Here is a 144,179-nt window from a genome sequence, read left to right on the forward strand (position 1 = left end):
GGAAACTTCTTCCAAGGATCTGCCAACATGAGACTTGTGATGCAGAACACAGAGAGTCTGCCGGGCAGGAAGTCTGACATGGAGCTGCTGTGTTTCACTGCCGCTTCCTCTCCTGCCGGGGAGCATGATGATAAGAACATCAGTGTAAACTGAATGTGAACCCTCTGAGAGTAGATCACATGTAGATCTACAAGTTCGCAGACAGCACTGAGTTTTCTATCAACAAGGACGGGACAGGGAGTAAAAGAATTGCAGGATGAAATATAAAAACGTGCAACATACTGTGTTTTGTGACTGTGTATGTTTTACAAAATAGATATAAGATAAAATAAAACTTTAAAGGTCCCATATTTTACACTTTTACAGTGTTTTATTTGAAGTGTTGATCCATAAGAAGATATATTTGTGGTTTTAAGAACCAAAAACAATTTCAGTGTAGTTTCACATCTCCTCTCTCAGGCTCCTCTCTGGAGCTCTAGTAACAACAGGTCGGTGAGCCAATCAGAAGAGAGGAGGCTCTGACTGCTTTGTTGTGACATCACAAAGTTACAGAAGTCGTGACAGCTTGTTTTAAGGCTCAGTTTCTGAATACAGGCTGTGTGCATTTCTCTGTGACTGAGCGCTTTGATACTTTCACAGTATTAATATAGAACCTAGACCTGCTTTATAATCAAACAACACATGGACAGAGACCTTTATACAATATGGGACATGTAATCACCTATGAGGATAATGGGATTTAGCAAAAAAAGGAAACAGTAAAGGTTCATGATGCAAGAAAACAAAGTATGACTAAAAGCAACAGAAACTACTGAGTCACCTAAGTAAATGAATAAAAAGATGTATGAAAAAGGACTTAAAAAATGAAAGATGTGCGGCCTGACATGATTGTAAACTTGTCAAAACAGCTCGACATGAGTGATGCAGATCACAGAGCTTTACTGTAAGTCGGTGCAAGGACAGGCATTTAACACAAAGCTGCGAGCACAAGTGTTCTGTAATCATTTCCCAAAGTTAAATACAGCCTTTCTTCATGAGTGTGTGGCTGGTGGAAGCCAAACGTGGGCCCGGCCCACCACCGGCCCCAGGGCGGCTCCGCTGTGGCTATCACAGTGGCAAAGGCCGGACAGTTGAGGCGGTTGCCAAGAAGCCGTTGCCTTTTCTTTTGAGGGCAACACTTCAGATGGGTGCAGCCGTAAAGCAGGGAGAGGGAAAAAAAAAAAAAAAAAAGGACAAAAATATCCAGAAAGTTGGGTCTATAATTGGCTGCGCCTCTCAGCCTTTTTTTATGTGCGAGCACAGCCCAGTAGAAGCCACCTCGTCCCCCAGTGAAATCCAACACTTTCCCCCCTCGTAGTTCCCTCCTACTCTGTCCACCCATCCACAAGGTTGCCTGGGAGCTCACCTCACCTCACTTTTTAACAAACACCGTACACTGGATTGTCACCCTGGATTATATAATAATCTCATCGTGATTGCTGGCGCCTGTGGGGGGGAGGTATTTTGGATTATTATCACCTGATAATGATGCTGCCCCGGTGCTGATTCAGGGTGTGAGTGCTGGAGGCAGAGAGAGACTGACGCCTCCACTAACGCTGACTGAGTGACAGGACAGGTAAGACAAAAAAATTAGCTTCATATAAATCACCCATCCGTCTCTACTCTCTTTTAAAAACTGACTCTAAGATAATTTTTTCATTCTTTAGCAGGTTTGAATTGTTGTTGTTTTGTTTTTTTGTATCCACATGTTCAGATGCTCTATCAGAGAATAAACCTTTTCTTTTTTCTTCTTGGGTTGCGCATGGGAGAAAAAAAAAAGAAAAAAAGAAGCTCTTTCTGTTTTTTACATTGTGGAAATGATAAACGTGGTGCTTCTGTTATAGACATCTACGTTGCAGTCCCAGGTCTGCCATTGAGAGAGGAAGTGGAAACAGGCCTGATGATACAGACCCACACATTGTAAGGAATCTGACTTCAGGTTCAGATGTTGACGGAGGCAAAACAGCTTGTTTTCAGCTTTACCTTGGATACTGTATCTGCTTGTAAAACTGCGGATTAATTCAACACAGCACTGGGGAAACCCATACAATGTATTTAAATGTAATCAGAGATGAAAGGGAGACAAATTACGGTTATGTTAGACTTATACAAAGTTGGGTAAAGAGGATTAGGAGCATGAATACAAATCTTATTCAGCTGCTTTCATAGAGAAGCAGAATTTCTTCCTTTTTTTTTTTTTCACTGAAGTCTTGCTGGGCTGAATTTCTCTGATTTTAAATGCTACACTAATGGAGGTAATTAGAGCGATTCAGCTAGCGTGCTTATTCTGCTCATTAATGGCAGCAGTGAAACCAAGTAGGCTAGCAGAAATAGCCCAATGGAGAATCAGATAAGGAAACTGGTATCTGGAGGCCAGAGCACTTTGCTTCACCCACAGTAAATAATGCACTCTCTATTTCACATGCTGTAGAAGCCAAGCCACCGTCAACGGGCTGCTGTTCTTAGACTTGTCTCCCTCCACAACATTTCCTGAAATTACTTTCCATTTAAATCACTTTCTGTTTCTTTTAATACTCTTTCATTTTGCGTTTTTTTTTTTTCACTTTTTAGGCCCAAATTTCCTCCGTTTGTTGTCATAACAAGTCTGAAATATGCTTTAAAGATGGCAAAATATTTCGCTTTAAAACAGGAGAAATACTGCAAGTGTCAATGGAACAGCAATCATTACAGTGTGATACATTAATACAGTACATAACTCCAATTCATTTCATATGATATAAGCTAAAAAGATCGGTGCCACTCTCATATCTGTGCATTAAATATCAGCAGTGCGAAGAAAGTAAAGTGTATTAAACAATCCTGATAGTTAGCTACTGCTACTCGGGACAAGAGCCACTAATGTGAGTGAGGCAAGTGTCACAGACAAGGTTAAGAAATGGTACGGTCCACTTTAGGGGTGACTGAAATTGTGTCACAAGATATTATACGCAATATTTTGTAATATTTACAATTACAGGTAAGAAGCACATATAAATGTTTCAACCTGCCCCTGCTGGTCAGACCAGCCCTCAATATCAGGCTATAGTCTGGAAACAGGAAGAAACTGTCAGTGTGGTTCTGTCCGAGTGCAAAAAATAAAATCTGCCTACCAGCACTTACTTATTTCACACAACCGATGTGTAAAAGCGAAAATTTGCAGCTTTACTTGCCGCTGAGTCGTTTATGGATGTGGAAAAAAAGCTTCCTCACACTTAAGCATTTTTTGGAGCCGTAGGGCAAATGCACTGGAGCCCTCCTCCAGCTGAACCAATCGAGAACATGCTCGTCTGAGTCTGATTTCCTGTTGATACAAATGGGACAAGATAATCAAATTCTGCAAATTCTGATGACTCATCTCAGCTGCTGTGTGTGTGTGTGTGTGTGTGTGTGTGTGTGTGTGTGTGTGTGTGTGTGTGTGTGTGTGTCAAGTCATGAACCGTGAAGTTGCAACACCCGGTGTCAGCACAACACTAAAATCACCTTAAAATCCAGCTCCATTCCTGAAAGCCTGGAGTCACCGCTCCGGGCTGAGAAATAATCTGGCAAATAACTTCCCGTAAAAACATAATTTGCCATTTCTCCACCTCTTCACTTTGTACATATCAAGTAAACAAGGTAAAACGTGTTAATAGTTCGCTTTAGATAGACAGAGCCAGAGCAACTATTCACCCACGTTTCCAGTCTTTATGCTAAGCTAACCTAACTGTGATCTTGGTCTGGGTGATACTTCATGCTCAGATATGAGAGTTTTCATCTAACTTTCTGCAAAAGAAGGGAATACATTTCTCAACTATTTATACTCAAGTAAAGTACCCCTCTAAATATTTCATTAGGAGCAGATGCTGTTCACCTCTGGGATACAAATACATTAGCAACATAATGCAGTGGAAATATCAGATTGCACAGGAAGGTGGTCAAGGATGGTAAAAAACTTTTCAGGGCATTTTTATTGCTTTACAAGTTGTGCGTAAGTCAGACTTTCCTTAACCTCCCCCTGATGACTCCCCCCCCCCCACAGTGAGACGCTCATCCAGTCAGTAAGAGCCCGTGTTATGGCTACGGTCAGTCACACATCAGCCCTAATGTCAGGCATCACAACCGCTGGTCTACAGTACACGCGAGAATAGTTTTGTGTTTATACAACAGGTTTCTGACAGCGCCACCCAGGCAAAACTGCCTCATAAATGAATCCAACAGAGAGGGGCTGATACGCCCTGTGAAACACACTGGTGGATCGGCTCAGCGTCTCCAAAGGACAACTATATCTGGTGCAACATCAGCGAACTGTGCTCTCCTGACGTTCTTTAACCGTCTTGTGGGTGGAAATGGTTGAAAAAAATAAAAAAAAGTTTGGCAGCAGGTTCCAGCAATCTTTGTTGAGTCCGGTTTTCTCTGGATGAAATATTCACTTGATGCTGTTGAGAGATGACAGCTGTATTTCAGACTTTAAATTATCATGTCCTGACAGTGGAGAACATTTCCTGCCAGCTTCCATACCAGAAATTAAAACAGGAGACAATAGAAAATACTGGGAAATGAAGGGGAGGTGAGATAGAGAATTTCTTCTTCTCTGGATCCCAGGGTTTTCTTTTCTTTCACATATATAAAGCGTGTAATGCAATTTTAAATCAGCTTTCTACTAGTGCCTTCTCACTGTAAAGATGTGGCAGCAGCCATTGTAGAAAGCCTCCTTTTTTTTATAGCTATCCCCTGCACCACAGGAAAGGCTTCATCCACTTTGGTTTCTCGGTTGGAGAGAAATTATCACAAATTGTGTTCATTTGTGGTTCAGTGATGAAAAGGTGCAAGGGACAGTTTTGGCAAGACAGGATTTAGATTCTGAAATGTTTCCTAATTCAGCGGTGCATTTATAAAACTGGCTGCAGTGTCTGCTAGAGTTCATGTGACAGTGAGTTGTTGATGTTTCCACTGACCTTTCCACAGACTGAACAGCTTGATGGTGGTAATAAGCTAAACAAAACAGACCCATATTGAGGCCGAGATGGAATTACGAGTGGGATTTAGGATCACCCTGGTCTTGGTCATCCTGGCCTTGACTCTTTCTGGTGAGAGAGTGGAAGCACAGAGGGCAGGTAAGACCATTAAGACTGAAAACTCTAGACTCCATATTGACTGCATGTGAGAAGTGATTAAATGCTCCTGTATCTGCTTTCTCCAGGGTGTAAAAGTGTCCACTATGACTTGGCGTTTATCCTGGATACCTCATCCAGTGTTGGAAAAGAGAACTTCGAGAAGATCAGACAATGGGTGGCCAACCTGGTGGAGTCTTTCGATGTGGCCGCAGAGAAGACGAGAGTAGCTGTGGTTCGCTACAGTGACAGACCCACCACTGAATTCAACCTGGGGAAACACAGGACCCTGGAAGATGTGAAGCGAGCTGCCCGTAACATACGCTACCTGGGGGGAAATACAATGACCGGGGACGCCATCAGCTACACCACCAACAACATCTTCACCGAGCAGAACGGAGCAAGGCCCGTCGCCAAAGGCATCCAGAGGGTGGCCATCCTCCTCACAGATGGCCGAAGCCAGGATTATGTTCTGGAGCCCTCTAAGGCAGCTGCCAAAGCCGGCATCAGGATGTTCGCCGTGGGCATCGGGGAGGCGCTGAAGGAGGAGCTGGAGGAAATCGCCGCCGAGCCAAAGAATGCCCACGTCTTCCATGTGACGGACTTTAATGCCATTGACAAGATCAGGGGCCGGCTGAGGAGGAGGCTGTGCGAGAGTAAGTCAGCCATCAGGCTCGGTGCCAACACATCAGTCACACTGAATGCCACATGGCCTCTTTTTTTTGAAGCCTCTCTTTTGAAGTCTGCCTGCCTCACCCTGAACGTGCACTTAATCAAATTAGACTCTTATTTTAACCTTTAACCACCGTACGGAGGAAAAGGCCCAAACCACAAAACCCCACCCTAACCACAGAGAGCTGCTGCACATGTACACAGTGCTGTCACGGCCTCTATTCGCCTGAATATGAAGAGTGTGAGGGGGATGATTCAAAAGCTGGCTTGTAAATGACAGTTTTCTAACCAAGACATTTCTGTGGTTCAGCTGTCTTTTTCACTGCAGAGGTGTTTAGCACTGGAAAGCCTGTCTAACCCAAATAGTTTTTCCACCCGTGCACTGAGAAAGTCCTTCACACACACACACAGGCACACAGGCGTAGCAAGTAGTTTACACAGCCAGACGAATTAGCAAAAATAGGCTCAAAAAGTAAAGTAACAGCCTTATGTTGTCCAGTAGCTGTGTGAAGAAGTATCTGCGTGCGAGTGTTTGCATGGAGAAGATGGATGCTTTGCACTCCAGCGCTTGAAATTCCTGCCTAAAATTAGCCAGACAGGAAAGAAAAGGATGCCATAAGTCTTAGCCGCAGCAAATACAAAAACGGAAATGACATGATTACACGGTTTTAGTGCAGAGATGAGCATTGACAAACTCTCACTTTAATTTTGCTCTGAATTGTCAGGATATGGCAAAAGTAGAGATTCCACTGGAGAGAGACTCTAAAACACCTTCATTCTTTTTTAAGACCGTATCATCTTGCAGAGTGATGCTGGTGCAAGGGCAGACTGGAGATTCATTTTATAGCCTCTGACCTTTGACCTTGCTCTTTGACTTCCAAACTGCCAACCAGTAATGTAGGTTATAAATTGCGAAACATTGTAGAACCAACCAAAGGCTAAATTTACACTGAAAGAGCGTTCCACTATTTTCTTTCTGTAATCTCTAAAATCACCACGAGTGAGTCTCTAAGTATGTCAGTGGTCAGCACAACTGGGCTCCCTGAGCAATGCGAGTTATTTTCACCCCGAAAATTATAGATCTAATGTTTCAAGTGGGTCCAGTGCAGCCGCTCCAGTGTCCATGTTGAATGTTTTCACCTTTTAATCCATAGGTTTAAAAAAAGAGCACTGTTTATTCTGCACTGCAAGGATTCCTTAACGCGCGTGTGGCCTTGCTTAAGAATACCAGCACACACTTGACCTTACATAACCCCAGTGACACAGGACTCTAACATCAAAGCCCTTGTCTAACACCTAGAGTGTGTTTAAAGGTCCTTTATTTTGCACTTTTCCAGTGTTTTATTTGAAGTTTTGATCCATTAGAAGATATATTTGTGGTTTTAACAATCAAAAAACATCTGAATGAAGTTTTACATCTCCTCTCTCAGGCTTCTCTCTGGAGCTCTAGTAACAACAGGTCAGTGAACCAGTGAGTCAGTTTCTGAATACAGGCTGTGTGTATTTCCCTGTGGACTAACAATAAATTATATAAATAAATTAAAAATATATCAATCTCTGGTGACAAAAAAAAAGTATGGTTGAAGTTAGATCTGTCATGGTGAAACTTCTGCTGATGAATATGAACCTGTTTGAGACATTCATTTCCAAATACAGGTTTTACATTGCTTCCATTTTAACTCACAGCCGGATGCCTAAATTATAGTTTTAGGCCCACAAGTGCAGGGAGTTGCTCGGCTATCTAGCATGCTAAGTCTCAGAGCTGTGCAACAACACTGTCTTTAAAAAAAAGAGTGACGCACTTCCATTCATTCACAGAATCGTAATTTTTGGTGGACGTGCTGGTTTTATAAACAATATAAACCAAGTATCCCTTCTGAGATCTTTCCGTATCACTTAAAAAAGACTTTTAAGACAGTGGGAAAAAAGACTCCCTGAATTTCACTGCTAAACAAACACAAGTCAGACACAAACAAGGACAAAGTGTTTACAGCTGAAATAAAAAATAAACCATGTGAAACTGAGATAAGACCACTTGCAGAATTACTGAAAAGAATGCATACGCTGACAGTTAAATTACCTGCTTGGATTTTCCCATTAGGCATGCTCTGGGCTATGCATGAAACAGAAAAACAAGACATGTCAACGGAGCTGTCCTCATAATGAATGCGGCAAAGGTTAAAAGCCTCTCTGACGTGATGATTTTTATAGCTGTGATTTAAAGAAAATTGCAGGGTTTAATAGTAGATGTTTGGCAGATACTTGATCTATTAAGGAAGCTGGAGTGTCTCACTGTGATATCGTGGGCTACAGATAATATTTAGGATTGACAGTGAGGACACAGACACATTGTCGGGCTAATAATAGGTTTAATGAGAAGTTCCTCTTCACAGATTGATTACAAACTGATGACGGGATCCTGATTGGCTGTCATTGCCCGCTACATGATAGAAAAATTAATCTTGCCATGTAAAATAGGTGAGATGGTTTTATTCATTTTCATCCTGTCAATTGTAAGGTGAAGCAGATAATACTGATATTCACTGATGAGTCCACATGCAGTCATTTCAACATATACAACAGTCTACATCATTAGTTGGGACATTATTTTTTGTTGCAGCCCTGCTATTTAATGCAGGTTGATAAGTGGAGTTTATATATATCTGTCTTTATCTTGTCATTCAGATAGTTTTGGGTTTATTTCCTAGATTTTTAGGTACTTGCCTCTGATATTTCATGCATTCGGCATTATGTGCATAGGGCTTAAAACAAATTAAGTCTACCGCTACGCAAGCAGCTCTGTGAGACCATATGTGCACTGGGCACAGCAGTAGTTTCAGCTAAATGCTAATGCTATTGTCAGCAATGTCATCAGTGCTTGAAGTGGGCCTGGATTACCGCACAGGTACACAGTACCGGCATTTCTTTCTGTTACTGCTTAGCGTACAGTTACTTTTTTGCGCACTTCTCACTAGCTGCTCTTAATTCAAATTCTGGCCGATTTGTATTAACCCCAGTGTTTGTTTTTGTAAAAAACGGGCCAGGAGATCTGACAGTAAACTCAACAAACGTGTGTCACAGTGTCCCGCCCACAGCTCCATCTGATTGGTATACGTCACGAGTAATAGCCTATCACGCTGAAGGCTGCTGAGTAATACTCCGGTTAATGAGCGGAGGTTTGTTTCAAAGGGAAGACAGCAGACATCATGAAGTTGTAAGTCGGAGGTAAGACAGCAGACATCATGAAGTAAGAAGTAAGAAGAAGAAGTAATAAACATCACAATCCTTTACACTGAAGTTACAACAACGCCAAACTCTGATGAACAAATTCATCTGTTGATCCAAGACACGCCGAGCAAGAGAGAGAGAAGCTAGCGCTAACTGCTAAGCTAAAGTAACTAGCGGATCTGAACAGCAGGTAAACAACTGCTGAATTTGGGAAAATCGCTACAGGGAGCAGAGGGCTCTGGGTGCCGGAGGAGAACTGGTGTAAGTTGAAATGTACATCAGGTAGTTAGTCAGATGAAGAAAACAGACACATTAACTGCGTTTAGACACAACAGCAATAAACTACCAGTAACAGAAACTCCAGAGCCTGGAGATGAGCCACTACACTGACGTCAGCACGTCAGAACGTCAACGGTCACTAGCTACTGTTACTGAAAAGACATTTTACTACAGTAGAAGTAAAACCACTGTGTAAAAATGTGCTCATTTAAAAGCACAATGTAAGTTGGTTAAACTCTCTGAGTAAACCTGTTCCATTTCGAATGGGAGGGGTAAAACATGTTATATAGGGATAATAATAACATATGGTAAAACTATTAAATTAAAGAGCATCTTTAGGCTGCCAGGTGTTTCAGTTCAGCGCTGAAATCAACCACTAAATTCCAGTCAGGCACTTTGAAGGATGTACATACAACTCATAATTACTAATATATACTCAGTTGACATTTATTAGGAACTTGTAGCTAAACTGATGCAGTCCAAATACAACAGTCCTGTAGTAAAACCTGCTGCATGAAGGTTATGATCAGTTTTTGTTAAAATCGTTTTAGACAGTTGTTGATTCAACTGTTTGGAGCTGTATTGTATTATACAGAGAGGTGTGAGAGAGAGAGAAGCAACGGCTAAAGTAAGCAGCAAATCTGAATGGCATGTAAACAACTGCTGAATTAGTGAAAGTAGCTAAAAGGAGCAGAGGGCTCTGAGTGCTTAAGCTGAACTAGTGTAAGTTTAAATGTATGGCAGGTCACTGTGTGAGCAACTCTGTGAGGATGTACTTGGGCGCACTTCTGCTTTGAGCTAAATGTGAGCATGCTAACATGCTCACAGTGACCATGTTAGCATGCTGATATTTGCTGGTAAGCACTAAACATAAAGTACATCTGAAGTACAAATTAAAAATCTGATGTCACAATGGCTAGACTAGATGAATAGTTATGGGATCATGAAAGTTATTATAATTCCTCCTGTCATGACCTGGATGTCTCTGCTCCAAATTACATGGCAAGTCACCCAATGGTTGTTGAGATATTTCAGTCTGGACCAAATTAGTGGATTCACTGACTGACCAACATTGCCAGCCCTAGACCCACACCAGGAGCCAGTCTAAAAATTCAACAGAACTTAGTCTTTCCAGAAACAGCATCTCTGTTACTCCAGAAAAATCCACAGACCCACCATGAACAGTTTCCATAGAAAGTCCTGTATATCACTGCTGGAGGACATTCATGTACGTTTTCAGTGCTGTGAGAGCCATAAACAAAATTCACCACCTCCAAGGTTGAATGGATGTCAATCACATCTCTAAGCCAATGTTTACACATATTAAACAGAGCAGGATACATATCTGCATTCTGCACTAGTGAAGCTGGCATCTTGACGCAAATAGAAAACACCCCTCCTGCCAATAAAAAACTCAACCTGATGGTGTTGCCTTTCTCACTGTCATCGCCATCACTGAAATATGCGTGAGTGGAAATATAAAACTTACTGCTCTTGGGCCTGTGGATGTGCCCCCTGCACTAGCACAGCCGCCCAACCTCTCACCCACACACTTCACTCCACAGACGTCAGACAGGAGCGATGGAGGGCAGTCTGTCTGGGCTGGTGCTCTTCAGATCACATATCAGTCCCGAGACTGTTTCAATGAGATCACCACATCCTGAAACAATCTAACACTTCACACCTTAATGTCTGACCCCTCATAAAGTTTCAGAATGACTGCTTTTATAAATGAAACAACAAACCGGTCAGATTTCCAGCAGGAATACAGAAGGTTACCAGTAGAGGTGTTTGAACAGTTCTCTAACTTTTGTTCCTATCAGAGGATCATATTTTGACTTAAAATGTGCCAAACTGAACTACTGTCCTTTCTCCTCAGATGTCCTGTGTCCAAACATGAAGGTTCAACCTGATCGCTTTAAGCCCAGCAGCACCAGTTATGGTCTTGAAGAGGTTCCAGGTATGTGCAAAACTGCTGCTTTCCTAACAGCAACATGCAGCGCTGGCTACACTTGACAACCACAAAGTCAACTCTTTATTTTGCAAAGCATTTCCTACAGTCCCACATTTAGCCTTTTCACATGAAGAGAAAAAAAAGGTTTTTTTTTTCTTGTTTATATACAGAGATTTAGACAGTTTTCACCTACAATTTTCCTCCATTTCCATCCGATTGGAAACTGAATTGGTTTTATTCATGACTTGGGAAAGTGCTGTTTTCTGGCACATTTATTTTCTGTCTTGTTTTATGCTGCCAGCATAAAAAAACTCGATATAGTTGCAAAAACAAAACGCTGTCAAATTTGAATTTACCAATTTTACCCACTTGACATGACAGCAAAACATTTTGGAGACCAAGTTGCTGTGCTTTAGAAATGTAGATGTGTTTTGCCTACAGTTCAAGGCCAGCCATTGACTTTCATCCTTTTCCATTTGATATGAAAAACAAACTTGCTTCAGTCATGTAATCCATCTCACTGAATATCAAGTTACTTTCATCGTTGTTGCAGCAACATGCATTCAAACATGTTTAGCAAAATATAAAGTTTGCATTTATTTGAGATTATTGACACGACTCTAACGTTTATAAAGTATTATGAAGTTACTGCTACTTAGCTTAGCATAAAGGCTGCTAACCTCTTTCAAAGGATCTCTCCAAAGGAAACTAAATCCTCCATACAGCACAAATATACCCTTGACAAAAATGAATGTGAAACAACAAGTTGTGGCTCCACAAGCTTTTTTTTACCTTTACCTTGAAAGCTAGCTGTTTTATCTCTGTGTTTATGCTACATTAAACTAACTGGCTGCTGGTGAGAGCTTCATATTGACTCTTCTACTGTAACTCTCAGCAAGAAAGCAAATAACTGTATTTCTCAAAATGTCAAACTCAAAATGCAGCTGTGATTTTCAAGCTCGAGAATTAAACTAGTCTTTTACCATGTCAAGCGAATCAGTAGCCCTCCATCGTTTCATGCTTTTATTTCATACATTCCAAGCTGCTGCGTTTAAAGTTTTCTCAGAAGTCTTGAGTAGCGTTTATCCAGAAAGGTCGGATGTTGTTACAAGAGTGTCTTTTGGGGGATGTGAGTTCCTGTCTGTGTCTCCCACCCACATCCATCACACTAAGAGAAAAAACAGATGCACAGACGTGACTGTTTGGACTCCTGATACGTCGAACTTCATGGAGAGAGAGATGTCAGAGTGGTGGAAGTCGTGTTTTTGAAATGTCGACTCTTCACACATTTGGCTGGCACAGTTGACGTCTGACAATGTTTGAACAAGGGGTCAGTGGATGAGGCTTTTTTTCAGGGCAAATTTTGCCATGAAGATGCTGAGAGACTATTTTGTACAGTGTGTATTTTTTAATATATATATATATATATATACACACACACACACTATTCATCACAATTTTGTGTAAAAGGAAAAATCCAAGCTGCTGGCATTTGTGGGCTTGAAGTGCACCACAACATACAGTACATTGGCCACACGGCAGGATGTATCCTGGACAGGTTGTCAGTCTATGACATAGCTAACATGTGGACAAACAAACACACTCCTATGGTTCATTTAGAGTTTCCCCTTCATCTAACCTGCCTGTCTTCGGACTGTGGGAGGAAACCAGAGAAGCTGGAGGAAACCCATGCAGACATAACATGTAAACTCCCCCCCACCCCACAGTCCAAAGACATGTAGCTTAGGTTAATGGGCGAGTTTAAATTGCCCATAGATGTAAAGCTTGAATAGTTGCTTGTCAATATATGTCAGCCCTGTGATAGACTGGCAACCCATCCAGGGTGTACCACGCCTCTCGCCCAATGTCAACAACCCTTAAAGGATAAGTGGTATAGCTATTGGATGGATGGATGTTCCTTCAAGTTAGAGTGACTTTCTGTCAAAGTGAAAAGAAAAAACAGCCAATCAGCAGTGATTTGGCAGCAGAGAGTAGAGGAGTGTCTGCTTCTGATTAGAGACGACAGCATCACTTCCCTCTGTCCAGACACATTAGCGCATCACTGCCACTGGGCTAACGCTAAATACGCTTCTCTTCTAAACCACGTAGGAATTAGAAGAAACCTCAGATAAATCACTGAATCTCGCTGATGTTTTCTTAAGCAGATGTACCACTTTGTCAGATGCTGTAAGCACTCTAACTGGAATAAACTCTTTGGGTTGTGCTTTGTTTGTCTTTCTGAGTTAGAGCCTCCTATCCAGGTCTTGTTCTGCTGGAAAATTATATGAGAATTTTATTTTTCTTCTAGCCAGTAGCTAGGTTATTGTGGAATACACCATAAATATACTGTGGACTACACTGATTTATATTTCTTTTACATTTGGCCACCGGCACCACAAATGAAATGGTGTTCCCTGAGAGCTGCTGGTCACTATAATCATTTTAAATCTTTAGTTACTGTCGTGATGTAAGGTTACCAATTTAGAAATGGATTTCTATATCGTAATGGTTCCCACAGTGCGGTCCAAGGAGCACCAGAGCCCATAAGGAGAATTTAGTTTTCTTTTTGGATGTTGGCACAGCGAGAGAAAGTGTAAGGATGAATATTGATTTTTCTCAACCTATAGCACAGATGGTTGTGTCATACATGTGATCTACTGTGAGAGCCCAAACCTCCATTGGGCAAAATGTTATCAAACAGCGGTCTGAGGTCTGAAGCTCCCTGACATGACAAGGATGTTCGGGGTTTTCCAGACTGCACTAAGTCTATAACTGTGACCGAGCTTCAAGACGCACATTGTCAAAGTTGCGGCTGAGCACATAAAGATTTTCTCTACATGCAGCGATGCTCTAGATAAACAGTACTTATCGTCACGACAACAGCAGCTCCTGTAGGCTCCCGCTTATAATTACACTACAAACGTGTCTCTGCGCCGATGCAGAGAGAGTGTAATTCTCCGTGAGAAATGTCAGGACTATTTGCTGCTGATTATGATTTGACAGCCGAGAGACCTGTGGTTTGAGTCAGACTTGTATTTATCATGGGTTGTGTAGTCTGACCCCTCAGGCTAGTGAGCACACACAGGAGGCTGCGGCGTGTCTTTGTGGCTCTGCGCTCGCTATCTACCGCACGGATGTTGCCATCTGCTCTCTGATTAAAAGAATGCTGTGTGTGTACGTGTTTGCCTTTTCCCCCAGTCACTGAACTCATCTGGCTTTTCCCGCAGATCACCCCATTGGTCGTTTTTGGCTGTCCAAAATAACTTTTTTTTTCGGTTGATTATACACTATCCGCTGCCAGTCCAAATTACAGCTCTGTGCTCAGATGGTCCTCGTGCAGCCACAGAAACGGCGCGGTGAGCAAATGTGCACAATACAAGCATGGTGACAGAGAGGACCGAGGCCGGCGAAAAACTCACAGCTGCAGGGCTTCCTCGAGCAACCCAACCCATTAGCCAGACTGACAACCAGCGAAACATGACTTTTGTACAGCGTCACCAGTGCTCAAAAGATAGGGCGGAAGCATTAGATAACCTTGACCTTTTCACTTGCTAAATTGTTATCACTGTTAATTGGAGAATTTCTAAACCAAATATTTTTCAGATTTCTATCAAGAACCTTTTTTTTCAATAAGCTTTAGATGCTGTGTTTTTGAAAGTGTGAGTCCTTTGGGTTTAAACATGCAAAAACTATCATTAGAGAATAGTGCTGTAGAGCTTTAATGGGCCACTTTCAGATAAGCAAGTTATCCTGATTGAGACTATAGTCTTTAATGTCTTGGCACAAAGTAAGCACGTGGCAATGTTAAAAAAAAAACATGTTGTTAACATATGAAATAACATGAAAAAAAAGGTGCAGGCCACAAAAATTAACAGGCAAAGTTCAGCATTAATCTCTAATTCTCTGTCCTAGTAAATCTAAATTTGCTTCATCCAAAGTCAGTTTGTGTGTGAAGCTTAAAGTATCAAGATCAAACATATAAATTGATTGCAGCATCACACAAACAACAAAAAATTGAGACCCAAAGACAAAGTGATCTTTCTGTGTATAAGTCACAGAAGAGACAGCACCATCTACTGATCAGTGGAGGTAACTGTCAGTAAATGGCATCCAAAATGAATGAAAGTCTATGAGACTGAAGAGGTCTTCCTCGTGAGTTTAAATAGTCTCCTCTGCACACAGTAATCTGCAATCCCTCAGTGCATCTGAGACACTTGGTGGCCTTTACTGACAGATGAAAATTTCTGATCCCCTCAGTTATTCAGTCTGTTATGACTGCGCTTGTTTTTAATGTTATTTTTTACTCTGTTGCTCAAGGGCAGCCTGTGTGTCTTACCACCTGTTTCCTGGCTATTTCTAATGACATCCACTAAGCTTCTACCAGACTCTCATGTTACCACCTTAATGTTCTGGTTTCCTCTTTTAAAGATTAGTGCGGCGGTGTTAATGTTCCCACCGGAAACCCTACATTACATAGATTTTGCTGCATTACTGAGGCCTTTGCAGGAATATGTCGAGGCGGTGCTCATCGTGTTGACTCACTAATGGCACAGTCGGCTTTGAGAAGAGCTCAATCCACACAACATAACCACTAGCTTTCAGTGAGATCTGCTGGACAAACTGGCAGCATCAGTGCTGCACGAGCTCTCATCCTGCTGGCATTGCCATAGCTACAGCACATGTTTGTTGTACAAGGGAGTGTCCTTTCTGAACCACCTAAATATGGTCTGTGGTCACACCACTTCAAATCACACACTGCAGGGTAATGTACACACACGTGCACACACCCTCAGACTCACACGAGGACCTTACGAGCAATGGCAACTAGTTTTTTTTCCTCTGGCTGAAAATCTAACAGATGCTGAATAGCCGTCAAATGGCTCTATTTTCCAGTTATTCAGTAATAGTAATTGTGACTTGAATCGCTCTCCAAAAAGCCACAAACGCAGTGGCTGCAGGGTGTGGCGGGACTGACCTAATTAAACCTCGGTATACCCCGAGCAATCTGACAAAACCATAAGTCAGCCTCACGACTCAAGAGCCTGGTGTGCTTATTTATGTGTGTGTGATACTGTCTTGAGTCCAACTAGGCTATTTTACTGTGCCGCTGCAGGGTTCGACCTGATGGACTACTTCAATGTGAGAGATATTCTGGGAACCAAAGTTGATGAGGGCCAGAGTTCTTATGTTCGCCTTGGCACCATGCCCATTGTACAGCAAACAGAGTAAGTGACCATCCGGGTATACTGCAAACAATACACTACACATTTGCTTCTAAATACCTGTAAGTATGTGACATGTGGCATGGTTGAGGTAATCTGTAAATATTTGCTGACCCCACCACCTAATATGTGTTTACACCCTGTCGCACGCAAATTCCCATCAAGTTCATTTTACAAATAACTAACTGAACCAGTGATTTCTGTGTGGCAATTAACTTGATTTAACTTGACTCTGATTTGATACAAAACAGCTTTTTTTTTTAGGAATATGTATGAAAAAAGCAAAATATATTGCTAAAGATTATAATGGAAATAAATTTAGATTGTGACTCAGGGCCCCCTTTAAAATACAAGAAGTACAATTGGCAATAATGCTGGTGCCAACTTAGTTGCGATTGTACTTCAATGGTGCAAATTCCTTAACAAATTTCTAATCTATTAAAATTACCAAAAGTTTATTGACATGCTGGGAAATGTAATTGTACATTTAAAAAAAACAACTAGCACCGGATATTCTGAAGTGTATGTCATGTTTTATCGAGATGATAAATTGAATTAAATTCACCCACAATTTACAAAATGTCAAACAGATTTATTATTACCTCCTCTTGAGTCTTAAATACAATATTCAAAACTTTGTTTCAATCAGAATAGTGCAGTGTTTCTCTGCTAAGGAGAGCAGGAACTGCAGCTATAAACAAAGTGGTAGTTAAGTGAAACATAGACATTGTGTTTGATTTTGGGGTTTGTACATTAATATTTAAACTGTTACAGGGTGAGTGCAACGGTGTTTATCAGACATTGCATGCAGAGTAAAATAAACCGCAGTTTATTCTAGCAATAACGCTGTGCTTTCATTTCACAGAGACGTATTTCCTCAAGGGCTGCCGGATGAATACGCCTTTGTGACGACATTCAAATTCAGGAAAACCTCAAGGCGTGAAGATTGGTACCTCTGGCAGGTTTTTGACAAATATGGAATCCCACAGGTGGGTGAGACAAATGTAAATAGTAATAAATGTGACGAGTTATGTGTCTGGATTTGACCAATTACAAGATCAACAAATAGGGCCCAGCACACGGACTATTCAGATTCTCTTTAAATTGTTGGGTTTTAAACATGGAAATAGTGTATTTATGCCTGTCAAACCAGATCAATTTAAATCCAGACTCCTCATAATAATTTCCTAACTGAAACTCATATTTTAATACTGTAAGTAATTCTTTAACTTAAAGCAGGACTAACTTTTTTTCTACAACTGTTATATGTCCCCCAAATGTTAAATTAACAAACACAGATTTGAATAATCTACCTCCAAAGAAAACCATGTTTAAATTCTGCTTTTTCTGTGTCTGGGCTTGAACTTCGCTGCATGTGTTGTTCAGCTCCTATCGTTAACATTACCCTGCCTCTGATTTGTTAGGTGTCCATCCGTCTGGACGGTGAGAACAAGGCGGTGGAATACAACGCTGTCGGGCTGACAAAGGACGCTGTCAGAGCTGTGTTCAAGAACGCCGAGGTTGACAACCTGTTTGACCGCAACTGGCACAAGATTGCCCTCAGCGTGGAGGCCAAGGCTGTGTCTCTGTACCTGGACTGCAAACACATCCAGACTCTTCCCATTGAAGACAGGGAGGACATTGATATCCAAGGGAAGACAGTGATTGGGAAGAGGCTGTATGACAGTGTGCCAATTGATGTGAGTCTTCACCTGCATGTGTTGTAGTTTCCCCTATACAGCCCACTCTGGAGATACTGTATTGTGCTGTTCTCTTGCTGTTGACCTGTTCATCATTTGTCCGTGTCCGTGCAGTTCGACCTCCAAAGGATGATGATTTACTGCGATTCCAAGCATGCAGAGCTGGAAACCTGCTGTGATCTACCCAATGGACCTGTGAGTATTATCAGCCATAGACCTACTGTTTGTACCCTTGTCAAACCATGGATTTTTAGAAGTTTTAAAGCATTAAAGATTAGGATGTCTACAAATATAGAAATGTATTGTAATTATGTAGATTACAAAAGAGAGATGTAAGAAAAAAAACTGGATCCCTTTCAAGTAAAAGTCATAGTCACATGAGTAGATTTATTGCTAATTGCAGGTTACTGTCACTCAGTAAACTGTCTTCTCCTTATCCTTTAAGCTAGTCTCTCATTTAAAACACTAATTCTTAGTTTAAAAACACAAAGATAGGTTATAATGAACAGTTTTGGGCTTTCTTACCTACTGTAGCTAACATGCCAGCAAACTAATTTTGTAAAACAACAGAATGCTACTACAGGCTACTTTAACGTGACCCGATTTCTGAAATAAAAACCTGGGACATTTCTACTTCAGCCACTGTGTGTGACTGAAAGGCATGTATAGTGTTTAATGGACATCAGATCCTCCTGCCGCCTCACACACTGTCGTTCATTTTTTGGTTTGATGATCACTGTTGGCTGAAATATCATCTTTTCAGTGCCCTAAGAAAGTGGTGACGGAGGCTCCCCCAGAAGAGATCCCCACTCCGACACCTACTGTTGTGGAGCAAAAAAGAGGCCCTGAAGTCAACTGTTCTTGTGCTGCAGGAGAGAAGGTACAGCTACCTGATTTCTCCAGACTTTACCCCTGTGTATTACTTCCACAGATGAGTGGGAATCCTTTCTTTAATGGCTTTCGACAGACGTCTGTGTCTCTATTTCTCACAGGGAGACATCGGTGCACCTGGTGTTGCAGGTTCCAAGGGTGAAAAGGTCATCTACCACTGCCTTTAAGCACTTGCGTGTGACAAAAGATTGCAGTTTCATAATGTTGTTTGTTCTACTATTTGATTGTGTGAACATGCCTACGTTTTCAGGGTGACACTGGCCCTATGGGTGCCATCGGACCGCCTGGAATCAAAGGAGCAAAAGGAGAAACTGTATGAAAACTGTGGACATTTACATGTGTGGTTTTCTGTTCATTCAGAGAAAATATTTAATAAGCTAATAACTGATTGATTGAGTTTCAATCATGTTTAGTGCTGTGATCATTGGTAGATATCTTATCAGAGACACTCCAGTAATTTCAGATTGCATGCCTCTCAGCTATTCTGCTTTTCTTCCTGCCTCGATAATAATTAATCCTTATTGATTAATTATTTGCAGGGCAGAGTTCTCTCTGTCAGAGGTGACAGAGGTGAGAAGGTAAGTCAAGCGGTGCATGCTGACGCTGCATGAGCATCATTAGCTTGAATACATGTTTGTCTCTGTGCATATTTTATATGCATGTATGCATGTACCTTGGACAGAACACAGTAATGTTCATCACTCATCAGTATATGTATTTATGTACTGTATACATACCTGTACATATACATGTTGTGGAACTGCTATAAACAACTTCTTTCAGTGGAAAATAAAGCCTGCATGACAAGTCACTACTTTACATAATATGCAAATTTGCATATTCATCACATCATCTCGTTATATTTTCATTCCGACTAGTGTCAGCTGGTTTCAGCCATTTACTCTCTAAGCTGTTCTTAGTTACATGTTTTTCTGTTTCTGTTGTCAGACAACGGAACAAGTATGAAATTGTCACTGAAAGTGGCCCATTAAGACTACACGTCAACCAGCAGTGACTTCCAAGCCATTCACAGGGCAACACTGGCCACTCTCTCCTATGGAAAGTAGCAAAAGCTTTTCCATGAATTTGCTGGATTTGTCGCGAGGTGCTTTTTGGAAAGGTGCTAAGTTGGCAACACTGTCTGTAAACGCCCACTGGTGACGTAATAGAAACTGTTTGGAACAAATCATTTTGAAAGAGCAACGGCCAATCGGGGAAACTCAAACTAGTTGGTCAACCAGTGGTCTAACTTAATCACTCAGTCAGTCAGTGTCGGACATTTGTGTTTATAGGGCTAATATAAACGTATATATTCTTCTTATGTTACTATACTTTTTACATCTTTTCTGTCAGGGAGTGGCAAGGAAAATGCCACAACTGTTATTGTCAGAATTACAGGACAGATTACCACAGAGGATGTGTAGATGTATAGAGGGCAGGCCTACGCAGACGCCCACCCAGTCTGCTCAAATCACAGTGTCTCTGCTGCCTGGCAGTGCCAGCTGGGAGTCTCAGAGTATAATTTATTCCTTGAGACAAAATCCTCAGCATGCATCATTCAAGCTGTCCTGAGAGGGACACTTAAAAATGGTCGCAAGAGGTCTGGAAGACCGGATAAGCCTTCTCACTTATGTTGTACTTTGGTTGTCATAGTTTGGAGAATGCACCTGTAAATTATTTGGAATCATAAAGGTGTGCATCTATAACCAATTTCTCACTCTAAAAACAGTAAAACTTATTTTAAGTAATGCAGTCAGACAGACAGCAGAACTCATTTCATGATACATTTATTTTCATTTTGTAGTTATTGCTTCTTGAAACCTGGCTGGTTTGATAAAACTGCATTAAAAGCAAACGTTAATGCAGAGCATCCCTGTTGCTTTTTCGTTTCTTACTTTCTGCATGAGCCTCTGCCTTCTCTTTCTCCGAGAGAAGGCTGCAATTTGTTGTAAACTTTTCTAAACCTGATGCCAACACATGATGTAAGCCCACTTTCAGGCTGTGGTTAAAAATGGCTATGTCGGTCATCGAGTTGCATGGGGTGAAAGTGAATTCATCCTGCTTTGATTGCTTCTAATTGCATCTTTAACGGACTAGAAAAGGCAATTCTCCGTGTAGCAGTGTTGTTATAGATGATGTCTTTTTCGTTATAGGGCGCAGCAGAGCGGGGGCCTTTCTCCTAATCTCTGCGATGAAAGAAATGACGTGCGTTAAAATGATATAAGCTCCTAAAATAATTAAAGGGCAACCTTCTGTGACTTGTAAAGTGGTTTATGAAGCAGAGGGAAGTCTTGCGGTGGGCACGACCTCGTGGTACTGTGTAATTTAACAGCCATTACTTTTCACTCAGTCCAGCGTTTGAATTCCAAGGGATTCCTTGGCACAGAACATGACATCAGTGTACAAACCAGAAGAAGTGCAAAACTGCGAAGACAATCGAAAGCCATTGTTCCTTGAGTCTTTGGTTGTGTGACCAGACCATAGTGGGTCTTGGCAGAGCTTTTGACCTTTGTTAGCATATTCTGGCTGCGACGCCAGTATGTATGAGTTTGTTTGTGTGCTACTTTAACTTAACTCTTTCTGTTTTGTGTGAATTTTTATCTTCTGTCTTTTGTCTCAATACATGTATTAATTCATCTCTAACATTTGTACTTTGTTTCCACATTAATCCCCCAACCACCATGTACTAAACCGTGTCCTGTGATGCTACCAGGTTTATTATCTGACCGCACGTCATTGTCACCTGTGTGACCGGCCGTCATGCATGTGTGTCTACTGCGGAACAGTCAAAGTTAATACTTGCCTTTTGTTTACAGGGTGATAGTGGCAGCATAGGGTTGACAGGTGCTCCTGGACAAAAAGGAGAGAAGGTGTGACACTCGTTACCCTGGACATGTGGAGGATTTGTTTTCTTATATTACGGATCTTAAAAGTTCACATATAGGTATTAATTATGCGTTTCCAATCATTTGACAGGGTCACGGCGGTATACCAGGTATTGATGGCTTACCTGGAGACAAAGGAGAGCAAGTAAGAAATATACTTTTTTTTTGGTATTACAGTCTGAAGCATGTGGACTGTCCAGATGGGTATGTTTTGATCTGTATGTTTTTTTTGTAAATAGGGTCAAGCAGGACTGGCTGGTGATCAAGGGCTGCCGGGTCCAGCTGGACCAAAGGTGCGTGAATGTGGCCCTCCAATTTTTTAACCAGTGCACATGCATTTGGCTAATTTTAAAGCCTTTAAAAATAATTTTGATGTGAGGAAAAAAAGAAAAAAAAATAGAATATCTTTAGTCATTCTGGTTTTGGCTCTGATCTCAGAGATGCACTTGTTCTGTTAAGTGGGCATACATAAGTTTTTCTGGGCAATTACCCCTCTGCCTGTTATTGATTTCCTGTGAGAAGAAGGGAGGGGGAGGGGGAGGGGGGCAGTTTGGTTGACTTTCCCTTGGATCAAGCAGCAGCTGGTGAAAGAGCAAGGAGAGGGGAGGAGGGAGAAATGCTGGCTGGCTGGGGTTTGGCCAATGGACTGTGACAGGCTGCTCGACCCAGGACTGGAGGGAATGATCGCCCACTTTTGATGCAACACAGGGAACACTAAATCAGGGAAATGCCCTGTGAAAAACTTTAGAGAAACTATAAGAAAATAGAGCCCATCTTCTAATTTTGATGTGGCATATAGTGTTGATGTGGAATTAACATAACACAAAATGATAAAGGGAGAGAAACACGCAAATAGCAGCCTTTTACATAATGCTGATAGGTACTTGACCGTTATTTGGCAGCTGTGCAACTACAGAAGCTAATCTTCAGTACTGTAGGTTCAATTCACAGTGAGTCCATTTAAAGTAACAAAATGGCAGCAATAAAATCTCCGATAAACCCACTATATGCTAACTACCTAGCACAAGCAGCAGACAGACAAAGTTAGCAACTAATGTTAGCCTTTTTGACAGATTGACAGTCAGCTGTTTAGTTAGCAGCTAAAGAGAAAAGATACTTTTCTCACAGGTTGGTTGAGACAAACCAGATCATATATAGGTGATGTGAAAGTAATATAACACACACTGGATAAAGTAACTGATATATAAGCTTGTACTCGTCGTTCGTCACTGCCTTCATAGTTTTTAAGTCTGAAATGCAGCCTGCGTCTGTAACGTGTTTGTCTCTCACGTGCAGGGAGGTGTAGCGCTGTTTGTTTACGTACCGGGGCGCACCTATGATGCGCGCGCCGGCTTGTTGTTGCGGCTCGTTTCCAAATGTTATGTAACCACAGGTACCTACGGTGGCAAGTTTACATTCATTAACTTACTTGTGTCGAGCAAAAGGAAGCCGCATAGGAAACATCCATCCAGAGGAGAAGCTGCAGTGCAGGCAGAGGTCAGGTGACGCTAACAGGCTAGGCTATGAAAACGTAGATAAGCTAGCTTTCATTTCCAGCAGCACAAGCTGTCCAAGTCTAAAATCGATCTCGGGTTTTATGAATCGATATCGGATTATTCAAATGAAGATCAATTTTAATTGGAGAATCGATTTTTTTTTCAACCCATCTCAACCTGAAACATGACTCCAAATCAATGCTAATGCTTCTCCAAGTCGGCGGAATGAGTAATGTTAAGTTCTTGCTAGCTCGTTAGCCATAACAGCTTTTTAAGGCTTGTTGTGGAGTTTTTCTGCTACCAAATAGTAAAGAAAATCTTATTTTGCAGCTTTTCAGGATGGTAATCTTACTCTAAAAGACAGCTGACCTAATTAATGTTGTATTAGTGGCCCAGGAAAAGCACAGGTGCTACCAATTAAATTAACAAGGGCTGTGCTCTTAGTAAGCCATGCCAGTGTGACAAAGAGCCAAATTAAATTCAGTTATCCTTAATTTTATTATTTACACCTGTGCTTTTCGTGTTGGGATAAGTCAAAATGTGTTTTATGGAAAAGGCCAATTGAAACAATTATTCTTTACAATACATAAGTGAATAATCATGGTTAACCCATCAGTAGCAGTTGTTGCACACCACAGTTAAAAGTGGCATTTAACTGTGGAGCTCTCACAAAAGTCTAAATTACACAGTAATAAAAAAAAAAAAAAATTCTCCTTAAACCATAAATCAAGCTCATAATACTGGGGTAAATATTCTACATGTTAAAGCTTCATTTACCTCTGTATATATTGTGATCAACCTGAGTAAGAGCAAAAAGGGAATCCAACTTTTTTCAAGAAATATTGACTTTACAGTGCCCACTGCGATTTGAAAGTTGCTACTTTAAATCAGACCAAAAGTTATTCTCAGGCAGAACTGCAGTAAGGGAGAACAAAGAACGCTGGGGTGTATTTAGATGGGAAGACTTCCTAGAAGAAAACCAAGAAAAAAAAAAAAAGAACAGTGATAAAAGAAATGAAAAATACTTTGGAAAATGAGCATCAGAAGACACATTTCTTTCTTTGCAAGAAAAAAGAATGAAAGTGAGGTAGGAGGTCATAGTCCAGGGTTCTCCCATGAGGGGGGTCTTGTCACAAACAGCTGTGGTTTCTTTTTTGGGGTTTCAGGATTCTTAGTTGGTCAGTTAAATGTCTTACATTGATTCAGCTCTGACTCAGCAGTCTCCATTTGGCCTAGAGTGTATTGCTGAGTCAGCAACAGTTAGACTTTTGGGGGTCAATAACTTCCACTGATATAATGGTCTTCAATTTATATTACACAGGGAATTCAAGGGGATGCAGGAATTCCTGGCGGACCCGGACCAAAAGGTGTCATTGTGAGTATAATCTGAGTGCACTTCACCAAATGCAAAATGATAATATTATTTTTGAAATTATATTATCTTTCTGTGTTTTGTTGTAGGGTGATTCAGGTATAAAAGGTGAAAAAGGAACTCCAGGAGCCAGGGTAAGTAATACTTTAATAGTAATTTTTTTTTTTTAAACAGTTGAATGTAAACAGATTTCCATGCTTCATATTCACACAACATACTGTATTCCTACTCGGGAACTGCCTGGTACAACGGTTAGGGTGTTGGCCACACAGCTCTGCTGCAACGCATACAGCATCTTGTTCAAGAGTGCTTGATCACAAGTGTAGTTGCTGAGGGACAAGAGAGACTTACTTTCCCTGTCCATGTTTTCCCACCATGTCTTGGGATTTGAAGAGTAATGTAAGGTCGAACCTGTACAGAGTAGAGTCGACAGGGTTAATTTCTGACAGAGAGAGAGACCAGTCTTCTCAGAGGAGCTGAGAAGTGAGGGGCGTAATTGTACAAACAGATGTGGCTTCCTTGATTCACTCTCCACACTTCCTGTCCGACTCTGTGGGGGCGTTTGGCTATAATGCACCTCATTCAGCCCTATAGTGAATTGTTGATGTCTGAAGTTTCCTCTGAGCTGCTAAGACCTTCCTCCTTTTGCCATCACACTGTTAATATGGTGTTCAGACTGCGAATAAACCAGTGAAAGGTTATCCTACGGCTTCAGCAATGGCTTCCTGCTGAAGTCAGCATGTTTTTGTGATCACGATTTCATTGATACTACAAATAACAGATCAAATAATCACAGCAGGGAGTTGTTAGAAACAGTTGTAAAAATTACTTATGTATCATACTGAGACGTCAACTTGAATTTAAATTTAAATCGCATTAACAAGCAGTTTGTATGAAGCAGTCAACATGGAATCAGGACACTGATTGCTTTGCCATATGGCATAAAGATGTGCAGCGGGCTCGAGGTACACTATAGCTCCATTCAAACATGCTGATGCCAGGTTTGGAGCTGTCTGTCAGCCAGCCAGTCAGTCAGTAAGCAATTTCCTGTAGGTGAAAACTGGAAAAGTATTTCCCTCAGTGAAGTGATAAAGGGAATAGGCTTGGTGGTTTCGAGGAGGCATCTGGGGTTCAAGTCAGGGCAGTGTTTGCTGCAGGGATGTTTTTTGGGTTACACTTAAATAAATCTTAAATATCTTTATTAGCCATGCTGGCATACTGGATGGTACTGTTAGTCAGTGAGTCCACTGCTTCCAGGCTGAATGAATGGATTGGCATTCCCAGATGACAAATTGTAATTACTGTGATCCCCCTGATTTTTCATCTAGCGCCAACATCTTGGTACTTTGGTTTATGACCAAATCCCTGCAAAACTAATGACGTGCCCAGCATTGTGCCAATGTTAGCATGCTAACACGCTAAACGTGGATAGATAACATGGTTAACATTACACCTGCTAAACATCAGTGTGTTAATATTGCCATTGTGAGCATGTTAGCATTGTAATGGTAGATTTTAGCTCATAACAGGTGGAAACTCACAGAGCTGCAAGTGTGACTGGAGACTTCTAGTCTTGTCATTTTTTTTATAAATGTTTTAATTTGTCTCAACTTTTTCCCAGCAGACACAGAAAAAAGACAGATCTCACTACTAAGAGTTCTTCTTCTTTGGATTTTCTGTTGATGACATTTGTGTTCCCTTGTAGCCGTGATAGCTATTGCAGCGCATGCTAACTACCCACTACTGAGAGGTCTTTTTCTTTGGATTTTTGGTTGAAGTTTTTTGGGGTTTTTTTGCCTTTATCTGTGCCGCCATGCTAGCTATACAAAAACTTTATTTGTTCCAGACACAGTGGAAATGTGCATAATTTTTCTGGGAGCAGACTGTTTCATTCACGAACAAGACTAACCAGGAATTGGGCATTTAGAAAAAAAAAAAAAAGTTTTTATACTTGCCTGAGGTGATGTATTGATAAAAACAAAATGCAGCAAACTGCAGTGGGAAATTCAAATAAAATCTGCTCTACATTCGGATGGAAAATCGCCTAATGTCTTCTACAGTTAGAAATACTTTACACATGTTTTCTTGTCCACTTGTTTCCATTTCAGGGCGAAGCAGGTTTGGACGGATTACCAGGAAAACCTGGAGTTCCTGGGAAAGATGTAAGTTGTGAATCTCTGTTAAACTGCTGCAGTCACTAACACACCTCAGATAATAACAGTCTGTGGCAGATTTGAGTCACCTTTGTACTAATGAAGCTTTTGTCTAAAATTGATTAGGGTTTCAGAGGACTGGTTGGTGCACCCGGTCCCAGCGGATTTAAAGGCGACAAGGTATGTCCCTCCTCCTGTGCTGTATGCAAAACACCCTGCTCCCTTGATTAGAAACAATTCAAAGAGGATATTGCCTTAAGCATAATGTTATTAAGCTGCGCTGATATAAATCATTTTAAAGAGGTATCATCAGTTTCCCAGGCTACTGTCTGCACTCTCCAGACATTCCTCACTGTCCTCTGTGCACCATCAAAGTCAGCCCACTCATTTGTCTGAGAAAATAAAATGCAGAGTTCATTTGTCTGTCTGTAATTACTGACTTTGATGATTCTTCCAGTCGTGCACACATGCTTACACCACACCCATATGCATGCACAAGGATCCACGCATACGCACATACGCACAAAGAATTGCCGTGGTACTTTACCCACAAGTTTCACTTTCCTTTGGGCCTGCAATTAAGTATGCATTTTAACACGCGTAGTCTCATAAATTATGGTCGTTGCCGTATCATTACCATATTGCCTGAGGGACTTTACTCTGAAAGTCTCTTGATTCTAATGACAGGGTTTTTCATCCTTGTTGTGTGAACTGTGTCACAGGGGGAGAGAGGCCTTCCTGGATTACCTGGGGATGTGGTGAGTATCAAAAACAGAGCAAAGGGATATAAGAATAACAGGCTTGTTTAATGCTGAATGATGAACACTGTTGCGTGAAGGAGTTAGAAAACAAACAGTATTTTTAAAACGCAAACAAAAAAGACTCATCCAATTAAAGGTCATATTGTGCATTTTAACTACAATCAATTACACATTTTTATGATTATCACTATTAAAAAACCAGGTAATCATAAGCAAGATTTACCTACTGTCCTTACTGAGCTGATCTTCCTAAATGGAAGCACAAAACAAGAGCAAGCTGGAGTGTGTGAAGGAAGGAAAGGACTAAAGTTGTATGAATAAGTTGGTTGTTTGATTAGGTGATTGACAGAAAGTTTATCGCCAACTATTTTCATAATCAATCATTTTTGAGTAGTTTTTTCAAGCAAAAATGACAAAAATTCAAAGTGTTGATGCTTTTCTTTGTCACAAATCATAGTAAAGTGAAGTTCTTTGGAGTTTGGATGTTTGGACTCATCAAAAGAAATAATATCAATATATCTCTGAGAAATCAGAGTGGCCTTTTTCATTTTACAATTTTCTGATGGGAAATTTGTAATGAATGTAATCATTACTGTTACAGCTCTATGAAGAAGAGAGGAACACGTTTTCCCAATATGTTTTTTTTTATTTTCATTAAGAAAGAAAAGTAAAGATGGAATAATTTGACGGAAGAAAGAACAACAACATCTTATCTGTATGAAAGGTTTTCTGATGACACGTGCTAGAAAACACTAAAAATACCATTTATGTGAGTGGGAGATAAGAGCTACCCATTGCCTCTGGCCTTATTTCATCGCAGTAATTAGACCAGGTTAGCACAGTGAATTTGACAATGATATACTAATATGAAAATCATTAGTCTTACTTAATGTAATTAGTTACTCATTGTGTTAATTTCAGGTTCAGAAAGAAGGCTTACGGGGTGAAAAGGTGAGTAATTGTTCAATCATAAAATGGTTTATCATTTTTGCCTCTTCAACAGATTAAGTCGAGATTTAAAGACCACCTCTTAATTATCATTTAGTGTAATTACCTACTGTGTATAAGGGATTGAAATGGGCAGCAGGTTATTAATGCATTGATCAATGAATACAAACACAACTAACTACAACACCATGACTTTTGTTTTGGTGTATTTACTTTGTAAGACTGTATGTTTTAAATGATTCATTATCTGTACAGTTTCAAAGTGTAAGCTGTAACTGTCCACATTGTGTATGTAATGATATGTGTAAAATATATTCATGTGTTCGACCTGTTTCAGGGAATTGCTGGACCTCCTGGGCCTCCAGGGGCCGACGGCCCCCCAGGGCCTCCTGTAAGGATCATGATTTAATACTTCCTTCCTACATGTTTCCTCTATCCTGCTGTTCAACTTTTGATATTTTTTTTCTGTTGTGGAAAAGTCACCTGTTCAGATGTAGTACATGAAAACACCAGTCATGCCGTTTGAACTCTTGCTGACTGCGAATATTTTATGTCTCAGGGTCCTCCTGGACTACTAGGTCTGCCTGGAGAGCCTGGAGAGTTTGGCCAAAGGGTAAGAATCTCATTTTGATGGAAGTTTATCTGAACTTTGCTTCCCTACATTTCTTCATCGTACTTAGACCCTGTACTATTACCAGGACATGCTCAACAAACTATACAGCTGTCCAAATACCTACATCTGTGAGATGTAATCTTTGTTGTTCTGTTGATGTAGATGTATCTGACCTGAGTTTACAGTACATTAGAGTCTCCTCAAAACATTTATCAGAAGTAAAACTGCTCTGGAGATAGAATGGTTGAATTATATCACCGGGCAAAAGGAGAAGTTTGCAAACTGGCAACTTGAATGGCAAAAGAAGCACCGATTACTTTTGTTGATATTGTTACTTGTATACAAATAACTACCCTTTTTTTTTTTTTTGGATTGGCAGATCTCCACACAAACTATGGGCATATCCCATGTACTTCTACTCATGTAACCTAAATCTAAACATGCCGTAACCTAGGCTATGTATTGAGCTATGTTGAGGCTAGGGGTTGGATATGGTTTACACTGGAGTTTAACATCATTTCTATCCAAGTGTAAACTCATTGCAGTGAGATAATAGAAAACCTCAGAGGTTGATTTGCCTGAAAGGCACATATTAACCTTTTCTTCTCTTATCTCTTGTCTTTTCTATGGCCAAAGCGGATTTTATCATGTCATTTTGATACAAAGTGACAAGTTGTTTCATTATTTCATGATCACAACATTAAAGGCTAATGCAACCTTGTATGTATGTTAATTTTATTTACATGTAACTCGTAACCTTGACAAAGTCCAGTGTCAAAGTCCTGTCCAATTACATTTCCCATTGAAACACAATTGGCAAAACAAGTTGGTAGAATATAAAAAGAATTTCAAGGAGATAAGTTTGTAAGTTTGTATCACGAAGAAATCTCTTTCTAATCATGAGAAAATATAAACCAGGAATGTTTAAAATCACAAAAACAACAATAATTATGTGATAATAACAAAGAAATACATGAGAAATATCTTAATGCATAGTGGCTAAGGAGTTCTGTGTTTTTTATTGCTTTAGTCTGACTTTACTAACGCAGTAAAACTGTCTACTGACTTTTGACTAAAATTAGATGGTTTTGCCTCCAGAGCTGCTCTTGCACAACAAAAACTGTAATTTGCAGTAATTGGAAGTTTATACTGTAGTCCCATAACTGTATTTATCATATCCCAATGGGATTATTTAGGATAAATAAAACTGATATTTATTCTTCATGCTAATCAGAGCTGATGCTGTAGCTGTTATCAGAGAATTATCTACAAAAACTGTCCCTTGTCTGGATCCTGTTCCCTCTGTCTCCCTCCACCCTGGTCCCATCACACAGCAGTGTGTAATTAAAACAGACACATTGGTTCTACATAATTTGTTCTTCCAAAACATTAACAAAGATAGTGACATCCCTTACCCTTCTTTTCTGGGAGCAATTAACTTCTCATCAGCAGCCCGTTGGAATCAACATTTGCAGCTGCTCAGTTGGGCAGCACAGTCGAGCCAAACCTCCTCTGGCCACGAATGAAAGACTTTTCTACCAGCAGAACGCACTCGGCCAGACAAGCTCCTCGGAGATCAAGGGATTTACAGTTTATTAACATGAATAAAGCGATCACACTGGGTTAAGATTCCCGCAATATCTAGAAAATCTCCCTCTGTGCAGCTTTTGCTCTTATTTCGTAATATCATTGGAGGTCCCACTGAATCATTTTACAGCCCGACGGGATGCCTCCAAAGAGAACCCCAAAAAAACAGACAGATTGCGAAGGAGCTTGACCTATTTTCTTGAGGGTTAGTGTTGTTATACCTCAGCTGAAGATGCGCAGGGCTAGAGTGTGGGAAGGGGGGGGGGGGTGTTAAGGTAGGTTGAGAGCGGGTGGTCTCCACTGCTGCTGATAGAGTTGGCTGTATGGTTGAGTTGCTAGAGATTTAGCCACTCTCATCTCCACTGCAGCAAAGCTCTCATCAGCTGTTTGAGTCACCGCCGCTGAGGCCAGTCTGTTCACCTTTATCCTGATATGACCAGCTGCAGAGCCAGACAATTTTCATGAGGGTGGCCAGGTCGAAGCCAGTACTCACTATCTGGTGGTACAGTAATGAGAATTTTGTTCAGTTTGTTCTTTGTGGTATGGCGTTGTACAGAGGTTACATTATTATGTTTGTGGATGTGCTGGCAATATTCTTAGTTTCATCTAATAACTTTTTAGCCTTTTACAGAAAGCCTGGGGGTGGCCACAGCCACACCAGGCCAGCCCCGGGCTCAGTCACTGGGTATCTGAGGACAGTGTGAGCTGGGATGTGGACAATGGGAACAACAAAAGACTGCATCATTTAGCTTTCATGTCCATTTTAACTAGCTTGTTTAGGAAAATAAACTTTATTTTGACAGATTAGAGTCCATATTTCATAAGGATTACATTTATCTGTTTAGTTGAGTCTGTTAATTTTTATATTGAAAATTGAAAATAATTTAATTTACAATATAATACATTTTAAAATATGTGATTTTTAATGTTGCTTGATTAAACTAAATCGCATGAATTCTAGCTGAAACCAGAGTTACTGCCAGTCTCTTAAACTAGACAGTTAGATTAGCATTAGCAGGAGTTTTGCTAGGTTTTTTTTTCTCATCTGTGACTGTATTTAGCTGCTGCCTCATTCACAATTGTGTGGAATAACCAAATGAATTACCAATATGTTGGTTCATCGAAACATTTCAATTACAAATCTAAGTAAGTTTAGTTTAAACGTTTGCTAAGGCTAGCTGTGGCTAGCTTTCCCTTGATATAGCTCTCCTCCCTCAGCTGTAGTTGTCTGTTGACTGTTGAGGTGACATGGCGACTTCCAGAGCCAACAGAAATGTTCATGAAAATTTTATGGCATCATGTTTTTACAGGTGTATTTGTAAGGCAGAAGTGCTTATTGACTCAATATAACTAACGTCTTATTCAACCAAAATAACAATCTCAGAACATATAAATGTAATCCTTATACCTACCAGATTACATAGTGCTTTACCTCAAAATCCCTAGGAAAATATTAGTCAATTACAGATCTATGAAATAAAGTGTAACTGTTTTTTGTCACAGCTTTAATGTTGTTGTTTGAAAGCCCTTTCTATCCTGCCAACTTCTGGTGCTGAATCTATAATGCTGTGTTTAAAAATACTGGAATTGGCCTAGAAATATGCAGCCATGAGAAAGTTAAAACATGTTTGTTTTTTTTTTAACTCCCACATTGTTGCTGAACCTTCCAATTTCGAAAAACAACTATATGACCTCATCCTCGATAGTAGCTTCGACCTGGAAACAGCTCAACTTATGTATTGATTGTGGTTAATGTGGGCGTTAATTCAATTTATCTGTTGTCTTTCAGGGGAAGAAGGGAGAGAGTGGATTGCCTGGCGTGGACGGCCTTCCTGGACCTCCTGTAAGAACTGTTTGAATTTCATAACATGCAAAACGCACACATACATATTGGTAATACACTTGTTTAAAATGACCCCTTGTTTATGTACAGCTCATGTCACTGTTTTCTTTTTTCTTGTGACCTCTCAAGGAGAGCTGAAGAGAATTAATTGTGTATTTTAATTGTGTGGGCTGCTCAATATTTGATGTGACCCACGAAGCACAAAATGAGTGCCTCTCTCATAGGTGTCTACACTGTGTGTTTTTAATAGCGGGAAAATAAACAGGCTAGATTAAAACCAACAGGTTATGTCAATTAATTTTCCGAATTGCTCCCTCAAGCGCAATAGAAATTCACCTGTCTTCAAGTGTATCCAAGGTTGAATGAGGCGTTTACAGCACAATAATAGCCCCCTCTAGTGGCTGCTCGCTGGTACTGATGTACACTGTGTTTTTTGGAAGTCCATATGAGGAGAATTTATTTTTTTGAACATATATGGCAAGAAAATATTTCATGAACATGGCACAATGTTTATATTATTTTAATTTTAAACAATCCTACAAAGTCTGTAATTTGTGAATATGAGTTGATAAGCAAGTGATACAAATTTTCACTAATGTATTGTATATTTCTTATTTTGCAGGGTCCTCAGGGTCCACCTGGGTCACCAGGAAACCAAGGACACACTGGACCTCCTGTAAGTGACCAGAAACTGAAATGAGGACATGGCAGTTATTCTTGAATATGATCATTGGCTTTGACAATTAAATCATATCTGTTACAGAACGTTTAACATCTTGACATATACCTTTTCTCTCTTTACAAAGGGTCTGCCTGGTGAAATTGGATTTTCAGGCAAACCTGGAGAACCTGGAAAGCCTGTGAGTCGGTGCTTTTATTCTCAAACATACTGTAATTTGTTATTAATGTTACTTTGAGTCTTAGGTGCTTAATCTCTTGTCGTTTCTCTGCAAGCGCCACTAAATGTCAACCCTTTGTCCCTGATCTTCTAAGGGTCTTCCTGGTAAAGACGGTCTCGACGGTCTTCCTGGAAACGATGGTGCCATGGTTTGTGTCACCTTTAGAATAACTTTATTATTCTCTTCTTGCCTGCCATGCTAGTCATACTTAAATCACACCAATCAAACATTTCATATGAACAATGGCTCAAAGAATTATTACCCACATATCACCCATACTTTTTAGCTTTAGCTTTAGCTTTTTTAGCATCTTCCAGCTGAGTGTTTTTGTTTTACCGCCTGCAGCTTTACTGTTCTGGTTCAATCTCACTGTTCTCATCAACCTCAATTAAGTTTAAACCTCTGCTTTAAATTTCAGTAACTGTGAACACTGCAAGGTTATTGACTGTGAGGCTCATAACTTCTAATTCTCTAAGGTACAATTGATAAGCTAGCAAGCATGGAAAACAGCTGCATTACCTACAAAATGTACAATGTATTATTATTTAAGTGGCACATATACTTTAGAAATATAGTGGAAAATGTAATAGAAACGAAACGTTTAAGCTAAGACAAGTTTTACTGCGGAACTTAACCGAGCAGTGAAAGCACAAATTACTTTTTAAAGAAAACAAAGCCTGTATAAACCATTTTAAATTGATGTACTTAAATTTAATGCAGTGGCTAAACTGAGTTGAGGTGCATTTACCTTTCACTACATACAGTGCCTGGCAAATGTTTTTTTTTTTTTTTTTACAAACGCTGTTTTGTTTTTTTAAAGTATGACATCTAAATCGTAATCTTGTGTCTCTGAAGGGGCCCAGGGGAGAGCGGGGAACAGATGGTTTTTCTGGAAAGCCTGGACCTAAGGTAATGTGATTTAATCTTACCCAGAAACACACAGGACACGACTGAAGACATATGCAGCTTATGAGATAGCATGTGTATTTTCCAAATGCAAATCTGACATTTTGATGTCCGTTTGTCTTCTCCCCAGGGTGATGATGGGCCACCTGGACCAAGAGGACCTCCAGGGGAGAGAGTGAGTTCACAGCTGTTGACTTTCCTTTAGTTTTTGTTTTTTTGTTTTGTTTTGTTTTGTTTTTTCAACTCATCATATTCAAACATATTTCATCATGTATGTGATTTTTAAAGGGAGAAGCTGGTTCCCCTGGACAACCAGGTGCTGATGGAGCGAGAGGAGACAGGGGCATTCCGGTAGGTGCATCACCAGGTGTAGGCTTCGCAGCTATGGATGCCCATTTTACAGGAATTTCCCATGATATTGATTTAATATTGAGCTGCACACTGTCTGCAACTGTGCATGGGCAAACATCTTCTACAGCAGTGGTTCTCAAAGTGCGGTCTGGTGTTCCTCAGGGGTCCTTGACGGGGTTTCCATCAAAATGGAGAATAATCTATTTTCATGATAATTTCATCCACAAGGGTCATGGGTTTCAAACACTTCCTCTCATGAAATACCTAAAAGCACAAATCTTATCAGATGGGACGAGCTGGGGACAAAATCTTATCAAATAGGGGTCCGTGGTGTACTTTGTGCCAGTTTAGGGGTCCTTGACATGAAAAAGTTTGAGAACCACTGCTCTAAAGGTCACTTATATTATTATGCAACCAAAATAATTTCTGGTGAAATAAACTCTAGTGAAATTAACTGCTCCTAATTTGGCTGGGTAACCTCCTGGGACCCCTTCAAGGGCTGATTGGTGTCCTCACATGACACTTTGTGAGCCACTGTTCTTGATTTCATTTAAAAAGACCTCTTTTTGCCTGTATTAATGTGCAAATATGTGGTTGTTGAAATGTTGAAATTCTGATTTTGGCCTCTATTTCACAGGGAGAAAGAGGACTGGATGGACCAAATGGGCCAAAAGGTGAAAGGGGAGACAAGGTAAATAAGTGTCAATGAACTTGTGTCATATGTTGCACAATTTTATAATGTAAAATTATTTGACAGGCATTTACAGACAGAAATGCTGAATTCTCACTGCCATGTTACAGTAGTCATCCTCCTCTGTCTCAGTAATGGTCACGCTGCAGTGTTAGCTGTAATAAGGTAATTAGTATGCAGACTATGTGAACATATTGTCTCTTGCCTCAGGGTGAAGTTGGAGCGAGGGGACCGCCTGGCGCTCCAGGAAATGTCAGTAAAATTTCTGCTCTTTCTAGTGTGCATGTTAACACGAGACGCAAAGTCAGTCATGCTGTTTCACTCAGCATTCAGTGCTGATGCAGTGAATGATTTTCCTTCTGTCTGTTTTTTTTCCCCCCACAGGTGGCAAATGTCATCCCTGAGCCTGGTGAACCTGTGAGTAGAACAAACAAACCAAACTTCATTGTGAGATTAGTGGAATTCTAGAGAATATTTAGTTGTTGCTTCAGAGATACGAACTGCACATGGTTGTGTTTATGATATTTATCATGTGCTGGGTTTATATACAGTAGATATATATATATATATACATATAAAGTGATGGATGTTGATTCATTCTTTGTTGTTCCTTTCATCTTCCCCTTCTTCTTCTGCTTCTTCTTCATTTAAACTCTGCATCGTTTGATCTCACCTCAAGGGAACACCTGGAGAAAAGGGAGAGAAAGGAGATCAAGGGAAACCAGGAGAGATGGTGAGTTTTTCCCCCTCTGTGTTGTTGCTGCTGGTCTTTTCTTCTTCACTTTAACCAACACTGAAGCATGACTCTACAACTGCCAGTATCAAGAGGAATCCACTAGATGTCAGTAGAGATCCAGTATGACCAGAGAGCAAAGCAAGCCTGCTACAGTAGGAGAGCTCTGGGGACTTTTTTTAATTGGAAAAGTAAATTAAACTGTAAGAGGCAGTAATGCACTGACCTGATTCTCTATCTGCTTCAATTTATAGATGTACAGTATATTATGTGGACCAGAATAGAATGCAGGAAATTTTGGTATATTTAGGATCCTGTAAGCCTGGAAGCTGCATAAAAATTAAAATAAATTACGTACTGTAAGCAACACACACACACACACACACACACACACACACACACACAAAATATGTATTTCTGTTGTCTTTGACTTTCTCAGGGCACCATATGAAGGTGGTGTTCAGTTAATGATGATTTTGTTGCAGTGTATCAGAGTAACTTCTTCATGCATCTTCACCTTTTATTGCACAACCTTTATTAATTTTATGTCTTTTTCATCTGGAATCATAATAGACCTTCCATCATTATAAGTTTATGAAAAATATGAAAAGAATATATGAAAATGAATATTACCAATTCAGCATGTAGACCTACACTATTTATACTAACACATTTAATTGATGTGTCTTCTCTGAAGGGCCAAAGAGGGTTACCTGGTGAACAAGGTTTTAAGGGACCAGCTGGACCCCCGGTAAGATGCTCCTGACCCCTCACCTCCTTTACAGCACAGTCTATTGAAGTGGAAAACCTCTCAATGGCTGTTTTTTAATTCCAGGGACCGAAAGGTGACACTGGACTTACAGGAGAGACAGGACGCGTTGGAGACCCTGTGAGTTGTCCGATTTTATGTGATTCACCATTCCACAGCAGGAGGGAAGATTTTACTCAACCTTAATGGCTGATGTGTTTCTCCCAGGGTCCACCCGGCGTAGCCGGTCCTCAAGGTCTTCGTGGATTGCCAGGAAATGTGGTAGGTCCATTCTATACCATTTAAAATCAACGTAAGCAGTGCATTTCCCATGACTATCTACATGAATGACGTCCGTGTGGTATAAAAATATTGACAGATGTCACCGATAACAAATCACCTCGGTATGAAACCAGCAGTTGTCTGTCTTCTAGGGCATACCTGGGATCATTGGGCCTCCTGGTCCAGCTGGACAGAGAGGAGACAAGGTCAGTCGCCTGTTTGTGAAAAGCGATGTGTATATTTGGTTGGATGGATTCAGGCAATGATCAGAATGGTTTTGGCAGTGCAGAATAAAAATAAGTCTGCAGAGAAGAGAGAGTGACCTTGTATGTCCTTCATTATTGTTTCAGAAGAGAAGTCTTTGAATTCATTTAAATCCTGCAGCAGCAACAGCAGCTACATGTAGTTGCACAATAGCAATACAAAACTCTCTCTACTGCATCACGTGGCATTTTCATCTTCTTTGTTTTCTGTCTTTGTGTTTTCCTTGTCTTTCTCCACAAGTTATTATGCAGATGTTTGGTTCCCTTGTCATTACCATCCCCCACATACACAAAGCCACAATACCAGTAACAATAACCGTGTTACACATGGAACAGTTTTACAGTTACTCCGTATAGAAATCTGAGCAGCACAAAGAGTTTCTGAGACATCTGATGATGTACCTGTTGTAGCTTTGAAAGATGATACAGTTTACATCTCTTTATTCATTTTAGGGTGAACCAGGTAAACCAGGACAAACAGGTCTCGCAGGCCCACCCGGAGAGCCCGGTGTGACTGGACCCCCTGGACCAACGGGGAAAGGGAAAGACGGGCAAAATGTAAGACACCTATTTCTCCCATCAGAGTATATTTAAAACCTTATCGTACCTCAGTCCTGTTGTAGGCTTGAAGAGTGATGTTTAACCATGTTTTTTGGGGATATGTATTTATTTTCCCTTAAAGGAAAACTCCAACAATTTTACACGTCACAGTCTGATTCCAAGTCTTGTGGTGGATTAATGTGAAAGGAGTTGTATAAAAACTTTTGTGGCTCCAGAGGGAGCTCTGCGTGAAGTCTGATAAACCACTTCAAGTGACGTCAGGCAAGCAGCAAGAGACTACATTCCCCACTACTAGCATAACACACCCGAATCTCAACTGACCCAACTGTTCACAGATTGAATTGTGGGTAATCTAGGTGGCAGGTTGTTACAAGATTGAAAGAGTTGCATCTTATTTCATATCTCATTTAATATAAAAAATCAGATGCCTTGTGCAATACTTTGTACACATATCTTTATATATTTGCTATCTTTGGAAATGTTAGCATCTCTCCTACAATTTAGAATATAGTTCTGCGTAAAATAAAGTTTGTAAGGACTTACCCACCGGCAGGTCAGTGGGGTTTAAGAGAGTAGTAGCTCTGTGTATGATTTTAAGTCATAGGAAACAATGATTTAAAGATAAATATGTCTGTTCTTCTTTATAGAAATCTCATTAAGAGCCTCTTGTATTCCACGTGCTCTGCTTGTAAACATCGCCCTGGCACTAATACATGCTGCAACCACTACACAATAGGAAAATGAGTCTGACTAGGCACATTTTGCTCTGCAGCTCAACATGTTTCTTCATCATTTTTCACCCCAGACATGTGGCCGTCCTGCTGACGAGGCAGCAGCAAACAGGAAAAACACTGTTGGGACATATCACATTAAAGCAACACAGGAGCACAACAGATTTGGCTCACAGCGGTTCTGTTTTTTTACAGCTGCCAGGTGCAGCCCCGAGGCCCCGCTAACAATTACGTGCATGAAGAATGGCAGCTCGCACACACGTTGAGCCCTAAATGATTTATTCAAAAGAAGCTTAATTCCACTTTTTAAGTCACACGTGATTCGATTTATGACATTTCTTTTGACATTACAGGGCGAACCAGGACCACAGGGAATCCAAGGACCCTCAGGGCCAAAGGTAATGTAATTTTAGAAAGTTGTAACAAAGTGTGTGTGTGTATGTGTGTGTGTAAGCTTTCTAGTTTGCCGGAGGTGTTTTTTTTTTTTTCTTTATCATGCACAGGTGCTCTTTTGTTGATGTGAAAACTTTTTCTTGTGGCACAGATGAGAAAAACAATTCATTTTTGTTGAAAGCAGCAAAAGCAATTTCTATGTCCACTGCACTGTGACCGCTGCTCTGATTATGACCGGCTCTTTGCTGTGTGAAGAGCTTGATGTCGAGGGCACGGGATGGAAGACGCTGGACAGGGGCATTTGCTGGATTTATGGTGTCAAATCGTTCACCCTCATCAACAATACGTCTTCTCTTCTGAGTAGCAAAATGTCAACTGCAGATTGTATTTTTTATTTTTTTTTCGTCAAAGATTAAAAGCACTGTGTTATTTCTGGGATCAGCAGGCATCGCTGAATCTGACGGTGTCCGTGTCGAGTGAGACTCTTTGCCAAACATTGCTGCCTGACTGACATTATCTGAGGAGCAGGATGATGATGGAGAAGTAAACTTTGTTTCTGTTCTGCCAGGGTCAACCAGGGTCACAAGGAGAACCAGGAGTACCAGGAGACAGGGGTCCTGCAGGAGAGGGCAAAATGGGACCATCGGTATGATCTTCAATGCCAGCCCAGGGTTACTGCACATTATCCGACCGCAGTGTATTTATTTACGCATCTCTAAATTTTACAATGCTTTTCTCTCACAGGGGCTCCCAGGAAATAATGGGGAACCTGGACCTGCGGTAAATATTTCAAAATCAAAAGATGAATATTCAATGTGTTTATGCTTATCAAAAGTGTTTCTCTAACGTGCGTTTACTTGGGTTTCAGGGCTTGAGGGGTCCACCAGGAGTTGCTGGTCCTCAGGGCCCAGCAGGACATAATGTAAGTGCATAAATAAATGATGAATTAATTAATTATTGAAGTTTTTTGATGTGCATGTCTCATTGTGTGAAGATTTCTGTCACTGTCCTGGCTTCATTTGTCGTTCCTCCCCTTGGTTATTTTTAAGTTTCCATAATTACCATATGTTTTGATAGATAACAGTGTATCTCATAATCAGTTTATCTGCCTTTGCTCCAAATGCAGGGTTTACCAGGAAGGCCGGGAGACAAAGGATCACCTGGAGAGCCTGTAAGTGCGGACATAGGATGGGAGGACACTGAGTATTAGCTGAGCAATTGGTTGTACTCACATGCTATATAAACATGATCTTTTCCTCTCCGGATGTTTGCTTAGATACAGTATGTTCACTGAATATGAAGTGGGATATAAGCGGAGCATAATCATGTACTAAAAGCAACATAACCTTTCTCCAGAAATACTTGCTAGACTTATCAGTGAAGACCTTAAAGCTGCACCAATCAATATCTTAACATAAACAATGGCTGACATTTGAGAAGGGGTCACTTGTAGTAACAAACCGACAGATAATTATAATCAAACTCTGCAGTTCCCCTTAGCTCTATGCAGCTCACATATTATAGTGTTTTTCAGCTAATTGTTTTTGTTTTCTGACACAACAGTTGTGCCCTCTCGGAGCATTACCTTCGGCCGCAGCAGGCAGCTGTTGTCAGCAAAAAGCCTTTAAAACCAGACTGCATGCTACCTGTGCAACACCACACAGCAGGCATAGTTAGCGACTAGCTGGTGAACACGGTGGAGTATTTAACAACTCAAGATGTTTCTCAGGAGCTGTTGAAGACCATAATAGAGCTAAAAGGAAAATTAATATTTCCCCTACATTTGTCAGGTCACCACAAACAGGAAACTAAATGAATGCTAAACAAGCTACAGATGCTAACATGTTCACCATATCAACTTTGTAAAGCCACAGTATGTCCAACATTCATGATGGTCAGCTTGTTGTGGAGTTCTGGCCAAAAATAAATGATAAAATGCTACATACCCAGCATTAGCATTGAAAGCTGTTTACTTACTCGTCTAGAGGAAATCAAAGTTCATTCTTTTACTCACCAAGAGCTGTCTTCAGCAGTGGAAAGCAGCAACTGTGTTCATCTCTATCCTATCTCTATCATGTCTTTTCTTCTACTGAAGTTAGCATGCTAACCAGCTAGCGACCCCCTCCAATCTGCCCTGGAGACGTAGTGCTGCTCAGAGGGTTTATTATTACCTCTTGTCTTGTGAACGCAAAGATGGTGGACGTTCTTGTCGAGCGACAATCACCAACCGCCACAAGCCACGTTAGGCGGCGGAGAAAACTCACAAACGGCCCCTTGGAGATGATACATGAGTAAACCAAAACACCATTGACAAAGTGCAAATTTTGTGACCATTTAGTGGTTAAAGCCCCTTCAGGCGAATTTATGATTTGTGATATCGAGCTGCTTGACTGGTTGCTTTAAGTCCAAGGACCTTATAGGAGACATTTAAACTCAAATGTTTGTACTCATAAGATGTTTTCTCTCAAAATGCTTATGTGCATCTGTAGCTGTGTATCTCTAATGACTAATATGGTGTTTGTTTGCTTCTGCTTGAAAGCTAATTTATTGTTTATTCCATTTCCCTAATTGCCAACTAAAGGCTCCCTTTCCTCTAGCTAGATGTTCATGTTAAATAAGTATTGGACTGATTAGTATTATAACCACAGCTCCAATTAAGAGAAATGTTAATGGAGTGATATTCAAGACAACAGTGAGCCTTCAACTCTGTAGCAGCTGTTTGTAGAAGGCCCTTCCCTGTTGCAACATGACGGTGGCCCCCATGCAAATAGACAAGTCCATAAAGAAATGGTTGTTCCAGTTTGGTGTGGAGAGAACGTGACCAGTCCTGACTTCAACCCCATCCAACACCTTTTGGGATGAGTTGGAAAACAGACTGTGAGGCCAGGCCTTATCACCCAACATCAGCGTTGGAGTGAACTGATGCGATTGTGGATGAATTGGAGCAAAATCCCTGCAGCAGGTTCCACAATGTGGTGCAAAGCCTGAGAGCAGAAGCGTGGAGTCACAGCAGCAGTTTAATGCTTGTGGTTTCTGAACTGAATTTTCAGCTGTCACACGTGGGAGCATGTAGTTTTGACCATGTAGCTTAATATTAAATATATAAGGTTAATCTGGGAATTGTCCCCTATGTTGTTCTGTGAGTAGAGCCACTAATTTGCATTCCCTGATTGATTAACCCTTTCATTCCCCGTCTCTCAGGGAAAGGCAGCCGACCTCTCTGACCTAAATTTGAAGGTAAGGAGCGTTTCCACTCCTCGTTAATGAGAAAAGACTTTATGTTTGGATGCTGAGACTCAGTCACTTTATCACAAACATGTCTTTTAGGATGTTTGCTCAGACTGCCCTGCAGGCCCACCCGGACCACCCGGGCTCCCAGGAATCCCCGGAGACAAAGGACACACAGGACCTCCGGGGAAAGACGGTCAAGACGGTTACCAAGTAGGACAAAGTCATTAATATTCCATCGCTGTTGTTCATAACCTCACTTCTCCTGTAATATAAAGTCTATTATGATAACTCTGCTCATCTTTAAAGGGGTATTATAAAGCTTGCTTCTCCACTATATTAGCTCTGTGTGATGCATGAGTGTCCGAGCTGTGCTTTTATCATCATCAGTCACAGTTGGTGTGAAGGATGTGCGCGGCTCTGTCTGCATCATTAGCTCGGCTTCCTCTGGGGGCAGCAGTGGACAATTAGGACCAGGTGACGGCGCTCTGTGCTGTCTGTCTGGACAGAGACTGATGCTCTGCTGTGTCATTACAGGGCCCGCCGGGACCAGCCGGACCTCAAGGGCCCCCCGGAGCCGACGGAGGCAAGGCAAGTTTGCACACTAACCGCACGCTTGTTGCTCCCAAATGGCCAAACACTAAGTAGTTGCCTTTGTCACCTTGGTTTTCTTTTTTTTCACAACACAAGGTTCAGGTAATAGGGAGAGAAGTTTAATATTGAAACACTATTTTAAAAAGGTATTGAATCATTTTTCCAAAGCAATATAGCCACTGCTACATCTTCCTCTGTGGTAATATTTCGGAACATTTTAAGGTTTTATTTTCTTCTGACAGATAGTTTTTCAGATGGATGTTTTCCTCTTGAAATGTGACATCTCATATAATCTTTCTTTCTGTTTCACTACAGGGTATAAAAGGTGATCGAGGACCTCCTGGAGGCCCTGGAGAGAAAGGAGACAAGGTATATTTGACGTTTATGACTGAGCCTTGTACTTTACTGTCACAGTTCTGTCTTTATCTCTGTGTTTAAAGAACTGTTAATCAAAATATTTGCAGGTATGAAGAAGTTAATTATATTTTATCACTATTTTCTGTATTAACAGGGTCACCCAGGACCCCCTGGTCATCCAGGTGCTGCTGGCTTGATGGGTACACCTGTAAGTTACTATTCTTGGCATATTTTCTTTAATTTTTTTAAGTTACAGCATTCCAATTGGTCTAAATACGTATGTTTTTTCTTTGGATTTGATCTCATAATCAGGGTTTCTATTTCTGGTGACCTCCACTGACACTGTCTCTTTCCTCTTCAGGGTAACGATGGACAGCCTGGCCCCGCTGGTCCCCCAGGGCCCCCTGGAGAAAAGGTCAGGCTGCATTCTGTGCACTTTCCCCTCAAAAAACGTATTACCCATGTGTCATTATTGTACAAACCTCCTCCCTCCAGCATGTAGGTCAGCCAGCCTGCGTGGTAATAGTGGCCATTAATCTTTTCTTTCTCAATGGTGACAGTGACCTGTTGTTTGTTTGTTTTCACCAGGGCAAAGAGGGTCTGAAAGGAATCCAGGGACCACCGGGTCTTCCTGGCATGATTGTAAGAATATATTATTTGACGTACAGCATCATGAATATACATGAGAATATATGCAGTTATTGTGATGTAATAAATGCAATTGTAAGATGTTAAACAATCAGTTTGATCTGCTCATCTGCAGGGTCAGCCTGGAAAGATGGGAAAGGATGGCAGACTAGGTGAAACAGGAGAACCTGTAAGTAGATGGAAATAATCCATATAGAGTTTGAACACCAACTACAAAACATTGTCTGTATTTAGATACATTTGACAGTATAATTTGCCAAGACATGATGCTGTAACTATTTCTGTTTTCTTTCCAGGGCAAGCAAGGTGAACCCGGGCCACCAGGAAACCCTGGGCTGAGGGGACTCCCAGTAAGTGACCAGCCAGTAAACAGATGTGATGGAAGAAGTTGGCCGTGCAGAAGTTGTTGTGGCTGATTCGTTGTGTTTTCTCCTCCTGTGCAGGGCTTTAAAGGCCACAGAGGAGAACCTGGACCTCCAGGATCTAAGGTCAGTGTGCTACTAATTATCTTTCATGTATTTGAACATGTCAGTTTGCACTTAAACACAAAACCAGTATTTATTCTTTGGCCTCCATTTTCTTGCCTAATGAGCTTCAGCATCTGCAGGGAGCCCCATTGACTTTCTGTCACCTGTTACTGTGATGTAACGGGGGGGGGGGGGGGGGGGGGGGGGGGTATAAATGGTGACCAGGCATACACTGTGCATTGGATTCATGAAGCAATTTCTAACACATCATTTTTGAGACTTGAACTTTCTCACTCGCTTTAGTCCATCAAAATATGTTAATACTACACATTGATGCAATGCATTTGCAATTAAAATTAATGACTTCTGGTAGATAAAAAAAAGTGTAATGTATCAAAGATATCTGAAGACGAAGCAGCAACGTTTCATCTTTTACTCTTATTTTGACATTTGGAAAGTTTCCACCTCTTGTGACAGCAGTGTTCAGTTTCATTTCACCTTGGAAATGTAAGCAAAAAATGGTATTTGGGGAATGTGACTGTGTGGAAAAGCAGAAAATCTTCCCCTGTGCAGTTTTGTGTATTTTAGGTGACAGACCTTTTACTCTATTTTGATGAAGTCTGCAGTTTTTCAGTTGGATGATGGAGCAACAACCCAAGACAAGTCTGGTGTCTGTACAGGGCTGGTTTCCTCCATTAAATTGATTTAATATGCAAATGTAATAATTGGAAATTTAATGTAATTAATGATCCTGAAATTGCATTTATTCCATTCATCCTTATCAAATGACAAATGTCTCTCTCTTTGCCCCTACATATAGCATTTTAAGGCTCCAGCACTTTTACACCTATAATATACAATACAACAATATGAACATAACTGTAAAAATGACAACATTTTTGCAGTATCATCATTGCTGGATTTGAAAACGGTGGCATTTTCACTTTTAAAACTGCAAAAGGAATAAAACCGGTGAAGAGCATTGGATGGTGACCGTCCCTCTCCGCTCAGCAGCTGTAGCTGCAGGAGCTCAGGGAACAGTTCACAGCCACAGTCAGTGTTTTGGCATGCCGCACTGCGATGTCAAAGCCTGTTGTCTGACACTTGCACTTTTTCCACACACTTTCTTCTCCGAGAGAATCACTCTCGCCACCGCTGCTCTGTCTCTCGCACAACGCGCACCCGCAGGAAAGGTTGGTGCCACAGCGCCGTGACCAATAGCACGGCTCATTACAGACAACTCTGACAGGCAGCCTCTCAGCCCTGAAGCCCCCGCGCTGCCACACTGACAGCAGACAATGTATTAGTGAAGAGTTTCCATAGACACACTGAGATTTACTCTCCACCGCTTATAATTACTGTCACTAAATGTCAGTCATACGCAAATTATTTTCATTATTATCCAGGAAACTGTTGCAGTATATACACTAAGAAATACAGATTTAGCCTCTGCACAGTGTGTGTAACCGCACTCAGCAGAATGAGGAGTATTATTGTCTTTATTATTATTATTATTATTATTGTCTGAACAGGAACAGAACATGTACCGGTCAGTCATACAGTTGGCTCGCTACAGGCCGCTCTCACACAGCAAGTTATTTTAGCACAGACGCTAACTAGCTAGCTTAGAAAGTGCGATATACCGTCATATAAACATTTCAGCCCTTAAGAAGTACCGCGACGCACTCGTAACGCTTCTCATGAACATTTCTACAAACCACAGCGCACATATATGTTCATACATTGTGTACGGACATTATTACACATGATATATGAACAACATGCTGCGCTCAGCGACTCAAAAGGAAGTCAAAGGTCAAACGTATAAGAAAACACATAAAAGTGGATGAAAATGGCGCTTAAGAAAATGTAAGCTTTATATTTTTAATGCTTTTAAATATGATTTTTCAGGCCTAATGAGATTGGTGTGTTCATGTTTTTGTAGGAATTGTACAGGACTGTGTGGCTAGCTAGCTTAAGGCAGCAGGTAGAACATTTTAGCTAGCAAGCTAAAAGCTACACTAATTAAACATTTCATTAACACCCCATACTCCTGTCACCATGACGATATCTTCTAGCTTTAGTGATAGTTGCAGGAATATGATAGTTGAAGTGAAAGATGTATAAAATGCATCCCACACTAATTTTCAGCTAACGCCATTAGAATATTTTGAAAGATGCAGATGTAAGTCTTTTACCACAAATCCTATATCGTCTAATGATTCAATCTCATGGTCCTTAATTGATTAGTAAGGTCTCTCACTTGAGAGCATGACAATGCAATAAAACAAACAGAAAAAGAAAATTGGGTCAAACTTCAAAAATGTTTCGGCTTCTCTGATCCGAGACAAATTTCTCTGGGGAAATGAAGTAAACCTTACCTCAAATTAGTTCTCTGAGTTTCTCTATATTTCTTCTTATGTGCCGAACAGGGAGAAGATGGAAAGCCTGGATCGCTCGGGCGTGACGGCAAACCTGGGAAGGAGGTATGTTCAGCCTTGTACATTTGATATTACAGAGTTTTTAAAATGTTTTTTAACCCCTGATTAGGCGGTATTCCTTTCAAGCTGCATACTTACCCAATATACTTAATCTATAAGCCTGTATGTATCCTGAGAGGCAAAACCCAGGGCAAAAAGAAGTTTTCAAAGCACTCACGACTCAAGATTATTGATTTGAGGGACTCAGGAGCGTGTATTCAACATCCTCTATCCACTTAGATCTTCTCTCCTCTGGGCTGTGGTTGCAGGACAGTAAGAGACCAAAGTCCATAGACATGTTTATTAAGAAAATCAACCTGAAACAATAAATGTCAGGGGGACACAAATAGGATTTTGAAAAGTGAGGGTGGACATGTTCCTGAATCCAGGGTGGAAATTACACCCTTGGTTTTTTCACGGCTTGCAATTGTATTTTCTGCTATGCATACGCGTCAAAACTGTGACCCCCGGAAGGTAAAAGTCAACTCAGTATTTTAAGTCTCTGCATTTCCCTCAGTCCATCTCACACACACAGAAAACAAAGGTGCAATAAAGTGACTTTTATTCATTTTTTAAAAAAGTATACAATAAGTTCAAAAGCATGAAATCCACACAGTTTTCCTTTATGCATTCTCTGTCTAAAGGTTATACACGTGCCGCCGCAGCAAATACTTGTTTTCCCTGTATAACATTCATCCCCGGCTCAGTCACCCACGTCCTGAGAATAATCGTTATTTTGCCTTTCTGGAACCAGTCCTCCATTGATTGATAATACTCAATAAGATTAAAAAAATTTTTGGACAGAATGCAGCATTTCCAGCATTAATCACGTCTGTATAATACTAAAGGTCCAGTAGTATTTGTGTAAATTAAGTTTTATATCTTTTGACATTGTGTTTCATCCCATTCATCTTCATCAAACGACAAACTGAAATCCCTCTCACATACACATTTAGAGGCCACAGCACTTTTATTCCGCCCATTTGTTTAGTAGCAGGATATAACACTTCACCGAAAAAAACCTACCTCATCCTCTTACTGTGGGGTTTGGAGACAGACTGTTCTCACACTGCAAGGCCCCTAAAGTCAGAATATGTTTCCCTCCTACTCCCTCCACAAAAAAACAGGAGTTAACTCACTGCTGCAGTCCAGGCTGTGTTTCAGTAAAGATTTTAAAATGGTCATGCTTGCCTGAAGGCGTGCCCTGAAGGTGAGATATGAACGAGTCAGTGTTTTCAGTATGTAGAAGATGTGATAAAACTGTCTGTTTTTTGTTTTTTTTTTGGTTTGTTTTTGCAGGGCTCTATGGGACCTCCAGGTCCAGAGGGACGTATTGGACCAAGAGGGGAGTCGGTGAGTCTCTGGCAGGGCTGTCTGACGCAAACACAAGACAGACACAGCACAGTGTCAAGCAGACAGATAGATATGGACGTAAAGTGGCACTCAAGTCATTTCTCTTGCTGTCCTTCCCCATCCATTTTCTCATACTGTCTTTTTCTTCTTTTTTTTTTTCCATCCTAGGGCAAGCCAGGTGAACCAGGGCCGTCGGGAAAAGCAGGTCTCCCTGGAACTCCAGTGAGTTAATGTTTAAATTCAGTTTTTCTCTCTGTCAAGCTTTTTGCATCAGAATAATAAGCTCCCAGGTGAATGACGAACAACTGGAACAATGAAAAGGGCCGTAGAAGCTGTGACAAATATTCTATGTTTCACAGAAAGATCAATTTTAGTAGAGAAGTGAGTGAGAGGCAGGAGGGAAAACAGAGCTAATAGAGGAAACAGTTACTGTATGTGGGATGTAACTGAAGGTGAGAGGAGGCTATGAAGTATTTCTAGAAGAGATGAACTGTCATGTTGTGACGAAAGATCGTAGTAAATGTTGTCCTGACCGGGGTGGGAGCATCACTTTCCCCTGGGTGAGCCAGGATTGAAAGGAGTTGACCAGGTTCCTGCCAGTAAGAGAAAACTTATTGTCAAGTAACTTCAGAGCAAAACAGATCGGGCTGTAGTTCACCGTCTCCAGGAGGCACAAGGCCTATAAATCCCTCGGCAGGTCTGTGCGTCTTGCAGACGTTTCGTAGACAAATACCTACGCAGGGTCCGTGATGACATCAGGTCTGAATCATCTGATGATGCAGAATTGCAAACAAGGTCATGTGGAACTGGGAGGGAGGGGAGGGAGGGGAGGGAGGGGAGCGTGCTTCAGGGGAAAAAAAAAAAAAGATCAGTTTTGTCAAAGTTGTCCTTAATTTCAGAGGTGTCAGGCTTCATGCCAAGATGAAGCTGAGTGCAGAGGCACATCGCCAGGAGAGGCGAACTAGAAACCAGCGTTTTGGAGACAGTAAATTGTAGTCTCTGCCAGTCTCTTGTAGCGTCCGCATGGGGGGGGGGGGGGCTGGAGGCCCCCCCAGAGTCTAGGAGCGCCACTGGCTGAGTGTAGGTGTTGTAAATATTATGAAGCATCTTTACAGCAGGCATTAACAGGCACTCTTACTTTTAATTGAATAGATGGAAAATTGTTCCTGAATTTACCAAAAGAACGAAGCCATTAATGTTTCAAATAAAACAGAAGAAAAACCTTTACTGCGAAGCTTCGCCTGGAGAAGCTGCAGCAGCTTTGACCTTCATCCCTGCTTGACAGCGGCTTGAAAACAGAACTATGTGCAATTTTTTTTATTCTGTATTGCTTTTCTAGGGACGTGCCCCCCCCCCCCCCCCCCCCCCCCATCGCAGCCTGCCATGAAAACAATACAGGCTGCTGTTAATTTGTGTTTCAGCAACACTGTCTGCATGTAAATTGCACAACAATCAAACAGGCGGCAGGTAGCACTGAGAGGGAACATACCTGTCAGGCCGGTGATTTGCACAGAAGTACATGACATCTCCTTTTCACGAATCAGCTTCGCACACTTCAAACCAGTGAGAGCGTAAATCTCTCTCTGTGTTCATGTCGGACACTCTCACTCAGAGCAAGAAGCCGATACAGAAAAATCCCAGAGGAATAGGCAACAAGTTTCTAACACAAACCCATGAAGATATCTATTTTATTTGAGCTACAGCTACTTATGAAATATGAGCTTTGCACTTTACTGGCCACAGAAAGGCCTCTGCCCTGGTGACATGTCATTTCAAAGTGCTGTCACAGTCCTCCATAAAGAAATCGGAGTCATTGTACTCAATGCACTTGTGCAATTTCGCTCAGCACACAGATGAGGTTAATTAAAGTGTGTGAGGGTTCGCTGATTAGGGAGTTCATAGAGAGACGCTGGGACTGTAGATGACGAGGAGGGAGAGCGAGAGGTCGTCATGACAGATGTCATTTGTTAGGGAAGTAAAATATAGCAAATAAAGATGGAGATCTTGAGAGACCAGTTAGACGTTTTGTTTTTGTTTGTTTTGTTTGTTTTTTTTGTAATTTCACATGTCGGTATTATTCACAACAGAACGTTTTGGAAAGAAATAGAAGGACCTGCACACTGGTCCGTGGGCAGAGGGATGGTTTCTTGGGAGGAAGAGTAACTGTTGCTAACTGGAGGGCAGACGATATGCAGCCAGCTATCAGAGAGGAGTCGATGATATCAGTCGGCAGAGGGAGCAGATCATCAGAAATAGCCCGGAGGACGGGGGAGGGCAGGAACCAGATGCAGGAGGGTTAGAGGAGGAGATGGAGGGTGATTTTAGCGGAGGCTGAAGGTATTTAGAGGCAGGATCAGATGTTGCCAAAAATGTTATCAGATGACCAAATTTACCCATGCAAAGAAAGGATTGTGTAGTGAGTGGTGAAGATAGAGAAGAGTATCCATTTCACTAAAAATAAAGCAGAGGAATCTTGACAAGTGGAGGTGAGGAAAAGAACATGAATCGCTCTGTAATTTGTGCAAACATTAGAAAATTCCTGCACTCTGCAGCTGCCATAACCAGCTTGTCTTCGGGCCTACATGTCCCTTGTAAATATGAATTTTAATCTCTTCAAGCTGGCATGTCCCACCGCAAGATTGGTTTATGAGATTTTTATCCAGGGCACTGCTGCATGTTGATAAGAACTGCAGCTAAATGTTAATCTTGCTGAATCCTCAGTAATGAGCGAGGCTTTTAGACTACAAGTACAGTACGCCACGTGCGTGCCATGTGATGTGAACAGCCATGTCTCTGCTGTCTCACAGGGTCTCAGGGGAGACAAGGGAGAGGCCGGCAACCCAGGATTACCCGGATTTAGTGGGCCTAAAGGCCCCGCGGTGAGTGGAAGATTTGTTTTTGTTTTTGTGTGTGTGTGTGTGTGTGTGTGTGTGTGTGTGTGTGTTTTGATTAAAAGAATAATTTCAGATCCCAGATTTGAGCAGCTGTCAGTAATGCTTACTTTTATGTTGATGTCCAGGGTCCAGCTGGTCCAGTGGGCCCCGAGGGAAAGCAGGTAAGCACTTCCTAAGACCACTGATGAATCGTATCGTATCGTATCGTATCGTATCGTATCGTATCGTATCGTATCGTATCGCTCACTGTGACTTGATTTCTTGCTCACATCCACTGGTTTTGGTTTGTAGGGGATGCCGGGCAGAGTTGGTGATCGTGGCGTCAAAGGAGATAAGGTGAGTACTAAAGGGACGTAAACAAATACATGATCTGAACCAGAATCAGCTTTATTGTCTAAGTTTGTTTATAGATACAAGGGAATATGACTCAGATCTCTAGTTCAGATGAACAAAGCTGAACAAAGATAAACATAAACATGGAGAAACAAATGCAGATATAGGTCAGGTGCTGCAGAGTGTAAACAGGAATACAAATAGTGCGAGGCTATGTAGGAGTGTAAGACCGGTGGTGGAGTAAATATTGAATGGGTAATGTAACACGTTATTTTATAGAAAGAGTAGGTGGTTATGTATGTACAGTATGTCTGTGTACAGTGTGAAGCTTTTGGAATGACCTGGTCATGAAATGTGATCTGATCTGACAAATACAACGTGCTTCAGCTTATAACAAGCAAACAATTGTAATCTTCCGTGTCTTTTGTGTGTGGAGTGTCAAGCTGCTCTTTGCCAAGCGTCAGGCATGCAGAGAGCTTTTTGTTTGGACAGCAAATCAACAGCTCTCCATCCTTCTTCTGCTGAGATCTTGATTCACATCAGCAGATGCTGCTTGTCAATAACAAACTCAAAATGTTTTAAGTGTTCTTCATAAGTCAGAGTAGCTCTCCGATCTTATTGATGTGACTCCAGGTTTTATACCTTCTGACCAGCCTGTTCTGTGAATGTTTGAATGATATACAGTATTCATTATGAACAAGAACAACACAATGATTTGTGTGTTATTGAACTGATTATAATTATTTGATTAATTCAGGTCCATGGTTAACATGCATATGTTTGTCATTTTGTATATTTTGTGAGCCAGTAAAGTTACACATATAGTAGTATAGTATATGTATAAATAGCAATAGAAAAAAATACAAATATTTTTGTGCAGCTTTACATTCATGCTTAGTATATAAGGAGTATAATCGACTCTTCCCTCAATGCATTCCTCATTGTTCAGTAAGTTACCCATCAGTTATTTTGAAGCACTGCTCTGATATCTTATCCAGGGTGACCCAGGTATAAAGGGAGATAAAGGACATTCAGGAGAATCAGGAATGCCTGGAAACCCAGGACCCCCAGGCAGAAAGGGCCACACAGGAATGATGGGCATGTCAGGACCACCAGGAGAAATAGGGCCTCCTGGGTCACAAGGACCTTCAGGAAACCCTGGTATCCCAGGACCAAGGGTGAGTCATATCCATGCAAAAAATTAATGAGATTTTGAAGCGATGTTGATGCCACAGCAATATTCACAGATGAGTGAGATTTAGGTATTAATAATTGAGTTAATCATTAACATCTCTGTTGTCTCAGGGAGAGTCGGTATCACTGGAGCAGATGAGACGGCTCATCCAGGAGGAGCTGGCAAAACAATTAGATGGTGAGGAGGAGATTTCTGTTTGGCTCTGATCTCGCCCGAAGATCTCAGAGACATGTTTGGTTCATCTGGGCAAATTTAACAGAAGAGTTCTGAGATTAAAGTCAGTTTTCTTTTGCATCCAGCCAAACTGGCTTACCTCATGGCTCAGATGCAGCCGGCGCATGTGAAGAGCACAGCCGGCCGTCCGGGACCTCCGGGCCCTCCAGGTAAGGACGGCAGTCCTGGACGATCTGGCCCCCCGGGAGAGCCTGGCATGCCTGGACAGAATGGAGGGGAAGGACCCAGAGGACCCATGGGCCCTAAAGGTACGACGAAGACTTATATCAATGTTATTGGGTGTGTGTGTGTGTGTGTGTGTGTGTGTGTGTGTGTGTGTGTGTGTGTGTGTGTGTGTGTGTGTGTGTGTGACCTTGTTCCTTCACAGAGTCACAGCGTCTCCTGCAATTTTAAGGTTCAAAATCAATCACTGGTGCAACTACAAGAGAATTTTGTCATTGAAATTACTTCCTTTATTTATAGTGACCAATATCACGCAGTAGTCGGAGTGGGTGATCTGACTTACATAGACTTGTATCGAAGAGTGAGATGTGTGACACAGTCAGTGAACAGAAGACAGCACTGTGCGCGAAGAGACCAACATCTTAAAGAAGTGTCAAAGCGGCAGAAAGATACGAATCACAACTTCTGCTCAGGATTTTCAGAATAAAATCAGAGTGGGAACAGGATGCAGAGTGTGATTCAGATCGTGGATTGTCATGTGATCTTTTGGTCAGATCACCCACCACTGTGTCGTAGCCTTTAAGACTGATAGAAGAGAGAAGAAACAACATTTGTGCCAGAATTTCATTATAATCTTTTTTTCCTTTTTGGGAAAAAAACTTTCCTGTTTTCGTTTTCCTGTTCGTTTCAGGTGAGAAAGGAACAAGAGGAGAGAAGGGAGAAACTGGTATTGGTGAAAGAGGAGAGCAAGGCCCTCCTGGCCCGATAGGTAACAACCGGTCTCTTACTCACTGCGTTCATCATCATTATGTTGGTTCCACCCCGTCACTAATTACTGCTCTGTCTGCGCCAGGTCCAGCCGGTCTGCCTGGCTACGGTAAAGACGGAAGCCCAGGACAGGCCGGAGTCCAGGGAGAGCCAGGAAACCCTGGTCCCCACGGTCAGCCTGGACCTCCAGGTCCTCCTGGCCAATGTGACCCCACCCAGTGTGCCTACTATGCCAGCCTGGCACAAAGACCCCACACCAAAAACGTCAAGGGGACTTAAGAAACAAGAGACACAAAGAGCTTGAAGTCCAGCTGTATTTATGAACTTGGTTGTGTCAGTCTGAATCAAGAACTTTTCCTTTTTGAAGATAACCTCAGTACGGAGGGCTGAAGCAATATGTGCTGCCGGTCAGATTCTTTGTTTTGTTTGTTTTTTTGGTATGAAGCTTGGGACGGATGGGGGTTGAGCATCGGGGGACGTTATAAGATTTAATATGGGGTAAAGAGGGCAGCTAAACAGTTTGTTTTTTGTTTTTTTTCCCCCACTTGCATGCTTCCTGTAAAATATATAGGGAGATAACAAGGATGATGCAGTTCCCTCTCACACTTCACTCCCATCGGGAGCGAAGATTCGGGATTCTGATATTGTATCGTTTCATCAGTAATTATCTCAAAAGTACAGCGTTACAGGCGTTTTCTTGCAGGAATATGTCAGCATCACAGGCTCTCTTTTTTTTTTTTTTTTTTTTCTTCTGCCTCACAACCATTTTGCATCAATTACCCTTCGCAGCCCACACTGTACTTCGTCAAGCCGCAGTTGTCAGTTACTGCTCACTAAATTGATCTCTCACAGGGGATCTTCTACAAGTCTGTTGGTAATTAGTCAGTCAAGGGAATTATCTGTTTTGTTGTCACTGATTGGAAGGGGAAGGGGGGGGGGGGGGCAGTGTGAGGCACAGTCTCAAATACCGATAGTGATTTTGTGTAGGAGGAGTGTTAATGACTTACTGTGCAGACTGATGGATGACCACATTCGTGCGCCTCTTGCCTCCAAGCTGGTAGCAGTGTTCTCATGTCGCCTCGTTTTGGATCGTGTTGCTGCCCAAGATCAGGCACAGAAATATAACCACCCTTACATAAATTGTTATTTTGCTCCATTTGTAAAAAGTAAACATGTTTGATTTATTTAGACAGAAATGAAAATAAGATTTTATTCTGGGAATAAACCAGAGGCAGCGAAAATTCCCTCTGTCACAACCCATAAAGCAGAGTCTTGGCAATTCAAGCTTTGGGAGAGATTTGGCGGATTTCATTCCAAAAATTCTGATTATTTGCTGAAAAAGATATAATACAGTACCCACACTATCCATTTTGTATGATTTTTTTTTTTTTTTTTAAGTGGGATGTCTAATTTTATAATGATAGCCATTTAAAATGAATAACAGGGTATGCATCAGTCATACGTGCCATGTGTTCATTTGTTCATCCACAGGCTGTGTATTTAAACCTGAGTCTAAAGGACAGAAGTTGAGACAGTTAGAAATATCAGATATGTACTATTATGTTTAATGAAGTGGCTCTGTCCATTCTCTCTCTCTCTCTCTCTCTCTCTCTCTGAGGTATGCATGGACTTGGGCAGTGAACGGCTTTGAGGAGGTGGTATAATTGCAGCCTTTGTTCACCTTTCTTGAAAAGCTGCTTGTTTCACAGTGCTCTCTCTAAACGTGTCACTTCCTTTCTGTTCAGCGAGGCTTATTAAGTGCCTACGCTGTGGCAGCTCAGCCCTGCTCTGAAGACACATAGCTTTTCTTATTTGTCCCCTGGAACCTAAAATTGGAGTGATGCTTCCCTGCATCCTGATGACCGGAGCATTGTGGTAACCGTTTTGCCTTACATCCCTCGTGGACCAATTACACTTCTCTCCAACCTCAGACATATTGGTCATCTAGAACCATTTAAATAGCCTCTACAAAAGTTTGCACATTTGTCTTCCTTTCAAAAACATGAAGAAGCTTATCAATACCCACAAGAGCAAAAGGGGAAATTTTGAAGAAGCGAGTATAAAAATCTTATGTGAGCTTGCCAAGAAATTACATATGACCAAAAGGTCACAGGTTATCACAATATGGGCGCAGTAACACTTATCACCTCTTGCTCAGGTTACCTAACGGAGGGAGATTCATGAGGAATGTCAAATTGTTGCTGCAACACAACCTCATTTTGAGGATGTTGGTAAAGCAGAATGTGATCATTTAATTTGACCAATATTTCTCAGCGGCTTCAGAGGCAGGTGTGATTAAATGTGTTACATTAAAGCAAACCTACGTAGTTTTTGAAAGATGTAATAACACATTCTTCATCTAAGATAAGAAATGTTTAATTCATCGGAATTAAAATGCACCCTCAATAAAATCCAATACACTTTTTTGGCTGATGTTGCTACAGCTGTGCTAGGTCTGGTATGACTGGTAGTTTATGGTGGCAAATAATTTGCATCCTGCAGTTCTCACTTTTGGCCACATGTGGACAGTGGCCTCTGTTACATGGGCTCATTTTAAAAAAAAAAGTGGAAAACATGAATTGAAAAAGAGATATTTGTCATTAATTCATGGAGATGGCTGAATAAATCCAAAACATTCAGCAGGCTGGACCCTCTAGCTTGCGTCATATCAAAAAATGGTTTAAAAATTAGCTGGTCAGCTAGGCTAACTAGCTAGCTAAGACAGGATTTGACATGTCTTAGCTAGCTGATTTACTAATAATGAGTGTTTTCGGTTTTTCTTTACTGACATTGTCTTTTTTTCGATCTAACCAACAAAACTGTGGCTGTTACCTCTGAGATTTAAATCAACCAATTGCAAATTGGCAAATATTTGTAGCTACATCCACACTAATATATTTTTATTTTAAAACAGCGCAGATGTTAAACATAACAAAAAATGATGCATTTGAAAACTAATGTATTTGTAGATGTAGGCCAAGTGGTAGAGAGCATCTTTAAATGCAGTGAAGTTCAAATGTACAATATGTTCAGAACCAGGTTTGGTCACAAACAAGGGAATGGAGTGAATGACCTGCTCTTTCAGCCATGCCATTTAATTCACCTATTAGCTGCTTCTCTGTCACTGGTTTACTATTGAACAATCCGACCGTATCAGTATTGCTATTTCTTTGATTTGTAAATGCTTGTTACAGTTACCAATAGACTGTGTTACAGGGTGGGATAGCAGGTTGCTGCACAAAGCTCTATATTTTGTAATGCATATAGGCCATACACCTATCATTATTCAAATTAGCTATTTGTGCTGATTTAATTTTTTTTTTTTAAGTTATATGGATAAATTATTCACAATTTGAACCAGTGCAGAGGTGTTTTAATGCATTAACTAAATTGTATTAACTTTTTCCCATTTTTTTCCTGATAAATTGGTGCTAAGATACTTTAAATAAGTAGCATATTGTAAGTATTGGAAAGACACATGTACTGTACTGTATAATAAAGAATGGAACAGATTCATTTTATAATACAGGCTTTGCTATGTTTTTTGAATAAGTGCTTGTCTGACTTTTGATATGGTACTAAAACTTTATGCAACCCCTCTTATTTAGATGTGACAGTAACAATGTTGGGACTTAACACGTCTGTTGTTGTATACTGGCAACGGTAAGTGCAATAAAGCTTGACTTCAACCATTATTCATCATAATATGAATGTTAAAGGTCACATATTGTATAAAGGTAGATGTCCATGTGTTGTTTGATTATAGATCAGGTCTAGGTTCTATATTAATACAGTGAAGGTATCACAGCGCTCAGTCCACAGAGAAATGCACACAGCCTGTATTCAGAAACTGAGCCTTAAAACCAGCTGTCAGGACTTCCTGTAACTTTGTGATGTCACAACAAAGGAGTCACCGTTCTCAGTCCGACCCCACCTGGACCTACCATCCAACCTTGCAGGATTTTGTATCTTTGAGTGTTTTACCTGAAATCTGCTATATTTTTATTCAATCATTCAGAAAACAGTCAGCCAATCAGAAGAGAGGCTCAGAGCCTCCTCTCCCCTGATTGGCTCACCAACTTGTTGTTACTAGAGCTGCAGAGAGAAGCCTGAGAGAGGAGATGTAAACACTACATTAAGGTTTTTGGTTCTCCTTATCGATCAACACTTCAAATAAAACACCTGAAAAAGTGTAAAATGTGGGACCTTTAAATATAAATTTTTGTAGTGACATTAATTCAGACTATTTTAAAGATCCAGCTCACTCGTATCCTTTATAGATTTAAAATAGTGTCCCTTTGAAATATACTCTGTTCTTCTGCTATCCACCATTGTGAATATCCGCAAGCTGAATATGTAAATCAATCACTAATCTTTTGCTGAAATCAAATTTTATGAACCCTGTGCACCCTTTCCACTTATGTACACAACTTAAAACCCATTGGCTGTGAGCCACGATACGATCTATTAAATCAAAGGGACGTCTTTGGGATGGCTGCTATGCGAACTCTTTTTCTGCAGCCTGGTAAAGGTCATATTTGATCTGTGAATGTATTTGTGCTGTGCAGACAGCTGTAGGGATGATGTTGACTCTCTCCGCTGTAACCAGGCAACAGTGAAATGCCTTCCTGAATCCACATTATATCCACAACAACCCAGGGACTCTATTTTCAATAGGACACCATTTTATCATAAAGCGGCTGAGGAATTTCATTGATCGACCACCTCGCCGTGTGAATACAAATCTGCTTAATTCTCTTAGTCATGCCACGTAATAATGTGACTCGCTGCCAGTTGTGCATCTTTGAACTTCAGTACCCTCTAACAGAGGATAGCTGCGGCAGCTCTGAGATGGATTGTGTGTACCAGTGAATAACAGTTTTAATTCAGTACTATCCAAAACATATCACTTTATTACAATGTTTGAAAAAGAACATTAATATGACAAAATCGGGCAAAACAAATTTATGATCCTGACATGTGAAATCTTAAAATGTTTTTCACTTCACCAAATTCTTGTTTTCCTAACCGGCTCATGATTGCAATGAGAATAAATTGGTCAAAATGGCACCTGATGTGCCGTTACATGAAGGTAGAAGAAAATGTCTTCTTGTGAGCTTATTCAAGAAATTTAAAAGTACATGCATAAGTGGAAATCAAAGAGATGTACCTTATTTTTTTATTTTATTTTTTTTATTTCACAACCTGCTCATATTTGTTTTGATGAAAGTACGTAAGGAAGGCCGGGGGTCAGCAGCTGTACTCGGACATTTCATGGACCTGCAGGCCCGTGTCAGTTGGAAGACGCTGCTTTGGCGTCAGCAGCAGCTATCTTTGAATATGCACCATCAAGATAAGCTCTCACTAAAGTCACAAACGAGTTAAAATATCTATACAGTATTCTACAGTTGTGTCTTGTCTCTGTTTTCCTTTGTGTCTCTTAGATCCGTGGTTCAGGTGGAGACACCTGAGGACTCCCAAAGACCACCTCGGCCCCGTTTCTGAGAAGCCCTCAAACTCAAACTTGGTCACGACAGGATGAGATCTGGAAAATGTGTCAACGAGCGGTGATGCCTCACGGGTTCTTGTAGCTGGCGGATTTCTTTCCGCTGACCATGTAGAGAGGTGGGATTCGGCCTATACAGGTTGATGGGTCACAAAGGCCCGGTGGTCCTGAGGGTCCCCTTGGACCGGCTGCTCCTGGGATACCGGGATTTCCTGCGTCACCACGTTCGCCATTTTTGCCGTCTTTGCCAATACCCGGGGCGCCTGGTTCACCTGAGGAGGAGATACAAAACAGGTTAAGTATTATTAAAGCCTTGTTGATGTAGCTTCCACTTTTTGAGTGAATTAAATTACTACATGCTGTAAAAGGGACAGACACCTTGAATAGCAGTGGACATTTGTTGGACACACGACCCTATTTTCAAAATCATGTCAAAAAGCAGTTTCATCCTCTTTAGAAAAATAAACAGGATGGTATATGACTGGACAGCATATGGTCAATGTGCGAAACCGAGGACGTCATCGCGTCATTTTATAACCACGACATCATCCGACAAAATCATGAAAGACTGTGTTGTGATTTCGGCTGTTATGTCTTATTTTGTCTCGCCCTTAATAGAAACTGTTTGTGCCAATTCATTTAGAAAGTGTAATGGCCAATGGGCAAACTCGGCTGACCAGGGGTGGAACTATGATCACTCAGTCAGTCAGTCAGTCGTGGACATTCGTGATTATAGATCTGTCGTCATTATAGTTTATATTTTGTCACACAAAAAGTGAGGATAACGTAAATTTAAGTAAAATGTATGGACATTTTGAAGACCCCAATGTCAGATATAGTCCAGCCTTACCTGGTGCACCGGGTGCACCTGGGCTTCCTTTGACACCTACGCCGTCCTCTCCCTTGTCTCCCTTGTCTCCCTTTTCCCCAGCATCACCTGCGGAAGAGAAGAGCACACAGAGGACGCACAAATTAATGGCGAGATGAAATGGAGAGGCACACTGTTTCCACAGTTATGGGGATGTAATTAGGAAACTTAATGACTCCACTCTAATTCAGCCTTGTTTGGTGAATCATTGATTGTATAATGTTATGCATGGGTGAATCCCTTCTTTTTCCGCAGAACGCTGTACATGACCGGTGTACTGCCGGAGCCCACAGCCTTTGTTTTCTCTAAAGGATTCATTTAATTTCTTGCCACCACGTCCGCTGTAGCTCTGGATGCTCTCCAAGAAAATGAAAAGAAAAGCGAAAAGCTATCACAGCACCAGAGCTTATCCATCACTGTGCTGCTGAAACACACACACACACACACACACACACACACACACACACAGCATTTGCAAACCACTTAAGGTGTCTTTGTTGGACTTCAGTATTGAGCAGTGGAAAAGGTTTACTGACCTTTCTTGCCCGGTCCGCCTGGAAGTCCGAAGAAGCCCGGTGGGCCTTTGGGTCCCATCAGCCCTGGAGCTCCTGTTGCTCCTGCTGCTCCAGCTGCTCCAGGGGGGCCAGGAGGTCCTGCCGGTCCAGGGGTGCCAGGGGCACCAAGGGCTGCTGGCATCTTCAGCAGCTCTTTCTTTAACGCTGCTAATTGTTCTAAATGTACAGATAACAAATTCAATGAACACACTAAGCAGTTTATAGTATTCACCTGTAATAACACAGTCGTATCACGGGTTAAATATGAGTTAAGACGGGATAAGATCAAATTAAAGTGAACAAACTGCACCTTCCACAACGGCTGAGCACATTTCCCGAAGCTGCTCGTCACTCACTTTCGGGCCCTGTGAATCCATGAACATCAGTGACTGATGGTTGGTCGAGCCACGACTACAGGTTTATAATTTATCACACACATACCCTGAGAACTAGCAGGAAACACAAACCCTCTACATGCTAGCAGCTCTGTGAGGCTGTGCTTTGACCGAAATGCCGGACCGAAACATTAGCTTGCTAAGAATGTGTACATGCTCTATATTTGTAACTGTAACACTTACAGGTAGACCTCTGGGACCTGGCGCTCCGGGAAGGCCTGGTTCTCCCTCCAGCCCTCGAGCTCCCATCGGCCCGGCCAAACCCTCGTGTCCCGTCTGGCCCGGTCTGCCATCGATGCCCGCTGCTCCTCTTGAGCCCTTGTCTCCACGCTGATGTTGAAAGAACACAGATCATCACCGGTAGAACCTCATTCCTTGTTTGTATGTGTGTAAAGGTTTCATCAAGACACGTGGGGGAACTAGATCAGCTGGTTTACGTTGTTATAATTCATTTACAATGCAAGCCAAAATAGCAGGTATCACAGCACACTGGTGGAGTTATCTGTTTCTATGTGAAAAGATCCTCAGGAAACAGCTTAGAGACAGAAGTGCGCTGCAGCTGAAGTACAGACGGTAGATTTTAAATACCTCTCCTTTGAGTCCAGTAACACCAGGAGGACCCTGCAACAAACAGAGATCAGCTGACATCTTTCAAACCCACTGACAGGAAAAATTGTCGCATTTTCCAAACAGATATGAGTCCTCAAAACAACAAACGTGGCTCCACGCACCTGGTCTCCCTTCACGCCGGGATCTCCCGCCATTCCCGTGTCGCCCTGTCCATTGAAGAAAAACAATGGTGAGTGACCGTCATTCATCACAGATTCATTTAAACAAATACAGACATTATAATAGTCCTCACCAGACTTCCTTTTGGTCCCATTGGTCCCATTGGTCCCTAAACAACACATGGAAAAACATGATGCGCTTCACTGCACCTGCAGACTCTCATCATAATCAATGTTTTAAAGTAGCAAAGGTAAAAAAAAAGAGACTTGTCTTACCTGATCACCTTTGTGTCCAGTGTGACCCTTGAATCCTTTGGCACCGGTGTCACCTTTATCTCCTTTATCACCCTGGAAATACCACATTTTATATCGCGCACATCTCTTCTATACATGTTTACACTTCTTAGGATTTAAATTTAAGTGTCAGTTTATGAAACTTTATGATAATATCGTCTCACCTGGATGCCTGCGGGACCTGCGGGCCCCACCGGCCCCTGTTTTCCTGTTTCACCCTGGAAATTGATTATAGATACAGTTAACCCATCAACCATAGTTTACCCGTCAGCTCGGTGATATGTACCTGAAACCTCTATTGGAAAAAAAGCAACTAACATCCGTCAAAATCAACAGACGGACATTCACATTAATGGAGAGTAAGTGTAAACTCACAGTTGCTCCTTTAACTCCTGATTTTCCATCTTCTCCATCTTTTCCAGTCTCACCCTGTTTGGACACAAATGATTGTTGATGGGTTTGAAAATATGACTTGAATCAAAACAGCTAAATAGATAAATATAATTATGAATATGACAAGAGGCGTAATGGGGTTAATCTTACAGTTTTCCCAGGAAGTCCAACTGGCCCGATGGGTCCCTCAGCACCACTATCACCCTAAATCCACAAAAGAAACGTCACTGAGTTAGACATCAGTTTTTATCTTTATCAGCACAAACACTCTTCTACTGAAATCGACTGCAGCAATAAAATGTTGGATATACAATGTGTAAATGCCTCATTAAATAGCAGATGATTCCAATTACCTTTGCACCAGGGGGTCCGACGACTCCCTGCTTCCCCGGCAGGCCCTGGGAACAACAAAACACCGTATGAAAAGAAGCAGAAAATGAATGTGTCATTGCTGCGGCATCCTTCAACCCTGTGTCTGTGGAGTGTGTTGACAAGACTGAAGGCCGATGAGGTAAAGTCCGACACATCTAAAACTTTTTAAATACTTGTGAACAGGGCAAAGAGTCTGCAACAATAAGACGATTAATCGATTAGTCTGCACTGCTTTTCTGCAGCTGTTTTGATAATCGATTAGTGGTTTAAATTTTTTTTTGTTCCGGCCTCTTAAACAGACAAAACAAGCAATTTGAAATTGGGAATGGCATCTTGTCAATTTTTTTTTTTTTTAACTAATCAAATAAATGAATCTATAATGAAAATGATTATCAGTCGCAGCCCTGATCAGAATTATAACTACAAGTTCTTGTTAACGTCCAAGCCGAGAGACTGTCTTTAAGACGTGAACACTAACAAACAGTAACATGGGAATCTTTCCCACCTTTACCATCCACCCTGTATGAGCTGAATGAGACCTGGAGCTAAATGCTAAAAGCTAAAAGCTAAAAGCATGCTAACATACTGACGTTTACCATATTCACCATCTTTGTTTAGCATTGAGATATTTCACTGAGAGCCACAAAACTATCCTTGCTGGTGGCGCTGGAGAAAAGGTCGAGAGATCACCAGAGTGATTACGATTCAGTCTGTCATTGCCACTTCTGTAGCCGTGCTGCCAGCATGACTGAAGAGGCAGAAAACAAACCCTCTGCTGACCTACGTGTAATACTTAATCTTATTATGGCAACAAAAACAGACAGATGTGTATCCTTACTTAAAGAATACACAAGTTCCCAGTTACGCAGTTTATATACGAACTGACACATCATCCAAAAAGGTTTCCTGGAAATAAAAGACCAGACTGTGTATCTTCTTTTAGGAAACGGTGAGATAAATCTATGAAATCTAATGCACCTTCTCTGTTTCTACAGTCAGTTTTACCATTCGAGCCACATCTGCCGCCTCTCACCTCGCAGCTCTACAGGCAAAGGTACTGTAGATGTGTTCTTGGCATCACATTGTCTTTCCTGCTGGTTGCTTGACTTCTAATGATTTATTCATCTGACCTCCCCTGTAGCCTCAAACAGGAGCTCTGCCCTCTGCTTTCACTAACTTTGCAATAAAAAATAAAATGGTCCAAATTCATAATTAACGACATGACCTGTAATTGATGATACGTGCAGACTGCCACAGACTGTTATTGATGTAGAAACACAATGAATATAAATGATGTTGGACTTACTGGAATACCCACAATCCCCCTGACACCGCCAGCTCCAGGTGTACCAGGCTCTCCCTGTTGAGTAGATTCACAGTTTATTGCATACAAGTAGAATAATCAATAATACACACACACACACACACACACACACACACACACACACAGCACAGAAGCTACTATATGCTACATTTATGGGACAATGGTGCCCTCCTAACGTTAGCTAACATTAGCCACCGTAGGCTACAGGTCGTACCAGTCCAAGTAAGGCTGTAGTCACCCGGGTAACGCCTGAGTATACTGAACTGATATGAGGTGTGTTTTATTGTTTCATTATTTATATGTTACATGTTGTTACCATAAACTAAAAATCAGACAGTCTCTGATATATACTAGGAAGGAATTTAATCTTTGGACGTTTTAGCTTTTTTCCTTTTTACGTTTGATTTTGTTGATTTTTGTTTATTAATTATTCTTTAATTTCGTAAATTACAGCTACAGCTTACAGCTTTAAAAAATATGGACAAAATATCTAAATAACAAACTTCCTGTTACACATGAAAACTTCAGTCCTTAAGCAGTAAATTCTGTTCAGTATTCACATGGGTTTTACTGGGACAACCTTTCTCTGCCTGGTATGAACACTAGCTTATGGTGGATAATGTTAGTCCACTAAATAGACATTGTTTTAGTTTCCAAATATAGTGAGGTCTATAAACTGTATCAAAGGCTTTACCCTCTAAAAACTATAAAAGAAATCTTGGTTGAAACTCAATTTTTCTTTTTTGAGAGAGAGAGAGAGAGAGAGAGAAATGTTAAGTTATTGAATATTGGAATAAAACATTGGCTGTTTAAAATTAGAAGTCACCTTAGCACCATCAGTTCCAGGAAGTCCATCCAAGCCGTCTGCACCTGGCTCCCCCTGTGAGGCCACACTATACAGTTATAACCCAGTCTCACTCTAAACAATGGTGCTAAAGAATGAATGATCCACAATGCCATCAGTATACTTACCACATCTCCCTTCTCTCCCTGAGGTCCTTGCTCTCCTTGAGGTCCCACAGCTCCCTAATCAATATCAAAGCACAGGTCTTAAAACTGAAACAGTGTTTTAAGGTAATAGGTTGAAATATAATCCAGAATCTAAGTTGAAGAGTAGAGCTCACATCGTCACCCTTGGGCCCCTGCAGACCCTGACGTCCACGGATTCCCTCCACACCCTGTGAGACAGGATTGAATCAAAAGTTTATCAGTTACTTCCTGCCCGTTTGTTCTTACAGTAAAAGGAAATAGAGCTGATCAAACTAAGAACTGCTTACAGGAGCTCCAGGTGGGCCGGTGGGTCCTGGGACGCCATTGAAACCAGGAGCACCCTACGAAGAGAAAAGTCAGAACCCATTTTTTATCAGAGACACCAAATGGTTAGTGGAAAACATCAATTTAATATTTTTCAAAATGTGATGAAGGTTTGGTTTAACTTACTCTGTCTCCCTTCTCTCCCTCAGGCTCAGGGAATCCAATCGGCCCTCTTTGACCCTGCAGTGACAAAAGAGCGTTTAATATATATATATATATATATATATATATATATACATATATATATATCACTTCTCCTCATAAAGACGCATACAGCACTGAGATAATACCATAATAATAAAATGTAAAGAAAAGAATGAATTCTCTCACATCATCTCCCATGCGACCCGGTGGCCCCTGAGCACCTGGTGTCCCTGCGTCTCCCTGTGGAAAAAAACAAACAGGAACAAATTCATTCAATTGTGAGAAGAGACGTAATAATATTACACTTTTTATCATTATGTATTTCAATACATATGACATAGAAACAAGAACACACACTGGGATTTGTTGATGTTTGTTGAGAGGATGTTTCTGTTTTCACTACGTCTCACGTACCTTGTCTCCGGGCACTCCATCTTTTCCAGGATCACCAGCCAAACCTTTGTGACCCTGAAGGCCACAATGAAATTAGTTAGTCCTCTGACCCTCTTGAAATAGCTTAACGTTACAGCTGCAGTTACACATGAAAATAATGCAACGTTTATAATAAATAAATAAAGGCAATAAACTGGACACCATGATGGATAAACCATCTCAAACTTTAAGTTGATTTTCTTCACCATGTTTAGATCCAGGGGGTGAAGAATGTTAAGTGCTAAAAAACTGCAGTACCTCAAATGACCACTAGGGTCTGGCTCCAAAAGTGATTGAATCCCCATAGATTCCCACGTTAGAATGTCCAACTTTACAGCAGAAATAAATGGCAGCTGTATGGGGGTGAATTTTTATATAACTCACCGGTTTAAATTTCACTAAGGCTTAGAGTTATGCAAAACTGAGGGCCCATTTTTGGATTAACTGGGACTCAGGCGTTGCCAAGGTGGCGACAGCAGAGCAGCCCACTCAGTTTACATTAACTGCAGTGGCAGTCTTATAGAGCAGTATAGAGGTTTTGAGGTTAGACAGTGTGAACACAGTGTTTTTACTGCCTCTTGACAGCCGAAGCAGGAAGCCTCGTATTTGATAGTCTAAACCTTTCAAGACAAAATTGCTCAATTTAAATCCTTTGGTTACAGTTTTGGCTTTCACAGTGGTTAAATCACTGAACATCCTTCATTGACATTCCTCACCTTCATCCCCGGCAGTCCAGCCATTCCCTGAGGTCCAGCAGGGCAGGCGGCAGGACACTACAAACACACACAGACGGGATTGAAGTGAGACACGGGACAAAATAGACAGCCAGATACCTCAACAGACATGGCTGCTGCAGAGCCGCTTCGACTTCAGTGACTCATACTGATAAGAAATTCACTGTCACCAATCCAATTGCCATGCATCCAGGAAACATTTGGCAGAATATAAGACAGTGAAACACTCACAGCTTCCCCACTTCCCTCATTGCTGGCACCAGGCGGTCCCTAAAACACAGCAGAGTGACATCTAAAACAGCCGCGGGGGTTTAGATGTCCGCATAAGTCCAGATTCCCACAGAGGTAATGTGAAAAGAGACTGCAGCATGCAACTTCATCATAAGCTCATGATTTCACATGGAAATCTGAGCTCAAGAAGAAATTCAACAGTGTCCAGATACAGGTGACAAATTAATATGAGAGCTGTTAGAGTTACACCTGTACAGCAGGTGATCAATATACAGTATGGCTGATATAAGGCGTGCAGATACTGGTTATTCAGCTTTGTCAACATTGGCATGATACAGTCAGTGGTATACTGTTGTGTTCTTTAGATCGGACCAGGCCTACAGCACCCGGTCTATGAGAAGCCTCTGATGAAAAAGGTTACACAGTACAGGACCTGAAATCCTTGGCATGAAATACAAACACACACTGACATCCTATCAGCAAATATTGAAAATCCCAAATATCTGTATCTGCATAAAGCTCAAAATCATATGTGTGAAAACATGAAAGGTGGGAAATTAAGGATAAAGTCGTTGATGTCAACAAAACGTGGGTTAGATCTGGTCCTCACCACAGGCCCTGGTGGACCAGGAGGACCAGGAAGTCCTGCCGTGCCGGGGGTCCCTCTGGGTCCAGGTGGACCCTGCCAGTGCAAGAAAACAATATCAGAACATTTGATATCAAACAAAACACAAAACACCAAATCTTTTAAATATAGAACAGGTTAATGATGCTGTAAAACTCAGTGTGGAGCTGGTTTATAATCTTTTCTTTGTTTTATTAGGTACACCTGTAAAATCCAACAAAACAGCTCAGCCATAAATTCTACCATCAATAGTCCTGATGGTCAGCGTTATGCAGGTGTTGATTTAACTGTGTTTATTACTGAGGTCGTAGGTTGCAGTGGTGTTGACCGGACTGCGTTATACTGAGAGCTTTTTCTAATGCTCTGCCCACATTTACAAACACGAGTGGACAGGAATATTATAAACAATACGATATAATAGAATAGAATATACGCAATGTACCAACAACATAACAAACTACGACCTCGGGTCAAATCAAATCAAATCAAATCAAATCTTCTGACTCATACACATCTGAAACATGACTCATTATTTTTGTCTTGGTAAATCTGTTCTCTCTAAAAATCTATTTGTGATTTTTTCAATTGAGCCTCTGACCTCAGGCCCGATGTTTCCTTCGTCTCCTGGGATTCCTGGTTTCCCTGGTGGTCCCTGTTAGACACACACACACACACACACACACACACACACACACACACACACCAGTTAACACAGCAGAACGCTTTGCTGGTACAGGTCTGAGAATAAAACGTGAGAGAGAAAACGTAGCAAACACATACAGCGGGTCCTTCACTCGCTGGTCCCTGTGAAGACACGGAGCAAAGGATATATGAGTATTAGCAGTTTCTCCATAATCGCATCACAGCAGCGTCACCTACATGCATGGTGCTTTAATGAGGGATGTTTCCACTTACAGGAGGACCTGCGGGTCCAGGAAAACCAGGAAGACCCTGCAAGGAGAGAAATAAAGCAGCAACACTGTTACTGTATACAAAAGAAAACCAAAAACAATGAATGGATGATTTTGCAATGATCTAAATGTTTACTCACTCTCTCTCCTACAGACCCTCGGGGACCCATTGGGCCTGGAGTACCCTGCAGACACAACCACACAGTCAAATCAACATGGCGACAACGTTCACTGACAATGACTATATTGGATTTCGCTCATATTTCTATTTCATATTTCAATATGTTTTTAGAAGAGAAACAGGGCCTGGGAGAATAGACACTCACTAACACACACACACACACACACACACACACACACACACACACACACAGTACTGGCAGACATTATAAAGAGTGTTGTGCTCAGTGTATGAGGTGATGTTTCCTACAGAAACTCCTGGAAGACCAGGCAGGCCTCTCTGTCCAGGAAGACCGATCTCCCCCTGCTCCCCTTTGCTGCCCTGGGAAACAGACACAACAAGAATAACAGGAGCTTTATCTTCCCTCCTGAATCTCCTCGCACTGTTGCTAAGATACACAGAGGCAGTGACAGTCAACATTTAATCAATGGAAGGTGGGCCGCTCTCTCGTTGTTGTTTCCTTAGATCAACGACAAGCCCGGCTCTCGCGCAGGGCCATGCAGATAACAGACGGGCCGGACAGGAGCAGAGCGACGATGAATGACGGAGACACCAGGAAACACGTTGCCTCCAGTTTACCCTCAAATTCAATCAGTAACAGTCGCTGAAAAGTTTCACGTCTGTTGTGTGTCAGTGCAAATACATTTTGTCAGGCTGTTTGTTGTGTTGTCTGTGAGAAGAAGATTCAACGTGCAGAGAGCGTCACAGAGATGAATGTGCGGAGAGGTTGCACACAGAGAGAGAGAGATAACGCTTGTTTTCTTTCCTATGTTGTCTTGAAAACGGTGACTTCCCACTTGAAGTAGACGCACTGTCACGCTCGTCAGCAGCCTGCAACTTTCTTTAGGATTTCAAGTGACTTTGTGTCAAGCAGGAGTTTTTTCTTTTTTTTTTTTTTAATCCTGGAAGAGGGGACGCAGAAAAGACGGATATAGAAACTATATTACAGCTCTCCACAGACATTTATCCACTGCAGGTTAAGACTAAACCTCCAGACCTCACTTTTTCTACAAATCATTACACACAGAACAGAAACTTCACCCTCATTTTACAAAGCATTTTTAAAAATCTTTTTTTTTGCCTCCCTCGTCAATCTTGCATCGCTTTGTATTTCTGTGTCCACGTGCACGACGTGTGTTGTCGGTAAATGTACAGCACCCAGTGGGAAGAGGGAAAGATACAGAATTGAGCTAATGTCTTGCATTAGCTTGGCAAGCTAGTTTAGGTTATGGGGTAGGTTTGAGTCTGGGTTAAAGGTATGTGAAGAGCTGTAGTGTGGTGTAAACATTTATAAAAATATATGTTGATTTGTTAAAGCCTGGTAACCCAATTGTATATTACATTATATGTCATTGATAAACTAGATAAAACCTCATCTTTGCAAGTTTTCCAAAAAGAAAAAAAGAAATCACAGCTTAATTGGAGGCACTGGAGACCCATGGCAGAAAGGAAGGGGAGCCATCGACTTGGACAAATCTGTTTTGAAACTGTGCGAATGCTTGAACAGAAGTGAAGTGAATCTGTTCCCTGACGTATCAGACGGCAAACAAAGGAGGATGCTTCAACAGGCTGCAAGTATTCTGTCAGTGAATCATTTAGCATTTTGTACTTACAGGTGATCCCGGACTGCCAGGAGACCCTGGAAGACCCTGGAGAGACGAATGAAACAACGCAGTCAAAGGAAGCAAAAGATGCTGAGAGAAGTTACATGTTGACAGAAATGGGTCAGACAAAGAAATTTGTAGAAAGAATAGTTGTTATTGAGGAGGAAATACTCACATCTCTTCCATCTCTGCCATTTTCTCCTGAGGGCCCTCTGGGGCCCTCTGGACCGGGGGCTCCTGGGGGCCCTTGGACTGATTTGTCAGGCTGAGGAAGGAGACAGCCAGTCAGAAAATGGTAAAGATACTGAAGACTCCATTGAAAAATAAAATACAAATCTATGTTTTAAGAATAGATTTAAGATACAAAATGATCGAGCTTCTTAAGATACATTCAGCCTGTAACAGCCTGCAGGCGTGCTTCTAACTGGGGCATCAGTTATAATCCATATATCTCTGTGCTAAATTGATTTACAGTCTGAATACATAGCTATGTGAAATGCTGCATGAATGCATGAATGTCTACCTACACAAACCTGGAAAAAAAAGAACAAAACCACCACCGTAAATTAGATATAGAACAAAGCAATGAGGCAATTAGACAACCAAAGCACTGAAGTAGATTATTGGCTTAAAATCACAGAGCAAAAAGAAGGTAGAAGAGAAAAATAAATACCTCAGCATTGGCATACATCTGAAGAAGCAAGAGAAATCGGATAAAGGGAGAGTTAGTGAAAGTAGTCACACCACCCTCACCAAAAGTGTCAGCAGAAGCGCACCTGTTCACAATCATGGTAGTGAGTATATCATGCTGATACACAGCCCATAGTACCACCAACACTCCCCCAGGTTAGCCTGAATCTAATAGAGTGCACCAGGCCAGGAAATATTTCTGTCTACAGTGGATAGAAACATTTGCATCTTGATACAAGTGACTGAATTAAAAACTCTCTCCAGATAATCCTAATTCATTCCACTGCATCCTTTACACACAATGAGATGTGAGACAGCAGAGTGGCATTTTCATTATAGGCTACAAGTACTTCTCAGAGGCAGAAATCTCATTAATTTGTGCTCACGCCGAGCTGAAATGAAAGATAATATTCAGTCATAGATGCCATAAGCCCCATAGCACCTGACGCAGTGTGTGTGTGTGTGTGTGTGTGTGTGGGTGTGTGTGTGTGTGTGGGTGTGTGTGTGTGTGTGGGTGTGTGTGTGTGTGTGGGTGTGTGTGTGTGTGTGGGGCTGTGTGTGTGTGTGTGTGTGTGTTTTCATGGCCCTGTGGATGACATTGTTGTAACTTTTCTGGAAACAGAAAATGTCATGGTTGCCTCGTGCTGCATCAGCCTCTCTGCCATTAAATGCTTTCTCACTGATTTCCCATTAGTTTACACTGTTGAATGATTTCTAAAAGCCCGAAAGCTTAAAGATTCCCAACAGACAAGATGGTAAGTATGACTGAATGAATTAGCAGTGTGGGGGTAAAAATACTGTGCTATGACAATATAGCACTATTTCAAGTAAATGTACAAAACATTAATTTGAACGATAGACTGTGGCGTCCGTATTTGTTAACCTAAAGAGCCGATTAACTTTTAGAAAAATCAGACCTTCCAGGTTACGACTTGGTTGTTGACATGAAAGATGCTGTTAAGTCAGAAACTGGCGATTAAAACATCAAATTACATAAACTAAGCTTAATCTCGGTTAATCATAAAATCACTTTTCAGAGGCAAGATTTTCTGTGCGTTAAGACTGAGTGTGAGGCAGTTTTTAGAAGTGGCACAACTGCGTACAAACTCAGTGGAAAGAGTTCATGTTTATTCAGGGGATTTATGTCTCTACTTAATAAATATACAGAGACAAGTGGGAAATAACAGAAAGAACTACAGTTCAGTTAGCACGTGTTTCTAGCTAGCTTACAGCTAACGTCTGTTTAGTGTACTGGCTGTTTGGGGCAAATTAACATAGACACCACAAACGGTGCAACACTCAAATTTGGATGAATCAGTTAATTAAGGCTAAAACTAGCTTCACTTCCTGTCTGAACCTCTTGCTGAGGTTAAATATCGAAGCTAAAGAACCTAATTTCCTCTAGCCAAACAAAAGATGAAGCTACCTTGTGAAGCTATATAAAGCTCATGCTAACATAGCTAAACTAGCTTGGTTAGCTAGTTAAGCTAACTTACGTCTTGATTCCATTCACTTTGCTGTGCGTTCCTTAGCAACAAAAGGTGGACAAAACCCACCTTTAATGGCGGCAGGTATTGTTTTGCACTCCCTGTCAGCTGATAACAAGTAGCAGCAGGTAGTGTGTCTGCACCACGGAAGTTAATTAAGGTAATATGTAACCTGTTAAATCATTGTCTATTCTACTAATATTTATATTAAAATTTTTGTGTGGAAAACGTCAGTGCTAAACCTTTTCAGCTCAGATGTAGCGATGCAAAACCATCTTCTTGTTGTGAGGCCACATGTGGTAGTTGGGTACTTGTTTTTTTTTTTCGTGTTGCCAAGTGTTACACATATTCAGTGCTGAATTTAAACGAAACAACGGTAACCACACGACTCTGGCACTACGCGGACTACGCACGTCGTTAATTTGATCGCACTTACTCTTTGTTATTAAAGTTGCAGTTTGTGTTTTTTGGCCAATGAGATCATGTCTGCCTGGATCTAAACTGCTCTGCCTCTAAGAAAACTTTGTAGAACTACAGAAGAATTTGACAATAAAAATAAAAACTCTTAATTTGTAAATTGTTTTGGATGAATTGCAACTTCTGGATGTAGTAAAGGAAACTGCTTTGTAGGGTATTTGTTACACCTCTGCAGCTCCATCTCAGCATTTCTGCCTTGTTTTCCTTCCAGCTTGCTGGAAGCCCTATCAACCTGAATAAAACCACAAACCACAGCAGATGCTGAGCAGATCTGAGTCCTTGTTACTGTACCTCAGTGGCCGGCAGCTCGTTGCAGCTCTCTCTCTGGGCTCTCTTTGGGTCGCAGTGAATCAACATCCACTGGAGCTCGAACTGAAAAGAGATTTTAACATCACTGGAAGTGCAATAGGATGTGCATTTTCATTTCATTTTCATAAGTGACGTTGAAAAAAGTTTTTTGGTGCTTTGTCATGGTGCAGTTTTGTTCTTGGTAGTTTTGAATTAATGCACGCTATATAGGTTGCAATTTTCTGCAGGGATTAAGTTTTTTTTTCTTCCTCTGGAACCCAGCTGAGCAGCTTTGCTGTGACAGCAGAACTTTAAAATTATAGCAGAGCTCAGCACACATGTAAACCTGAATGTGTTTGTTCACAGGGAGCACCGTTCCACTGATAGAGCTCATTAGGAGAGTCATGATTAAATGCAGAAGGCAATTCTCCATCCTCACTCACCACTACGGAGGCGTCAGGATCAGCATCCAGCCTGCCAATGAGAGTGTCTCCCTCTGTGTTGATGGGGCCTTTGCCCTTGATGGGTTTCTGGTCCACGGGCTGGCAGTCCACATACAGAGTGACCTGGTCACGCTCCACGCCGATCATCACCTTGTGCCACTTGGTGTTGAAGAGCACAGAGAGGCCGGGGAAGGTGACGGTCTGCAGGTTGCCGTCGGCACCCATCAGGAAGTACTCCAGGGCCTGCTGGTCGCCATTCAGCCTCAGTCCGGCTTGTTTGTTACCGTCTTCGTCCACTACTTGCCAGACGTTCCACACCTTGTTCACCGTGTTCTTGATCATGCGGAAGGTCGCCATGAAGGAGTACTCGTCCGGGAAGCCACGAGGAAAGTTTAGCCTGAGAGGGAGGATGTAGAACAGGGGTTCAAATCAGCTGATTAGGGTTCAAGTTCATCAAACTCAGAGATATTATAACATGCTTTTACTGAATGACACTCAAAAGAAAAGGCCGAACACATCTCTCAGCTCGCCAGGTTATGAGTCCTTAAAATATATTTTATGTCAAAGTTAATTCATGATCACAAATTAAACACCACTCAGCAAAATGAAGAGCGAGATGTGGATAAAAATAACACAAAGGCTTGGCAGCTCTGCCCTTGAGAATCAAAGAAGAATAAATTACAGCTACAAGCTTCAAAGAAGCAAAGATATTGTAGTTTTTAAGGCATGCTATTGTATCACAAACGAGAGGCTGCCTCAGTGCATAAATCACTGCTTCAATTACACAATGCAGTTCTGGTTAGTATCCCCAGTCTGGTGCTTTCTGTGTTTTTAACAAGCCACATTCTCAGTTGGTGGTACATTCATAGATGGGCGCTGCAGCCGGACTTTTACCGTCTTGTAAACGATCAAGGTGAGGCAATAAAAAAAAAGAGTTTCCTGTAACCCAGTAAAGCAAATGAAGACCACTGTCTAGCTTTGCCCCAAGGTGAGAAAGTCTGAAGTATGTGCTGCTTTTGCCCCGCAGAAGAAAAGAACAGGGAGTGCAGCTTAAAGCAAAGACGGACTTCAAAGCACAGTCTGTGTCGCTGGACTGGTAGGGGAAATAAACACGTATTTACATTCAGTGTGACAGGCCCGAGTGGTGTCGACACAGGGTGCCAGCGAGTTACATAACAGCTTCTAAGGAAAGCTGGCCTGCAGGAAAAGATTAGCCAAAACAGACTGGAGCAGGCACACTGGGAAACACCAGAGACGTGTTTGGTTATGTAAAGCGATAAAAACCACCCTCTGTCCTGAAACCTGTATTTTTGCATTTTTGTCTTGACAGGATTTCATTCACTTTTGTTTAAAAAAAAAAAAAAAAAGTGCAAAACACAAGCACAGAAATGTCTTCATATCGTTGTGGTAGTTGTTACGCAGAGCTGGATTATTGACTGGGCAAAAAGAGGGCAGCCGTCCCAGGACCCTCGACTCCCAAGAGCCATGAATCTCCCATGGTTCAATACGTGTCTTTGATTTTTTAATTTGTGGCCATTCATTGGAAAAGTAGCAGCACCAACTTTACACATGATGTTCAGTTTTTAACCCTGTCCCCTAAAAGTTTGGTTTATACACAACAAATTAGCAACAACAGAGATATTTCGAAGGAAACATAAAGCAGAATAGATGATGTTTTCTATTAACATAGTGCCGTGATGGACAATTTCTGTTGGAACCCTTTTTGGACTCCTATGTTTGGTCATTTGTTTCATTTCCTGTTTTATTTTTGTATTACTTCCCTTGTGTGTCTTGTGGTTATTTTACTTCCTGTCTTTGTCCCGTTTCCCTCATGGTTGATTGTCTGCCCCGCCCTAATGTGTTTCACCTGTGTGCAATTACCCTCGCCTCCCTCGTGTCTATTTAGTCTCTGTGCTTCCCTTTTGTCTTTGTCAGTTCGTCCTGTCGTCTGTGGTTCTCCTGTTTGCTTCGGCTGAGTTTCTCCCGCTGTGTCTCTTTGTGCTTCCGCTTCAGTTCATCGTGTTTTTTGTTAGTTACACTTTCAGTTCCTCAATTTTGGCCCTTTGTTATGGATCTGACTGGATTTCATTTCTGTTCCGTTAAGAAATCTTTATTTACCACCTACGCCTTTCGTCCTCTGTGTTTGGTTCCAAAAATAAAAACTGTGACACGTAGTTCATGTCTTTGATAAGTCACAAATATTATGTCAATAAAACATCCATAAATAACTGTGGACTCCATCATATATGTAGCACTGCAGGGTTATTAAACTACTCGTGGTTATGTTTAGACTCTCACAGAACTTGGTTGAGCTTAGAGAACGATCCAGGTCTTTGTTTGACACAGAAGAACTTCACGGTGACTTCAGACGCAACCTATTCAACCAAAACCACCATCTTTTTCTTTAACCTTAACCAAAACACTGTTGTTGCAGGAACCAGACCACAGACGGGACTCTGGATGTGAACGCTGGATGTCTTTCACTCCCACCACGTCCAGGTGCAGTTCATAAATGTGGGGCTTCATTTACTCAAATAAACGAAACTACATCTGAATATAACCCAGCCAGAGGTTTTAGTTTATCACCACAGTGGGAAAACAATTGAATGATATATAAATGTAATTTCTAGGAAACAGAGTTGCGTGGGGAGCATGGTTTAGATTGAGAAAGTAGTTGCAGAATTTCATGTGTGACTCTGGGGGGAGCTTTTCCAAAGCTTGAAACAAAATACGTCTGATAAGATCATCAGTTTTCTAAAAAATGAGGTTGGAGAATAGAGATTTTTAACTGAAATTGTGCATCAAAAACTGGGGTATGTAATTTGAAAGACGTGAGGTTTAACCAGGCGGTGTGGGCCTAATGAAAAGAGAGCATTTGTTGCATTGTGGGTAATATAGGATCCAGTGTTTTTTGGAGCTTGAAGCATAATCAATGAAATTATATTCAAAATGGTTGTCAATTTTCTGTTTGCATTATTTTGGATTCATTGACTTGTAGTTTCAAAACAACAACCATTTTTTTTCTCTCTTTAAAAGGGGGGGGGGGTCCCACTAGGGGGGATCCATGGTTTATTTTTAAGACCAAGACTCCCATCTGCGTCACAACTAACCTTTAATTACAAACTGTGGAAACTCTTCACAGGAAGCCACTGCTGTCAGCACCTGTTATTTGGTTTTATTTTCATTCTGGGAGTCCATACAACTGAAGATAAATCATTACCGCCTGGTGAAATATGTCTCTTCACATTTCCTGGAGATACAAAGTACGTGCTTTTCTGCCCACTCACTCTCTCTCTCTCTCTCTCTCTCTCTCTCTCTCTCATACACACACAAAAATACCTCCACTCTGGTTTTGCGTCTAAGAAATGCCAAATAGGTTCAGACATGTTTTTCTCTACCAATTATACGCTGCTCGCCGTGCAGTAACATCTGTGCCAGACCTGTAATAACGCAACACCTGCATCAGGAGAACACTGCTGCTCTCTCCAGCATTTGTCTGTATTTTTATCTGGTTTCTTTTAAAAAGAAGAAAAAAAAAAACCTCTTTACTGTACTTACATGGTTGGAATTTGGAAGTTGGCCTCCCTGTCGAGGCGGTAAGCCACCTGGAGGGGGGTGGAGCCGTCCACCTTCCTCACACCTTTCAGGGGGATCACGTCCAGCTGGAACTGGGTGATCAGATCAAAACCTACGAACGATGCACATGATGATTGTAATAATTCTAATTGTAATAAAAATTATATTGTAATCATTATTCATATGTAAGAGTTAAATACTAATGATGATACAAATAAAATATAGATAAAGTCTGATAATATATATCATTACATTATAATAATTACTGCTGTTATTAATACAGTAGTAACGACAACAGTAGGAGCAACATTCTTCGCATTCAAACTGTATAAATTAGGACTGTTCATATATATGTATATATATATAAACTAATAATTATAATTACTAATAACTAGAAATCAATTCATGTTATGTAGCAATAACTATTTTACAGCTGTTTGATAATACTGGAGGGGATCAAATTCATGTTTTTTTCTATCCTTATGGATAATTATTTATTTTATGTTAAATTACTTTTCTGGTAATAATGAGAAAGTGATTTTGTTGTCACAACATGCAGTATAAGGCTTTTTTTTTTAGATAATATATTATTACATAATCTTAATTAAGAGACAATGATTTGTAATATTAATTAATTTTGGTAAGTTAGAATAATGTAACATGTTGTCATGATCATGAATTTATTGCTTCATGATCACAGGAAATTTATGGTAAAGTTTATGTTGAAATCACAAAATGAGGAAACAGAAACAAATAACTTTTTTCTTTGGTTGAAACTTCATTAAACCTCAGAGCGGAGTGCGTGCAGATGTGTTGAACTGTTTCAAACGGGCCAGTGGTGAGCAATTACAATCTTGCTGAGTTCGAATTGTTCCAAGTCAAATTCTGTAAAGCTCAAGTGGAACATTTTATTTGGCTCATTTGAAATCTAAAAGGTGTCCTGAGGCACGAGGCAGCCCACCCTGTTCAACTAATTAAACTCCCCACCTTACTTCAGATAGTCTGTTTTCTCTTTCAGGAATGTTTGAGGCTTGTGGTTTTTCCAACTGCTGCTTTCACTTCTGTTTGAAAACAGCCCAGCTATAAACAATCATTCCCAGTTTGACTAAACACGCTTTTACCTGGAAGGTCATCTTGTCCGCTTCTCATCGGCGGGCAGACGGTATCACCGTCCAGCCGGTTCAGGTCGAGTTCTGACGGGACAAAACAAGAATAAATAATCTCGTTACACTTGTTCTTTGCTGGATTTGACAAACGCAATACATTACCAGTCAGTTTAATTCAGTTGGTGTATTGCAGGAGGCCGACACAGGGGAAAAGCAAGGTCTTTAATGTCAGAGTGGATTAACATCACAATGCACCGTGATGTATTTTTAATGTAAGTTTTTCTTACAACCACGTTTAGTGTGTTTCACATATTCACACATTCACACAGACTGATCAACACAGTCTCCTGGGATGATGCGGGAACTCCCAGACGCCTTTTTATGATCAAAATTTGTCATCAGGAACGGAAACGTAATGTTGATAAATTCAGCAGCTGGTGTTGCATGACTGTGGTCACAGCCGTATGTCATCTGAAACATTTCAGAAGGTCAATATGGCAGGTGAGACTCTCTCCTTGTTATTTATTTGTATGATTTATCGATGGAAACTGTAATATATCACACTTGTATTTGATTTCTGTTTTCATCTTTGATATTTCTCAGCTGTTTGAATCTATAAAAAATGTATGATTTTATGTTGCTGTTTTATTTTGTTGACTCTAATCTACAAAATAAAAGACTGGCTTAGTTTTTCACTCCCATTAACAAACTTTCATTAAATATATACATGTATATATATATATTAATTGTATGAGACTTTATAAAAGATTACACTTCGGACTGTTTGGCATTAGAGTTCAGATTTCACTGTCATTGGCATTTTTCATGCAGTGGAAAATCAATTCCTGGAGTGTGTCAGAAGAGGGCGCTATCCTTGAGTCTCAACCGTACAGATGTGAAGGGGGGAAAAGCCTCTAATAAAAAAAAAGAAGGAACTCAATGAAGCGAGCGTGGTGACAGCCAGAGGGCCTCCCCAGTCAATAACCTGAGTCAGCTCATTTACCGTGAGCAGCGTGAACACAACACATCTGGAAGCTGTTCCCACATCCCACAAAACTGCTGAGAAATGAGATAAAGTGGTGAGACGGTATTTATAATCCCATATTTACTACCACTAAACACTTATCTGACTGTGCATGTGGGCCTCAAGTTGTTAAAGTTACTGTCTGCCGCGGCATTACGCTCAGAAAAGCCAGTCATTAGTGCAACGAGCGGGAGACGAACCACAATTAAGATGTCACATGCAGTTCCATGTGTGTGCTGTGAATTTGCACATCTACCTTATCTGGCTCTAACTCGCTGAGCATTCATGTTAGATTTATTGTGTCCTCCAAACAGCAGCAGAGAATGGGTTTGTTGTGATTATCAGAGGGGACATTTAATCTGATTTAATCCTACGACACAGGCCAGTACAGTGTGTCTGCTATTTCTGGCCCTTTAGCTTTGTGAGTTCTGATAAAGAGAATGACCTAGCAACAGTCAACAAGCCGCCGTTAACATTAACCTGGTTCCTCTTTGTCTGTGTTTGCAAGACAAACAGATGCACGGTAATGGTGGTTTTCATGCGATGCACACGGTACACTGATTTTGTGATTGTGCGTTGCACGTTGCGCTGTGGGTGACTTACGTCCGAGTGCCGGAGCGAGGAGGAGGGACAGCAGAGCCGTACAGACAGGGAAGTACGCCGACATCGATGGATGCTCTCTGTTCAGGAATGATGGAGAAAATCAGAATTCAGTCATGCATCTAATTCTCTTTGACAGTTTCTTGTGTGTGTGAATCAATATAACACCACTGGGATAACAGAGGTCACCGGCAAAGTACTACTTTGCTCATCCTGAGCACATGAGGAGACAGAAAATGTTTTCACTGTTCCTTCAAAATGTGCTGGCTTTGCATCCCAGTAAGGATGACTGTAAATAGGATATGACAGCAAAGGCCAAGTGGAGGTGGAACAATTGTTTGACGTAACTTTTTAGAAATGAAAAAATGCAGATACAAACAACTCAACTATTTCTACCGTGTTTGTGATGCGTGCGAGTCCAGCCCCACATGGTGTGTCATGCACAAGATTAAGTAAAGCTTCAGTTAATTTTGGAGGAAATCGAGCCATGGAACTAGTGCTAGTTAGCTAATCTGGTCATCTCAAATATCTTACAATGAAGTGTAGTTAAAATATTGTCTCAAAGGTCCAATATTTTACACTTTTCTGGACTTTTATTTGAAGTGTTGATCCATAAGAAGATATATTTGTGGTTTTAAGAACCAAAAACAATCTCATTATAGTTTTTCATCTCTCTCAGGCTTCTCTCTGGAGCTCTAGTAACAACAGGTCAGTGAGCCAATTAGAAGAGAGGAGGCTCTGAGCCTCTCTTCTGATTGGCTCACTGATCTGACTGTTTTCTGAGTGATCCTAAAAAAATATAAGAGATTTCAGGTAAAACACTCAGAGAAACCAAATCCTGCAAGGTTTGGATGGTAGGTCCAGGTGGGCGGGGCTTGAGGGCATGACTGAGGTCGGTCACTGCTCTGTTGTGACATCACAAAGTTCCAGAAGTCCTGACGGCTGGTTTTAAGGCCCTGTTTCTGAATACAGCCTGTGTGCATTTCTCTGTGGACTGAGGCTTTGATACTTTCACATTATTAATATAGAACCGAGCCCTGATCTATAATCAAACAACACATGGACATCTACCTTTATACAATATGGGACCTTTAAAGGCTGAGCCCTAGAAAAACTAATAAGTGGATACTGAGTTGGGATTGCTTTAAATTTTTAAATGAATTGTTTTGAATACTGAATACATAATGAAGAATATATTATTTGCCACTGCCTGCATTGGAAGTGGAGATGTGCCTCCACTCAAGTAACCTAAGAGCTGTATGAATACTATTACACACTGGACAAGGTGGATGATAAATGACAGCAATATCATGCAGCCTTTTCCAAGTGATCTTACACAGCGGTGCACTTGTCTAAGCAGTGTTACATTATATCCACACTTTCACTTGCATTATCACACACTTCGTCTTTAGTTTTCTTTATGTATTCTGAGTAGTGACAGCTTTGCACAGCAGTCCCAAACCCATCATCATCATGACAGATAGTGATAGCGAGGACTCTTTTCCAAAAGCAAAGGTTGTAGCTTGTCAGTCTGGAAAATGAATGATGTAGAGGTTGGCATGGCCCGTCCCCACTGTGTGAACTCTTCTGCAAATGTGTAGGTTATCTTGAGAAGTACGTGCATGTGTGTGCGTACAGTCAGAGACATGACTAATGGCTAGGTCAGCAAGGTCTCTTCAGAGGAGGCGTTGCGCTCTGACATTATGCCCTTCACTTAAAGGACCTTCCTCAGAGCCCCAGAGGGACTCACTGCCCTCCACGCCAATCCATCTACTGATGCATGTCACGGATGAAATGTGACATAAAGGAAGCCTTCACTGTTTAACCCCTAAAGTTTACAAACTATCTAAGCTAAGCTAATGTTGCATTCACACAACGTTGATACAATCAGAGGAACAGGAACAAATACATCTTATTCCAACAAGGGAGTGTTCCTGCCTTATTCCAAGTTGGTTAGCCCAATTGCTAACCATGTAGTCATAGCAGATAAACAACGTAATTTGGCTACTTTTCTTGTGTTTTGTATTTGTCGCAGTTCATTAGCAAATGAAACAAGATCCCAACAGTGTACAGCTCCTATAAAATGAGCTCAACTGACTGTATTGGTGTGAATACTGGATTGTATTTTAATGTAACTGCCAGCGTTGGTACATTTCCAGCTGTTCTGCCAACGGTTTGTTAACATGTCTGTAGTTATTTTTATCAAGTGGGAGACACTGTTGGTGCCATAAAGTCCCTATAACTCCCTCCAACTCAGAATTACAAACATGAATGGGTTTTCCTGCTCAGCTGCTCATAATTACAGTTTAAACATTACCGCTGAACTGTGGCGTAAAAGGACAAAAAGGAAGAAAACATGGGTCATAATTTATGGTTAGCTAACAATGTGTTGAGTAAGCAATAAGAAAGGAAACCGTTTAGATACAGCAGTTACCCACTGGAAATATACATAAATATTGCAGTGAGTTTCGTTTTGTTTCGACAAGTTGACAGAAGTACTGCCACATTAAGAGGCATCTCGCAGCATCTCAGATATTTTATGCTATCATAAGTTTTGCCAGTAAAATCCAGAGGGGAAAACATTCTCTGTTGCAGGGAATGGAGGTGAGTGGTTTGCTGCAGCTGCTTGGTCAGCCGTGTTTTTAGTGCCAGTTTTCACGGCAAATTAGTCCTAGTTAAGATGTTCAAGAACTTAACAACTTTGTGCACTGGATGAATTTAGATGTCTGACTATTAGTTTGATAAAAAAAAGTCCATCACTGTGAAACCAGCTCCTGACTGGAGGTTCCTATTCAACAGGCAGATATGAGAGTGGCACCGACGTTGGCAGGAAAGCAGATAAATGTATTTCCCAGTGTGTGAAATTATTCTTGTAAGACAGATAACTATGTCCATGAAGCAAATCAAAAATGATTTTGTAACTGGTTTCCCATGAAGGATCTCTTCACATAATAGCAGCTCTTATAATTCTGTACACAACAATTGTGAAGGAAAGAGCAGAAGGAGACAGAAGGATTAAAAAATTAACAGAGGTGTGCTTGTTTGTTTGGCACAAAATGATTGTTGAGGTTTTCAGGTTGCATTTGTCTTCACATTTAGACTGATGCAGGTAACAATTTGCAAAGAGAATTGCTTCAAGTCCTTTGTGTATTAGACAAATAAATCCACAAGGGTAAATTGTCACTGTAAGTAATGACATGAAAGCCATCAGAAGGATTTGAAAAGTAGACAGCTGTCTTAACGAAGGCTCACGGGGCTTCCTAAGTGTTTGTTTGCCCCTACACTGACATGAAACGTCATCAAACCTGCACCAGTATTACATTTACTGTAAATATAATTGTGTGTAATGTGCATCCTCCAAGATTAAAGAGCTGTGGTTACACACAGAGAGACGCTGCACTGCGTTTAGAGCTGCCACAGTTCAGAAGTGAAGAAAATACTTCCAAATGAAACATCACAGGACAAAAAAAAAAAAATCCCCATATATTCCAGTAAATGTCCCTTCATGTAATCAGTCAGTCGATTAGGTAATGACATGTCATCCTCTTTAATTCCTGACATTCATCAACATTTGATGGGACTTTCCTTTTGCTGCCACCCATGTTGTGATGTTCTTATGGTGCAGAGTGAGCCAACGCTCCCGACATCATTTCTCATTTGTCTTAATCAACCCAAAATGGTTCACTGTTGAGCGTACAGCAATCAGCCGTACAGTTCAGCCATGTTAAAACTGACTACTACTGTACGGACAAAGATTTCGAGCAGTAGATGATGCTGCTAGTCGAATATGAATTCATTTATTCAGGCTTTTTTCCTGACTGGAAAACACTGGAGGGCTAAAGACCGGAAGCTTGGTGTTTATCACTTGAGAGCTTTTTTCCCTTTTACTTTGTTAAAATGTCATCCACTGGAGGTTTATATGCTGCATGTGTGTGCGTGTGTGGGCCAGATTAAAAGGCAAATGGGCATCTTCTTTAATCTAGGCTAAGCTAAAGATCCTGTTGCACTCATCAAGTCCCTGAGTTATCAGTCAGAGGGAAATGTAGATGTTTCCTCTTCCTAAATGAAGATTAGAAACTATTAGTGAACACCCAGTCTTAAATGAGTCTTCGTTGTTATGGAAACATACACAAAAAAAAAAAAAAAAAAAAAAAAGCGCAGAAAGATGAAGAGCCCTGACAGAAATTGAGACATGAGATATTTACCTCGTCAAACCAGAGTAGTGGAAGGCCATGTTTCACTCCCTCTCCGTGACAGGAGACAGAAAGGCTCAGCAAGGAGGCACAGCGGTGAGATGCAGGAGCAGATGGAGCCTCGTGTGTGAAATTCCCTCCCTGAAGTCAGTCCTACCTGCGCATGTTGAGGACTGACTGAGGCAAGCAGTGCAGGGGATGCTCAAGCATTTTCTGAGGACACATAAAAGTTTGTTCAATGGGTTCCCATTGGCCAGGAGTTCTTCAGGAGGTGGTGACTACTTTTTTTTTATTACCAACACTTAAAAAGATGCAGAAGCCCACGGGCCTCCATGTGTAACCCCCTCTCTGCTTCTTCTTTCACAGTGCCTCCTAATAACATGTGCCACCTGTATGTAATTCTCTTAATAATTATAGCCAGTGAGTGATGAAATGTGGATTTCATAATCACGTGTGCTCATCAGTGTAGCTGAAGAATGCATGTCGGCCTGTAGTGTTGACGCGAATTTAGCCTTGTTATTACCTGAGGGGCCTCAGGCAGACGTGCTGTTTATGCATCCTGCATGTTATGTAATTGATTTTATGGTGTTTGAACTGTGATTTTTGCTGCACTTCAGGAGCTCTGAGAAACCTGAAAAATGTGCTGATGATTTACTTGCAGGAGTGTCACATTAACCCAAATCAGAAAGTACTCTGTGGCATTTTCGTTTACTCCTACTCTCTTTAGCCTGTGCAGACATTTTGACATTTGTTAGACGTCCAACTTTGTCAGCTCCGATGGTACAGAACCATACCGCTTTGTCGTGTGTACAGATCTCTCTGAAGCAAATGTCATTTGTGTTTGAAGTGCATGAGTGTGCTGCAGGGTTTCGCGACACCTGCTTTAAAGGAAAAGCAATTTTAACTTGAAATAGTGATCACTACTGATGCTCAGGAGAATATTAACAGTCTCGACTTGGACATATGTTTACAAGGGAGCATGCAAGAGCCCAGATAGCAAAATAAATGTGGCCTATACTTGGGCCTTGTTTGTTTTCTTCTGGCCGAGTATACGCCCGGTTCCACGGCCCGAATCTGGCCCATATACAGCATGACTGTCAGATGCTACTTCCACATCTGGACCAAATCTGGTGCACACACACAAAATCTGCCCAGATGTGGAAGTATATGAGCCAGACTTGGGCCGAGGACCAAGGCAAGTTGGGCCCGAAGTTTCATTTTGCTATCTGGGTTGAGTATTTCCTTTATATTTTCATGAAAAAAAAAGACTGTGTGTAAATCTTGAATTATTGATATTAGGGATCAATAACCTCACAGTCAGCTGATATTCTGCAATTTACTACAACCAATAATATAAAGGTCGAGGATAAAGTATTTGTTTCTGTATCATATTATATGAACTGATTGTTTGTGTAGCTGCACCGCAGTGGCTGTCTAAAGAGAGCTATAAGGAAACACGATACAGTAACTGGGCCTCCTCTGAGATCTGGCAGAGAGATCATGTGTCCAGCCTTGATAATTGAGAGCTCATGCTCACAATGAGAGAGGAGACACAAACAGCGCAGGGGAAAGAGGGAAAGAGAAAAACAGTTTGCGATTATTCATCCATGCAGCCCACCGCATGACTAGCACTCTTGTGACCTGGAGTCACATAAGGCCCTCTGGTTAGAGTACAGCTTGATACTGTTGTGGAGATGTAAAAACAGGAGTGCCGTGGTCACAGAGCTGCAATAACAAGCTGTGGTCCACCGAAATTTTAGACTGTGTGGAAGTGCCACCTTTGCACACTGATTGAGTTTTGGTTGCAGTCAAGGCTTTGAGTATTTTATAAGGGGGTTATAAATAAGTGTTTGTGGTCGAACGAGGATGATTTGTTTCTAAACTGAGGTTTTTGCGGCTCTGGCCTCTGCTCTCACACACAGTAGCTTTAAAGTCATCTCAGTTAACCTGAGCAGTGAACAGTGTTGTTAGCTAACCAGCTAAACAGTAAGGTAATAAATGAAAGCAGGCAATCAGCCTATTAACTAACTACTAGGTGCAGTGCGTATGTTTTAACACTGGGGTTTTGGTTTATTGCTCACTGTAGTGTTAGTTCTTTGGACTAGAAATCCAAATGGGCAGCAGCCTGGTTAAATTTTAAAGTGAACAAGCAACCACCAACCACCCCTGTGGAGTCTGACAGGGTGAGAGTGCAGTCAGCACACATCTAACATACTCTACCTCTCTTTAAATTTAGCTTGTTTAATTTCCATTGAGAGCGTATACTCTGACCCAAAAGTGACAACTGTGCAGATAAAGTGAAAACCGTGTGTGACCATAGCTCAGGTAGAAAACTTAGCAAACTGATAATATCTACATGTATATAGACTTTACCAATATTAGCCACCATCGTAGCACCTCAGTGTATTTAATTAAAAGGTCATTCATTCATTACAAATTTAAATTTTCATTTGTACAAAGAAGAAACTGAAGGCTAGCAGCTAGCTTTGCTGTTTGCGCTAATGTTAGCTTCTAGAAAGTACAGTAGGTTATTGAGCAGAGAAGACATAAACACTTTCATCAACAGTTCACTGCTCTCACTTCTCACAGATTTAACTTTTGCTTTAGAAATATCATTAGCTGTTTACTCCAATACTTCCAATATTGCTGAGATCATTATGTTAAGGTCAGTTTTATCTCAATTTCTGACAGAAAAATGCACTGCTTCGATATAGACGTGTACCAAATTAATGTAAAAACCCATATAAAGGGTATTTGTTAAGGTGTTGTTCCACCATGACCCTCTAGAACAGCTTCAGTGCTCCTTGTTATGAGTTTCAAGGTTTCATCCAAGTTTAATGGAGATTTCAACCACATTCCCATAAAATCTGCAAAAGAAAATGCTAATTAATTTACATTTACGTTATGCAAATATTACGAGTTGTTAAAGCAAGATAAATAGCTGGTAGTACTACCACTAATTCTCCAGTTGGGTTCCATTAAACCACTGCAGAAGAAGAGGTCGCCAACGCCATTCAAACTTCAAATTATCCATGTAGAGAAAGTCTCCACATTGTTTCATGTAGAGCTGATATTTTCTATTTTTCTTCTCTTAAGTGGAGTGGAAGTTTCAGTGGATGTTTAAGTCACATTGCACTGCCGTTTTCATTGATACACCAACTTTTCCACCCTTATCCACATGTAAAAGCTCTTTTGCTATATTTCAACTTTTTCTATTTCCAGTGTTTCCACTCAAATTGAAAATGCCCATAAAAACAAGTGGATGGAAACGAACTCATAGATTGTCCAAATGTGTGGAACTGGAGAAATGAACTGCAGTCTTTTAATAAAAAAATTGATTTTTCCATGATAGTAGGAGAGAACACAAAATATCTTCTTGATTCACATCATTTTCATACTCATCAAACCATTCATTGACTTGTTTTTGCCCTGTATGGGAGCATTAGCGTTCATTTATCCAGGTTTTTATATTTGTCTGTGCACTGTTAGTTTTTTAGAAGTCCTATTGACAGTATAAGCTGAGTTCAGGATAAGTTTTGCGTCCGTGTCCCCTGTCCCCACATTACATCACAAGAGACAACTGGTGACCGTAATGCATCAATTAAAAGAGGTGGTTATGCCCTGTTATGAAGATAATAGAGCATAACCACAGCGATCACTGTTATCTTTACTTTCACAGCTCAGAAATCATCGTCTAACTTTGATATTAGGCTGTGTGAAAATTGGTGTCCTTCCTGTGTAACCTCTTTGAAATTTCTGCCAGTTTTTTTTTTTTTTTTTTTTTTGTAGACTATATGGTCATCTGGGCTCTGGCAACCGTCTGAAAAAGAAAAAAAAAATCAATAGCGCTCCTCTCTTAATCAAGAGTGCTCGGAGCTTATGGCAGAACGCCATGAGAGAAAGCAGCAATTGACTTTGGGTTTTTTTAAGCAGAAGGTGAAGCCGGGAACACAGGAGGAAAACAGTCGTCCTGGGCTCACTTGGTCAATCAGAGACACAAAAGAGCTAAATGACCTGAAAGAGGAAACTAATTTCCTACTTTTGATAACTGTTTTAAACACACAGTTACCATAGACAACGGCTTATAGGTCATGGACATTTTTATTCATTTGTTATGTAATCCTCACCTCTGCCTTATCTGACAAGTGATTAGTCTGTGTGGAGTTGTTTAACTACGACAGATGGCATTTTAATTGCAGTACCTGTCTGCCAGGAACAAAGGAGACAGCGCTGGCTAATGGTTGTCTCTCTGTTGTTACTTAACCGAAGCTGTTCACATGAACTCTGGACAACTTCTAGAAAATCAGGTCTGGACATTGTTTGGTGTTGCCCTTTCTCACCTGTAGCACACAACAGGAGAGCGTCTGTGTCAGACACATTCTCACCTTCTGGAAATACTATGTTTGGTTTATGTGGGCGGTGGCACCTGGGTAGAAGGACGAGGCAGGACATGATGCAAAACGTACACTGACGAAATCACAGTAATTTGTTTACAGCACATCTTTACATTCCTTTAATTTGTCTGACGATTTTGGTGTCAACCATTACTGGCAGAGGTTCCCGGATCTAATTTTTGTTGGCATCTTCTTCATCCTCAACACTCTCACTTGCTCGCTGTGAATTCTGCAGGCAATACTCTGTTCACACATCAGTTCAATTACATGGACTTGGTACTAAGGAGCTAGCAGGGTAAAGTCTGGTTAATGTCCAGTTCAACTGATTCGGACATTTGCACTTTCACATGCAGCTCCTCTGGGTTCAGCTTTGCAGTGCATGTGTGAAAGCACTGTGATTTACTGTTTCTTCAGTAATAAAATATACACACTGGACAATTTTACTGCTTAGATTCCTAAAATGGTGCAACAAAAATACAAAAGGATTATTTTTTAAATTAAAGTCTTGTTTTTAGTCAAGCATTGTGTCATGTATAAGATAATGCAGATTTATCTTTAAATGTCTCAGTAATGAAATAACTTTTGACTTCACACCTTGTAACTATATTTTTTTACAAGCAACATTGACACCAGCTTTCACTGCATTAACCCACTAGGTGGTCCAGGGGCAAAAATTTTAGCAAACAAAACCTAATTTTATAGTATTCAGAACAGGCAATAAATTAAAATGAGCAAATAATGAAGACGATTTTCAAGATGAGATGATAGAAAGGATTCACAAAGTTGCCATTATCAATATTTTTTATACTAGTAATAGGAAATATGTGTAAATGTGAAACACATCACACAACTGCAGTTTGCCTCAGCCCTATAGAGTATTTTAGCATCTTTCAGCTCATTCAGCTCATTTTTGGTTTTGTAATCCACAACGTCACAATTTTTTTTTTCAACCTCACTGCTCTAATAACCTTGTTTCTAGCAGCAGACAGCTATTTTCAGGGAAATCAAGGTTAAATAATTTATCCTCTTAGAGCCCACCTGTTTTAAACCTAATTTTACACTCATTTGCATATGTAAATGTAATAAGCTTATAACAGAAGAACTGTTTTGCATGTGACTACAACCCAATTTAAACTACATCAGCTCATACATGATATGCCTATAGGCCTAATAGTTTAGTTTCATAGAGTTTTACAGTTATTTTTTTCACTCCTATAGCCTATTGGCCCTGCCTCTGAATGCCCACCCCCCTAGTTTGCTCTGATTGGTCAGGGGAGATGTCTATCTACAAGCTGGAGTCAGTTAGAAAAGCTGTGAAAAAAACAGGCTTTTTCTGACAGAGAGAACGTCATTACGTCTTACGCTCAGTAGCGCTCGCCGTCTTCCCCCCCCTGCCCCGCCCCCCTGAAGTGAAGTCTGTTTGGATACACAGGGAGGCCTCCATTTTGTAGCCAGAAAGCTAACAAAAAACAGTAGAGGGAGCCGGACGGAGAGCGAGGGAAGAGCAGCGGATACAAATCGCTTGGGCATCTGCTTTGGATTTCTCATGAGGATATTCACTACCTGGAATACTTTTATAATGAACCCTTTCGATTTCCGTGATCTGTGGATCGTTACTGACTAAAAATGGAGCGAGAATCGGAGTTCTACGCGTCTAAAAGGAACAGGATGCTAGCGCAGCCTGTCTATATTGACAAACGTTGAAGAGTTTATTCCTTCAGAACACCTTCTAATGGGACCATGGACGGGCCGGTGGGCCGTAAGACGATAAACCCACTGTACACGTCCTGCCCAGCATCAAAATACAGTCAAACTTATCAATCGGCTAAACAGCCAAATGTTTCCCTCAGAGGTTGGGGGACTAGAAACACGACTCCAGATATGCTAACTGGAGTTGCTCTGTTTTAATCAATTCATATCATGTCAGTTGATATCCCGTGCATGTTCCCACATAAAGTTTGAATCAAACCAGCATCAGCCCGTTGACACACAGTGAGCCTGAAGCTTTCGGTGCCCCAGCGGTTCTCAGCCACCAGGACAGTTCCTGCACAGACATGTGAGTAGTCCAGCCTTGACCTTGTATCTTGTGACATGAAGCCGTTTTGCTTTTGAAGTTCATTGACATTGATTCTGATCACTTTGGGAGTGCTTTTGGAAGAGTTACAGTTACTGTTGCATTTTATGACTCTATAGTAAATTATAGCTCAACCTACAGGCATAAATCTTTTCAGACAGAGCTCCCATGGACAAAACCCTGAAAGTTTTATAGAGCTTTATATCGACCACTGTTTAAATTTGAAGCTGGCAACTCAACAATGAACCAGCAATGACCATGTCAATTATCAACCAGAGCTAATGTGACTGCACATAAATTAAAAGTGCTGGTTATTTGGTGGCTCATCACACATTGTGTTGCTCCCTGTACTTTCCTGGTGACTATAGTATGATGGGATACTCGCTCTTAATCTGCCATGGCCTTCAAAGTCACGTGACACCCGCGCGTTTGTAAGTGCATTAATGTTTTGTTTGCATAACATTCACCCTTTGTTTCTTCGCATGGTAATTTCCGACTGCACGGTTCACTTCAGCTTTTAGGGGGCAGGCTCTGACGTCAGCTCGCCCGCTGGACGCACACACAATAGTGCAGCAGCAGCAGCAGCAGCAGCAGCAGCAAGACACACACATAGGCTACTGACTGGGTGCTGACTATTAATATTCCCCCTAACTATCCACTGTCTGTATGTATTGTGTGCAAAACGCGGGGCGGACCCGGAGGATAAGCACACAGCGAGATCCCGCGACAGACGCTGCTGCACTTTCCCAAATTGAAATCCCCGTCAGGAGAGAGAGAGACATAGAGAGAGAACAGAGAGAGAGAGAGAGAGGGAGGGAGAGAGAGGGAGCGGGAGAGAGAGGGGGGACTGCAGAACATACAGGGTCTGGATGAATAACCATGGCAACAGCAGCAGCAGCAGGAGAAGCGGTGATATAAACATTGCAAACCGCGCATCCATCCGCAAACAGCGATTTACTGAGTAAAGGCTGGACCCGAGCCCCTCTGTGGATACCAGACTTTCATCACTGCTAAGGTGAGGCTGCTTTATTCTACATGTGACACCCTCCGCCCGCTTCAGCGGGATGATTGTTGTCCGCATGTGTGGGGAACATGAGAGGATTCATGAGAGGACTGGGGATGCTCGTTGTTGTACATTACAGCAGAGGAAGCTGCTACTGTAGCCTGCTGGGTGATCAGAGCGCTGTCAGGCTGAATGAGGATGGATTTAGTTTGGAGACATTTATACATCATGTGTGCTACTGCTACATGCAAGCTTGGGGTCTGACCTATTGTTTGTGTGGTCAGCATTGGGCATGTGTCCTTTTGTAAAGAGACTCCACAATGATAAGTTAACAAAACAAAAGGGACTATTTAAATCAAATTAGCCTTTCAAAATAAAGGTATTGGTGAAATGTATGAGCACTCTCATGCTCAGAATGATCTAAATGAAGTACAGCATAATTACATCTATAGGTGCAAGCTGTTGTACAGTACAGCGTGTGCTGTTTATGTTCAGTTTTGCACAGATGCTGGAGTGTAAAATACTCCTGTACACAGTGTCTGAAATGAACAAAGCAAAGCTCCCACTCCAGAATGAAACAATGCAGGATTGTTGTCTTTGTCACAGCAGAGCTGCAAAGAGACAGAAATAGAAGTAAGCGATGATTCAAGGTTAAATAGATTACAGATAATAAAGGCTGTTCAGTCACTCGTGACTGATGTAAACATTTCATTTGAGAGGAAAAATCACAAGACCATGTTAGAGTACTAGACTGTATCGTTTCACTTCATACTTTTTTCTTTTTTTTTTTTAACTATAGTTCTCCTAAGAATGTAAATACACACATGCATGAGTTGAGAATATAAATAGTGAGTCTGACTGCAGATTGCATGCTACTCCACTCTGAGGTAGTGAAAGTTGGCTCCTCCAGATGGTTATGGCGACATTATTAAGAGAAAAGCCCTTTGATCATTAGAGAATCTAATTTGGAGATAGTAAGGATGCCAGTCACATCCTCTCAAAGTCATACTCTGACTCATTTAACTCGATAACTCCGGCCACTCACTCTCTCTCTTCTTTTTTTTTTTTCCCCCCTTTGTAAGGATTTGGCATTGTAATTCTAACAACAGAGAGCCTAATACAGCATTTCGGGAGGGTATGAGCAAATGCTAGATTATGCTATCACATGATTTGCTGGGCTGGCTTAGTGGATTCCTGTTAAGGGCACTCTGTCTGAAGTGTGGTTATATTAAGTTTGATTTGACAGATCTTGATATTCCTTGAAGGAGAATTATTTTGCCACTTATCACTATATTTTGGCGATCGTCCTTTGTCTGTTATTGTGTTCTGCAGAGGGAGTTGAATGTTAATAAAAGGAATAATGTCTGAGTATTAATTTCCGGCCTTTCTTTTTTTTTTTCTTTTGAGCACACACGCAGCAGTTGTGGCACACAGTGACTCTCTGCCACAGTGACACCTACGCCTACCTGCAAAATATGCTCCTTCCACATTGAATCATGTCATGAGGACGTTGCCTTTTCATCCTCCCCAGATTGAGACTGGAGATGTCAGTCAGTGTTCCCAGCTGAGCTGACACCAATGGGAGCGGCTGGGAGGGGGAGGAGGGCAGCAGCAGTTTAGGGGCAGCCAGATTTTTAAGTTTTTCCTTGAGGTGGAGGATTCACTGGAGCTGCAAACTCTTTCCGGCCTTTCTTGTGTGTGTGTGTGTGTGTGTTTGTGTGTGTGTGTGTGTGTTTGTGTGCATGTGTGTGTTTGTGTGCATGTGTGTGTTTGTGGGGCCTGCGTTAAATAGTAATCAGACAGCAGATGGCTGTTTTGTAATGATTAGGGTTTAATGATTTGCCGTGAGTAGAAAATCAGATAGATTGTAAAAGTGCACAAACAGCAAATTAAAAGCGTTAGCTAGGCTACAGGTTGTGCAGATACGTGTAGGTTGTAGCATTGTCCAGCTAGCAGAGCAATGTTTGCATTTTAACTGAGATTTGTGCAACAAGAAGAAGGTGAACTTGGTGAGGTGATGGATGTTGAAGAAATCAACATGATTTAAATTGAAAGCTTTAATAGGTTAGTGTGCTAACAGCAACATGTTTAGTGTGTTTTCCCATCATGCCAACTATGGCCTTAGAAACTGAGGCACGTAGCTCAAGGGTAGATTATAAATAGCAACAAAAATATGTTTTGATCTAATGAAAATCCTGTTGATTATAACTTTAGAAAGAGGGAAAGAAGCAAAAAGAAGGTCTCAGATGTTTTAATTGCTTGGATTCTTAGCTGTTCAACTCTATTTTCTGCAAGATTTAATATAAATGGGGAAGTTATTTCAACCAAATTCCTCTCAAAATAAACAACTTATAGAATTAACACAACTAACTAAACTAACAATACGTTTTTGCCTCTTTTTAACCAATTAAGTTGCAATTTCCAGTTAAGTTTCGTGTTAGCAGTTTATTTCCGAACTTGAAGGTTTTAAATTCTGTTTCAAAGCCCTGTAAAATTCTTGTGGGGAAACACTGGATCCTGATCGAAGAAGTCTAAAAATAGGGCCCACTGGAATCAGCCTAATAAATAATTTTTATTTGTGAGACGCTGCTTGGGTAAGGCTGCCAAAATTCTATGTTTTTCTTTGTCTGTCAGCAAATCCAATGAAAAGACCAAAACCAATAAAGGATTTATCTCGCTAACAAGTATTGTCTGTGTTGCTCTGAGCATTTTTCTTTTAAAAAACGCAGACTATAAATTTGGGCTCCGTCTTCATTGGGCCGAGAGCTGAGTGCCACAGACAGGCCCTGGAAGTCGGAAAACATTAAAGATTTTGCTCTTTTCACGGGATTTGTTGACAATATGAAAATAAGAATAACTTTTACCCTTCAAAGATATTGTCTTGTGCTGCAGTTCTACTTTTGTTGACGAGTTGTTTCATCATCATCATTGTCATCGTCATTGTCATCGTCAACAGAGGACACACAATGTACCCCACTCAGATGAATGACAGCTGTATGCCTTTGAAGCTGTCAGCGTGGGTGCTTTGGTCTGTGCCTCGCTGATTTGATTAACTTATTGATGAATTTTCTGCAGAGGCTGATAATCGGTGCATGCAGTGTGTGCATTCTCTACCCATACACTGTCTGTAGGTAGAGATTGTTTTGGTGGAAAAGGAGGCACATTAAGTCCCAAGTCCCTGGACTGTGAGCCTCCCATTTAATCAAGTACACAGTGTTCATTCTCCTTTCTGCCTGCCTAACACATTGCTGGAGAAGTGAGCGGCTCCTTCTTATTATGAATCTCTGAGACAGCAGGTAACAGATAACAAGGACGTTAGCGTTTCACTCAGTGAATTACAGAAGCAACGAGGCAGCTTCGGCTAGCTTAATTAACGCTGATGAAATCACAAGCTGTATATGCACCACGGTCTCTTGCATCAAATGACCCATAAACCGGCTCATGACATTATGATGACCGCCGTCATCTGTGGTTCACCCTCGCACACACGAAGCTTCACTCTTATGGAGCTGCAAGTGTGTGTGTCAATGTGACACGACATGCAGAGTCAGCAAGTGGAGGAAGAGCAGTTTCACAGTGTCATTTCTTGTCTCTTCAGGCCATTTGCAGCAGTGGCCAGCTAATGTACTGCGATAAAGAAGGTTACTGTCTTTGTCAGGAGTGTTTGACTGTGCTGCTTTCTTTTATGTTCCTGTGCTTTCAAATGGACGTGGTGCTCTACAATGCTTGTTTTTAGAAGACTCAGGTTCAGGTTTTATTGAAGGTTTACTCGCCATTCTTCCTCTACACTTGGCAAGACTATTATAATACATCTTATTAGCATAAATAAGGTGGAGGAGTGTCTTTCTCTGCCAAGTGAGAAGACACCTTTAGACTCACTCTGTTTTGCACAAATGAAATTCTGGTGATGGGGTAAGGACGCTGCAATAGATTTCTCTGCTCGTAAGAAGTGACAAATCAGAACTGACTCTTACATTACAAATAAATGACTTACATTAAAAGGGCAAATTCTAGACAAAAAGAAAACTTGCCAACGCCCTTAAGCAAAGCAGTTTAACATAATGCGTCATTCCAGGTAAACTATTCATAACTAAATAAATGTTGTGGTTGAAATATTGAACATTTTTAACATTTTTGACCATTTACTTTTAAGCCTTCCCAAAACCCAAAACAGAAGTAAGAATCTGGATTAAATACTGTGGTGATTAGCCGTTGTGTAAGCTACAAATGTTAGCATGTCCGGCTAACTAACTTATAACCTACTGTGGCATCGCTTCCATGGCTGTGGAGCTCATTGCTAGCTAACTTCATTAGTCTGTGGGGTTACATATGTGACTGTAGCGCTTCCACTGTGTAGTATTTATATCACTAACCTTTTTGTTATTGAATTTAGGGAAGATTATATTCAAGCCAGTCAGTTGGAAACATTAGAAAGTCGTTTTAAAAAGACTGTAATGTATGGAATTAATTTTAGCTTGATAGCTGGCAAATACAACAGTCACTAGCTAGAAGAGGAAAGATGTTTGTGTGCCTCTGAGGTCAAGTACCCAGTGAAAATTAGTGTGAGCCTCAATGTTAAGTGTACCACCGTTATCATTGTTCTGCATGTACAACGCAAGAATGGGAAACGTGACAGGAGTAGCAAAAGGGGTTGTGTTTAGCACATAGTCAACTGTTATCATACACATGGATATCTGCAAGCTGGAGCCAACTGTAATTAGCTGTGAATTTTGTATTTTAGTGGCAGCGAATTAACCTCTCACAATAACCCGGTATCATAAGCTCTGCTGTTAGAAAAACCAGCTTGTCTAGATACATCCTCACTGCTTAAAGAAAACATTACCATGCTTTTAAGGCAGCTAAGCTGAGGACTGGTTGTAATGACATGCAGTTGCACTTCTGAAAGGTGTTTGACGCCACTGACTCCGTTTCTTTGCTTTAGACTTGTGTGCAAATCTTCCTCTCTGGTAATCACTCCCCATGGCAGTTTTTACATAACTTACAGGAACATTAATCGACTACCGCACACATGCGAGGATTATGTTTCAAAGCATTCAATGAGGGGTTATTTGATACACTTTACTGTAAACACTGACAGTGTTTCATCTGCTTGTGGTTGGCAGCAGCTCAGTTTGACTGTGTATCTGCTCTCGGGGCACTTTCTCTGAAGGCTGCAGAGTATGAAGTCCATATCTACAGTTTTCCCCTAATGGTTTCACACACTGTGGATTTAAAGTGAAATGTGATGGCTCTTGTTTAGAATTGCTGGGGAAACACTGAGAGTTAATTGTTGTTAATGGAAATCACTCCTCATATGTGTGAATTGAGCTCCGGCCTGGGGATGTTGATCACAGGTTCTGGTAGAAACATCAGTTGACTGACATCAGTTTGGTAAATTCAGGCACACAGAGTGGGGTATTTCCCTGCCTTTCTCTTAATGAGCTGAGGTAATGTTTACATGGGCTTGTACCTGAGGCCCGAAAGATAACGCAGATTTCACTCTTTGCTAAATCCTGTATCTTAAGGGCCAACAGAAACTGAATGTGTACATTTTTTAGCAGCTGTCATGCGTTTAGATGTAGGTACCTGTGTAAGTGTAAGTTTCCTTCAACAAGATCATGGATCTCAGTGTTGTTGTGAGCAAAGTTCATCTCAAAAGGTAAAAAATAATCATTTGTCTTGTGTTAATGGGAACCGTAAATTGTGTGTGCTACATAAATTTACATTTTCCCATTTTAAGGTGAGACAGGATTTTATATTATCAAGATAGAAGTCTCTGAAACAGCATATAGAAAATCATGGCACACGAAAACTTCCCCCTGAAAACACCAAGAAAGCTCTGAGATGCATTAAGCCTTTAAATAAAAACACTACACGATTGTGTATTGGGGCTATTTGCCCACAAATGAAAGAAACCACAAATGGCGGCAGAGGAAACTTACAAATCGCCCCTTTAAATGAACAAGCTAGATAGCATAACTATCAGCTTTGCAGGTAGCCTAGTTTACATTTATTTAAAGGACAAAACAGAACTATACAGGTCATATAGATCTAATCCTACTAAGTATTCAAGCAATAATAATAACGTACCAAAGGGTTGATGTTTACAGTAATAGACGCTGAACTCAAATGATCCTTACGTAAGACAGACACAACAAAGAGAGCACTTTCCAGCAGCACACATCAGTGCTCTGAAATAATCACATCACAGGTGGTATTCATTTTCTGACATTTACCTGAACAGTGAAGATGAAAACTATATTCAGACCAAGCTGTCTGTCTTGGTCACATACGTCAGTTCTCCACATTGGGCTGTGTGAGTCACATCATCTCAGCCGACACAGGAAAATAACAGTGCGAGCTAGTTCTAGAAATGTCATAATTTGTCTTATTTTCCATTGTGGATTCTGTCTTATTGTTGCTTATTTTTTCCTGATGTGTCATATTTACTGTGTGTCTTCTCTTTTGACAGGTGATGAGTGGGATTATATCATGTCTGAAGTACAGGGAACACTGGAGTTTTCTGTAGAGTTGCACAAGTTTCACAATGTGGATCTCTTTCAGAGAGGGTAAGCAATTTATCTCTGCAGAAATCACATCTCTGGAGTCATGACTTTTGTGTACCTGGCAAGTCAGCAAACTCACAGAACATATTCATGTTGATTGCTGACAAAGGATCCACACATTTCTATTTGTCATAATTCTTTTTATAATTCTTTTTATCTTCTCTCTTCTACTAAAAATGAACCCTGACTGAACAGGAAACAGCTTTACAATTAAATAAAATTTTACTCATTTGAAATGGTTTAAAAATATGTAGAAACTCAATATGTGGCAGTCTATATTGATATTGTGGCAGGAAACAAAAGATATTTTCGGTACATTATGAAATTGTGGTGGGAATAATTAAGCTGTGGCAGAAGACATCAGTTGAGTAGGTGGTCCACACCTTTATGTTATAATGAAATGTGGCCAAATGTGGCCCAGATCACCTGTGAATGTGGTGTGAGTGATAGGATCTTAAATGTGTCCTCAATGTGTCTTGGACGTGTTCACACCTGTACTCAGAGCTGCTAATAGTCAGCCATGACTGAAGGGAAAAATCAAAATGACAGGCAGTTTCATATGAACATGGTAATGTATTCCTGCATTTCAGATAATCTTTACTAATTGATTTAGGAATTGCAAGTTAAAAACAGATTGTTCTGACCTTTTGTATAAGATGAATTTTCCCTCAACCGATTATAACATTGCTAAACAGAAAATAAAAGGGTAAATACTAATAAGGATATGACTCATCCTGAAATGATGAAGGTTGAATTTAATTATCATTGTTTGGTAAATTACATTGACCCTGTTTCCACTGCTAGATGGGTTGACTACACCTGTCATCAACATGCCGACAACAGATTAGTCTGCATGATTAGTTAGAAACACAGTAACTACACTAATTTCCCCCTAGGGGATAAATAAAGTATATAATGACTGAATGAATGAATGGGGGGAATGAGGAACAGGTGAATAGGTGGGCAGGGAGGAGTCAGGTGGAGGAAAGGTGGGAAACGCTAGGGTTACTGCAGGGCAGGAGGGAGAAGCAGTCTCTGAAATGACAAGAGTTAGTGATACTAGCAAAGGCAAGAAAAGAGCGAATTAATATGTGACTGAACTGTGACAATTTCTGACATTTGCCCTGCAAAATAAAAAAATTATGCCATGGAAATGTGTGACGTTTGTGGAAACGGCATGTACAATTTATTGTAACCACAAAATGGAGAAAATCAACTGTAGGCTCTAGGGGCTGTTATGGAAATTGAATGAATATCATCCATAATAATCACACAAAGCACCGTCGTCAATGAGCATAAAAGTATATATAGTGCATTATGGTGGAATATTCACTTACACAAGCAGAAAGCAGAGTGTCATATTTCTCCTTTTTCCCCTGAACAACATGACTCACTTTTAACGTCTTTCAAGAGAACAATCGGTTTAGCTGATATTAACTAATAACAGATCTATAGCCAATATCTTAAAGCATCAGCCTCACATATATTAGACCTAATACAAGCACGCTGGAAAGAACACACTAACACAACATACATAAAGCATAAATAAAATATAAAGGAATATAGTAACTTCTCATAATATGAAAACGATAAAGAAAAAAACATTACACAACTTGCTCATAATAGAAAAATCACATTCCTTCATATTCTATAGAATGAATATAAAAGGAAGGATAAAAAATGATAATGTTACATGGCGCGCTAATATAATACTGTTATCATGTTCATGTATCATATATAAAGAACAAGTATGTAAAGATAATATGATTTTGAGCACGAATGGTTTTATAGTCACGTACAAGATACTTTCACAAAGCAGTTGTCACACTTAATCTACTCACACACAGCTAAAGCCAGAGAGAGCTAGCTAACATTATATCAAGTATAAGCTAGCAGGTGAGATATACACAGCTAAATGCTAACTGTGATTTGTCGTTCATCAGAAGTGAAGCAGCAGCTAAACCTAAACACGATGGAGAAAAATAAGAAAAACATAAAAAAACACCAGCTAATCTGAGACTGCTGGAAAGGTAGCTAGCTAGCTAGCACTTTTTTAGTAGCTGCTAACTGTGCTTTTAACTCTCGTGTGGCCAAGTAAGCTGTCCTTTTTTTATTTAACCTAAAAATTATCCAAATGCAGAGTGCAAAATGTACATTTTATATTATTTATATTCATTCATGCTCAATGAGCCCAAAAAGGTCTAAAATGGAGGCTTTACATTACCTCTCTATATCTGCACATTTAAGGCAAAAACATATGAATTAGTACAGACACATTCATGCAGATTAACAAGGAGTGTCAAATGCAACCACTAAAATGAAAATTTTATCTTATCCAGTTTATTTTTCCATGATATTCCATGCCATAAAAAAAAGGGCCATGTTTATCCTGCCATGATGCGTCTGCAGGAAGATTAAATTCTCTCATCTGGTCGGCCTCCGGCTCATTGAAACACCAGCTTTATCAAAATGATTCTCCCCCCTCAAATGGGCAGGGCTAGAGCTTTATCATGGTAATCCCCTCAGCTGAGTGCACTAATATGTTTGTTTTTACTGGTTCCCATGTTGCTGTGGATTGCAGCAGCAGAGATCTGATGCGAAAACGAAACAGAATTGGATCCTGAATGTAAAAAATGAAGCGCTGTGGAATAAGAATAGTTCAGTTACCAGGACCTGCACATCTCCCCACACTGAAATGTAATTGCTGAAATCAATACTAATCCCTGCACCAGACTGGGGACCATGCAACTGTACACTTAAGGCCCCAGTTGTACACTGATTGCATTAAAAATAGTGATTAAATCTGCATTTGATTTGTAAAGAAGGCAATGGCAATAAGCACAGCACTTTTAGTTTCCACTAATGGAGGCAAAGTCAGAGCGCTAGATTGCTTCAGATACTTAAATCACAAACCCAAGTGCATTTCCTTAATGTTGTTTATTCCACTATCTGTGCAAACAAAATGTAAACTTCTGATAACTTCGATTTTCTTCCAGCGTCTGTTTACCAAGAAATATTTTAAATGTGCGTCCGTACAGCCTTTTACACCTAATAGTTAAAGTAAATAATAGTAAAGTTTATTGAACTATAAACATTGAGCACACAGATACGTCTCTCTGCTGTGGGAGGTAGTGGATCAGCTTCTGACCAGTGACTATCCACTGAGTTGACCAGTCTCATTCCATAAACAGCCCTTTATTTATTTATCAACCTTCAAAACCTTTTTCCGTGCTCTTCTCTGTCAGGTCTCCATCTTTAGGCGCGCTGTCGCTAACACACTGATGTGACGACCGTGTTCACGGCCACGCTTTGGTCTCTCAGACTGCCGATGTGTCCCCGGAGAGCTGAGATGTGCTTTTACACAAAGCTGCATTGACTTGAACTGCCAAAGCGACCTTTTCAAAGATGTGTTTCCTTTGCCGCCTGTCGTCTGGAGTGCCACGTAAACAATCCATACATAAGTCAACCTGTTCTTCCTGGGATCTATCTATCCTATTGCTTTACAATAAACTTAATAACCTCATTTTCCAACGTGGATCAATACATTTTCATCTTTCACTCTAAATGTTAAATGTAAAATTCTAGCAGCCATCTGATACCATATACAGTCTATACTTAACAGCCTTTGAATAGAGGTGCATTATTATGTCCTTTTCATTATTAATTACCATTTGCCCTTTATCCTTTAATAATTTAGCTACATTTGTACAATACATGGATGGTTTTGTTTAACATGACTTTCTTAACTTATCATGCATGTCATGAAGAGCACTCCTGAAGCTTTGAAGCTGCACTCATCAAAATTATTATGTAAAAACCTGCATCCCATATTCCACCTGCACACATCTCCACAATTTGAAACTGGACTCAAGGTTGAACTGATTAGATTTTGGTGGTCAAAGGTCAAGGTCACTTTGAGGTTTTCGGCCATAAATGACATTATGACACTTCAAATCTTTATTTAAAACCTTCAGAGTCTTCACAACATTCAGTATATTACACGGGTCTGAACTGACATGGGTGTAAATTGCAACTTAACTGGCTCCAGTGTCAAATATGATCATCAGTGAAAAATGTCCGTCCACAACAGGTGACTCGGTAAAATGAAAGGGTGAAATTAAAAAGATCTGTAAAAAATATCAGCATGTAGAGTATATTTTTTTTACTGTTGATGTGATTTATTTCATTGATACCTTCAGGTCATTTGGAGATATTTAAATTCATTTCATGCAGTTGTAAGTGAGACTGTTCTGTTTCTATCCTCCCCTCAGTTTCTACCAGGTACGTGCAGGGCTGAAGGTCTCACCTCGAGTGCCCCACAGGTTGATAGCGACAACACAAGACAATGCAGGTAAGACAAAGTAAAGTTTACATTCTCACACACACACACACACACACACACACACACACACATGCATAATATTTTCAGACATCACATAGACTTCATCAGTCTGTCCATGCTATACTCGTTCTTATCTGCAGATAAGCTCCCTTCTCTCTATATTGGTTCTCAGTAATCGTAATCTGTTTTTTTGCACTTTTGCTAAATGAACCTGTTGCTAGCTGTTTTGAAAAGTGACGGTTTTCAGGTTTTACAGACCAAAACTCATATTCAGTCATGGATGGGCCACGTTGTTTCCCGTGGTTTCCGTCTGTGGTCGTTCTGCATCTCTTTGAGCTCATTTTGCGTCTCTTTTTTGTCGTCATCTTGTGATAGTTTAGTGTCTGCTTGGCGTTATTTAGTCCATGTTTGTGGTAGTTTCACGTCTCTTAGTGTCATTTTACATGTCACTGTAGTTATTTTGTGGTTGTTTGTGTCTCTTTGCAGTCATATTGTGTCTCGTTCGAGCCTCGTTTTGGTTCTTTTTCAATCTCGTAGTCATTTTGTTTGTGTTTGTGTTCATTTTGCATCTCTTTGTAGTAACTCTCAGTCATTTTGTGTCTCTGTGTGTTTGTTTTGGATCTCTGTGTGGTCATTCTCTTTGTGGTTTGACTTTCAAACAAGAAATGTTAACAGCCACTTCAAACTGAGGCTTTGTCCCACGGCCCCAAAGTGGTCAGGGGGGGTCAACATTTTGAAGTTAAGTTTGTGCCTGTTCAGTAATTCATTCATGTATTTTGTTATGTATATTTAATGAAGATAAATAATAGTTGGGACAAAAACAGGAACTGTAATATATCAAAGACAATAAACCAAACACTCTCCATCATACAGCATCGGTAGCATTAACACTGACTGGCAAACAGCTGAATTTTAATCAAACGTGGGCTTCAAACATGACGTTGGCTTGACTATTCTCTATAGTCTAGATCATGTTTGAACAGGTTGGGCTTCATCCACAGTGGCTGCAACGTCCAAAGGAGACTGAGTGTGAGAAAATCTCAGTTCACACAGGGAATCGTTTCACGACCAGGCGTTCTGTGTCTGAATTACACACACTGCGTTGGTTACGGTCGTCTTTGAAGTGTGTGTAAACAATAATCTTGTGTGTTATATGTTTTGTGCTAAAGCTAGAATCATGTGGATGGGGAACATGAACATGTCTCTGGATTGAAGTGGTCTCACAGGCTCAGTCCTTCATGGCTTGGCTGTATTCCTGACCTCTGTGGATTCAGAAGAGAGAAATGACTAGAGACATCACTTTCTTAAAATAGAGCTATCCCCAGATGCCAGAGGAAATTAAAACAAACACATATTTTGACATCTGCCAATTGTTTTTTGGCTTTATTTGATAGTCAGTATAGAGAGAGAGAGAGAGAGAGAGAGAGAGAGAGAGAGAGAGGCATATGACAAGCAACAATGGTCCTCCGGCCGGGAGTCAAACCATGGATGTAGCAGTCATTTGGTATGTGACTTAACCATCAGGCTCTGCCACCTGTTTATTGAGTCTTGGTGGATTTACCTTAATTTTTAATTGTTGATAATCAATTCTTTCCAACGACATAACGTTGAATCAACATATATACAACAATACATACTAACACACACACACACACACACACACACACACACATATAATACAGCAGGAAAACACTTCACTGCCTTTGTCTTGACATTGTGTGTGTGACAAAAACTTGAACTTGAACTCTACGTGTGTCCCTGCCGTTGTCCCAGCGTTCGGAGTTATACATCAGAGAATGGGAGTGGTGTCTGGGAATTTTATGGTTCCACCTTGTCTCAGTGATTTAGGACTTTTGGCTTGTCTCTGGTTGGAAGACTGACTGACTCACACTGCAGAAAATAGCTTGCATTTATAATAGCATAGTCTTCCAACACCAAATGGGTACAAGATGGTTTCACTTGTTTCAATTGTAAATCAGTGTCAGTTTTAGTTTTCTTGGTTCTTGGTTTCCTTCGTAATGGTTGGGTGATTTTGTCGAGATATTTGTGAAACAAATCAAAACTTTATTGGAGTTTCTCTTCTAGGAGGAACATTCACTCTTGTCATAAAGGATTTAAGACTAAATATGGCAGAATAGGATTAAAGCTGGATGTGTCTTAAAGGTCCCATATTAAGTGAGATGTCCATGTTTTTTTTAATTTATTTATTAAAAAGCAGGTCTGGCTGCTATATAAAGACTGTGACAGTATCATAGTGTGCAATCCATGGACAAAATGCACACAGCCCAGATTCAAAAGCGATGTCTTAAAATGAGCCGTCAGGACTTCTGTCATTTTGTGATGTCACAACAAAGCGGTCACCACTCTCCAGCCATGACGCCAGCACTGCCCGCCTGGACCCACCATCCAAACCTTGCAGGATTTGGTTTCTCTGAGTGTTTACCTGAAATCTGTTATATTTTTATTCGACCACAGAAGGAAAGCTTGGTTCCAATCAGAAGAGAGGCTCAGAGCCTCCTCTCTTCTGATTGGCTCACCGACCTGTTGTCACTAGAGCTCCAGAGAGAAGCCTGAGAGAGGAGATGTAAAACTACATTAGATGGTTTTTGGGTTCTTGAAACCACAAATATATCTTCTTATTGATCAATACTTCAAATAAATCACAGGGAGAGTGTAAAATATGGCACCTTTTCTAAATATCTGATGAGTGTACTGTGTGCACAGAGCCCTTAGTAATGGAAATGGAAAAAGATTTTACAGTGAGATTACCTGTCAGGATGCAGAGAAGCTCTTTGGCACACTTGGCTCCAAATGGCTAAAATGGAGAGGCTGTCTAGTGCTACGACTAAAATGGATGTAGCATAGCTCTGCTTCATTTAGCGGCGTTTTTAGAACAGGTGCAGTGTCAACTGACTCATTGTTCACTCTCTAATTCAGAATTTTGATTAGGTGAAAATAAAGCACCTTGTTTTAGTTTTGGAGTTTTGCAGATCTCACTCTGGCCTGGCGATAGGTACGGGGAGACTTACTGCATTTTAAAATACTCCCCACTTTCCCTTATCCATAGAGCCCCAGTTCATTTCTGCCTCATTATTGTGGAGCTGTTACTGATGGGTATGTAAGTTTTATTCAGCTGAAAATGCCCAAAAAAATAATACCTGAGGGCCTAAGGGGTTAATTTGTGGCTGGAACATTTAAGTTTTAAATAATTTTCTCTAAAACTAATTTCATCAAAGGTTTTCTTTCTTAATCAAGAATCCTGCAGATAAACACCCCACTAGGTAAAAGGTAATAAACCCAGCACTTTACTTCGTGCACTCTGCATTTTACATCTTTGAATTTCTAAATACTTGCAGATGGTTTCTGTCATAAAAGATGCCTTACGCCTTGTCCTCTTTTGTATTCATGGGTTGCGACACAGTGTTTCTGAACCTGCCCAAGCGTTAAAATCTGGATCTTTGGCAATGCAGGAAGCCGTTTCACTGGCAATACTGATTCACAGTAATAATGGCTATTTTTAGCTTGTCATGACTGGAGCACCGTGTGTGTGTGTGTGTGTGTGTGTGTGTGTGTGTGTGTGTGTGTGATCTAGCTCTACATGTGAGGACATTGCAGCCCACTGTTCCTGCGAGCACGTTTTAAATTGGGAGGACATTTAGGCCCTGACTGTGATTTAAGCTTCAGTTTGGAGTTTTATTGAGACCAGGACTTTAATTTTTGGCATTTAGCTCCTGCGCTTAAGGTAAAAGCTACGATGGAGATTCAGTATCAGTTTCAGTGTTTTCACAGCTTTAGAAGAGTCGCAGTTTGTGTGTGTGTACATGTGTGTTGGCAGGGAGGTGGCTTATTGTGAAGGCAGTGTGTCTTAGTCTGAGCTGTGACAGTGATTCATGTCATTTCGAGCGCTTTCTCCAGAAACACAGCGACAGGACTACCAGCAGGGAAGACTTATTTCCTCACCTCATTGTGGATGGAGAGAAAGAAATCCTAAGTAGCCAAAATATTAATACATTTGCAATGGAAATGATAAAAATAGCATTTCAGTAGTCTTGCTCTCAATAGTCTATTTTAGGGCATTAAATCCTGGAGGTGCAGTTTTACATGATGTCAGGTGAAGAACAGAAGGTAGAGCATTGTCCGGCTGGAGGAGGCTTCAGTATAAAACAAAGTTACTGTGTAAATACAGACAAATCTGCGTCAGTTAATATAACACACACACACACTAAAGTAATTAAACCTTTTGTGAAATACACTTATGTGCTTTCTTTCCAGTGAGTGAGTTCAGAAGATTGAAATCAATAACATATCTATGCGTTCAAGTGGCTATAATCAATATTGTAATAATACCAGTGGATCACATGAGTGTACTTTTATGTGAAAGGGGTCTCTCGTATTGATGAACTCTGCTGCTCCCCTCAGCTTTGTGGAGTTTATTAGTGTCAGTTCATTGCTCTGATTTTCCAGCCAGCAACAGTTCATTCTCACTGGTTTCATCAGCACTGTGTTCAGATGCAGGAGGCAGCAATATTAGCAACTAGCCAGCAAACATTTAGCCACTAAAGAGTCAGATATTTCCCTCAGTTTGTAAAGACTAAGACGGGGCTAAACTGACATCACACCAAATGAATGCTTGATGTGTAAACGGACATTAAAGGTGGTTTTATACCGTGTTTATACCTTATTTCTTCTGCCCCTAAATTAATTCAAGTTCAGATTTGGTTTTGAGCTGAAATAACAATGTGGTTAGCCTAGCTTAGCATAAAACCTAGCAGGAAACAGCTAGCCTGGCTCTGTGCAAAGTGGAAAAAATATTTGCCTTAACATGGAACCACATATTGAAAAGCTGACATTATGTCTTTTGTTGAACCCATGAATAGAAATTTAAAAGTGACATTCTTTCAGTTCTGCTGGATGGTGTGACGCTACATACGCTATACGCCATGCCGCACCATAGCTGCACTACAGTACTGGACAAATAATTCTTTTTTAATGTCTGTTTATTATCTATACAAGTTAAATAAAAACAACCAAAGACAAAAATAAAATACATCTTAAAATAGTCGGCTGTATAGATGTTAGTGGACATATTTTTCCACATTGGACAGAGCAAAGCTACTTGTTTCCTCCTCCTTCAACTCTTTATCTTCCAATCTCACACACGGAGAGAAGGAAATCCAATAAGCTTTTCCAAAAATTGCTGAACCGTTCCTTAAAGATTTATGCATATCAACCTGGGTAAATTGTCACTTTATTAGATTCACCTTGCATGATCAATATTTCTTTCTTTTCGTAGCTGCTCTAACGCTCTGTAGCCGATCTATATAATCCACCGACTGCAATCCTATATTTTACTAGGCATGTGTGTCAAATAAGGAACACTGCAGCAACGAACATTACAGTGAGGATCATATCCATATTGTAATTGGAAGGCTGCGGCCCTCCCCTCCTCCCCTCCTCTCCTCTGCTCCCCTCCCCTCCCCCTTTGCAGCTCTTTCCACAAGGTCGTCTATTAAGCCTGTACACCTCACGCGCTGAATCCTGAGCATAAATGCACCAGCCAGCGCTCCGAGCAGCGACAGGAAATACATTCATCATACACTGACACAGGAAATAATCCCTTACTGTGTTCTCTGTGAAAGTGTATGCTTGACATTTCAATTGTCTGTGCCCTTCAGACAAATGAATTGTGTGTGAAGGATCGTGCCACACACTCAACCGAAGCATTTAATGACTGTGATTCACGCACAATAACATGGTGATTTTCAAGTCTGAATGTTAACGAGCAGAATTGGATTTGCCGTTTACGGTGGGTCCAACTGCGCAGACGAAGATACTCCCTCGTATTGGTATCATGAAGAACAACTCTGCGTAGAGAGTTTCGTGTGTTTTACTGATAGGGAGTGACTAGCACACACTTACACCCACACACACACACACACACACATCCACACACACCAGATGTAGAGCACCAGAGGCTGAAAAGCAGATTATTTCCAGCACAGACTTACTGTGGCTAAAGCTTAAGGGCATTTCAGCAGGTTTTAATGTGCAGGATGTGATAACGCCCCAACACCTGTGAGAACTGCAGTGTACCAAAATGTACGAACAGGGCGGGTTTGATGTGTTTCTCTTGGTTTAACACACTATAAACATGAATGGAAGCAGTAAACTCTATGTTAATCACATTTATATCCAACAAGAACAGCATGGAAATACTATTGAACATTGCAGTTTTTTTCATAGTGTTAAACATACTTTGGTGTCAGGAAAATGAGGTAAACCTTTCTGCAAATTGTAGTTTACTCTGACATTTATTGAAGGCCATTTCTGCCAGGAGAAGAAAATAGATTAAATCTCTCTGTGAAGATTCTCATTTAATTGAATTTAAATTCTTCTTATTATGACATAATGGTGATATTAAAAGCCATTATTTTGACTCACTCCCAAATATTTGACGAAATAAGTAACAATTAAAAAGCAAATTTGAAGCAAATAGCCTTGTTATTTTTTACTTATAATTGACTGTGAGTATTTGTTTTTTATAATTGTTGTCCTGTATGATATTTAAAATAAATAGTGTTAATTCATGTGCAACTGGACTCACTTTAAATTCTTGACAGCTTTCTAAAGCAAGTGACATAATCAGCATAATGTCATAAAACCATGAGATACTAAGAATAAGATATGAGTTAGTAAGTCTTGTCTTTTGACTTGTCTCATTTTTTAAAACTTACCTTATGACTACGACTTAAAATAAGTTGCAGTTGTGACTAGTATCTTATAATTTAAATTTTTTGACCATTGGTATTTTTATTTTCATGATTTTTTATTTTATTTTCAGCAATGGCAGATGTCTTCCATAGATATTAAAGTGACACTGTGCAATTTTCGATAGAAGAAATAACACATCTCTCCTTCTATACTTGAAAGGTAGAATTAATATGTAATAAAACACACCTTTGGTCATTTAAATGCAGTCAGTAGTTTTGCTGCTATAGTGTTACTTGGTCTGGGGTGACCTGTAGCTTATATTGACTAAATAAATAAATAAAACTTTAATTAGACAGATACAGACACAGATTACTGTGAAGCAGGACTATTAGCTACTTATACGACTTGTAGCCACAGTGGCTGATGTCCGGCAAACCTTTAGAATCTCGCTTTGATTAAAACACGGAAAAACATGAGAGAACAGTATTAGGTATACGTCACAATACACCAATGAAATTCAATGCAACTCAAGTGTAAACTCCAACAATAACAATTTCTGTCTCAACTAAACTCTTAACTTTAAAAGTATAGTAATATAAGGCCCTATGTGTGCAGGCTGTTGTAGTGGGTTGTATTACATTGTATATTGTACAGGTGTTGCTGTCCTTGCTTTCCTCTTGTATGCAAGTAGTACAGCTATCAATGTCAAAGCGGAGAGCTCAGCAAAGCAGCTTTGTTATCAATCTCTTATCACTTCCGCTCCCCTGGCACATGGTGTAATGTTTAATCGATGCAGTAAAACAAACAGGCATTCAAAACCAGTACAGTATTGTGTGAGTGTGGGGAAAAAAAATGGCGGGGGCAACTGCAGCAGCTATAGTTCATTGATTTTGTGACTTTGGCTGCACAGCACATGAGAGAGGGCATGGGAGCACCTGGGCGAGGTCTGAACTCCCTCACAGGTCAAACACACACAGAATCATTTATGATAATTCTTCTGAACACTTCAGAGTCTTGAACCTAAACTTTCTTTAGCCACTGGACAGAAACCCAGGTAAATACAGGGAAACAAAAAGTTACACGAGGGCTGAGGGGTCAGGGCTAACACCAAGCCGCCACTCTGTCCACATACAGTACATCTCCGGAGGGATTACGCCGTCTCTGTCACATATCCACCAAGTCTTTGACAACAGTCAGGCTCCCACACATCCCACGTCATCCTGGCTGGGGCTGCTTGATGCTGCAAGTAGTGACAGCATTATCAGGGGGAGGCCTGCGGAGGGAGAGAGAGTAGGAATGAGACAGAAAAGAGCACAACCTCAGCAGGAGATTTCAAAGACCTCTCACAGCTCCCAGCTGGACAGCAGCTCTGCCTCAGTGACTGCAGTCCTGCCAGGGAGAATGCGCTAGTAGCAAAGAGTACACACCGCACACAAAAGAGCTGGAACATGGGAGACGGTGGAAAATCGAAAACACCACAATTGTGGGTACACATAGTTTTGATGCATAAATGTGTTCAGCACATAAAAATCTATCTTTTTCAACTTCTTGCTGTGCTCGAAAATGTGTGCAGATTTAGAAGCACTCCTGACTACAGATACCAATAAAGCTCTTGCTATGATATCTTTCTCCATTTTGGGCACTCTGTCCCCTTAAGAGGTCGGTACTGTCGAGACGGCTTGCTTTTGGTCGAGGGTGCTTGTGGGTCAAAGTTCACCAAAGCTGAACTCAGCTCAGGCGTTTTGCCCCCCAGGAGTGAATCCACTAACTGTGATGATTCCACCACAAAACTTTAAATGTGAAGCTACAACCAGCAGTTGTTAGCTTAGCTTAGCATAAATACTGGAAGCAGGGGGAACAGCTAGCCTGGCTGTATTCAAATATGGGTACGTATTTAAAAATCTGAGCACATAATGACAATATTAGGTGTGATGCATTTGCCAAATTAGAGACAACTCCAATATTCATGTTTAATATTGTTTTATGGCGTAAAATCTCAGCATGGTGTGACATTTATGCAACATTACATAAAATTTGTGTGACATTATGACTGCAGTGATACTGCTGTGGCATTGAGCTGATAGTCACTGTGCACTCTGTTGTGTCCCAACTCAGGCGAATGCAGCTTCAGCTCCGCGGGGATCTACGACGGCACCGTGTTCAGCCGGATATTTCAGATCCTTTACAGAAATGAGGAGATTGTGGTGAACGACTGTATGATCTTCAAAGTCCACCTGCTATTGGACGGAGAAAGGGTGAGTCATGCTGGTGACATTTTCTGTACACACACACACTTCCTGTTAAGGCTTAAAAAAAAGAAAAAGAAGAGAGAATAGGGAATGCCATATGGTTCGTTGCATTTTATCAGTAGCTGCTGTAAAATGCATGACGAATAATTACAGTGAAAACAGCTGTATTACAGTTTTGTGCCATAGCTGCAGCTTGTGTCTTTACAACATATTAATGGCCATTAATGAATGCATTTTATCCTCTCTTCCCTTCTACACATTTCCCCGCTCTTACCATTGGACACCAACAATACTGTCTTCTCATAACACAGAGCTTTAAGCCAGTTAATTAGAGCAGATACTGTATCTAACATAACAAGTGAAGAAGTAATATCAATATTCTGAATAATAATAATACTTGCTCTGTCATGTTTTTAGTAGACTTTAACTATTGCTGGCTAGCTGAATCTGTCGCTACACATTTAGCAGCTCTTTAGATACCTACTAACTTTGTTTCTCAAAAGCAGCTAGTGATAAATTCAGGGGACCTTATTGGTAACGTTAACATGCTAACTCTGAACGTACTATCAACAAATATATATGTGTATATGCTTAAAGCTAATGTGTGTGATGCTTGAGTAATCTGAAGCAGTGATTCCTAAACTCTTAAGCCATGCTTAATGTGTTTGTTAGCCTTGACTAATGTATCTCAGCAACAACTGATGCTGTACGTTGTTTTAGTGCTAAATAGTGAAGGTTAGCATGCCAAAATGCTAACTGAAGACAGTGAACATGGTAAATATTATACCTGCTAAACATCATCCTGCTAGCATTGTCATAGTGATCATGTTAGCATGTTGATGTAACAAATTTGCATCATATCTAGACCATAATTTGTTAGTGGTCTGTGAAATACAGCATAGCAAGAAAAAGAAACTGAAAACAAAAAAGAAAAGAAAACAAAAGACAAAAAATCAAAGAATATTACATAGCACCTTTTAAAAACAAACTTTACAAAGTGCTTTGACGATAAAGCAAAAGCGATAGCAGACAAGAGGCTCGGGAGCCAATCTCCCGATTTCTCCTGTTAATCATTATGCACCCCCTCAGATTTAGCTTTCAAGCTTCTGGAGGAGGTATGGAGCCAGATCCCCGCACTGGGAACAATTGATTGCTATGTTTCACAGACACACTATGGCCCCTCCCCTCATCAAAGTGCAGAAACTGAAGTAAATATAGGCATAAACAGATTGATCATCAGTGGTGGAGAACACAGGCTTTTAAAGACTCTTGAGGTAAGATAGCCATCATCAGTTGCTAGTCCATGGGACAAACATCTGCCCAGGGTCCTGTCCTTCTCTTTGGGTCCCTACTTGCAAGATGTTTGTGATACCCCGGACACCAGGTTACGAAAAGGTGGTGAAATGATGCGCTGGAGTTTGAGCCCTCAAATTCCACAGAATGGCAAATTTCCTCTGTGGTAACCATTATAGACATAAAATCAGTACAAGGATTATTGAGTTCAATGACGTGCCTCTTAGAATTAATGTGCTTTAATTGACAGACAAATGCAAATTGCCTTTGCCCCAGACTGCCCGTGTTCAGCTCAAATGATCAGGCGTGTAAACCTGTCAGACAGTTATTGATGTACTGTCTTCTGCGGTTTAACCGTGGGCGCGACCCCAAAAATCCACTCTGCCTGTTTTCGTTGTTGTTGGTTTTTTTTTTTTTTTTTTTTTTTTTTTTTTTTTGTTGGTAGCCACCAGACCTCAAATTGATCAGCAGTGACAGCGATGAGACAGGCCCCGAGGCTGAGATGTGGAGAAGTTAAGATGGCCCTCTCTCGAAGCTAATCATCCATATGATAGCCATAGCTCACACATTGACATTACTCTGCGCCATCTCTCATCTGCTGTCTGACACATGTCTACAGTGCAGACGCCTGGTTAACTGGGGAAGGATCCCCGCTTCAGTCACAATGTGGATATTCTCTCTGACACGACTTTGCATGAATCCCAATTGTACATGTTCATGTAAAGGTATGGAGACAGAGGAGCTTAAAGGCATATCACATTTCAGCTGTAAGCTCTCCCAAAGGCTCCCCGCTCATTAACCTTCCGGAGGTTATCTGCTGCTGACAGCTACAGATAGCACAGACAAAAATAGCCCCTCATTTCCCCAATGTATACCCACATGTATGTTTAATCAATGAGAACATCAGTATTGGACAGAACTGCAGATCTGTACGTTTACTATATGTGTGTTTTGGTCTAATTTTAGGAGAAAGAGAGGAAGAACTGTGTAGTATAACCGGCGACGCTAACGCTGTATCTCAATCTTCAAAAGACTCCATTACATCCACTGTCGGCGCCGCCTTTGTTTGCTCGTACCTTTTTTTTAATTTTTTTTTTATTTTGCCACTTTGTTGTTCAAATTTAAATAGGCGCACCGTGATCGTCCGTGTCACTCTGAACATGAGAGCGATTCAATTCTGTTCAGCCCCAGATTGGATTAAAAGAAATGCAGGGATACAGTTTGTAGCCCACACAGAGAACATAAACACTAAATTAAAAAAGAACTTTGAAGTGGCAGAATCAGCATTGCAAACAAGATCAGTCACAGTCGGCTGCATGGCAAACAGCAGTATTCATCTACACCCAAGTGTACTGTATAGCCACCATATTTCTTGCTGAATACTCGTGATCACTCTTCCTCTTAATTGATTCCATGTTTGAAATACTGATGAGTGAGAAATTAAAAGGAAAAACATGAATAAATGAGTGGAGGAACACAAGGGATGCATGTATGTGTCCACACAGGCCACAAAGGGGGTCACCAAAAGGTTTTAATGAGTATTAAAATTATGTAGATTATACAATATATAAATACCTCTGGGATATTTTAGAGTGAGGGCTCTCCACCGCTACCACCAGAGCACCAAAGGAGATTTATTGAGAGTTGGAAGACCAATGTCAAGGAGCTTTTTTGGAAGCTTTTAATGACTCGTTATGCAAAGAGAGCTCTCACAGACACATTTATTCAGTTTACATGTAACATAATACCTGAGCCTTTCTTCCTTTCTGTTAATCAAAGCGCAGGGTTCTGTGCAAGATCCGCAGTAGGTCTTTTTGAAATGTAAGATACTGAGCCAGGGAAATACAGGATTCAGCATTGTCACTTGTGTGTCGTTGGTTAGTGGTAAATATTTTGAATATTACCACAGAAGTGTTTCCTTTTTTTTTATATATTTATATTATATATTTTTTTCTTCTATATTGCTATTGCACATCTGATTTGTTTTCCTGTCAGTTGAAAGGAATAATCCTAAAGCTTGTTCAGTCAGGAAGGAGTGCAGAAAGGTGAAGATGTCCAGACGGAGAGCAGCAAGATGCAGGAGAGAGACACTTTCAGCACTTTAACATTCACTGAAGCCTCTTCTCCACTCGAGAGACTAACAAAAGGGGCAGATGAAAACACCAGATCTGAGCGGAGTGATGAGGAGACTGTAACCTTCCTTGAGTTAAAATGTGAAATAAACAGAAATGCCATATTTGCGTCATCTTTTCCACTTGGTCTTAGATAATTTGAGGAGGAACTAATGCTCTTTTAATTGCATCGTCTTCTTGTTTCCTCTTCTGCAGTGCTGTAATGGCACCCAAATGGAGAATTAGGATCACCAACTGTTGACCAACTAATGATGTGCCCCAGTCCTAATGTTCACACACCAGAATGTGCATTGATTCAAAATTTCTGAACATTCAGTAAAAATTTGCGCTAAATTTAACCCATTAAACATAAACAGATTTCCTCGGCGAAACCGATCGGGTCTTTTTGTAGCTTTATTTGCTGAGTCATGTCGAAAACTCACAAATAATAATGAATACCCAAACTGGAATTCAAGCTAAAACATGACGCGTCGTTGTAACAGTGTGTGTCTCAATTTAATAAGAAAAGTCCAGAGGTGTTTTCATTATTTTGTCCAGCCCCTCCATGTCACCGTTTTCCTGTATTGTTCATGCACTAACGACACTAATGCACCAATGTTTTGCAGGTGGAGGAAGCCTTGAGTGAGGTGGACTTTCAGTTGAAGCTGGATCTTCATTTCACTGACAATGAGCAACAGTAGGTTTTTGAGCAGTGTGTGTGTGTGTGTGTGTGTGTAAGTGTGTGTTTTAAGAGAGAGAGAGAGAGAGAGAGAGAGAGAGAGAGAATACTAGACTCTCCGATGCAAACTAGACATGAATAAGGGCTATTATGCTCTTTGGCTCATAGCCATCTCTTTAAGCACCTGATCACAACTTCTGTGCTGACAATACATGATTACAGTGATTTGTTTGTTTGCTTGGGACAAATAGAAGAAGAAATGGATAGATTGCATTAGCATAAACTGCAAAAGGAACGATTTTTGTTGGAGCTCGGCCCTTGTATCGACCAGCAGCTGTGCATTACTGCAGTGTGGTGACTGTTGTGTTTTTCTGTGTTTAAACCTTCACTGTTTTTGGTCATACCTGTGTGATTATAGTACTTGTCAACACTACACAAGGACTGAATTATGGAGCACCTTCTCTATATCACAGCATTGACTCTGACTGCTTTTACTCTGAGTCTGTGTGACTGGAGAATACCTTCCAGGTCTCCATTATCATTCCAGTCAAGATTCAGACTTTTTCTCAGACTCTTTCTTTCAGAGCTGCGAGGACAATAAAACATTAGATTATTGTGAGAACGAGTCCACGTTCCCAGACATCTTTAAAAAGTCTGACAAAAGGTAAAGATATTTGTCAGTGATGGCTCCCACTCTCTGCATACTGCATACAAACTCTCCAGGGTCAGCGGTAATAGATGTAAAAATTTCTTTTAAGTATGTGCAATAAAATCACTTAATGTCCTTTAAATAATCTGAATTCTCTGTAGTTTTGGATATTACTTTAGCACTGTAATAAAGCTCCAGTCTATTTTTAATAGATTTTTTGTTATCTGTTGGTTTTAGTTGTGTTTACTTGTTAACTACTTTTACTGTGTGTTCATTTTTTTCAGTCCGTTGTCAGACGTGTTTGATATATTTGGAATAAGATGGGGAGAATAGCAAAAACAAGTGTTTTGCAGTTTATCACTTCAAGTGCTATATAAATGTGTTTGTTATTTGTGTACTAGTGAAACATCTGTCTCTCTTTCCATTTATCAGGCTGGCAGAGATCATGACTGTCCCGCTGATCAGCAGTCGTACCCTCAGCCTCCACTTCAACCCGCGGAGAGGCCTCCACCACCACGTCCCTGTCATGTTCGACTACTTCCACCTGTCCGTCATTTCCGTCTCCATACATGCCTCACTGGTTGCCTTACATCAGCCGCTAATCAGGTAGAGTTAAGAGGAGCTTAACAATCATTTACATTTGGCAGATTTTGAATTCACACAAAGCACAAACACGTATTTGATATGATGTAATCTCAAGGACCCAATTGTTTGCTAAGCTCTGCTCTTAGTGCTGCTATACAATTTCAAGCCTTTCAGTCTTGCGCTGCACATACTGTTTACAGTAACAGCAGCCAGTTTATCTCTCAAAATTCATAGTAATTTCTGAAAACAAGGGTCCGGGGTTTCAGGCAGATGTAGAGAAAAGCAGGCTTCTCCACTCCAACTGGCAACCATTGATTTTACCTGCTGAAATGACAATTGGCAGAGTTTATCAGCTGTTAGCTAGCTAATTAAACTAATGTTAGTTCCATGAGTTGCAGTCTCTAGTTGGATTTATAATGTTTTTTAGCAGGCTAAAAAAAAAACTCAGTATAGTGATCTGTGTAGAGGACAGCTTTGTCTTTGTTTTGCAGTGTAGGGCTAATTAGTCCTTTTATTTTAAGTAAGATAAGGAAAAATGTAAGATCAGACTGATGCTTATGCAAGTTAGATAAGTCAGTCAGACTGTGGTAATTGGTTTGTTAGCCAGATATGCTAGGCAGTTCACTGCAGAGCGATCTAAAGGAACTTTTTGTAAGTTTCGCTATTGCTACATAGCCAGCATTAGCATTAGCAGCTGTTTACTCACCAGTCCAGAGTTCAGCATCAAACTTCATTCCTCTACTCACCAAGAGCTGTCTCCAGCTGTGGAAAGCAACGCCAATGTTAGCTCTTGTCTCTATCACGTCTTTTCTTCTAATGAAGTTAGCATGCTATCCAGTTAGCCCTGGCCCGTCGTGCCACTTTCCGACAGCGACTCACTGTAGTCTCCAATCTGCCCCGAAGACGTAGCCCTGTTCAGGGGACGTATTATAACCTATTGTCTTGTGAACTCTTGCCAAGCGACAATCACCACCACCCGCTCCCGTCAAGAAACCACATTCGGCATTCATTAACATGCAGTGTATTGCTCTTACTACAGCACCATGCACACCACTTTGGCATGTGGAGAAATCCAAAGCTTGACAGGCCTGCTGTGCCAAGCTATGTTTGCTAAATTATGATTGGACCAATGTTCGGGGGAATGGTTTTAAAAATCGGGGGAATGAGTCTTTGTTGTTGGTTATTTAATTGTAGAACAGTTTAGACTCGAGAGATTCAGAGTTTTTGAGGTAAACTACAATATACTTTGCAGTTGCATGAATATCAAGAACAGAGAAGAACTCAAGAAAGTGAACACACAGCTTTTTCCCTGCTGTATTTGTTTTGGCAGTCACAGTTAGGAGTGTATCGGTTAGCTGCGTTAATGGATAGTTTTCCAAACACTTACCTGATGAGTTTGGCTGTCAATATCATAAACTCAGTCTTTAGCCATGCATTACATAGATTACCGCAGCACTTGACTGATTGGAGCAGCTCCCGTCTCTCAGTTTATCTGTCTTCCTTCACACACATACACACGACACTCATGGTTTGTCCCTGCATGTGTCCTCCCTGTTCTCTCTCTCTCCAGCTTTGCACGTACAGGGAAGGGCTCCTGGCTGGGTAAGGGCTCGCCAGAGAGCGCGAGCGACCCATCTGCCATGTCTGTAGAGAACCTCGTGTTCGGAGCTGGCTACTGCAAGCCTGTCATCTCTGAGGTATGTTAACCTTTAGGTGTTCAGCAGTGTTCCAATAGAAAGTCACGCAGAGTCAAAGCCCATTTTGCTTCACAAAAAGCTTAAAAATGTCTCAAAATGAGCCGGGCGTTGTCCCAGTTCAGCTGGTTGTTCCTTTTTTTTTTTTTTTTTAATTTTTTTTTGGAAGCAAGCACCTAATGCCAAGTGATGACGTAAACGTGATCTCGGTTTAGCGGCCGGTGGATTTAGCTGTGATTTGTTTTGGCTTGTCATCCAGAGGCAACAGGATTCAGCCCAAGAGCTGAGCAGAGAGTCTTTCTGGTCTAGGATTACAGATCCTGGACCTGTCTGTCCCTCGGAATCGGTCATTTGTCTGGCCTCTGTGGAGTCTTGGAGGCTTAAAGACCAGAGGCCGACACAGAGATTATTACTGTGCTGCACCGCGGCTTTTCATAATATCTGATTAACCCACCTGCCCGGGCATGTAGGCTCCGGCCCTCGCATCTGGAAGTGATAGTAGCTCTCACTGGAAATGATGGTGTAGTCTTGTCACCTCCCTCTCAAGCCTCTATGCTCATTTACACACTATACTACTATATGATGACAGAAATTATAATGCAATTACTGTTATCATAATTATTAATCAGTATTACAGATGTTTTAGTTTACATGTGCTTAAATATTTCATTACAGGTTTATTACCTAAACAGTTCCACGTCTTTCTGCGCAGCTGGAAAATCTTGTCGCACAAACAGTTAACAACTGAAATCATTTTAGGAAGCTGCTAAAACAAACTTGGCACGTAATCTGCTCTTGTTTGCAGATGTTGATTCAGTTTTTTGATGTAAATTATTATGAATCTGAATCTGAATCTGAATGTGGTTTACTGCCAAGTAGGTTTTCAACATACAAGGAATTTGCTTTGGTGTTTTGGTGCATGACAATAAACATGAGAAGAAAATCAATATAAACAAAGATGAAACAAGTACTGCAGCTCAGATATCTTAAACATATATAAAACAATTTAACAATAAGATAAAATATAATAAAATGTGAACAAAGATTATAGAAAAATATAAATATATACAATACAAATAGTGATGGTCTATGTGAAATTATCTGTTTTTCTGGACTGTTAACTACATGTCTCTTCATTGCAATAGTCAGTATAAGTTGTTTAAGTTTGAACATATGATTTTCCACAGCTAACCACTGTAACTGGTTCTTAATGAAGCCATGATCTTTAATCAAATCACCTCTTACCTGTAGTTTTTCTCTCGTGTTTGCCAATTATTCCAACTTGCTGTATGTACAGTTGTCCTCTTTTTTTTTTTTTCCTACCCTCATATAACATGCATCTCTCAGGTCCCTGCGGACGTCACAGTCTACACTGTAAATCTTAATGAGCGCCCCGGTTGCCCCCTTCCCCTCCCTCCTCCTGGTTTTTACTCCCACCCCTGGCTGGGCACTTTAATAAGCTCTGCGTTTAGCCAAGCAGGGGGGTTTCGTTTGATCACAGTAATGAGTTCTGCTCACAAGCGCCACGTACCACATTGCTGCAGGTGAAATCCGCACACAACGCCGCCGCCTCTTCCTTCACCTTTATTTATTTAGAGGTTTTTACCTGCGGCTATACACTTCGTTTTCAGCACTTTCCCCCCTTAACACCAAGCCATGTCCTCTTAAGTGTTATGTTGTTATTTCTGGGGGAAAAAAAGAAAAGAAATTGCTTGTTGTAGATTTCCATAGATATCAGCTGTTACATCTCAAAGGGAAGGAAAAAAAGGTCCTTCAGCGGCATAAAAGGATATTTTGAGTGTGAAAAGATGCTGATAGAAGTCAAGACACCTGAGAATCTTTGGTGTCTGTGGAGGAACAAAAACATGATTCTGAGGATAACAACTCAAGAGATCATGCCAGAAAAAAAAGCTCTTTTCTACCACTACAAACCCTCTTTGACTGAATGCTTAGATACCACAACACGCTGTGAAAAATGCATCCACAGCAACAATCAAAAGCAGAAATTCTCATGTCAGGTGAGTTGGAACTGGGGCACATCCCAAGCATTGTCAGCTCGCAGAGAAACTATGTTTGTAGGATAATGACTAGTCCATACAGAAAAAAAAAATAGTTATTTTTCTTTGCCCTTCGCTCATAGACTGATCCTGGCAGGCCTCTATAAAGCTAAAGAGAATTATGAAAGTAAACATACAGATGTTCTTTCCTGGTTTGGGTATACTGCAATGCTGCAATTACAGAGCGCACACAGGTATGATGATAGGGCCGGAGACTTGAGTTGCTCGGGGCAAATTACAGTACATCCCCAGATACTCAGGCGTTGCGTGCCTTTCAAAAGCTCCGAGCCCCGCCGGCGCTGCCCAAACATCCCAACCATGGGAAGAACTCTGCTGGACTCTTTCAGGTCAAGGACCAGCGGACGAGGGCAGTCTCTGGTCACGTTCAAGGCTCCCTGGCTCTAAATTCTGACGGCTGATGTGCACAATGATAGTTGTTTGAGCAGAAGGCCCGTTAGCTCTTCAGGAAGATCAATGATTGTGACATGATTAAAGCGTCGAGGCTGAGATGAATTGCAGCTTTGTGGACAGAGACTTGTTTTTGCACCCAACACCTACTGTAAATTGCAGTGGGGAAAATGCTGTTAATGTTTCTGCTGCACTGTTAGAGAGCCATCTACTGGAAACACGGCCCTTATTACAGCTCATATTTAGCTAATTCACTCAAAGGCAGTTGAGCTTTTTGTCTCCAGTGATATTCTGCTCCCTTATCAATCTACCTGGCGCCTTCAGCTGCGATTTTTAAATGTTTCAGCGTATGATTTTTTCCACATCTTTCTATGCCACAATAATCAGTGTAATCAGCAAACACCAGTGGATGAACCTACAAACATTAACAGTACACCGAGTATCTTTATATTCCCCATCCCTTCCCCTTCACCTCCATGCACCCAGGTAAACAAAAAGTTGCATATATATATATATATACATACCCATATACACATGCAGACACATACATACTTACTGCAGTATACTTTAGTAAAGAAACAAAACACTGGCAGAGTTGTAGCTAACAGAAATATCACATGTCCTTAATTTATGATGTAGTTACTGTATATCTTAAAAATTAAAAATCCAGCTACTTGTTCCAGGAACATTTTAAAAGTTGGAGGAGATTCTTTTTTTCTTTTTGTAATTAATTAATGCGTTTTTTGTTTTGTTTTGTTTTTTCGGGCATATTATTTAATGAATAGAAAGAAGGTGTTGTAGACCAAATTCTATTTTCAAAACTGATGCAGTGAAGCAGTAAACTGAATTCACTTTCTTTCTTTCTTTCTTTCTTTCTTTCTTTCTTTCTTTCTTTCTTTCTTTCTTTCTTTCTTTCTCCTTTTGTATAATCTAAAGTTTATTGTGTGTTGAGATGAGGTTTAAGATAAGCCTTTGATGGGTTTCTTACCTCACCTGCACATTCTCTCCTTAAAAACAAAACAACTATATACAACGTATTTGTAGTGTTTTATGTGTGTAAATAAATAAATCAAATCAAATCAAGTATTTTCATATATAACTACTCCTAGATTTATTCCCCCCAAATCTTTAATAGAGGTTGGAAAGATGAACGAACTTCTTTGGATAGAATATCATACATTTCTCTAAACACATGATTTTAGCTCAACAAATATGATCTTCACTTTTCGTGCTGTCTGTGTTATAAACACTTATTCTTATTTCTCTTACTTATAAAAGCCAGAGACAAACGGTGACATTCTGGATTCTGGGTCAACGTCCCATACTTGTGATCTTTTAAAGGTCATAACAGGGATGCGTTACATCCTCATCTGCTTTTTACAGCTCACAGCAAGCTGTGTTTAGGGCCCATTTGTTTCTAAAGTTGTATTTGATCTTCCAAGTAATTGTCACGACTTTGCCGCCGATACAGAAACAAGCTCCTTTTAACACAAGGTCAGAGACAAGCCTACACAACTGTTGCAGTGGAGGCTGTAAAGTTCAAGTATGTTCATGTCCGTTATTAAGGCAGGCCATTTTTTTCCTGAGGGGTGACTGCTGACCTACATAGCAGCTGACATTTCCTCTGGGTCTCCTTCTCCGCAGGGGAGCTTTTATGTGCCCAGTGAAAACTGCCTGCAGAGAGCTCACACGTGGCACCGAAGGCTCTGTCGCCTCCTCTTGGTGGCACACCGAGGCCTGCACACCTACTACACCGCACTGATGAAGGAAATCCCACAGCTGCAGCAGACGCCACTAGACTCGGGTGAATACATGCAATATTTTTCTGTCTCATTATTGAGATTAATTTGATTAATTGATGATGGTGGTGGTGGCAGAAGTATTCACATTGTTTACTGAGGTAAAAGCACCAATAAACACTGTACACTGTAAACGTTCTGCATTCAGCAGTTTACTTTGAATAAGGTTTTAACAGCAATATTTTACTGCTGTTACCAGTTTATGTGAAGCTGATTTTAATCACTTTCTATACTGCTGGGTAGTTACTGTAGATCTTTAATACTGCATCATGTTTTATGAGATTTCACAGATCAGGGGAAAACTGCATTTTCTTATTATGGACCTTGGACATGGAATAATCTGCAGAAAGATCTAAAACTAGATAAATTTATATCCACTGAGAACTTTAAGGGCACCATAAAGAATGTGGTAATTGCTGTCATACCATATATGTGTATATGTAGTATTTTATGCTTTATGCTGTATTTTAATATACGATGTGTTTGTATGGCTGCTATCTTGGCCAGGTCTCTCTTGTAAAAGAGTCAATGGGACTTCCTGGAAAAATAGAGGAAAAATAAAATAATGTTTTGGATGAAAACTATAATCTAAAACGTAACGACTAACTGGAAAATACATGTCTCTGAAATGTAGTGGAGTACACGTGTGAAGTAACAGATAATGGAAATACAATACTGTACTTCAGTAAATGTGCTGACTGGTTAATAGCACACAGTAAGATTTTATGGCCTTTAACAATTTCTTTTTTTATTAATTTCGTCCTCGTTCATAATTTACTTTTATATTTTTAGTCTTCACTACCAAAGCGATGATTTTACAGCTTTGTGTTTTAATTCAGGATTTTAAATTGGTCGTATGTTTGGTCCCTAATTAGTGTTGCAAAGATTCAGATATATCACTTTGTGTCATCACATTTTTAGCTACCCTGTTCTCAGTGTAATGAAATCCTTTGCACTAAGCTCTGCAAATAACTTTTCTTCCAACAGAGGTGCTGCCTGTAGAAGAGACTCTAAATCAGCTCACAATAGAGTTACAGGTATGTTACAGTCCAAAACCAACTTCTATTGCCTCATGATGGATTTCTTGTCTAATTCAGGTGTCGTTGTTAATAGCTGGATTGTTTTTGATTTCACTATAATTGTATTTTGACGTCTATTTTCGCTCTACAATGCATGTAAAATTGTATTATTATATATGCAGAATTTCAAGGTACTGCATGGCTTTAATCAGTTTAACTCTGAGTGCATCATCCTCCGTTTCACAGCAAAACTGGAGTCCACCTGTATAAATAAAGCCGCCACTCCGTATTTGCTACTACACTGCGGGACAATGGATTTTACCTTTAGACACAGCTAATGAGTCATCAGTTCACAGGGATGGAATATGATTGCATCTTAATACAGTGTCTTTGTCAAGTGATGAAGGGGATCATTAGGACATTAAATAATCATGACTTTCAATTGCTGATGTATTTGTGAACTGATATGATGGCCCAGCTGTTCCCACACAGAGAACAGCATGGGCCGATTGATTTACACGTTTAACACGAGTTTCCTACAACGATCCAAAGACCTGCAAGTCTGGCAGATTGCAGACACTTTATTGTCAGCGGGTATAAATATATTCGCAAGAAAACCAAGGATCCTTAAAATAGAATTATGCAAGAAGTATTTTAGGAAGTCTTTGACGGTTCATGCATTCAGTTTGATAATATGTGAATATAGATTTTTTTTTTTTTTTGTCTGTCCCCATCAGCTGCAGGAGGGCCATGAGAAGGTAGCAGAGCAGATCAGCAGGGACGTGAGCCAGCTCTGCTCCCAGCTGGCTGCTCTGTGGAGCCGCTTCCTGGAGGCCGCTGTGCTCAACCCCCACATCCTCTCCTATCTGGCCCAGGAGCACCACACGCTCAGGGTGGGAATCGCACACCATCAAAGCAGACTTATACAATGCTGAGACATCATCATTCACCGTGTGTTCTCTGTGTTCACAGTCTAGATGGCCTCCATATCACAGTGCACAGACTGCGATTTGTTCAAAATTAGTCATTTCCGTCCTCAGCACCCACACTGAAATACAGAAATACTATAGAACAATCAAAACGGTTTCATAACCAATGACATTTCAGCACTGTAAGCAGCTCCCTAAGGCACGTTGTGACCGATTTTCTAAAAGGACTCACAAGCTATTGAATAAAATTGTCTCACCTCGCTGAAATGATATCTCTGAGCAGACATATAAAGTAAAAATAACATTAAAACCGAGTGTGATGAGGAAGGAACCGCCATGTTGGACTGTTACTTTAGAAGTAACTATCAGAGTTAGAGCACAGAAGTATCTACTGAAAAAAAACAAAACAGCTTGAGTAGCAAATAACTGAAGTAAAAGAAAAAATAATTGAGTTAATGTCAACCACAGATGGTATTCCTCAGGTAAGGAAGTGAACGTACACCTGCATTTATGAAGAGTTTGCGATTAAATGTTACGACATCATCTTCTGATTAGATAATCTACATACATACATACGCTACATACTGTATACACCAGGACATTAATGCCAGTCTGTATCTCTCAAGTGTTATTACAAAATCACATAAATATTATACTGTGTTGAGCACATTTTAAATGTTAAATTACATTCTTGTTTATTATCTCCTGTGTTGCAGTGTATCATGATGCATGGGCCCTGTCTGTTATGTGCATGTATCCACTAGTTCCTGCATCTCCAATGATGTGAAGACAATAATACTATTAAATACTTGTGTGTTTACTTCCTCACTTTTACCTCAGGAAGACCATTTCTTTTCAAAAAATTTGTGTCTCTAATTTTCTGTCTAGCAAAGACACACACTTTTAACCTTGAAGTATCCACTAGTTCCTGCATCTCCAATGATGTGAAGACAAACAGCACGATAATGCTGTTTGTATATAGTATTAAATTGATTAGCATTAACACAACCGTTGCACTCTGTCCCCTGGTCTGTTAATATTAGCTGCCTCCGCTGTTTGAAAGCCACACTCCAACAGTGGAAAAAGCCAGTGAGGTCAAGGATGCTTTGTCTCATGTGGATAGGATAACAAAGCGCCAGCAGACCTGGGATCAGCAGACCACCAGCCTCTTAACAGAATGTGCATGAATGGATAAAATAAAATAAAAAGTAGCATCCAAAAGTAATGTAAAAGTAATGTTCTGTCTTTAAAATCTCCTCAAGTAAAAGTTAAATATATGCTGCATTAAAACTACTCCAGTACAAGTAATGGAGTAACTTCTGTAACTTCTTACTATCCGCCCTCTGATTATGACTTAAATTGACCAAACTCTGGAGAGTCGGAGTCAGAGGCATCTGTAAATGCTACAGTGGGAATCAGCAAAACGATAAGACGCCATTCAAGACCTCAGTAGCTTAAACCCAGCTGAGCAGGCTAATATGATTTTGAGTGCTATTTCTATCTAATCAGTGGGCTGTTTAATATAAAGATACGCCTCACAGTGGAGTCGCTCACAAGGCTCTCCTCTGTGGCCCTGTTTCGTCTCAGTTGTCTGAAAATAATGAACATGTTTGCTTTGGTATTAGATTACCCCGAGGGGATACTGCCATGCCGCCACCCACCAGTGGAGTTAGAATTTCAATTAACAGTTATTTTTTAATTATTGTGGGTCGGAAATACAGCGAGAATAGTGTTTGTGGTGATTTGCCTGTCACAGTGGCTGACTTTCAAGGATGGTGCGTTTCTAACAGGAGCCGGAGAAGGAGAAAGATCGGGAAGTGACTGTAATCCGTCTTAGTGTGCAAACCTTGAATGCTCGACTGAGTAATCATCCTATCGTTTAACACCATGGTGACAACTGCTTTGTGTGTTTCTGGAACCACCAGGTCAGGAGGTTCTCTGAGGCGTACTTCTTCACCGAACACCCCAAAGAGATATCTCTGACTTTTCAAGAGGAGCTGTAAGTAACGTCTTTTCGGAAAGAGAAGGATTCATTACATGAATGGAGAGAAGTGGGGCATTTATGATATGACTCTCCCAATTCAGAATCAACAGACACGGCCAGATAGCTGCAGAAGTGCGGAGCTCAGACTACCTGACCAAGATGCCTCCTTTACCGGTTGAGTGCCTGGACATCGATGGAGACTGGAACAGCCTGCCCATCATCTTCGAGGACAGATACGTCGAGTCTCCTCAAACAGGTAATATCAAAGGTCAATTAAACTGTTGTCCTAAAGGCAAAAGCTTTCCTTTTTTTTTTTTTGTTAAACTATAATGTCCCTTTTTTATTCCAGAGTGGGTATCACATGTGCCAATGCCTGCAACGTCTGAAGAACGGACCAACTCAGATCCCACCATCACTCCTTCAAATAGGATTCTTGAAAGCAGCCAAGGAGCCAGTTCACCAGCAATACCCATGGATCCCTTGGACAGTGATGACTGCATGGACATGCCCACATATGTCTCCATTATAGCAGAGCAGAGAAAGACCCGCATCAGAAGTATCCAGAGCCCCGTTCCTCCTGAGGACGGAGCTGAACTCTCTCAAGCAGAGGCGGAAAACTTGAAGGAACCAGCGGAAAAACAAGACCCAGTTGCGGAGGACTGTAGCTCAGAGTTGAGGTATATCACAGATAAGCCTTGTGACCCCAATCCCCTCATTGACTCTGCTAACAGCAGTGAAGAGTCCCCTGCTCACCATGTAACCGAGAACACCATCCGACCTTGTGATGCCACAAACGAGAGAGAGAACGCGAGAGAGGTTGAAAACAACGAGGAAGAGTCTGACGTTGCGATGCCATTAAATCACTCCATGGATGATGAGAGTGAGGATATTCCTCTCATCAGCCTACCCACGGCCCATGCTCATCCAGTTATATCTCCCATTCCTGGTGACCTCAGGAAAGAGATGACTCACCGTGGAGGCCTGATTGGCTCCAAAATCATGAAGCGCTCGTCCTCTGTTATTTCCGACTCGGGTATCGAGAGTGAGCCCAGCTCGGTAGCGTGGCCCGTGGAGGCGGCACTGCGTGGTCGACCTCTTCTGGAGTTCCCACAACAAACGGTGTGTCGCCACCCGGTCCACCGCAGCTCTCTGGAAGGCCTGCAGATGGAGAGTAACGGCAGCCTTCCAAGTGGAGGCATACAGGCCTCACTTACCTCTATCAGCTCCCTGCCCTACGAGGAGGACCAGCACCAGAGGCAGCTCAGCAAACTGACCAAGTCGGTCTCAGCGCCACAGATAAGTAGCCCAGAAGACACCGAGGAGGACCATGTGCTGCTCAACCAGGAAGCAGATACTAAGAGCCTAGTGCGGCACCAGGATTCATGTAAGATCAACTGCTCTTCTTTGATCAGCAACGTGGATTCAGAGCAATCTGAGTCGTCTCTACTAGACACAAGTTCTATTACAAATCTTGGCCATAATCTCAAGGAGAGTGTTAGCTCTGAAAAGTCAAATCCTTCACAGTACCTGTCGGAGACATACAGACCCAAGACAGTGTTTTGTGGTGTGTCTGAAGTGTTACTTCTACAAGAGTCTGTAGAAAGCCCTCATGTGGAGGAAAGCACTGTTATTGGCAGCTGTGGGGAGAATATTAACCATCAAGCACACATCAGTGAAGTGAGCGCCTCAGTGGAGGATGTGCATCTCATTGAATCGGAAGCAGCGCCCTGCAGCTGTGGAAATAAACCTTGTGCGCATGAAAGTGCAGCAGATGAGGAGAGAATTAACACTGGAGATGAGTGCCACCATTTCCATCAGACTGAACTGCATGGTGTGAAGGAGCAGGAGGGTCTGGATCCCTCCCAAACACCACTAGAGCCTTCAGGGCTTCAATACTCCAATGACCTTCCCAACAGTACAACCAGCACCACCAGCACCACACAGAGGCCAAATGACCTTACAGGGCTTACAGCCAGTGATATATCATCCTTTGATCTCAATGGGATATCATCCGGTGAGAAAGAGCCGTTAGACTGCCAGACTAAGTCCTCTAAGATCCCCAACTCGGGGCTGGCCTTTGTGAATAAGAAGATGGTGGAGGTGGTGAACATGTCGGTGTCCTGTGCCCCAACCTGTCTGCCGTTTTCTTCTGTTCTGAGAGACTCTCCGTCCATCAGTGGCATGTCCACGCGCCAGGCAGCCTCACCTATCACGCATCAGCCCCTGGGCTCCTTTGGTATCATCTCCTCATCTTCACTAAACCCCCTTAACATGGATGACGAGACCAATGAACGAATGCTAAAGTGAGTGTACCTTTTAGCTAAATTTAGTGCTAGCAAAGGACAAATTGTGCCGTTAATGTGGTTTAAACCCCAAATAGAATTACATACTGTAGCATGTTTCTAGCTAGCATTGGCTAGCACTATACCTTTGTCTAAAGAGACGATGGTTGCACAACCCAGAAGGAGCCACAGTCTGTGAACTGAACCCACCATAGCATTAGCTTTCTAGCTAATGTCTCCCTTGTTATCTACAAGCCAGGTTCCCTGTCTTCTGTTTAACCTCAGCGTGCCGAACAAGCTACCAAACAAACGTCTGCCAGGGGGAAAGTGCTGACGTTAGCATGCTAGATAGCAACAAGTTTCAAGATGGTTATTCTTCAACACAGTCACTGCTATTATCAAAACTTAGCTGTTTGCTTATTAAGCTAACAGCTGTTGATTAATATTTTACACTTAGCAGCACAACTTTGTGTCTCAGGGTCCTGTCTGCCTGACCATTGAGGCTTGGACGCTAAAAGAGCATTTTTGATGCACCTCCAAAGACATTTTCTCTCCCTTACAGTAATAAAAAAAAATATTAACTTTATGTATGAAAGTTGCGTTGACCTCAAAAGGGAATGGCTTATGTGATTTCAGTTGGACTTTTAAGTTTCAAACATGTTGAAATGTGTTAGTTATTTATCTTGAGGCAGGTGAGGGTAACGCCTTTCTGACCCAGCTGTCAATAATGTTTCTGAAAATGCAGACGCTCTTCTAAGGAAAACTTTGTTGGAGTGACATTATAATCCACACTAACTTTCTGGAAACAAGGCCAAAACTAAAGGTTTTATGGGTATGCAGAGACAGCTGTTGACATCTGGTGCAGTAGTTGGCAGTTACTCATGCTTGGAAATCCTAGCATAACAAAATGAAGTGAGGGCAAATTTGAAGCGAGAAAAGTCAAGACGAGGTGAAGTGTATTAAATCACATCAAAGAGTATGCAAACAAATCCATCATGATTAGCTCAAAGTACAGGAGCTGGAATCGGATTTGTTTTGACTCCTGCACGACTAAAATCTGTAACCTGGCTGGATGACAGGGTAATAAAACTTCAAGAAGAACAGTCTGCGAGACTTTTGGTCATAAGTTTTGGTTTGCATGGAAGTGGGCAACGTGAACTGACATGTACCAAATACAAAAATGCAAAGTAATGTTCCATTATGTTTTGGACCAAAGGGAGAAAACTTTAGGAGGGATTCACCTTTTATGAGAAGGAGTTTTCGTGCAACACCTTAGATCAGCATTTTATTACTGTGTGTAATTTAAGGTTTATATTATCTGCTTGTCTTTGCACATTACTGGGAAATTCTTTTTCAATTTATTGCAAAGATACAGAATGTAATCTCTCTTGTATCTTCTTCTTGTCGAAATATCCTTCCCCTTTTCCTATAGTTTCTATAAAGCCAAAGAGGAGCTGTTCAAAGAGTTGAGCTTTCAGGCCAGCTTGTACAGCGACCTTCCTCTCCTGGCATCAGATCTGCCCTACTTCCCCCCCGAGGAGGACGATGAGGAGTTTGACGACGGCATACACCTTGTGGTGTGTGTCCACGGGCTTGACGGTGAGACTGCATACGGCATAACCGCGAGAACATAATGACTAGTGAACAGACACATCCGCAGCATACTGTACATCCTTTTTTCAGATTTCAGTGTCCTATGAGCATTGTAAATGTAATACAGTCTCTGAGAGTCTGTCCTACGAGCTTAAAATATCGCATCGCACTGTATAGCCTGTGAATACTAATTTCTTCAAACATTCAAAATGTCTTTTAAATGATTAATGGGCGCTCTTCACAAGAGCTGAGCCACAGAGAGTGTGTATAATTTCCTCCTTGCTCCCAGGAAACAGCGCAGACCTTCGGCTGGTGAAGACTTTTATTGAGTTAGGCCTGCCAGGATCCAGGCTTGACTTCCTCATGTCTGAGAGGAACCAGGTACGTTTGTAGATGACGGGGAGCAAATTGAAAACGCGCGCAGTCGCATTCTGTGAAAGTGCTTTAAGGCAAATTGTAGAGCGCTGACGGCTGTGCTTTTCTTTTTCTTTTCTCTTTTTTTTTTTTGCCGTTTCCCCCGCAGACTGACACATTTGCAGATTTCGACACCATGACAGACAGGTTGCTGGATGAGATCATTCAGCATATCCAGCTGTACAATCTCACCATAGGCAGGATAAGGTCAGTCACTCAACTTTAATACCGTGCAACACACACATTACTGACAACTTTGCTTTTGAGTGTTTATTTGAAGCAAAGTCAGAGCAGGGACAATCATCGACTTAAGCAGCATTGAGCTTGGACAGTAGATGGCAGCAGAGTCTATGCATTGATGCTTGTGCTTGGCATGAAAGCCCAAACTTATAGGAGTCACTGTTTCATGATAATATATAGACTGTACAGACTTTAAATAGATAAGTGGCACAAAATTGATGAAAAGGTCTTATCATACAGTACCAATAAGTTTCTGACTTTCACTTGATGGACTATGCGGCATTTTATGCAGCACTGTGTTGCCTAGTTCACATCAAATTAAGCTATTCATCTTCCTGCTTAATTGCCCTCAATGTGCCAATTTATTATTTTTTTGTAAGAGTTTCTACCCAAGTTTGTTAACTTTCTTTATTGTGGCGTATTCTCTAGAGAGAAAGAATCAAAGACAAAAGCAATGGACTGCCACAACAGCATCTGGTTCTCTCCACATTACCTCTATATTCAGTTTGGTAGGAGACAGATGAGAAGCAGCAGACACGGCGATAAGGGATTTTGGGGAGAGCTGTAGCAGTACAGTAATTAAACTAAGTGACAGACATGGCTTCATGAATCTAATATTTCCCACTGCTGGGGAGGTGCTATTAATTCATATGGTGTGTTCTCCATGTTAGCATCATTAAGTTGTCATTGCCTTTGAGAATCTTTAAACATTTAGCAAGTTAATGAATTTTCTGTAATTACCAATGTTGTAGCTAAAATCTCCAAATACCATCCACTGGAACTAGTTCCTTCTTACAGAAGAGTCTATAATAAGATATCGCACAGTGTCAGAGGTCAGCAGCGTTGGAGGCACTGTTTTTCCAGCCGCCCACTCAAGTTTGCAAGTTTATCTCTCTGAAAGTTGTTTGTCTCCGGCCAACAGCTTCATCGGCCACTCTCTGGGGAACATCATCATCCGCTCGGTGCTGACGAGGCCTCGCTTCCGCTGCTATTTGCCCAAACTTCACACTTTCCTCTCGCTGTCAGGCCCACACTTGGGAACGCTCTATAACAACAGCACATTGGTCAGCACAGGTGAGGCCGCTGCTCAGCTCTGGGAGAAAACGCACACTGCAGATGTGCTGTTTTTGCAATGCTGCACTCGGATGTTTTGTCGTCCTCAGCTTCTTCGTTTTTTTTTTATCTTCGAATACCATCCATACTCCTCAGCATCCATCCTGGTGTTTATAAAGCATGAGGCCTGTGTGTGTGTGTTGCTTAGGTCTGTGGTTGATGCAGAAGCTGAAGAAGTCAGGATCCTTGCTGCAGCTCACCTTCAGAGATCACGTTGATCCGCGGAAAACATTCCTCTATCTCCTGAGTCAGAAACCAGGTAGGGTATGAAAGCGGGCCGAATTAGAAACAGAGGCACTGTATTGACTGCCTCACTTTAAAGACTATTACTTGAAAGACAGTCTATTCAAATATTCATAAAAATGTTGTCATCTTGTCTTTTTTGTCAAATTTTCTGTGTATGTCAGCTTGCTAACACTCAAACCCCTGCCAGCGAGCTGTGAGAGGCCTGTGAGAGGCCTCCCCACTGTGTGAGTGGAACAAAGCAGTCGTTTGTCACACAGGCTTGAAGAAGATAAGCCTGAAAACGCTTTTTTCCCCCTTCAGAGCTGTGGCAGGCTGACAAAATGATCCAAACCCTGTCATTGGAAACCCACCAGTGCACTCCCTTAAAAGCACACTGACAGGAGACTAGAGAAAAAACACAGTTTTATCATATCAAGCCTGTCATTGTACTTTGCGACTGTACTTTGCGTTTTACATCCAATTCACTCCTTTCCTCTGTCTCTCTGTCTCTCTCTCTCTCTCTCTCACACACACACACCATCAAACACACTACACCATGTGTTCTCATTTGCTGGTTTGCTTTTTGTCCTTTTAGGGCTCCAGTTCTTCAAGAACGTGGTGCTGGTGGCGTCTCCCCAGGACCGTTATGTTCCTTTCCACTCTGCTAGAATAGAGATGTGCAAAACCGCCCTCAAAGACAGAACCACAGGTCAGGAGTCTATGCTGTTTATTAACACTACACTGGCTTCTCTTATCTGTAGATTCAATATTTGCTATTTATTTTAGAATGACAATCCCACGTTTTTTTCTCATAATACCTGGGTTCTGAGTCAGTTTATGACTTTAGCACTCAATATAACACCATCCTGTAATATCTGCCATATGTGGCTGTCATTCATCAGAAGTTACATATGCTTGCTTTAAATAGCTGTAGCTACACATCACTTAACCACAGTCAAGGTGGAAACATCAACATCCTGTTTGGGCTTCTAAAAAAATTTTATTAGGTCCAAGGTTTATAAAGTCGTGTTGTTAGAATTTTATAAGAGCAGTCTCTAAGAAACGGTAATTAAAGTGGATTAGTATCATCTGGACAATACTCAATCCCTTTGTTAAGTTCAGTACCTGGAGAAATACACTGTATCGTGGGAAAGCATCTCTAATAAAAAAATTTCCTTACACTTATTTAGTTTGAAATATAAGGTTAGTGTTTCCACATTTGTTTCAGGACAAGGTACATCATAGCACTGAAACACAGATAAATGATGTTGTTTGGCAGGAGACTGTCCTCTGGATCAAGTGATGAGAACATATACCAAGTCCATATGTGACATGTTTCTGTGTGCATTTCTTTTCTTTTTTCATTTTTGAGTGAGAAGAATGTTGATGAATCTTCAAGGCAACTGATCACAGCAACCGATCACAGCTAGTGATCAGTAAAGGATCTTTCTTGTAAATGTGAAAGAACCGTCGCCAGTTAGGCACATATACGTAACTACGTCCTCATCACATCCTTGAAGCTGATTTCAATTAATTGTGGTTTGATTGATACCACTCTCATGTCTGTATTGTGAATATGAAGCAACAGCCAGTTGGATGTTAGCTTAGCTTAGCATTAAGACTGGAAACTGGAGCTAACAGCTAGCCTGGCTCTGCCTGACAAAGCACCACTAAACCATACTAATTAAAACATTATATCGTGTTTGTTTAATCCGTTGAAAGAAAAAACTGTTGTGGTTTTATGGATCGTTATGTGTCGGACTACAGTCTTTCATAGCTGGATGCAATGACGACAACAGTGGCTGATACATAACCCTACATCGAACCACAGATTGTCTCATCTAACTCTTGGCTTTCCCAAAATATCAAACTCTTCCTTTATGTTTACGAATTCAGCGTTTACATATCTGATATATTACCCTATCCCTTCATTTGAATACAAAAGATGCCTCATGTACATATTTGCTCTGCAGGGCCCGTGTACACGGAGATGATCAACAACCTCCTGCAGCCACTTGTGGAGGCTAAAGAGTGCCGGCTGATCCGCCAGAATGTTTTCCATGCTCTGCCCAACACCGCCAACACCCTGATTGGCCGCGCCGCCCACATCGCCGTCTTGGACTCTGAGCTTTTCCTGGAGAAGTTCTTCTTAGTGGCAGGGCTCAACTACTTCAAATGAAGGTGCTAGCACTGCGGACTCACAGGACAGAACCTTTTGGCGGCTGACAGAGCTGATTTTGGAGGAAAAGGTCCTTACTTTCACCTTGTACAGTATAATGTATATAATCCCTGGTATCCGAGAGGCGAGACCTGTATATCTCATTGGTTAGGATTGTTAGAAGATGTTAAAAAAAAAAAAAAGATCAGTGTATTGTGACTGTTTAAAATGCTGACTCAGAAGTCTGAGTTTGACGTGTAGCCATGAAAAACAAAACATCTGACATCTATCACAGGACTGATTGTAGATGTTTTGTCGGCCTTATGAATAACCTCTCAGCCAGAACACTAACAGATGGTAATTGTGGTCTAAAGCATTTAACTACTTTCCCTTTAGAGTTGGTTTAGAGCCTTTAGAATCACTGATTGAATTCCTCTTTAAGGGTTACACTGATGATAGTCTTACAACTATCCTAAGTACCAAGGCAACAGATGCGCAGCATTTATCCCCTTGATTGTACATGAAGTATTTTGTTGTACAAAAACATAGATGTTCCTTTATACAGAAATGAGTATATTGTTTAAAATGATTTATTTTTTATCTGCTTATGTATCCACAGTGTAAGTACTCCATCTAAATGTGATTTTTTTTTGTTTGTGTGTGTGTTATCATCAAACCTATCAAATGAAGTGTTACGTTATGTAGCCTGTAATTCAGTACAGTGGATATTTAAAGCGTCACCTTTTTTATACATTTACTTTATCAATTTATTTATGTTTAATTGCACATCAGTAACTCACTGACCCTGGTTAGCTAAGCATTAGGCTACAGCACAATGAGCATTTCTGTATCATTGATACCAAATGACTACCTGCTATGTTAGCCCTCACTTTTAAATTGATTGTTTGCACTGACTGATTGAACAGGTTGATTGACTGAATTTATGAAGCAATTTATCCCTAACCCCGCCCTCCTTAATTGCCGTTGCTACACCCAGTTTACAGTAGCTAAGTTTCAGCACAAATTTTTAAATCAAATTACAGGAAACTGAAAAAAGAAAATGCAAATTAATGCACATTTTCCTCCGCTACTGTTGCCAGTGTTAGAGATGGTCGCATTGAGATTTCAGTTGGTGGCGCTCATTCTCCAGTTGGCATTAAAACATTGTAGAAGATGAGCTGACGATTTAATGAACATGAGCAACCTCAAACAAACAAAAAAGATGTGAGAACTTGCTAATTAGCCTAGGATATTAGTAGCTAATTAAGCTAAAGTTAGCTACAGGAGTTGGTCGAAAATGCTGTCTCAGACTGGTCAGACTGCTAATTTGTTCTGACATAGCTCGGTTTCCGCTGCTTAGCATACAAACTTGAAAATATACTATTTTCAACGTTTAAACTTAAACGTTACAAAAGAAAAGCTTTTAGAATGAGAGCTAACTGATGTTTTTGGAAAATGCAACGCCATCTCGGGCAAATGGAGTCCGAACTTTTCCCAAATTCAATCAAGAGCAGTACAGAGCTGTTTAAGTTAGCCAAAACTCTGATAGCATCGAGAACTGGCTTCACACAAAAGAGAAATACTACACAGTGGATTTGCCTCGTCGTTAATGGGAATTTTTATCATTAACCCACAAAGTAATGTAACCTAGTAAGTTAATGACATGTTTCTTGCCCTTGGATGTAATGCTCGGTTGCTACTTTGGGTAGTAAGCTAGCAAGGTAGCTAGCATTTGTATAGGTAGCCATGCTAGCAATCGCAGCCAGAACAGGTGAACATACAGTTTAATTAATTCCTTACATAGGGGGAGGGGTTTAGCGAATGGTCACTACTTTTGTTAAACTATCTAACAGTATTGAAGTAAATCTACAGCATGACAACAGGCAGGAAAACCCAGTTACAATACATGAATTACTCCCGTTTTGCTCCTTGAATCATGTGACAGGGAAGGGGAAAAAGGCTTACTCAAGGAATCAACAGCAGAATATACTTTACATATAATGTGAAAAAGAAACACATTATCCATGACTATATAGTGCAATCTTATGGTCTAATGAGCATCACTTTCTTAATCAACCGTTTTAAATTGTAGATTAAAATCCTCCACACAAAGACAGAAACGTATTATTTTTTAAATGGCGTGAATCCGGGAGTCATTGCTTTTGTTTTCTGGAAAACTGGATTATTTTGCGTAATACGGACGCACTGCCAGGACTCTCCCTCACACACTGTCATTTTCTGTAAACTTAAGTTCAATATGATGCATGATGATCGCAGGGAAGCACCATCGTAGCAGACTCTGTCTCATGTTGTTTAATATACTGTAAGATGATAGCCTTTTTTTTTTTTTTTTTTGATCATCTCATCAGCTAAATCAGAACTCTGATGTGGAAATGTATTTTTATTTTTTTCCTCCACAACCTTTGCTGTCACATTCAAGCGTGACAGGAGAGGTATAGTTTTCCAGCATGTCGGTGAGGACTGTTTCCTCATCACTGTGCTGTCCATCAAATGATGTTTACATTCTGGCATCAGAGAACTGTTATCATAAATGTCATATCCAGCAGTGGCTGTGCATCTGCTGTGTGTGTAGTTAGGTACACCTAGAGAGCTATACTTAACCTTTGCACTGGTTTGATGGCAAGTGCACTTTATTGACAACCTTGAATCAACCTCCACTAGCTTTACAACATCCAAACAGCTATTTCTTCCTGTTTTTGTTTGTTTGTTGTTTGTTGTTGTTGTTGTTGTTTTGTTTATACATGCACTGCTTATTTACATTTGAATGCCGCGTCTCGTACTTGTTGTAAAAAAAAAAAAAAAAAAAACTGATGTCGGTTGTCTGTCTCAGCCATTCAAGCATTGTATTGTCTTCAAAGTGCGCTGTCTAGGAGAACAACCGTTGACATCGCAAAGTGCTCTTCTCCGTGTGGAAGCTGTTGCTGTGGCACTGCACGGTAAGCAGAGTGTCACCGTGATTGACTCTAATCAAATGAGCCCCTTTAGGACACAGAGATCACTCTCAAAAAGCCACTAAGCAAAGCTGCATCTAGTAGCTGCCATGCATCATGCCTCACCCCCCCCCCCCCCCCCACCACACACACACACACACACACACACACACACGCACTCACACACATGCTGTATATGGATGAGGCTTTAGCTTATTTGCTTTTCCTCCGAGTGTGCATTTAAGGCCATGTGTGTTTACCCAAAGGGGTCAGCGGGAATCAATGGAGGGAAAAAGTGTTTGTGGTATTGAGATTAGTCCCTTCAAGGGCGAATACGTGTTTGTGATTGTTTCATGAGTAGGCGTCTGTCACCTGAAGGCTGTGGTGTTAGATGAGAAAGAATTGTATTTACATTATGTTCAACTCCATTCACATAAAATGTTTTGTTTTTTTTAAATCTTTTTTTATTACAAAATATGTCTCTGAGAGTGTAAAATGTACATTCATGCTGCTGTTATAACTGAAGAGTGAATTCAAATGTGATCCATAAATCCAATAGATCCTTGCAAGTGCTGTCAACCTTCAAAACTAGCTGACTTGAACCTTTTTGTATTTGATTGCCCTTTACTGAGAGTCGTGTTCATTTGTAGGGTAGGTGTGTGTGTGTGTGTGTGTGTGTGTGTGTGTGTGTGTGTGTGTGTGTGTGTGTGTGTGTGTGTGTGTGTGTGTGTGTGTGTGTGTGTGTGTGTGTGTATGTGGTTGGTGGAGGATGCTGTGTAATATGTGTGTGAGAGGAAGTGTGTTATCATTGTCTGCTCGTCACTGGAGCATCCTTCCTGTGTTTGAACTGAATGTAAAAAAAAAAAAAAAAATGTTTGACTTCACTGTGAGGAACATGTATTTATTTCATTCTGCAGTTCTTTTGCTGAATGTAAAACATGTAAAGTACAGTAAATACTACTTCATCTGTGCCAATACTACTCTAATATTTTTCTATGTTGCTGACTGTACTGTATGTACTCCTTAGTAGCTTGTGTTCTATGTAAAAATATAAATACAAATATATAAATATATATATATATACATAGCATAGCATTATTATAACAGATATGATGTTACAATAAACATGTTCCTTTTGCATAATTTGTATGTTTTCTGTTTGTGTTTGTTAACCCTGCTTTCAGTTCCTGTCAACTTCAAATACAAATGTTTAAAGGAAAATTCTGTTTTTCTTTAACCTGTTTTATTTTTTAATATTCACTATCATTCCTACTAATGATTTCAATCTAGTTTAATTCCTTCAGACCCGGTGTCCATTGTAACAAACATCAAATATTTATGCACTCAGCAACTGAAAATGCACTTAAACAAAAACAAAAAGAGAAATGGGTATCATATGAACATACAAAATTTGTCATTGTAAAATTTAATTAGCAGCTTTCTTCCATGTGGACAATTCTCACATCAGAAACATCATTCTCACAACTCTTAATGCAGTTCTCAAAAGAGTTCACTCACTTTGATACTGTTGTGCATTGCCTTGTTGTTTTCAATCAAATCACTTTAAACTTTATTCAAATATATATACTTGTTGTGTGGTGAATGTACTGTACTATAGTTGATGCTATGTTCTAAGTTTGATTGGATATTTTTCTATTTTTGAATAGAAATAGTTCCACGTTTATCATTTTGCTTTCCTCAGTTACAGCAGTTATATTTCGTGAATTTACAGACACAGTTTATTTCAACTGCTTTCACACATTTTCTAAACTAGGTCTCATTTTTTCAAAACTCGACACACAAATCCAAAAATTGCACACGAAATGCAAAGCGCCACAAAAATGAAACACTGCATATCATACAGTAAAAACATTTAAAAATCAAGTCTTGAAGCTCTGGTAAAAAGGTTTAATTCATTAGTGACAATATTGAAGTGACTGACTGACTTTGCATGTTTTGACACATGTGAACAAGGTTGTTTTAGAGGCTTTTGCACAGGTGATTTAGTGTTATGAGAACTGCATTAACTGTTTTGAGAACTGCATTAGGAGCTGTGAGAATGATGTTTCTGGTGAGTGAATTGCAACGAAGCTACTGAGAAAAACTGTAAATCAACGTAGACGGTCACTGTCCACTCACTGGCCTGAGATCAGTGACAGTGCGGAACCTGTCATTCGTGACGTTCGTACGCAAGGCTGCCAACTCTCACGCATTGGCCGTGAGACACACTCATTTGAATCACGCCACACCCCCGATTTCTCACGCTGAATTTCGTCCTGGCCAGAGCTATAGAGATAGATCTACCTGTGATATGCCAGGAAGAAGCTGCCTCTGTGCGCATCCGGGCTGGCTGACCATAGCCACCGTTTTCGGCTATAAACATGTACTAAATAATGTCGTTGCGAGTAAACTCTGGTGTGTTCCCACTTCAGGACACTTGGATTGTCGCGGACGAGCAGTATGGAGGAATATTACAAAGTTTTTGTGTATTTTTATGGACGTTTTCGTGTCGGTCGCAATTGACGGCCATTCAAAGTATTTTCGCTGCAGGACTGGCTCACCGGGGGTCTCTAAATGGACTTTTTTGGAAGAAAAAAGCACACATGATATTGACTGAATTCTGTTTCTAGGGTGAACTATTCCTATAAGATATATTAAAATTGAATTCAGAATAAGCCCAACATAAATTGTACGCCAGAAAAAAGCATATTGTAACTAATATACTAGTGCATAATTATTAAACTAACATGACTTTTATTAAACCTAAATCAAGATGGCTGGCCTGGAGCCCTGCTTCAAGTGGGAGCCATCCCAGGACATCATCAAGGCCTCAAAAAATGCCTACGAGCAAGTGCAACCAAGCACACAGCCATCAAGGACTGAGATGAGTAGCCTGAGATGAGTAGTCTGTTTTGTTAGTTTGAAAATGGCAGCTTTCCCTACTCCCCCTACTGTACATTAACCTCTGCATTATTAGATGCATATAGATCGGGGATGTTTAAAAAATGTTTTGGGGTTTTTCATTTTTATTTAAATGTTTCAACATATACTCTATGTATACTACATATCTGTTTACTTTTTCCCCAAAATAAATATGCACAAAATGGGCCATGCTGTGTCTTGTGTCTTACTGTTGATTCAATTGGTTCCATTTGTACACTCTGAGTAGGGCCTAAGGCTAATACATTCAGAACCACTGATGTACTGTAAGCGGTAAATGTTTTTTGCTGTATGGCAATGGGCCAAACAAAAAATTGGCGTGTATACGGCAACATTTTGGTTGGCCCCGCAAAATCTCACTCCAAGGCTTTTTGAAAAGTTGGCAGCTCCTGTTACAGTTCAGTACTGGACCACTACAACAGTAAATACAGCAGCAGACATATGAATTTACTTTGAGGTTCGAGCTACAGGAAACTGTTCAATCATCATAGCTTTCCCATAGACTGCAATACAAATTCAGAAGCTGATAGCAAACAGTAGGTCTCAGGTCTCAGCAGGTGCTACTAACGCAGTATCCGGGCAAGAAATTGACAAAGCGTGTGCGTGTGGTTGTGGTACAGTGGTGTAGTCTACTTTATTCTACTGGAGCTAACTGCAAACTGTAACTGCAATCCCTGAAATCTTCCTCAAAAAAGGTCACACAAATTCTTTTAAATCCACAATTTCCAACCCTTCATTGACAATTTGTTATATCAAAAATATAGACATTTTTTTTTGTCTTGTATCACCCAGTTTTAGTCTAATTCTGATATCTTTCACGGTTTTTGAGGATGTGATGGGACTACCCTCCACCTCTCCCTTTGACTGCAATACAAATTCAGGAGCCGATTTCCAGAGAAAAGCAGAAGTGACCCTTTTTTTGTAACTCGCTGGTGTCACTCATGGCTGTATATTTGAAACTATTGCGTATTCCTGGCTCTGTATTACAAAATATACATTGTGTTTTGAAAATACAGTAATATTTGCAAGGAAATAAGGAGTAGTTGATATTTGATGCAGTAGGTGCAGAGGAGTCAGTGAGTGGACTTAAATTTTCTGCCATTTATGCTCTCACTGATCATTTAAGTGTGCTGTACTTAGTTGAAGCACCCGTGAAAATCATGCAAAGCTATACAAAATATATATTTTTTTTTTAAATATGCATAATGATTATGGCTGTGCAAGTGTTGCAGGTTTTATTTTTGTTCAAAGGTTTTGCCCATTTTTTGTTATTTTCTCATTTTCAGCCTATGGTAATATTTTTTGTAGTACAGGAACCCTTCCCTTTTATTTATTTAGGTGCACTCTCTTCCACTTTTTCAGTTAGTACTACTCTATCAGAAGCATAAGCTTCCCAACTCATTTCCACCATCAAAGAGAGTGAAATTAGAGGTGTTGAGATATGTTAGAAAAAATGTAAAAGCTATGCAAGGAATGAATATTGGTTTGATCTCAATCACGAGCTGTGGCTAAACACTTGCTAATTGACCATCGCTCACTAATTTAGGGAAGGTGATGTGTTGGACAGTGTATAAGATTGTTATTTAGGGCTATTCAAAGATCTTGAGCAGGTTTTGTACTTGTAATAATACATCTTTATACTATTACAAACATGACAAAATATTATCAGAAGTGAAAATGGTATGTTAGCTTATTGCCTGTTCACCTGTTTATTAATCTGTGTCGCTTCTGTAAGGACTTGTACATGTGTGTATACATGTCTTGCTATGGTTGTGGGGACACATTTGTGTTTGAAACCATCAGTGTGAGGTTATTTTGGCCAGTCGTGACAGCTCCAAAAGGCTTTTTGAAGGACACCTGCAGTGACTGAGGCCAGTGTCAAGATGAGTCTCTACGACGTGAATGAAACTGAAAGTAACGTCCTTTGTAAAGGTCGAAACGTGAAGAGTGAAGTACACGCACCAAGCAGCAGGCGCATTCAACATTTCTCCAGGAATTTTCTAATACTTTTAATGTTATGCTCTACCGGGGCAATCGTCCGTAACTGTGTCATCAGTTCAGCTCTTTCTTGTTCAACTTTCTGCACGACATAAAAATATGTTCAAATGAACGCAGCGCAGTCACCTGCTTCTTACAGTGTGTTTTGTCTGTATGCTAATGAGGCTGCGCGGACTCCGTGACGGGATTGGTCGAAGCAGAGAGGAAGAGCCTCCAACTCCACGGCCGGCTTCTCCTATTGGTGCAGCAATGATCCTGCGAGTCCTCGCCACAGCTGTAGCCGTTCAAGCATTCAGAGGAAAAGAGTTTAAGAAGCCGGCCCGCACATCATTAATGGCGGCTGACATCATAGGCAGCGCGCCTCTTTACCGCCTTTGTCAACGTGTGTGTGTAATTTGTGATTTGGTTTGAGATGCTGGTAGTGATTGTTGGGGACTGGGCTAGGTTTAAAATTCTGATTGTGCATCACACCCTTAGAAAAAGACTGTTGGACACATTAGGAACAGAGGTGCTGCTTGTGTTTTGGGGTTGGTTAGAATCGCACAGTTGGGCTCTTTGTTGGCTTCTGTTCCCCTACTTTAGTTATCCTCTCACCTTGTTTGTATTTTTGTTTCCTTATTTAGCCTCCGGGTTATGCAATAAATTTTGATTTACAAATAACATCTGGTTTTATGTTGTTTCCCTTTTCTCCTAGCTGTTTCATAACATAAAGACTGTCAACATATGGTGACTGGGAGGACAATACACCATGATTTCTTTGTATATAGAAAACAACATGGCTGCAACTGAAACCTGGCTCTGTGAGCAGTCCACGATCAGTAAGTGAAATACTCGGTGAGTGAAATTTCCCGGGCTGTTATGTCTTCTTTACTTGCAGAAATCAACTGCCTGGTACTGGATGTGAGTCCCACAGCGTCTGAGGTTTTTCTTTCCCAGGAAAGTGGTTCCACAAAGGGTTTATATCTTGATGCTTCATGTGAACAGTGCAACATCTACTGGCCTGAATGCAAAATGGGCAAGTACAAATGTTTGTACATCACAAATTCAATGTAAGTATAAGGCAAAGCATGATTTGTATTTTATATTCCAAGCACAAATTTATATACTGTCAAAGCAAATGAAAATGTTTTATATGCATCGAATGTGTCAATATCAGTTAAGCTCAATGTCTTAGTTTTAACGTAAGTGTTGGCAAAATACATGTAGCTTTAGTTTTAAATG

The 144,179-nt window shown here is 40.8% G+C and overlaps 3 protein-coding genes across 3 annotated transcripts; 2 read left to right on the plus strand and 1 right to left on the minus strand.

Annotated features, from left to right (window-relative positions):
* The first annotated feature begins 5,041 nt into the window (after positions 1-5,041).
* col22a1 (collagen type XXII alpha 1 chain) lies at positions 5,042-54,283 on the plus strand. Its single transcript, XM_022753981.1, has 64 exons — positions 5,042-5,132; positions 5,219-5,785; positions 11,188-11,268; positions 16,376-16,487; positions 17,350-17,473; positions 17,909-18,184; positions 18,299-18,379; positions 18,948-19,064; positions 19,177-19,221; positions 19,326-19,388; positions 19,615-19,653; positions 21,892-21,945; positions 22,052-22,105; positions 22,200-22,253; positions 24,778-24,831; positions 24,918-24,962; positions 26,937-26,990; positions 27,108-27,161; positions 27,704-27,739; positions 28,664-28,693; positions 29,028-29,081; positions 29,250-29,303; positions 32,680-32,733; positions 33,356-33,409; positions 33,540-33,593; positions 33,727-33,780; positions 34,488-34,541; positions 34,669-34,713; positions 34,827-34,889; positions 35,527-35,580; positions 35,791-35,832; positions 35,965-35,997; positions 36,260-36,313; positions 37,011-37,064; positions 37,149-37,202; positions 37,290-37,343; positions 37,496-37,549; positions 38,060-38,164; positions 39,252-39,296; positions 39,860-39,937; positions 40,036-40,071; positions 40,160-40,213; positions 40,418-40,462; positions 42,493-42,528; positions 42,619-42,732; positions 43,057-43,110; positions 43,429-43,482; positions 43,625-43,678; positions 43,832-43,885; positions 44,059-44,112; positions 44,234-44,287; positions 44,415-44,468; positions 44,562-44,606; positions 47,018-47,071; positions 48,365-48,418; positions 48,587-48,640; positions 51,226-51,297; positions 51,438-51,473; positions 51,604-51,648; positions 52,644-52,823; positions 52,951-53,017; positions 53,140-53,322; positions 53,928-54,005; positions 54,090-54,283. Exons 1-64 carry the CDS (start codon positions 5,042-5,044, stop codon positions 54,281-54,283), a joined length of 4,869 nt encoding a protein of 1,622 aa, XP_022609702.1.
* A 5,296-nt stretch (positions 54,284-59,579) lies between these two features.
* On the minus strand, positions 59,580-80,372 carry LOC111228183 (collagen alpha-1(IX) chain-like). Its single transcript, XM_022753987.1, has 37 exons — positions 80,309-80,372; positions 78,697-78,768; positions 77,558-77,687; positions 74,000-74,396; positions 73,560-73,640; positions 71,288-71,305; positions 70,790-70,879; positions 70,624-70,659; positions 69,260-69,331; positions 68,970-69,014; positions 68,834-68,869; positions 68,699-68,722; positions 68,517-68,570; positions 67,904-67,975; positions 67,294-67,332; positions 67,045-67,101; positions 66,311-66,364; positions 66,083-66,136; positions 65,879-65,932; positions 65,716-65,769; positions 65,563-65,616; positions 65,411-65,464; positions 65,265-65,318; positions 64,421-64,474; positions 63,096-63,140; positions 62,893-62,946; positions 62,725-62,778; positions 62,514-62,567; positions 62,332-62,403; positions 62,190-62,225; positions 62,059-62,103; positions 61,916-61,948; positions 61,511-61,657; positions 61,243-61,297; positions 60,915-61,109; positions 60,361-60,447; positions 59,580-59,782 (listed from the first exon to the last, which is right to left on the minus strand). The coding sequence occupies exons 1-37, from the start codon at positions 80,370-80,372 to the stop codon at positions 59,580-59,582; spliced, it is 2,799 nt and encodes a 932-aa protein (XP_022609708.1).
* An 18,056-nt stretch (positions 80,373-98,428) lies between these two features.
* Positions 98,429-135,272, plus strand: fam135b (family with sequence similarity 135 member B). The gene is made up of 19 exons (XM_022753988.1): positions 98,429-98,538; positions 102,807-102,886; positions 111,704-111,843; positions 115,868-115,938; positions 117,002-117,175; positions 118,725-118,851; positions 122,958-123,117; positions 124,100-124,149; positions 124,869-125,024; positions 126,986-127,059; positions 127,146-127,300; positions 127,394-129,347; positions 130,759-130,925; positions 131,209-131,300; positions 131,443-131,540; positions 132,496-132,647; positions 132,835-132,945; positions 133,507-133,620; positions 134,885-135,272. The coding sequence occupies exons 1-19, from the start codon at positions 98,462-98,464 to the stop codon at positions 135,088-135,090; spliced, it is 4,158 nt and encodes a 1,385-aa protein (XP_022609709.1). The 5' UTR covers positions 98,429-98,461; the 3' UTR covers positions 135,091-135,272.
* Positions 135,273-144,179: the final 8,907 nt, after the last annotated feature.

This window comes from Seriola dumerili, unplaced genomic scaffold (assembly GCF_002260705.1).
Source record: "Seriola dumerili isolate Sdu_G_001 unplaced genomic scaffold, Sdu_1.0 BDQW01000202.1, whole genome shotgun sequence".
Taxonomy (NCBI): domain Eukaryota; kingdom Metazoa; phylum Chordata; class Actinopteri; order Carangiformes; family Carangidae; genus Seriola; species Seriola dumerili.

Bases quoted from the DNA above. Each gene is read 5' to 3' on its own strand.
- col22a1 (XM_022753981.1), top strand. From the start codon at position 5,042: ATGGAATTACGAGTGGGATTTAGGATCACCCTGGTCTTGGTCATCCTG. The intron at 27,740-28,663 runs GTGAGTATCAAA...TGTTAATTTCAG, and splicing joins CTGGATTACCTGGGGATGTG to GTTCAGAAAGAAGGCTTACG. The intron at 37,344-37,495 runs GTAGGTCCATTC...TCTGTCTTCTAG, and splicing joins GTGGATTGCCAGGAAATGTG to GGCATACCTGGGATCATTGG.
- LOC111228183 (XM_022753987.1), bottom strand. From the start codon at position 80,372: ATGTCGGCGTACTTCCCTGTCTGTACGGCTCTGCTGTCCCTCCTCCTC. The intron at 70,660-70,789 runs GTGAGTATTTCC...TCGTCTCTCCAG, and splicing joins ATGGCAGAGATGGAAGAGAT to GGTCTTCCAGGGTCTCCTGG. The intron at 65,617-65,715 runs GTAAGCAGTTCT...CCTGTCTCACAG, and splicing joins CCGGCCCACCTGGAGCTCCT to GGTGTGGAGGGAATCCGTGG.
- fam135b (XM_022753988.1), top strand. From the start codon at position 98,462: ATGTCTGAAGTACAGGGAACACTGGAGTTTTCTGTAGAGTTGCACAAG. The intron at 132,648-132,834 runs GTGAGGCCGCTG...TGTGTTGCTTAG, and splicing joins CAGCACATTGGTCAGCACAG to GTCTGTGGTTGATGCAGAAG. The intron at 132,946-133,506 runs GTAGGGTATGAA...TTGTCCTTTTAG, and splicing joins TCTCCTGAGTCAGAAACCAG to GGCTCCAGTTCTTCAAGAAC.